This window comes from Abramis brama (genome assembly GCF_963993115.1).
Source record: "Abramis brama genome assembly, chromosome: 22".
Taxonomy (NCBI): Eukaryota; Metazoa; Chordata; class Actinopteri; order Cypriniformes; family Leuciscidae; genus Abramis; species Abramis brama.
This window is the reverse complement of record NC_139984.1, coordinates 28,462,769-28,606,947: the sequence shown is the minus strand read 5'-3', so window position 1 is coordinate 28,606,947 and position 144,179 is coordinate 28,462,769. Positions and strand designations below refer to the sequence as shown.

At 39.5% G+C, this 144,179-nt stretch overlaps 3 protein-coding genes across 4 annotated transcripts in view; 2 read left to right on the top strand and 1 right to left on the bottom strand.

Moving 5' to 3' along the window:
* The window catches only part of reps2 (RALBP1 associated Eps domain containing 2), a 48,477-nt gene extending 36,953 nt beyond the window's left edge, over positions 1-11,524 (bottom strand). For both annotated transcript variants that reach the window (XM_084098251.1, XM_084098252.1), the window contains exon 1: positions 11,250-11,524. In XM_084098251.1, coding sequence (XP_083954377.1) covers positions 11,250-11,429 — 180 coding nt within the window. In that variant the 5' untranslated portion in view covers positions 11,430-11,524. The remainder of the gene's footprint in view (positions 1-11,249) is intronic.
* Positions 11,525-15,484: 3,960 nt separating this feature from the next.
* On the top strand, positions 15,485-24,664 carry cltrn (collectrin, amino acid transport regulator). The gene is made up of 6 exons (XM_084099443.1): positions 15,485-15,596; positions 17,287-17,342; positions 17,468-17,562; positions 21,405-21,521; positions 21,939-22,133; positions 24,371-24,664. Exons 1-6 carry the CDS (start codon positions 15,533-15,535, stop codon positions 24,501-24,503), a joined length of 660 nt encoding a protein of 219 aa, XP_083955569.1. The 5' UTR covers positions 15,485-15,532; the 3' UTR covers positions 24,504-24,664.
* Positions 24,665-64,593: 39,929 nt separating this feature from the next.
* mdp1 (magnesium dependent phosphatase 1) lies at positions 64,594-141,607 on the top strand. Its single transcript, XM_084098082.1, has 7 exons — positions 64,594-64,604; positions 126,987-127,083; positions 138,752-138,815; positions 138,893-139,000; positions 140,578-140,685; positions 140,835-140,920; positions 141,038-141,607. The coding sequence occupies exons 2-7, from the start codon at positions 127,050-127,052 to the stop codon at positions 141,118-141,120; spliced, it is 483 nt and encodes a 160-aa protein (XP_083954208.1). The 5' UTR covers positions 64,594-64,604; positions 126,987-127,049; the 3' UTR covers positions 141,121-141,607.
* The last annotated feature ends 2,572 nt before the right edge of the window (positions 141,608-144,179 follow it).

Here is a 144,179-nt window from a genome sequence, read left to right as displayed (position 1 = left end):
TGTTTCATACTGGTTGTGGATGGGAGGGGTTGCAAATAAAAGGACTTGATGATGCCAGCAGAAAAGGAACAAGCTAGGCTAGTCCATTACAAAGACAAACAAATAAAAATGACATACCATTAACTCACAATAACACCACAATGGTGCATTAAGAAAGTAAACAGGCTCCATTTTAATTCCAGTGATTTTGAATGCCTAAATACAAACTCTCAACCCAAGTCTAAATCATCGCAGAATCACTATCCTTCAGTACAATGAGACATAAACTAGTGTTTCCTGCTGAGGAAAGAGCACACAGTAGCATTAGAGTCATTGTTTTATCACTCCACGCTGCTGAAATCCATCCTTCTGTAATGAAATAATCAATAGAGTTGAACTGTGGGATTCATTGTAAACGTCTTCACACTCACAGGAAAAGATCTGTGCGCTTTAAATAGCAGCACATTGTGTTGAGTGTGCTGTTAAATATAACAAAAGCCACGGTCGCTCGTGTGGAGAAAAACAGCCTGTGCTCAAGCCAAACTTCTCTTCAAATAATAGTTCCTCTTCAGATTGTAGAAATAGCACAACTGAACACACATACCTAATAAAAAGTAAGGTCGTCCTTGTTCTCTAAACTATAATCTCACCTACGGCCTTCCTCCACCTTTCCAAACATTATCTGAGGAACTTCTCCAACATTGACTCAGCGTTCCTGTTCGACCAGGTGTGATGAGGATTATTGATCGTGTTCTGCTTCCATCCCTGCAGTGCTGATGCCTCATGACTCAAAGCTGTGAACTTTAGCCCAATATGACTGAAACAACAAAATGTTTTCTGCAATACTCCTATCTAATCAATCGCAGGAGTCCCGTGACTTGATGGACATTTGTCTCCAAAACACATTTTTACTCATTCCTAAAGAAAGCCGGGACACTGACCAAATTATGAAATAATATCTGAAATAACATCTGAATTTTAATTCATTTGAATTTACATCTACATTCAGCCGTTCGCATTTGTACTCTGTTGTCGCTGTTGCATCTTTAATAACTTTTGAGGCGTATTTTGCGGTATTTTTATAAGCCGCTGGATCGGTTTTAGGGCCGCAAAGACCGTAAACTCGCAGTGTGGATGAATCACGCTTGTGTCAAAGACTCAGGATCTATTGAAGAGAACTTATGATACACAAAAACTCGTACAAAGCAAAAACAAACACACGTGACCTACCAGCGTCAGTAGCGTCGCTTCACTGCCATTCATAAATCCTCTCCCGTGGCCTCATGGGATAGTAAAGTGTCCATCGAACGCGCACTTCAGAATCTCAGTGGAAGTAGTGGGTCATCAGGGACTTTTCACCTACTGTTTTTCGGATACTATGGGCCAGATTTACTAAACGGCAAATTAGCGTGAGAGCGCAATCCCATAAAAGTTCAGCGCGTGATCTACTGACGATGCGCAAATTTAAGAACACAGACGTGCTTTTATTGGCCGTTAAATAATGGTGCAAATACCTGTAAACTGACTAGTGTAAACCTTAGTAAATCACCTTACATGATTCATTTAAATACTCTCCTCCCATAAATTTTGTGTCTGAAATGAAAACTACTTTAAATGCATACACAATAAAGTCAGCTGCAAAAATAACAATGTCCATGACTTTTGTGTCTTTAGTAAATCCTGACAGTAGTTTTTTTAACGCTGAAAGAGGGTTTGTGCTGGAGCAAGCTGTTGGTAAAATTGGCCCTAAGGCTGTGTGTGTCCACCAAAGCGTTTTTTTCACGCGGCTGGCGTGTTTTTTCAATTGTTTTCAATGGGAGCGCCGCGTTTTTTAACGTCAACAGAGGACAACAAGAAGCATAATAACGGAACAAAATAATTTAAAACAAAAGCTAGAGAAAATATGTTACATTTTATCGACATTTTAATATAGAATCAACACAGAAACAAAATATGTGTGAAATGAGATACTAGTAACACTTTAGCGGATATTCTATATCATAACAAGCAAAGTGTCTCAACTGAAAAAATGCCGCGCTGCCAAAACGCTCTCAAGCGCCCATAGCTAAGCGTTTTCAGAAGAGCGCCTAGCGTTTTTAGCCAGCTGAAAGCTTTGGTGGACACACGGCCTAAGTGTTCGGATATACTGCTCTTTTGGCGTACTGTTTTTTACATACTAGCCTATATAGTAGGGAAGTATTCGATTTCGGATGCAGCGAAAGTCTTCTCATAGGATAAGGACACTCAGTCTCATGAATAATTATGAGACACAGAGTCATCGATGTACTATAGTGCAAGAAAACACATCCGGTGACATTGACAAGAAGACAAATTTGAACCTGGAAGATGAAAATAGTGCAAAAAAGCTTAAATTCACTTTTCTCCTACAGTCAAAACTAACAGATGGTAACATACACACATAACAAACATTAAATCTTATCCTATTGTATATTGTTTGTGGACTAAATGCAAGGAATTCTGGGATATGCTTACATGCCTGCTTTCATACTGAAGTTACTGAACTAGGGGATTACATGGATTAATTTTGAAAAATACAAATGAATCATATTTTAGGGCATATTCTGGTGGAGAAAGTAGGCAGGCTGGATTCAAACCTCTGATATATGGATCAGGTCCCTCCTTCAATCTAGGTTTAAGTTTTATCATCCGCCCAAGTTAAACTCCTGAATTGTATTCAATAATCTGTATAATTTAAGTTAGCATGTCTGTATAACAAATGGTTTAATACTTTTGGCTCATGAAAAGCAGCTCTGAGCTTCTAGCCGCTAAAGTCAGCTGTTACTGTGACTGATGGAAATTACAATGGCTTTTGACGAGAGCCTCACGCGCTCTGAGCGTGACCCAACTCCTCGCCTTGAAATCAAGAGACAGTGTGTGTCTGTGTGTGTGTGTGACTTAAACTCAGTTTAATCATCTGACCGTCAGTATTACTTAAGCCTGACCTGCATTCTCCTGATCCACACAGAGCACATATAATCTTACTCTATACATGTACATAATGGGGGAAGGATAATAAAATAGGTTAGAAACCTCCCCACCCAACCCTCCTTATGGCGGCTTATGGGATGTGTGGATACAGGAGGTCAGTCGACTGCGGTTCCTCTCAGGTCAGGGACACAAAAGATTATGTCTGCTTTTTTAAAACATTCATCCGACATTTCTCACTTCGTCACGTTCAACGTTACGTCGACGTAATTGGGATCGCGCCCGAGAGCCCAATCACCTTTGATCTGACAGGACTTGATCATATCAGAAAGACAACTGTGGTATGAGTGATATACAAATAAAAATCAATCATCTAGCCTATGAAAGCACTTATAAACCAATTATTTCCTCTATAGTATAACCAGAACTTTTCAGATCTCGTCTATAGACCAATCATTGATTAAATAAATCCGTGCGGATAGGAAACTGCATTAAATCCACTTCTGTACAACCGGATCAAACTTCAGATCATGTACCGTCTGTTTCCTCCATCTGGGGATGGGAAGAGTTTTCACAGCTTCAGAAAACAAACGTGCGCTTGCCAAAACAGTTTTTATCCCCATGGCAACAGACATCACTTCACATGACGCGCCCGTTAAATTATTATTTCTGCTGGAAAATTATGTTTACTGTGTAAGCTTGTTAAATAAAGCCCCAGTGTGAAATTGCTGCAACAGGGCTTACAAAAACCAGGGTTATGAACCATTCAGAATTCCCATTCAATCCCTACATTTGAATTCGAAGTTGCAATTAAATCTGAATACATGATCGGTTTAAATATGTTGACATTCATTCATTCAGCAGACTCTTTTGTCCAAAGCAACTTACAGACAAGGACGTTCACAAGAAATCTGACTTTGTTTTCTGCCCTGACAGCAGCTGTCGAACAGGTCGGTCTGGTCCGGAGACGGATCTCTGCATTTGAGGAAGGAACTGTGTTTGTGTTTTGGGAATTCCAGAAGCTGTGGTGAAATGAAGTATACCTCAGGAGGAAAGCACACTGCAAATGTTTACAGACATTAAAAAATATCCAACCAATGCTACATTTACACCTTACACTGTCGCAGAAAGTTTCCTGGTGAGTGACAAATGCATTCTATAAGCCTTAGTGGTGCTATATAAAAAGTCTATAGGGTGTGTTCACACTTGGCAGGTTTGGTTGGATTAAAAGGAACTCCGTTAAGCACCTTTCACACAGAGATTCCGGAAAATACACGGATAATATGTCTTGGGATTTGTCCCGGGATCGTTTGATTTTGGTTCATTCACACTGCCAGTGATTTTCCAGAATCTGTGATTTTCCAGAATTCCACACATCTGTGATGTGACGTGTAACGTATGCGTTGAAAACATGTACACTAATGCATCGCGTACCGTTCCACGAAGCTGGCGAACGATCTCAGCTTCAGCGCGGATAGTAAGGAGCTCCCTGGTCTCCGGTTCATTCCAGTTTGCAGACATTTTTTCATCCTTTCTTTGTTGATGACGAACACAAACTTCCTTCTAAGAGCAACAGAGTCGCGCGATGGCACGTACGTCATCTCTACAACACACCCTTAACGGCATTGGTCCTGGCTTTTGTTCACACAGGGCGCGTTCCGGGACTGATCCCAGCAATGTTACTAGGTCCCCATCCCGGCATCTATCCCGGGATGTGTTTGTGTTCACACAGAAGGCACTCTAGCAATTTTACGGCAATTTCCCGGGATCAACGCAGCCATTCACACCAAACAAACTCACCGTTTCAGGGGGTCTCAGGTCCACTTCCAAACTAACTCTGGTGCGGTTCGACTGAAACACAAACGCAACACAGACCAAAGACCAAAAACAGGATGTGATGTCGCAAGATGCGATCTTAAAAAAGGACAAAATGCTCAAGCACATCTGGTTCTTCTCATCATAGGAGCTACGTTGCCCATTATAGTTCGGTAAAGGCACCGGAGCCACCATCCCCTTGCAGGAGATTTTTGTTTGTCAGCAAAGTAGGAAATCCTGATTGCTTTACACATTTTATAAGCTCTTTGTGAGTTCGTTGGTAAAAATGCCACCATATGTACGCGCCAGACGCACCACACGAAACTGGAGAGGTGTAAATGTATCTGGTTGTTGAAGACACACATGTAAGGATGCAATGAATTTTGGCCGATACCAATAATTTTATATATTTGAAAGCCGATAACTGATATATTGGCCGATAAATCTAAATCCAAATTTTTAGTCTCGCCATTAAAAGCCATGTCCCAAGCACACAATTATGAAGTTCTCATTATAATTTTTTGTAGCCAATATGACAGACTTGCGCTGCACATGTTGCACTTTACTATACTTTCCTTTTTTGAAGTGATTCAAAAATCATATTTCAAGCAATTCAAAACCATCATGGTGAACAGTGCGCATCTGAAGGAAATAATCCATTATTTATCGGCTTCAATATATCGGTCAATATATATATATATAGATATATAATATAATATATCAATTTTCTTTTTGGGCCGACAACCGATATGGTGGCCGTTACATCGTCCATCCCTAATTTTACTCCTCCCAAAATGCTAAAAAAATAAAAGTGTGAGAGCGTCATAGGCTATATGACACTTAATAGCCAGATATGACAGCGATACTGCAACTCGCATTGCCACAGATGAGTAGCTAAGCATCTCTTCAACAAGCCAACGCGCAAACTGATGCAAATGGAGACGCAGACGCACAATAATCTTCATTAAAAGTAGTGAGACTAAATGATCTTACCAGTGCTGATGGAGATTCTCTCTCCTATTGGAATCTTTTATCTTGAAATTAGCTGATGATAAATAAAATGCAGCTTATATCGGTAGTGAACTATGTTAAATTTGCATAGCATGGAATTGAAGAAAGGATTTATTAGTTGCGCAGAGACTCATTTATGTGGACAAGTGTAAATGAAACAAATCAGATAGCCATCCGAAACAGGCCCTTTATGTTCTTTACGCTAAGCAAAACAGTACTAAATGTATCATTTTCTTTTTGGTCCAACCCAAAGAATCAAGTGTGAACACATCCTTAGTCAAGCAGTTAACATGACAACGCTTTTGTCCAAGAGACAGATGGAGACTTAAAGCTAGTGTAAATCTCACAACAGACTTATTCTGCTGTGAGCAAGGCAGTAAATCTACACGACACCTGTGCAGTCAGTGCTTTAACATTTATCCTCAAGGACAGATGTAGAGATGGACCTTACTGATGTGATGTTTTTTTAAAACCAGGGCTATTATAGTTACTTGAAACTAAAGCCCTGTTCGGACAGAACTAGTTTCTTACCTGACGCAGACATTAAAATGGTCAGTCTTCACGGTTACTGCAATTTGGATCTATTTATTAATTTTAGCATTTTATTTTTTCGTCGGATACCATCCATTTTGAAATTAAATGAAAGCCTGCGTAAAATTGGTGAGCAAACCAAACAGTAGCTAAGGTAGGTAAACAATTTTTTTTTTTTTTACGTGGAGAAGCGTCAGAAAAACACAGACATGGCCGATTCGGATGGGGTTAAAATCGCAAAGGAACGATTTTACAAAGACAAATTTCCCCCTGGAAAGTCCAAATAGGGCTTAAAACCTTGAAATAAAATAAAATATGGGGGGGAAAAAAGAGCTAGTTGGCAAGGCAACATTTATCATTTTCATGTTTAACTTGATGTGCTAAAATAACTAAAAAAATATATATAATTATAAGCATTATATAGACAAAAAAATGACAAAAAACACACAACAAAAACTAAACTAGAATAATAATAGAAACTATAAACTGCGTCTCATAAAATAACTATCTCACACATGACTGCTCTCTATGAAAGACTAAGACGAACTTAAAGATGCTGATTTGGTTGGATCTGTTCCTGGGGTCCGACACACAGAAGATCACGTGAGAACCACCAATGATAGTCCGTGTATCGTGTTGCTGATCATTTGCATAAAATCAGCTCAACTGTCATATCAGCACCAGCTATTATTGCTCATGTTGCAGGAAAAAACATGTGGTCTTTCACTACAGATCATGCACAATAACTTCAGCAACACAAAAGAATAACAAAAAAGCAATGATAAATATCTAGTTGTGGTTGAGCTGGGCGTTGTGGATTGCAACAACAAATGAAGGGAAACTGTGTCATGTAATTAAAGCAGTGAAAATGTTTTGATTGTCATTCATGGAAATCAACACATCAACCACTTCCTGTTCCTATTCATTCAGCAGAGAAACACTCATCCATCACAGAGCAGAGATCAGCATGCGCTCACACCAGGATCCGAGCGTCTGAGAGCTGATATGAATCCCGCAGACTCATAAGAGCTTACTGACAGACACACAATGACTCCTCTATTCCCCGTCACACACACGCCTCTCTCTCAGCCGTGTATCGCTTTAATCATCTCACATCATCTCACTTCACTTGACTGACTTTGAGGGTCTGAGGAGACACTGGAGATTATCGAGACACAGAGGGCTAGGGTTATTAAACTAACTAAAACAACTAAAATCACAGAAAAAAAAAAAGTTAATTACTTTATTACTTAATAAACGCACGCGCCTTGTGGCCAATCTTCACTGATTGTACATTCCCTCAGCGAGAGCAGAGTGTGAAGGTTGAATTAGCAGAGCAATAGCAGAGCTTTTGCGATCAACACTACAACGTGAGGCATATCAGAGTTCAAAAGAGGACACATTGTTGGCTCATCTGGGACCAGGACAGCAAGTCTTTGAGGTGCATCGAGAGCCATGTTGGTATCCAGACCATAGGGGTGTAACGATATCCTCATGTCACGATTCGATACATATCACGATACCGAACTCACAATATGATATTATTGCGATACTCCAAGACATATGGTAAAAGATGAACAAAAAATGGTAAATTTTGGTATTACATTGCGGGTGTAAATGAATAGGCTTGGACTTTGTGCTGGAAACCCAATGCACAGGACAATAGTGTCACTAGAATAACAATATTTATGATTCTGAAGCTGAATATTTTTGCACTCTTTCACTGACTAGATATATTTAAAATAATGTATCGGCCACTTTTTACTGGTAACAAGATATTTGGCATTATCAGGACCCACAAATATTCCCCCATTGCATTATACTGAACATTATATATAGCAGTTTAATGTAAACTAAAACTCTGAAAAGTTGATTTTTTTTTAACTACACACAATACATATTGTCATATCCACGATAGATATTGTTGCATTTTTGTATTGCGATATGTTGTGACATGATATATTGTTACACCCCTAATCCAGGGTAATGTCGGACGAACCAAATCCAACAGGAGTAAGTGTCGACGCACGAGGAAGATGTCTGACAGGGATGTCCAGGTACTAAAACTAAAACATAAAACCACATCTGCCCAACTCACTGCAGAATCAAACACACACCTCGACTCTCCTGTTTCTCTCCAATTTCTTCAGGATGAAAGGGTCCAAACTGATTTCATGCTGTGACTGTCTTTATGGGAAAATATGCATTTGACAAAACAGCAGAGCAACAACAAACAGTTCAAGAGAAACATTACATCCAAAAATCACTCTGATGAAGTCTATGTCATAGAATGTCTATGTGTGTGAAACTTCCTACATATCTTTGCGCATGTGTGTGTGTGTTGCTGTTCTCATGTCTGTCGAGGGGTGAAGTCAGTATGGGTCGCCACACCGGGGCAAACGGACAGGAAACAGAGCAGAAGGACGAGCTGGACTTCCTGTCTGTGCAGGAACACCGCGAGATGACACACTGCAACCGTACGCCATGCCAAAGCCTGCTGACACACAGCTCATATTACAGCCTGTTTGTGTTTTTGTTTACACTCAATTATTTGTGTCTGAAACTGTAGGAAATCTGGTCCTGTAACATGAGCCAGAACACACAGATCTTAGAAATCATTCTTCTACATGATAAGAGATCATACAAATGTTTGGGGTCTGTAAGAATGAAAGAAGTCTCTTCTGCTCTCCGAGGCTGCATTTGTTTGATCAAAAATACAGTAATATTGTGAAATATTATTTAAATTTAAAATAACTGTTTTCTGTGTGAATATATATAGTAAAATGTAATTTATTCCTGTGATCAAAGCTGAATTTTCAGCATCATTACTCCAGTCTTCAGTGTCACATGATCCTTCAGAAATCATTCTAATATGATGATTTGCTTCTCAAGAAACATTTATGATTATTATCAATGTTGAAAACAGTTGTGCTGCTTCATTTTTGTGGAAACCATCATGTGATACATTACTTTCAGGATTCTTTGATGAATAGAATTCTGATCAAAAGAACAGAAAATAAAAATAAAAACAAAAACATCTGTATCATATGTATTTACTTCCAAATCAGAGTTTTTATAGTTAACTAAAACTAAAACCATTCAAAAAAAAGTTATTTAAAAGAAAAAGTTAAATATGAACAGAAATAAAAAATATACCTAAAAAATTCAAACTGAAAAAAATGATAAAAACTATACAGACATTTAAAAAAATAAACTAAGATGACAAGAGAACTAAATGAACTTAACAAATTAAAATAAAAACTGAAAAAATAAACATAAAACTAATTCAAAATATTAATAAAAACTATACTCAATGATCATAACTGTTCCAAATATGAATGTGCCAGAAATTGGATCTGAAAATTTAGGTTCACACTGCCATCCAAAAAACAGATCTACATCTCACACACACACACACACACACACACACACAAAACACACATTTGGTAACATTTAGTGTGAACATACAGCAGACCCATTCTGACAGACTACAATAAAATAAGTTTCTAAATATGGACAATGTTGTTAAACCCTTTTACTGATTCTGTAAACCAGAGAAACATGCTAAACTTTTCAAGCATACTGAAGTGGAACTAGCGATTATTGTGGATGGTGAGGCAGTCACCAGTGTTGTCTGTGTGTGAACGAGGCAGCACCCTTCCTGTCATCTCACACACATTTCACACACTTACAAATACACAGCTACTCAGCACCCTCAGTGACAACAGATACATTTGGACAAAGCAGTATTTGAACACACACACACACACACTTAGACTGGCTGAAATGGTAAACACCTTTCACCTGACTCACATGACGTGTCAAGTGACACACAACACGTCGCAATGTTTACTAGTACTCTACAAAAATGCCTAGTAATACACACATCAGCAGAACATCTGATGTTTGCAAAGAACGATGCTCCTCAAAACTGACATATAGAAGAGTTTATAAACTGATTAAACCAGCGAAACGCCTTCAAAACAAGCACATGACCATAAACTCAGCCTTACAATCATGTAACTGCAATTACTCTGAATTACAAGATACATCATAGTATTACTCAAACACTATCAAGTAAGACTCAGATTATAAGCATCTGTAAGAAAATAATATCCCACTAAATGAGTGTATACTAACTAGCATAAACACTACACGTTTTAACGTGGTACCACAGCAACACAGTATATAAATATGGCAATCATTCAATATCATGGTCAAAATATATCACTAGACCATTGTGTTACCATATTATTCCATCAACTGTACAAATAATGCTGTCAAAGAACAAACAAGAAATCAAATGAGTATAATACACCAGTGGCGTAGGTTTGATTTTGAAATTGGTAGGGACGGGGACATCAATATAAATATATTTTAAGTTTTGATCGAAATTATTGCTAAGGATATTTCAGTGTCACTGGATATTGGTAGGGACACGTCCCTAGCGTCCCTACTAAATTCTACGCCCCTGTAATACACTATGTAGTATACTATGAAGATATTGTATTTGATCTAGTATACTTTAATATCAACACTATTGCATCTTATACTCTAGTATATATACTACAGTAACAAACCATCTAGTAATAGTACTAGACAAACAATCTAGTAAACCATCTAGTAATAAACCATCTAGTATACTAGTTTCAAGTGCCAAAAAGCACCATGATAGTACCATATGTTTTTGGACATGGTACCATGGCAATACTATGAAATTAATTTAAGTATCTTGGAGAACTATGTCATGAATGAATATGGTAATCATTCATCCATAGTAAGCCTACATTAGAGTACAATAGTATTACCATCTGATACCAAGAGCTCGGTTCCTGAACTTCACTCTTTCCTGAACACACTGATACTGTAGGCTACTGTACATCCAGACACACACCACCGCAGATATCTGACATCCGAGCGCGCGTTCAGGGGCGTCGCGTCGCTGAGACCCGCGTGAACCCCCTCACCTGGTGCAGCGTCTCGGCCGGCAGCTGCGACGCCCGGAACAGATCCGCCACTTTCCCCGCCGCCGGTTTGCCGAGGCTGTCGGGCTGACAGAGCGCGTACAGCCCGGAGTAACATCTCTGCTCACTGTCGCTCAGGGAAAGGAAGGTCCCTCCGGTGCCCGCGGCAGATCCCGGATCCATGCCCGAGCGCGAGCCGCAGACGAACGGCCTCTCCGTGGCCCTGTGGCGGAGGGAGGCGCGTCGCGTCCGCTCTGCGGTGCTCTAGCACAGGCACATATTAACACACACACACACACTCGCACACACTGTGAACTCAGATGAAGATTAGCTAAATCTCTCTCACTTCCACATCCGACCGCACGGAGGCGCCACACAACCACACAAAGCCCTCACTACACACCAGGTTAAATATTTACTAAATATTTACTGGTAATATCTACAATTTATTGAGTAATTACTTATCTATCTATCTATCTATCTATCTATCTATCTATCTATCTATCTATCTATCTATATATACTTTAAACGTAAATGTTTAAATTGTATTTTAAATAGTAAAATAATTTCAATGCACTTGCTTCAAAACTAAGATTTATTTAAAATGATGTAGATTTAATTTTTACATTTCTTTTGAAGATTTAGATTTATTTAGACTATTAGATGTAATATTTATTTTCACATTATTTAATATTTAATTGATATTTCATTTTCAATTTACATTCAAGATTTGCAAGTTTGAAAAACTTAGGCCTATTTACATTTGCATTTGAAAAGTTACATTTATATTAAATATTCATATTTACATTTTATATTCAATGTTTAAAGACTTAACACTGACATTATTTAACATTTTAATTTTACATCAAATATTTATATGTACATTTGCATTTACTTTAAAATATTTAATATTATGAAAACACATTTTAAAATTTTACATGGATAAAATTGCATGGATTTGGATTGGGCATGGATTTGTTTATCTACTTATCTGCTGTTTATTTATTTCATTTTTATGTATTTCAACTTAAAAGAGAGCTGCAATTTCAAGCTGTAAACTGTATTAATCTATGTATTTGACATGAATCAAATAGTTAAAAAAAAAAAAACATCACAGATATTTTGAATATTTTGGATGAATCTACTTTGTTGGTCTGTATTAATGACAGACTCCATTACATCTTTACTGCCATCTTGTGTCGGGTAAGTGCACTCAGACTATGGGGTGATAAATGATAATGAATGTCATAACTTGCAAATTAGCCACATTTTATTTCTGGTAACTCACAACTGGCTACGTTCACACTGTCAGTTTTTGGGATTTATTTACAGGTGTGAGTCTCGTTTCACACAGCAACTTACAGTAGCGCCTCGATACCAATACTGTCTGAAACCGTACAGAGGACTCAAATACAGAACTGACTAATAACATATTATATTATATATTATTATTAACAAATAATATTATACAGTTAAAAACAGTGTAATATTGTGTATTTCAATTCAAAATAAAATAAATTTATTTTTACAGAAAATATATATATTTTTAAAATTTCATGTAGGGCTGCACAATATATCGAAATATAAATCGCGATATGAATACTCGCGTCGGTTATGCGAAAAATCAAAGAGATAATCACTCACTGCTTTTGACTGAATAACTTTTATAGCTTTAATAAGAATCAGTGTTTATTTAATTCATACAGGGTTTTATTTTTACATTTGATTATTCAATTTCTGTTTTGTACATTATCGTAAAATTGCATATTGCATTCTTTAACGAGTTATCGCATTTTTCTTCAACATCGGACCGTATTCTGCTCCTGTGTGAACGCACATGGCCGTATAGGCCTATTTCTCTCCACCTCGGGTCATCTTGGACTTTGCTCAAGTTAATGCATTTTGAGTACTTCATGTTGCTATAAAAAAAAAAGAGCCTTCCGGAAGATTGATCAGTCCCACTATAAAGGATGAGGCCTAGCTCTTGAGTGTTGACTGAAACTCTCATGTGTTCAGTTCACTCAGTTAGCAAAGCGTGACATTTTATGACATTTACATGTGACAGACACTTATCTAACAGCTTCATTCTTCTACAGAGAGTCTCATATGACTTTATATCCTGTTTGGAATTTGCTGATGTGGAAAAAGTAATTGAAACGACACCAAAATCCTATGAAGCACACAGCAGAATCCCTGCAAAGCCATTAAAAAAAAAATAAAAAAAAAAAAAAAAAATCCAATTAAACCTCTGGCAAATAAGATATATTTCCATGAGTTAGATATTCTGTCTTGTTGTTGTTGTATTACCCTGTTGGCAGTGTTGTTTCTTGTTTTAAGCAGAAATGTAACCACATTTAGTGAGCTTATGCTTAGAAAATTGCCAAGGGCTATAAGAAAAAAAAAAATGATTCAAGATATATTCTCTGAAAACATGTTATTTTGCTTATCAAATACATTTATCTTGTGTTAAGGTTGTTTATTTTTCCATGACAAAATACTGATTAAGCGAATTATTTATTTCAGTGTTCTCACAGCAAGTTACAATATTTGCTTTTATCTAATATTTAAAGAGTATATATATACACCACCCTCAAACTTTTAAATGGTGTTTGAATAGTTTTAGAGTTTCAGAAAGATTTTTTTTTAAGCAAGTCTCTTCTGCTCACCAAGGCTGAACTTATTTGACCAAAATACAGTATAATATTGTGGAGAAAAAAGTATTTCAATTCAAAATAAAATATATTCAAATAGAAAACAGATCAAATGTAATTTATTGTTTAAGCTGAATTTTCAGCATAATTACTCCAGTCTTCAGTGTCACATGATCCTTCAGAAATCATTCTAATATGCAATATACTATTATCGATCGTAAACAGCTGCTTAAAATATGACACTTTTTCAGGATTCTTTGGTGAATAAAAAGTTCAAAAGAATAGCATTTATTTGACAGAAATCCTTTGTAAAATTTAAGCCTGTAATTGTCCTTACTGTTACTTTTGATCAGCCGAATACAAGTATTAATTTCTTTCTTTTTTTTTTAATACTGACCCTAATATATATATATATATATATATGAAGAGTTCAGATGCAAAAGCCTCTAAGTGCCATCTGAAATTTTCTTCTAGAATGATCATTTTTATCAAGTTCAGTAATTTCACTTAAATGACAATAGGTAATTTGCATTGCCATTTAAGTGAAATTACTGAACTTAAATATACAAGCTTGATAAAAATGATCATTCTAGAAGAAAATTTCAGATGGCACTTAGAGGCTTTTGCATCTGAACTCTTCATATATATATATATATATATGACACTTGAGGTGTGACAATAAATGAGTAAACCTGGTCTCTTTATTAGGTGACAAATTAACTGCACTGAACGTTTCCTCATCTTGCAGTGTCAGAAGATCGGTTAACCATCAAACTTCTTGTCTAAAGTGTCTTTTTCTGGTCTTGTAGGAAAAGCTTTCATCTCAACAAGCAAAGGAAAGATGCAGGAGAAGCGGTTTGTTTCAATCATCAGGGGTTCACAGAAATAACAGCCTTCATCTGAGAACTGATTTCCCTCGTATTTGTCAGAAACAACCCATGTCTGACCCACGTTCGAGAGTACGCCGTCACTTTGAAGTGCTGTTACCGACGGCATACTCGGAAACGCATCATAAAAACAAAACAATGCGACTTTAAACAACAGAAGAAAGTCATAGGTAAAAATGACATTCAGATTCATGTTGATATCACACGTGGTACCGCTGTAAACCGCCTGTGTTTACGTACTGAGACGAGAAGACAGGTATAACAGAAGAAAAAAACAGCGAGGGGATGAAAACAACGCAGGTCAGCGCACACACATCTGTTGTTATGATGAGGAGAAATCATACGCATATGCACTCACAGACCTGAGAGCAAACAGTAGAGCTGTTTACACACTCCCATTATAATTTCACAGCAGAAACAATCGAAGCCATCCGAGCAAGCAGCTCTCCTTTTAAATGTGCATTTATGTTCTCGGCTGAGTTTTTACTATATGTGTGAATATATGGTGTTTCTCTCTCTCTCTCTCTCTCTCTCTCTCTCTCTGTGTCTATGTCTCTCTCTCTTTCTGTCTGTGTCTATGTCTCTCTCTCTCTCTCTGTCTCTCTCTCTCTCTCTGGAGGAAGGTCTAGTCATTGCTTAACCATTAAGCGGCTCCGTCCAGCCCTTTGTATCTCATGTTCTGACCGGTTTATAATCTCTGAGCGCTGAATTCTGTGTCATATGTGTTAAAGTTCATCCAGATAGAGAGATGCGAACCGCAGTTCTTCTTCTGATACTCCTGCCGCCCATGGTAGCCCAAGAACTTTGTAAAGGTAAAATTGTGAATTGTTTTCCTGCGATCTTTGTGTCTGCCGAGGGTTGGTCGTCTGTTCTCAGTTCAGATAACAGCCATTTTTAATTTCACAGTCTTTTTTTCACAGTGGAAAGAAAACCTGGAGCGCTCTTTGAGGCGTTTCAGAGGCGGAATAGTAGCGGTAAAGATGAATATAATCGAAAGTGTGTTCAATCAGTTACAATTGAGAATTTATAGATAATAATGTCTTTCTTTTTCAGTTTAATTAATAAACTGAAGGATCTCACACAAAAAAAAAAAAACATGCCAAGAACAGATTCCGGGTCATGTTTCAGATCAAACTCAGTACACATAAATAAGAAAAATACAGAAAATATATATATATATTTATATATTTTAAATTTCATGTAGGGCTGCACAATATATCGAAATATCATAAATGTGCATATTGTGATATGAATACTCGCGTCGGTTATGAAGTCAGTAAAATCACTCGCTGCTTTTGACTGAATAACTTTTATAGCTTTATTAATAAGAATCAGTGTTTATTTAATTCATACAGGGTTTTATTTTTACATTTGATTATTCAATTTCTGTTTTGTACATTATTGTAACATTGCATATTGCATTCTTTAACGAGTTATCAAACTTTTCTTCAATATCGTGCAGCCCTAATTACAAGCAAAATTTCCCCCACTTCTCATTTTAAAAATCTCATTATAATACTTTTTGGGAAAACATCTTACTGTAAAATAACAATTATATATGATTTAAATTGCAAGTATTTTGTACTGACTTTTTAAATGTAATGTATTTAAATTTTATATAATAAAACACTTAAAAATACTTATTTACAAAAAATATCTGTATGCATTATAATGAGAATTTTACAGGAAATATGCTTAAATGTCATTTAATCAATGTTATTTTATTATAGTTTTTATACATTTTTTGATTAGAATTTATTTTTTTATATTTTCTGTTTTCACTTTGCTTTTAGTTTTGTTGTTTAACTTTATTTTAATAGGTTTTTAAAATGTCTATATAATATTAATTAATAACATTTATTTATTAGTTATTTAAGTTACATTGAGATGTTACCTTGTTTATTTATTTTTATATATATTTTTTGTGGGTTTTTTTACATAACATTTATTATATTTCAACAAAAATGTTGTTTATGGTTTCAGATCACGTTAATAATAATAAAAAATCATAATGCTCTTAAAATAGGCTTCACTGTCTTTATACAAATCTTTTTTTTACTATTATTTTGTGATGTTTTTGAGATATTCGCCTGGAAAAAGGGAACTCGATTCAGGATACATTTTAGGGAAAGAAGAAAGTGAAACTGTTCAGAGGTAGTGTGAAATTGCAGTGAAATGAAACTTCAAGAGAGTTTAAATAAGGATAAAAAAATCATCGCTGAAGCGTCTAAACATCCTAAACTTGATTATGCCACTTTGTTGTCCAAAAATATAGACTCAGTTTCATATTTGGCATCTAAGCTTATCTCATCCTCTTCAGTATCATGAGAAACCACTGAGAAATAAAGTGACGAATGAATTCCCAAACGAGGATCTTTTAGGAGGACACACACCGCAGAAACCTTATCAGCCCAGAAAGAACAGGAAGTACACGGATCTACACAACAACAACAACACAGGATACTTTGTGAATAAACTCTCTATCTCTCTCTCTCTCTGTAGACAGCAATGGATTTAAAGTCAGACTCAGCATTAAGACGGCCCTCGGAGATAAAGCAGTAGGGTTTGCTTTTGTTTCACCTCTTTTCATTTAGTTTCATAATTTTATTCAGGTATATTGATCTCCTGTGCAGAATGTTAAATAATTAAACATTTTTTCATTCCCTTTCTCTCTCTTTCTCAGTATGAGTGGAATAAGAGTGAGATGTTTCTCTTCAAATCTACTCTGGCGTTTGCGATGAGACAAGCTAATCAATCTAATCAGGATACAAACTACGAGTGAGTAGACCGCCACTCTCCCACACACGACATGATGACACACTTAACCAAAGATAATCAACACCAAAACTGGTCAATCCGTGGATGTGTGTGTAATGACCACTCTGATTGTGATTGAAAACATGAGCGGAATGGTTTGACCACAGGCGTTTAGTAGAGTCATATCTCTTTGTTAGTCATGCATGCATGTGTGGGATTGGGTCAGATTTTGTCATCACTGTCAGGAACAAATGTCCCGACAAGGCTATAAACCAGTCAACGGTTGCAACAGTGTGAAACATTGAGGTGCTAAAATGCAACATGGGTTGTTTAGACACAGACAGCCAATCATAAGCTTCCTCGATGCTTGCTTCATTAAATATGCATGTGCTTTGCACAGCTGCAGACACTTCAAATGCTGTGTGCACTTTTAGTACCTGAGGGAAACTGGTAGTATGTTTCAGAGGACTTGTGACAACTAAAGTGAATTATTTGGCAACATTTCTAGATGGAAAAGCAGTTATTAAAACTGGCCTGATTGTTGCATGCTGTACTTGTCCTATCAATGTTATTAATCTCATAAATATTCAAAAGAGAACATTCTTTCAGATAAAGCAATATTATATTACCTTATATTGCTTTGCATTGCATTGCTTTACTTTCGTTGCGCTCCATTTCTTTGCATTGTTTTATGTTGTAACTTTGCTTTGCATTACATTTACATTGCATTGTGTTACACAATGACAGAGGGGTTAACAATTTCAGATTAACCAAGATTATATAATGCTATATTGCTTTGCATTGTTTTGTGTAAAATGTAAAAATTGTGTAACGTGTATTTTTGTGTAAAAATGACAGAGGTGTTTTCCATTTAAAGCATGAAATCTTAATATCCGGCAGTTTTGGAGCTTGTCTGCCGTTATATTCTACTCACAGCTTATCAGCCATTGGCATCACTGGCAGAGTTTTCCTCTGGCTAACATCATTTCTTAGCACAAGGCAGTAATTTGTATCTATTGAGGAACATAGATCATGTACTGTTCCAGTCTAACGCGGTGTGTCCCCCAAGGCTCCAATCACGGCCCTCTCCTCTTTCCAATTTATATGCCTCCCCTTCGGCAAATAATTTGACGGCACGGTCTCAGATTCCTTTGCTACGCTGCTGACACGCAAATCTATATCAGCTTCCAGGCCAGACCAGCATTTCAACAGCCTTCCTTATCTTCTTGCCTTTGTTGTAGCATTTTTTTTTTCAGTTACTTTTCTTTTTCTCACTGAGAGTTAGGAATTTGTACAAACTCCTAACCCGAAGTAGCAAACTGTGCTGTGTTTCTCATCCCACTCTGTTTGCCCTAGGATAATAAGTCAATAATTTGTGCTCAGACCTATGATTTTCGCTTAGCGGGTTTAAATGCTCTTTTCACAAGATGTAAAATAAGTCTTTGATGTCCCCAGAGTGTGTATGTGAAGTTTTAGCTCAAAATACCCCACAGATATTTTTATACAGCATGTTAAAGTTGTCACTTTTTGAGGGTGAGCAAAAACACACCGTTTTGTGTCTGTTCCTTTAAATGCAAATGAGCTGCTGCTCCCAGCACAGGGGGCGGAGCTTCAACAGCTCGTGTCCTTTTACCTCACACAGACATGCACTGAAAGTTTCAAAAACTTTCAGCCTTTTATGTTCAAACCGGAGTCAGAAAGATGGAGAGACTCAAGCAGAAGTGACAACATGTAGACAACATTTCTGAATGGTTAGTTGATGAATTTATGAAGCTTATGTGTAGTTATCTTCTAGTCATTAATTGGCATATTCTGTCTTGATAATCTATAAATCGTGTTCAGGGGGCGGGGTTTATGTAAATTCTAGGGTTGGTGATGTCACTAACCCGGGAGGAATGTCGTGTAGTCTCTACCAGCCGTTTGTTGTAGTCCTTAAAAAGTGATTTCTTTAAAAGCAAATATCTCCCTTTGATTTAAACTTTGAGCGTCGTAACTTTGCAGATGTTGTTTATGCTCAAACAGCAACATTACACACTAACTAAAGATAGAAAAGTGAAATGACATTTCAAATGACATTCGTTAAGATTATATTAAGATGAGATAAATGATGTGCTTTAAAATGAAATCTGACAAAATATCACATATCAGGTAACGTTGCTGTCCGCTGAATCTACATGCTTTTTCTCCGAATGAGGTATGATGTGCAATGAGTATAGATATAATTTTGTGTAATGACGGATTATTACCAAAGCCCTATGATCTAGCAATAATTTTACACATTTAATAATACCAGTGATCATCTACAGGTGAACAGAAAAATTCATGATGTCATTTTAGGACTGTCCTGTTTTAGTGGATTCAATGTTTTTCCCCTTAATTATATTCATGCAATTGAGCCGCTCTCAGTTGTAGGGAAAGCAAGACTGATTAATTTTACGGGTGTAATTACGGGCCGAGATGCTAATGGGTCAGGGGAAATCGATTGCGGTTAACCTTTCCCAGCCAGAGATTGGCCCCTAACGATTGTGAAATCTCACAGCTGAAGTTTTGCAGAGATGCTTGAGGCTTGTTTGTGAGAGAACTGCAATATTGATTGATGCCGGGACGCTGGATAGGGAGTGTGGGGTTCTTTTGCAGCATCAAGTTACATTGATGAGACGCCTGCGTCTGCTTGATTCTCACTGGCTGCATCCAGTATACAACCGGGAAATTAAGTTTACTGACATTATGTGATTTACTGATTTATTGGTAATTATTTTATTAATAACTATAAGCATCCTTAAAACAAGATACTTTTTTTTTAAATTTACTTGAGAAGCAAAACTGCATCAAATAATAAGACTTCAGACTTCAGAGAATATATACACTAACGTTCACAATTTTGGGGTAAGAGCAGCATTTCTGTTAACAAAAATAAAGTAATATATTTACTGTTTTCTATTTAAATATATTTTAAAATGTAATTTATTCTGAATTTTCAGCATCATTACTCCAGTCTTCAGTGTCACATGATCCTTCAGCAATCATTCTAATATGATGATTTGATGCTAAAAAAACATTTCTGATTATCATCATATCATGTCAAAATTGGCAAATAAATATTTTTAAAAGTATTTATTGACATTTCCTTTTCAAGTAGGAAATTTGGGATATGTTAAAGGGCTCATCCTTTAAATAAAAAAATTAATTAAAAAAAAAAAAAAAAAAGTATATATATATATATATATATATATATATATATATATATATACAATAGGATTTAGCATCACAGTCACACAGGTGATATTAGTAGAAGGAAAATTAGATCAATTAAGAGCATTTGATCAAATCAAAGTCATCAATTTGTGCTGTAAATTTTAAATGTTTGTGACTGCTAAAAGTTAACTTTGTCAACTTTTAGACGTATACTAGATGAGTACACTAATTAGATTTAAAACATGATTTAAAACATGAAAAAACAATTAGTTAACAAACACAAACAATTACGAAACAAAAGATTTAAAATATATTTAAAATATATTCTAGACAAATTAGATTTAAAACATGAAAAAACAATTAGTTTTAACAACATAGTTAATAAACACAAAATTTATTCAAAAAAAGAAAAAAGCCTTATTATCTCACACAATTTTGCTTCTCATATCAATGACAAAAATGTTGTTGTTTTTCGCTGTGTACGTGTATATGTGTTTGTGTGAGGCTGTTTTATCATTTCCAGTGCATTTTCTATGCCCTCTATTACCAAAAAAATTTTTTTGCCTGTACTGCAACCAAAATCCCCACATAACAAACACCAGCCACACCATTAGCCTCACAAAAATAATGATTACATCTATTTTTCTCATTTAAATAATCTTTTCCAGTACTGCAAACATACTGGTGTGCAATGATACACAAAGAGTGTCGTTCGTGTTCGTGGTGACGTCGCCAGATGATCCAACCCAACTGATCCCCAGAGAACAAGTGGAGCAAGCAGTGAGGTGAGTCAATGCTGTGCTGCAGGTTATAGGTCTAGACTTTATGTGCAGATAGCTCACTAACTGGTAGACTGCACATGGGCATCAACGTGACATGCTATTGCAAAAATGACGGCTGTTTTTTTTTTTTGTGTGTGAACTAAACAGCTCGTGACATACTTTATTACCAGACAAAATTGTAATTTAAGACTTTTCTCAAGCTTTTTGGCATAAAGCGTTCTTTAAAATTGAGTCATGAACCCTAGGGTTTTAATTAGAACCTCATTGAACCTTTTTTTCCTACGCGTGTATAGCGGCTAATGAATGGGAAGTCTCGCACATTCACTTCCGTCTTGCAAAATAAGGTGGATAGGTCATCTAGATCTGTGATGATTATCCTTTAGCTTGCCAGATTCCCTAACACATTATTTATAATTCCAGGTTGAGCAAGCATCGCATAAACAATGCGTTCCTGTTATCGGACATGACCCTGGAGTTCGTGGGAATCCCGCCGACGCTGGCGACCCCGATCGTATACGACACTCCGCCATGGCTCATCGTGTTTGGTGTGGTCATAGGTGCTGTGGCTGTGGGGATCATGGCTTTACTGACATCTTCAGTTAGCAAGAGACGACGGTCAGTAATGTTCTTTTGGCAGACCATTTCATTTAAATTATTAACCTCCATCTCAGGTGATCTGATCACAGGACAGACTGAGGTTCAACCACACATTTAATCTTCTGTGCCCACAAGTGATCAGATTTTGTCTATATAGCCCCTTTCACACAGAGATTCTGGAAAATACACGTATAAAGTGACCCGGGATTTGACCCGGGTTCGTTTGATTTTGGTTCATTCACACTGCCAGTGATTTTCCGGAATCAGAGAGTGCGTTCACACACAACCCGTAAAATCCCGTAAAGACACGTGACATCGATGTGACTTGTAATGTCTCAGCAGAGTCTTAAGTTTGCTTATGAGCCACGCTTGTGCATTTTTTTCTCTGATTCGAACATAAATTTGCGCATTACGTACCGTTTCACAGCTGCCGAACGATCCTGGCTTCAGCGTCATCACTACGACACGGCATTATTATGGCTTTTGTTCACACAGCGCGCGTTCCGGGACTGAACACGGCAATGTTACTAGGTCCCCAACACGGCATCGATCCCGGCATCAATCCCGGGTCGAGTTTGCGTTCACACAGAAGGCGTTCTGGCAATTTTCCGGCAATTTTCCGGGATCATCACGCTGTGTGAAAGGGGCTTATGTGTGATCACATTACAGCAGAGCAAACTAAAATAAATGTTAAAGGGGTCATGACATGGTTTTCGTTTTTGTTTTATTATGTTCCCTTAGGTGCAATTATAGTATTACCATAGTTTTTTGGACAAACAATTTTTAGTGATTTATGACCTTTTCCCACCCTGTTTCTCATCCTCTGATTCAAACAGTCTGTTTTGGGGGTGTTTCCCCTTTAAGAGTTCAGTGTTAATGCCCACTGTTTTGATTGGCTAACATCATTGGCAAAAGTAGTTTTAAGATGAAACACATTACTTACAGTTTGCGGCGTCGTTGTTGGGCCCAGAATTTGGTTTCTCATGTCATGACCCCTTTAAACTCTCCTTTCTCATATGTACTGTATAGACCTTATATAGATCCGCCCCTTTTCAGCGCTGCTCGTTGTGTTCAGTCTTCCGGTTTGTATTTTCACAGCATGAAGGTAAGATCTTACGGAGTTATGAATGAAGCGCTCACTTTAAAATCTTCCCGGTCGACTGACATTTGTTATGACATCTGTTTCAAACATTACAAAGCTCATGATAAATTTCGTTAACTCTACAATAAGTAAATCCACTTCACTAGCAAATTACTCTTCGACAGCAATGCCATAGAAATATACAGAGCTACCGCAAAAATAAGTTTAAAGACAAAATTCGAAAGAATTGTATCTGCCGCATAAGGTCTATATAGTTTTTTCCCCCCAGTTCATTCCAATGAATCATTTAAGTTGTCATTTTATACCAAAATATTTGGTTGCAGTTGTTCATTTCTGTTTCAACTCTAACATTAAAAAATGTGGGGTTGGTAAAATGTTTTAATGTGTCATGTTTAGGGGTGTGAAAATGTAAAGTCGATGATCCCTGTGTAAAACTGTTGGATGTTTTCAAGGCCCTGTTTACCTTACACCTGGTATTAAGATGTGTTTTGGTCGATCGGATCACAAGTAGACGAGGGAGACACTTTCCCGTTTACACCTGGTGTTTTAATCCGTCTCTTTTGTCCACTTTCAACCACTTCTGTCCTGATTTATTCGAGGGGAGGGTCTATGGCGAGTAAATGTATGTTTTTTTTCAGATCTTTCGATCTGATGGACGAAATAAGCTCACGCAATTTACATATGAACACGACCAGAGACGACGGAAAAACATTCAGAGAGCATCAGCTTTAGTCTCTTCTCTCACGCCGGACGCTGTGAGTGTGTGTTAGAAATCAGGAATGGTGTGAGAACATTGTGCTTGGTACGTTTTCGTCTTCAAATCAAACTTGGGTCTTCAGCCAAAATAGTTTAAATCCCGTCTGGCTAGTGTGCCTCCCTCTGTTTGAACACATTTGACCACACGAGCGTTTACACTACGAAAGCAATCCTGTCGAATGTGTTTTCGTCTACCTCTGGAAGTGGTTGAAAGTGGACAAGCTCAAAACGTTTTAGACCCCGTTTACACCTGTATTTAGCGTCGTCCACTAGTGATCCGATCGACCGAATCACATCTTAATACCAGGAGTAAACATGGCCTTAGATACCAACATACCTTGATGCTACCTTCCCTGTATTCTGATCTGACCTGTTAATGATGCTTTACCCATCACAGAGCCAAAGACAAAGCTGCTGGTTTTGCAGAAGAGGATGGCGAAATAGTCAAAGAGAACGGAACCACACTTTCAAGCCTTGGTGGCGTCTATAATCAAGCGTTCTCGAACGACGACCGCTTCACCCAGCTGTAGACACAGAGAAAAAGTAAAGCCATTCAGTATCACATAACCTCTAAAATGCCTCAGATATCCCAAAGAATGATATTCATTTATTCACCTTTTTTCTACGACCCATGATGCTTTGCACAAATTCTGGGAGTATATTCCGTTAAACTGTAAACAATCAGCGAAAGATTCGCTCTATGAATGTAATATCTTAGATAAAATGAGAGGACGTTATTCTACACACCCTACAACCATTGAACAATAAAAGGACATTTAAAAGTGTAAAAGCATTAACAAATGACTACAACAGATCATGAATAAATATCACTGTAGCAATACATGTCTGTATTATCTAACATACATTGCCTTCATCAAAAATGTTCATTAAGTGGAACACTGAGTGATAATTCAAATGCGACAGACAATAAATATTATATTGACCTGCTCTAGAAACATTCAAGTAAACATTGTTAATAATAATATAAGATTAGAAGGGGAAAAGGGGAGACAATTACATTTGAAAGCATCCATGTGAAAACAAACCTGGAAAGAGACGTGAGGATTTGAGGAGAAGAAATTCTTAGTGCATTTCAGTGAATTATTGATGAGATATATCGTAAATTAAATCGGGAGAGCAGATCATAAATGCACGATATATGTTATCCTTTTTCATCCTGTTACAGCGGAATATAAAGGAAAAAAGAAAATAATCAGGAGGGAAAAAATCCAGCGACTGTAAAAGAGTTCTTGACAGATATTCTTGTTATACCGTGTGTCACAATGAAGTCTGAAGACTTGAAGTCTGAAAATAGAACATGAGGGAAATTTTACAGCTCATTCAGTCAAACTGACGGATAAGGATTATTTGTAGCGCAGCCTTATGATTTAAAATGATCTTTTTGAGTGGAACTTCCCCAAACCGGAAGTGCCTCCCATAATCTAAAACACAGTGGGTTTGTTAGGAAAAAGGTGGATACTCAGGACTATCCTGGCCTGCACAGAAATACAATTATTTGAGTATTTTAATATTGCGTTACTGCCCAGCTAACAGAGCGTTTTGCTAATGTTCCCATTAAGATATGAAAACATTATTTCTGATGAACGTTCAAAACGTCTAGTTTTTTTTAATGTTTTAAAAATGTTTTTTCTTGGTTGTGTGAATGTTAAACAGTCCAGTTTATAATTGAGCAAACATTATGTGAATGTTACTTTTGAATGTTCTCTGAACGTTTTGAAATGAGTTTAACAAAACGTTTCAGACAAAAGCGTTCCATGAACAATGTATAAATGATGTTTTCGTGGTAATGTTTTGCAAACGTCATTAAAGACCAGATAACTTTGAAAGAACATTCTATTAACGTTACTGAGCGAATGTTTGTTCTTAAAGGGATACTCCACTTTAAAATGAAAATTCTGTCATAATATACTCACCCTCATGTTGTTTCAAACCTGTAGAATTTCTTTCTTCTGCTGAACAGAAAGGAAGATATTTAGAAGAATGTCAGTAACCAGACAGTTTCTGGTCTCATTGACTTCCATAGTAGGAAAAAAATATACTATGGAAGTCAATGAGACCAGAAACTATCTTCCTTTCTGTTCAGCAGAAGAAAGAAATTCATAAAGGATTGAAACAACATGAGGGTGAGTATATGATGACAGAATTTTCATTTTAAAGTGGAGTATCCCTTTAACTTTGAGAAAACCTTGCCGGAACGTTCTGGAACTTTGAATCTCTGGCAGGATTCTGAGCGTTCCGAGCTCTGAGTTCAAAGTTCCAGAACGTTCCCTGTTAGCTGGGTGTTAGTTTCAAGGCTGACAGATCAATATACTAGTGTACTACTAAAAGCTGACAAACATTTTTTAAATATTTTTTTTTGTTGCAATATGTCTTGCCCTCAACGTCCAGTTCAAATAGAAAATAATTGAACCCAGAAAAAACAAAACAAAAAAAAACTATGCTCATCAAAGCATTTCATGAGGTTTTTAATTTAGCTGACAATGCTACAGGGTAATCCATAGCAAATGCTGACGTCTGAATTATGCTCTCATCTGCCTGTTTATTCAGCAACATTGTTTAATGAATTATTAGAGAGAATCAATAATTTATGAAAATATGATACGCTTCCACACAGTAACAGATTAGGCAATTTTCTAGTGTCAAAAACAAGCGTTTTTTTTACCCTTATGATATGTGGGTTTGTGCATCCATCACACTTGAACTACTTTAATTGATTTGATCCTCCACTGAGTGAGAAAGAACATTGAAGAAAATATTAAGAGAAGATCTCCCCGAGGAATATTAGATGTTGAACTTCTGAGAACGTTTCTATCTTGAGATTTACGGCGCGCTCTTCCACTAATTGGATCCTCTATCTTCAGGAGCCGCACGCAGGGCTACAGTCACAGGGAGATATTGGACCGATATCACAAGAAAGCTCATTATTGTATTGATGCCCTGTAAGAATACATAGACCAATACAATAGATCATCACTAGAGTCCTACTGCCGAGTTTAATAAGTTCTTCAGGTAGTGGTTAATGAACTCGGTTTCTAACTAAAAGGGTGAAGGTCCAAACCCTGAATTTGTAATAGCTAAACTTGTTTAATGTTGTCATTTCTACATTAGGATACACACTGAAGCATACAAAATATTTGTTTTGACAGCAATTAAAATGTAAATACTTGCATATATAACTTTAGAAAAACAATGAAATATTTAGTGGGGTTCATGCAATATTGAATATATGGAATTCAAAGACTATTTTTTATTGTATTTATAATAAATCAAAGTATTTTTGATGCTAGTACATTTACTTAACATCTCATTTTGTATTAAAACGGCTTTATTTTATGTTTTATGATTTTTTTTTTTGTGGTTAGACTGGTCACAATAATTTGCTTTTCTCATAACAATCAGTGTGTTTCGCTTTTATTTTATACTCAAAGAGCTTTAATGATGAACAACTTCCACCATATAAAGAGTGCAAATGACTTTAATTCAATTACACATCCCATCTGGATTTCATTTACGAATAAATTTACCATGAAAAAGATCTTTCTCTGACTAAGTCTCTCCATCATGTATGAGAATCCCACTATGCTTCTCCATCCATTTTGAAGTTTTCCATCATGTCTTACATTTTTGTTTTTATGCATTTGGCAGATGCTTTTATCCAAAGTGATTTACACAGATCAGCTGGGAATCGAATCTCGGCGTTGCTATCGCTTGCTCTAGTGTTGCATTTGTACGTCTCTAAAATACATGTAATCTGGATTACATAATCAGATTCCAAAATGTAATTAGATGTTTTAAAAATACTCATAATCAGACTAAAGTTACATTTTTATTGATTACATGATTACTTAATATTCACAAAATGGTAGTAAATTATTCATAATTAATTGATTCTTTCCATTTTAAAACAGCCTATTGCAGAAAATTGAGAGGCATAAACAAACAAAATATTTCATCTTTTTTGTTTTATTTAGAAAAAATAGTTTTAATAGTTAAATACACATTTTTTATTTATTTTAATTGCATTTTTATGTTTTTAATAATTACTTTAATTATTATTAATAAATAATTATTTTCTTACTTAATTATTACCTTTTTATCAACTTTTATTTACCTCACCAAAACCCTGATGTAATGTAGTTTAATGCACTTCCTGTTGTTGATAACAAAGTTTCAACATAACTTTTTCTTATTATTTTTTGTATTTTATATCAAAATGGTACAAGATTATCCTATTTAAATCTATGTGATAAGCACGCTAGGTCAAAATTAATCTAAAAGCAATCAAAAAGTAGTCTGATTATGTTCCCTAAAATGTGTAATGTAATAGATTATGTTACTAACCACAGTTTTCATCATGTAGTTTGTATTCATTAAGGGACTACACTTTGTAAGTAATCTACCCAGCATTGTTAATATATAAATTGAATGCGTCAATGCTTTGATGTTGTACTTTTCCAGAGTTAAGAAAAATGCACAGGTAATGTTCAGAATCTAACGAGTGCGAAGGAGATAAAACCGATTGCACATTAAACTCCCATCGGAGCTGAAGACTGGCAAGCACCACATCTGTCATTTCTAAAGATGCATAGCTGGAATTTATGGGTTTCATTTTACGTGATTCACCTTCCTTGTATTCGTATCCCAATTTGTTTGTTGTTGCTGTTGTTGTTGGGTTTTTTTTCAATACATAGTTGAGATGACTTGTCAAGGCTTATGCAATCTCACATTCTGTTTTTGCTCTCTTTGATAAAGCTATAAACACCGAAAACAGAATTTTCTGGCATCCTAATGAATAACACCCTTTGATTGTTTTTCTTTTACATCCATACATAATGTATTCTTCCCACTGTACGTCTGCCAGAAGGATTGTGCTAGTGCATTTGCATTAATAATAGCATTTAAAGTGCATTTAATTAACCGTGTCTAATCTAGTCGCCTAATCTTCTTTAAGAAGCGTATCTCAGCCTAAAGCAGCATGTGTTTGACATTTCCACCTCTGCTTTTGCAATAAAAACAATAACCTGTAAAATTTCCATTTACCTTTCTATTTTAAAAGCATATGATGTTGGCTAAACTCACGTACAGTGTAATTTACAGGATCAAACGGCATATTAAAATGAAAAAAATAATCAAAACACAAGTTGATTGTGCTTATATTAAAGCAATAAGAGAGTTTTTCAAATAAATTTCAAGAATGTCACAACCTTTTTTAAAGATTCGACTGAGTTTAGATGGCACGCACACGTTAGTTCCACGGGGATGAGAACTAAACTTGGTTACACATTAACCTGATGTTAAATCATTTTGCTATGAAACAACAGTTAACACGCAGTAAGGTCTCAAAGGTATCGGAGGTTACTATGGGATTTTAACGAAGTAGCATCAAAGAAAAGTTATGAAAATTGATGTCAAGTCATTTGAATATCACCATGGAAACTGTCAGTTCTAGAATTAATCACAGTGAAAATATGATATTTGAAAATATGGCTATAATAAGTGCATGCCAGGCACAGCACGTGTACACTATCGTTTTACCCCGAGAACAGCAGGGGACAAAGTTCTGTAGCCATTATAAAGCAAATGAGTTTGGGAAGATCTTTAACTATTATGAATCATCAAATAAACATAAAATGAGGAGATTTGTCGCTGTGTTCATAAACCATGACATTAAACGGACTGAGCTGAAACAGATACTTGCCCGGCGTTATGAACCATTAAAAGGATTTACCTGCTATTATATCTGGCCTTTGAGAACCAGATATGATCTCAAATGGCACCAAATATTAAATCTCTAAATATATATTTAGTCAGCTGGCATATGATCACACACCATTCTTTGAGAATGGGATGCATAATTTTTTTATTATTATTATTTCCATTTTCTATATACCAGTCAAAAGTTTGGAAAAATTCATATTTTTTCTTATGTTCACCAAGGCTGCATCAAAAATACAGTAAAATATTATTGTGAAATAATATTACAATTTAAAAGAAATGTTTTGTATTTGAATATATTTTCAAATGTAATTTATTCCTGTGATCAAAGCTGAATTTTCAGCATCATTACTCCAGTTTTCAGTCACATGATCCTTCGGAAATCATTCTAATATGATGATTTGGTATATTTCTTATTATTATCAATGTTGAAAACAGTTGTGCTGCTTCATATTTTTTGTGTAAAAAAATCTGGATTATTTGATGAACAAAGTTAAAAAGAACAGGATTTATTTGAAATAGAAATCTTTTGTAATATTGTCACGTCTTTTTTTGTCATGTTTGCTCAAAAAGTTTGCTCCTGTCATGTTTGCATGAAAAAGACCCCAAACTTTTGAACAGTAGTGTATGTGCAAGTTTAATTCTGTCACCGTAATTGAGGTTTTTGGTTGAGATTGTTCGTTCATTTGGACGTCCGTCGGTCGGTCGTTCCATGCTTTCATCCATCCAACAGCACTGAAATATGGTACAAAAAGAAGACAAAAAACATAAGACTCACTGAATCAGCGCATGTCCACACAAAGTGATTCACTAGACTGAATCGGACGTTACTGAAAAGGATGTTTGATGCATAAACAGCAGCATGATTGTAAAGTGCTCAGTCCTCAACTGCACAAGCACCAGGAGCAGAGACAGCGTCATTAATCGTGACTGGGGAAGCAGCCCAGACTCCTGCGAGGACCGGAAGATGAGGAGGCGTTGTACAGTCGGATGACAGCAGGCAGAAAAAAATCCCAGCAGCACTTGGTGAAACACCTTGGTGAAATAAGCCAGTGGCTTGACATCATTTGACATCACTGCAAATCTTCAGTGCCTGCTCTGAGCTAGATATCCCAGACCTGGCAAGACATCGTATTTATGCACTTAGAAATGTTCCAAAATTGGCCACGATATTGAAAAAAACTTCTCATTCTTTATTCCTCAACTTCCATGTGGTGAACATTTCGATAAAGAATTGAAAAGGCATCATGGAACGTTCTTCACACTCTTATATAAGGACTCATCGCAACCTAATTTTTCACTGAATAGAGTTCATGACGTTCTGTAGAGCTAAAAAAGTTCTTGATGTGACATTACAGCTTCTTCCGATCAGTATATTAGTTCACGGGTTCTTTAAAGCACTGGTACTAGATGTTTTCTCAACTATTAAAAAAGTTAAGTTTAAGTTTTAAGTTAAGTTTCCAAAAGGGAATAACCATTTTGAATTTCAGTGAAAAGTTCTTAAAAGAACCAATTATGTTGACAATTATGGAATATTTCTTATAAATGTTTTATCCGTGCATATCATTATTATTATTTTTAATTCATGTGCCTCATAATCTTTAATCAATAAAACTTCCTCTCCCTCTTTCAGTGACATCGCTTCTCTTCTCTGATGTTGAGGGCGGGGCAACCTGTCACTCACGTGAGATCCACCAATAGTAAAACACAATCATTCCAATCAATTCCCCATGGACAAATCAAGTCCCGCCTACAATTTGTCTTGTTAAAAAGGCAGTTTCACTCTGATATGTGTCACAATAGAGAAGAAAATACTATCCCAACTTTAATAATCTAAGCATATTTGAGCTTTGAAAGGTTCCATCTATGTTAAAGGCCAGTAAGAACCTTTATTTTTCAGAGTGTAGATCATAAAAAGGGTTTTACTCAGCTAAGGCGAGTGACCCATCTCACATATACAATTATAGATTGCTATCCTGATTGTGTCTCGAACATTTCTGATGTGATAAATCACAGGCCCTGGCTGCCTCTTCTCACTTTAATTACAGATTAAGGGTAATTGAATTCCACCATCCATCATGAAAATTAGTTGCAGGCTTGCCGAACCCTTGCTGCTAGCTGACACAAGATAACTATTTAAATCATTAACAGATGATCATTTATCTTACTAGACTGTTGTTAAAACTTCTAGTCATATTCAATCATAGCACCTATCCTAAACTTTTTGTCATAATTTAAACATTCAGATGGATGGATTTTCGATCACAGCGATGGAGAAGCACATCTTCTGAAAGAAGCATCCCTGAGGAAAGCTGTGGTAGATTAACAATTATCTGAATACTAAGAGTTGTGATGAGTGACTTTTGAGGTCAATTGCAATTAATCAGATTCTTATTTGTTTTGTTTTTTTCACTTAGCAACCATGAAGACAGCGGTTTCCTTGTTTTGAAAGGATAAATGGATAAACACTAAATAAATAAATGCAGCAACCAGCGTAATTGGCGATTTAACAGTCTGTCTGTTGTTTTGGCATCTTTAGAAATAATTAAGCAAATGTTGTGTATTTCCCCAGGGAAACCAAATCTAAAAGTACAGCTACTCTAAAATGATGAACTTCACTTTATGATTTTATAAACTTTTTAGATACTAGAAATTTTGTATAAGTCGGTATGAAACAGAAGTTGCGATAGCCTTTTCTTCCCTATTGTGATTCCCTATATTCCCTATTGTCCATGGGGATTGATTGGATGGTTGGATGGTTGTGGTTTGCTATTGGTGAATTTCATGTGAGTGACAGGTTGTCCCGCCCTCGTCAGAGAAAGACATCTCAAGAGAAGAGATCTCGCTGACACGTCCGATCTCACCTCAACATTCAAATCTGCCTGCGACCTGCAGCGGACACAAAGAGAGAGTAGGCTACTTTTCAAACACACAGACGCAGAATCTTTTTTGTGTTACAAACATTCAAATAAACAGAAGTACTGGGATAAAATGTCATAGTTTGTATCTAAACATGATAGCGATGAAAATATAGCAAAGCAATTTGACCCTTAAAATAAAGATGAGTAAGACATTAAAGGGTTAGTTCACCCAAAAATTCTGTCAGTAATTACTCACTCTCATGTTGTTCCAACCCCGTAAGACTTTCGTTCATCTTCGGAACACAAATTAAGATATTTTTGATTATATCTGAGAGCTGTCTCACTCCTCCATAGGCTTCTATATAATTTAATTCTGTCGGTCCAGAAAAGTTAGTAAAAACATCATTAAAATAGTCCAAGTGACTGCAGTGGCTCGACCTTAAGTTAACGAGAATACTTTTTGTGCGCAAAAAAACAAACAAAAATAACGACTTTATTCAGCTATTAATTTACTTCTGTGTGGGCCTCTGAGTGAGTTCACGAGAGCGCCATGACACATTGAAATCGCTGGTGTTTCTGACGTCACAAACTACCTTGTAACCAATCAGATCAACGTGTGATCGTCAACGAGTGGATCTCTGAGCTGCTGTGAGTGAGTGGAGGCGGGGCTCATTTGCATATTCATAGAACCGCGTATACTAAATGAAGCAAGGGTGTAGAGTTACATTCAAGCTATTTTAAGGCATGAAGATTTTTTTTTCAATAAAAAACTTTTAAATATGTCATTTTGGTGATCAAAGATGAGTTTTAAATGATAGAATTATTGACTACAGGGCTTTAGTAAATGAGTCACTGAAACATTCATACAGCTGATTTATTTGAGAATTAATTACTTTAAAATGAATCAATATTTGTGTAAAATGTTAAAAGTCTTTTCAATGTCTACTCATCTCTTCAAAGTGAGTCTGGCGTACTAAAATGGTTTAACAGCTAAACAGTTTATTTAAACTTTCATTTCTATTTTTGATTCACATTGTTTCATTGTTTATTGTATTATTAAAAGAGCTACAACTGTGTTTAGTGCAGCTTTTGTAAATCACTGAAACATGTTGTTCTTCAGAATATTCAAGAATCGTGATCTCTATTGTAACAAAAATAACTGTAACAAATTGTGTTTCTAACAAATTGTGATTCTCAATTCATCCCGAATCATGCAGCGCTAATTAACATTAATAAAATGTATATACTACATATATACTATATACTTTTATTCTTGGACAAATTTGATGAGAAATGTTTGAGTTCAAATTAACTTTTGATTGCTGACTTATATTGGCATATCTGAGCAAAGTTTGAGACATTTTCTGAAAGTCTAGCGTACGTGTAAGAATCCTGGGATCTTTTTCTCATTGCAAAATTGAAGACTGAACTGTAGAATTGCTGCGCTGAAGAAATGATTGTGGTATTAAAAAGGTCTCATTTGTGATTACTCTTCCCCGTGGGGATTCGTTGATTATTGTTTGAATATGAATATACACGGTTAGGTAAAACAAATTCCTGCTGGGGGACCATAAAGGCTTGAGATGATGATACACTAGTCCCGTAAGTATTACAATAACCATTGTTACAGATGTCTCGTTATAAGAGGGGAATTATGAATGAGATCCGAGTGTTGATTAGATTGACGCACAGCTGCATTGTTTGAGGCTATAAAAATAAAAATGTAATTCTCAAATAAATGCCCGCTTGCCCTCAGAATCACTTTTAAAGTTTTTCTCTGCAGGAAGATTAACAGATAATGTTTTTTTTGTGTGTGCTGTTGGGGGAGTGAATTAGATTTGTACCCAAATCGGTTACATAAACCTGCGCCGTGCCGGAAAACTTTGCAATGAGTTATTTTACATTTCCGTGTACTTTCTATACTCTACAGATTTGGATGTCTTCAAAGGGAAGCTCGCAGAGGGACGGGCTGTTTAGTCGGCAACATCTGAACTTAAGAGCATGTCAATCAAATCTCAGCGGGAGCAGGTGAATCCATCTGAGGAAAATGACTGTAAGAATTGGGAATTGCTGTGAAAGCACAGAGAAAGAGGACGTGATGTAGAAACAGTGTAATGCAGCAACACTCTGTCTGACAGATCAAATGGAGAAAGGCAGAGTGAACTTAGTAGAAATGAATGACAAAAAGATGGAAATGAAAAGAGAGATTCACTTAGCAAAGATCCGTGAAGTGAGAATGAAGTGCACTTGTTTAAACCTGCAATTGCGCCAGAATTTCATTACGACGAGCAGTGGGTGAACATCCTGTTCTTCAATCTCAGCTCAATCTGCATCTGTTCAAGTGTCCTGAAATGAGCCGTCGGTTCTGAATGTTCAAAAGACAAAAGGAACATTGTAATGTCCATTTTGCAGCCTGTCATTCAAAGAAATGATCTTAAAACAAACTTTTTTCTTTTTTTTCCCCCTGAAAGTAACAAACATTTCCACCACATCTCAAATGATGCAGTGTGATTTACAATAACATCACTGAAATGACCATTTAAACACTGTTTGGAATGAAATGACTAGCACATTATGTATTCTAAATGTAGGCCTACACAATGAAACCTTATTTTAAAACTTTTTTCATAGTTCGATAAATGTACAGCTTGAGTGCTAGGAAATTACACAATACAAAAGCTGTGAGATTTTTGAATTTTCTTTGTTGTGTGATATTCCATCTCAGGCTCTTACTGACACTGTTGTCTCCTTGATAATCAAGTACACTGAGGGAAAAAAAAGAAAAAACTTTATTAGGGGCAAAATTGTTTGTTCTAGACTAGTGGTAATGTCACCAAAACATGTATTCGGGAATGTATTGTAAAAGGAATGTATTCAAACAATACATTTTGAAGTAGGTTATAATTATTTCACATTTAAATAACAATACATATATTTTTTACTATATAATTATTCATATTTGTATGATAGAAAATAAAAAATCTAAGGCAAAAAACAATAAAATATATACATAAAATGCATTTTTAAAAAGCAAAATAAAAAATAAATGAAGATAGGATAAAATGGTTCACAAGACCATTTCAATATGACCTTCGTACACCAAAAATACTAAAACCTGTTTTAATAATTAAAAAAATGACTCCCTTTGAATTTCACTGGTGCGTTTAAGGATGTGTGAAGCATAATGGGTATGTATTGCAGTTCAAGAAAGTTTTCTGTTGGTTGTCCAAAATAATTTTAAAATCACAACATTATCAGCAGGAATGAATGTAGCCTATTTGATCCTCACAACTGAACATTATCAAGTTGGTCATTAAATTCAGTTCATCAGCCGCAGCTCTGATGACCCTCAATTACAGCCTCGTCCCTCCCTCTGCACCAATCAGATGAAGGCAGTAATTATGGCCAGCATCTGTGATGGTCTGGAGGTCAAGTATTATAAGGTCATATGCGTTGCAGAGCAGAGTGTTTTTGAAATTATGTTGGCAGGTTTTTTCCTGCCTGTGGTAAAAAAAAAAAAAAAAAAAAAAAAAACATAAAAATATATATTTTTGAGGATTTTTGGGCACTTTATAGGCTGAAGACTCAGACTAGTTAGACCAGCAAACCACCTAGGCTGGTTGAAACTGTTTTTTTCATTGAGCTTAATGTTCATCATGAAATGCCTGAAGAAGTTGGACCGAAGGGTATCCCTGAAGGTATCTCTTCAAATATGTTTCTACAAAATTCTTACCCTTAAGCTCTTACTTAATACCAAATGGAGGTTTATTGTCATTTTTAACACACTGCAGGCCAAAGGTGGAAAAAAAAATGTAATGTAGATTTAGGAAGCTGTGGAGCAGACTGGGAAGTACCACTGTAAATTACCGGCAATAAACAAGCCTTGTTTCATTACAATTTCAACATACAATTAAAGCTGCAAGCAGCGATGAAAAGGGCCCTCGCACCCCTGCCACCGCCACCCGGCGCCTTTAGGAAAGGCCTTAAGATTACACTCACCAAATTTGAAGAGGATCAGATCAAAACTGTAGGAGGAGTTCGTTAAAGTACAACATCAGGATATTACGAAAAATGCACAAAATCTAGGACGAAGTTCAAAATAGCTGACTTCCTGTTGTGTTTAGGGCTATGCTCCAAGATACTTTTTTGTAGGTATTGGGTCATTACATGTATGTACCAAATTTCATATCTGTACGTGAAACCTAGAGCCGGGGCAAAATGTGGGGGCAATAATTTACCGAATTTGAAAACCATATCACACGTAAATTTTCACCACTTCTGAAGCGTGTGCAAAGTTTCATGAGTTTTCGAGCATGTTAAGGCCCTCTAAAAAGCGATTCACTTTGGAGAAGAAGAAGAAGAAGAAGAAGAAACGGAGCAAAAACAATAGGGTCCTCACACCATCGGTGCTCGGGCCCTAATAAACGGAGCAAAAACAATAGGGTCCTCTCACCATCGGTGCTCGGGCCCTAATAACACGACTCTCACAGTTATGTTCAGTTAGTTTGTTTTCATGGACTTTCAAAGATCCAGTGATCCATGGATATTGACATGCAGCCAGGAAACATGTTTCCTGACATTTATGTGCCTGATTTCGACACTAGGGAAATACATGAAACAAATTAGCCTGTGATCCGGGTGATCACTTATAGGCTATCAGTGTTATATATATCATCATATCGTCCAGCCCTTAAACTTGTAGCCTATAGTTTTTAAAAAATGAAACATCAAATTAGGCAAAATATACTATGGTAAATATTGAATTGATGAGTTGTCGATACAATATATAGCAATACAATATATAGGGTATGATTTTACCCCAAAATTCAGCATATTGAGACAAAATGATAAATGTAAATCCACCTTTCGCTGCCTGCTTATATCAAATGTATTCTTACATTTACTTAATAAAACTCAGTATTAACCTAAAAGTTACAGAATTATACTAAATGACCTTTACTTGATAAAAATTAATAAATATCAATCAGACGACAGAAGGCAAGTTATTGTGTGCAACAGGTTTTTCAGCAGTTTTGATTATTTAGAGGTCTTAAAAATGTGAGTATCAAATATGACACTTTATAGGGTTAATGAAGACTCTTAAAGCCTTGAGTAATGAGTGACTATAATCATCAGCTTTCACAAATCTGAAAGCTTAACATATTTTCACCAGTGACATTATCTATGAATGATTGGTTGAGAATGAGTGAATAATTACTCACAACACATCAGGGTGGTTGTAAATCATTAGTGCTTCACTTTCATGTCTGTTTACTTCAGTTTTCCCAGGAATGCATCAATAGCAGCTTCTTCAAAGATGAGTGTGGAATTTGAATGTCTCCTAGCAACCCAGTTCCTCTCAGCCTCCTGTGGCGGACGCTTCTGATGGGCATTGTCCTCACACCACGGCCTTCAGGCTCAGAAGAGAGTGTAATCAAACACGCCTGAAGAGAGGGAAAGAGCAAGAGAGGGATATCATCTGTAACATCCATGATATTACATGTCATTTCATTCGAGCAGGAAATGAAAGATGGCAGAGGCATACTGTAGTGCGAATTCAGGCATCGATTGCGTCGCTTTTGAGTAGTTTGTGCTTGCTTTTTAATATTAAAACAGGAAAGTGTGGTTGTGATAACTTTGTCACGCACAGTGCTTACCAGCTCGAGTGTTTATCACATACACATTTTGATGGAAGTACTGAAAAATAATAGTCATTCCTTGTGATTATTTCCAATGTAGGCCTAATGGTAGACCTTTCAAAAATGTGATGCATTTTGATTTTGTTAGTCATGAACACTGCAATGAAATAGCTTAATAAATAAATACTGTTTTATCTATTTCTATTCTAAAACAAAAAAAACTGTCTTATTATTTTCACATTTAAACAGTAAAGTTTAATCATCCTAGCTGAGCATTATGAACATTTTCAGAAGTTTTTCAGAAGTTTGCCAACCATATTCTGTTTATTTTGATAAATAATGTACTTTTATTCAGTAAATAAACTATGACATTCAAATATGTTCCTTTAAAAAAATACCCCAAAGTGCGTTAAGCCCTATTGTTAAGGCCTTGTAACTTACCCGAAAACATTTCAGCAACTACTCGACGCAAATGCATGCTTAATGCAAATATTAATCTATATTTCATGAGGTAACAGTTGATTCACTCACATCACTCGGTTCTGGGTCTGAAAGGCAGGTAGGCAACATGTAAACTTCAGCGGGGTTTAGCCTGGTTTAGCGGTGGGATGGGTTCACTTCACTTCACTTCCACACAAGCAGTCAGAGATTACGTTAAGTAACGTTTCACGAGTCTTTCGTACACTCGTCTTGAAATGTTGGTTCAGTACTAAAGTATGTTAAACTAAGTTCATTCGGTGAATGAGTCTTATTCGTTTGACTGGTTCAAACCGTTTATATACTGTCTATGGTTCAAACCATGGTTCAAACCAGTAACTTAACGTGAGCGAAACTAAAATGAATCATGAAAAGAAGCTGCTCAAATGAGTCATTTGTTCAAGAATCGGACTACTTACACTTGCGTTGTTTTTGACATTCAGCTCGCGAGGAGAGGATGAATTGTGTTTTATTACCACATTCAATACAGCCTTCAAAACTACATTTAAAAATCTGGTAAATATGAATTTATTTTTTTTATTTAATTTTTTTTAATTGTGTGGCACTGGAGAATTTGCATGGCAAACACTGAAACACCTTGGCCACCTCTGATAAATTATTTAATTTATATATATATATATATATATATATATATATATATATATATATATATATATATAAGCGAAGACATAAACCACTGCAGCTACTTTTGCCAGACAATCTGTTTCTATAGCAACCAAGGCGCGTCATAGTGTTTGGTTACATCACAGAGTTTGGCTACGTCACAGACAGCAAGACTCTTTTGTAGTCACCGCAGTTGAGAGCGATATTCCGAGCAGAAGTCAAAAATATTGCGCAAAATATATTTGTATTTTAAGCTAAATATATACTTATGACATCAAAAACCTACGGATACAAACTTTAGAAACACTGCAAAAAGACGTCATTCTTTACAGACGGAGTCTATACTCAGCGTGTAGCCTATAACGTTATATTCTCAGTTCATAGACTCAAACTGTACAGAGTCACGCACAGTGTGTATTGCATATAGTTTGACAACTGTACATCTTTGATTTGACAGCATTAGACAAAAACTCGCAATGTCTACCAACTCCAGAGAGGTGTGTCTGGTGGTATACATCGATGGCGAGTTCTACAGCCGTGACACTTGCTGGGTACCAGAAGAGGAAGATGTGCAGTTGGAGTATGCCTTAACCGCAGGTAACAATATTTAATTTATTTCGGTTTTTTAAGGGCTTGCTCACCAATTTGCTTGCAAAATCTGACAACAAGAATGAGTCAAGGCTTATCCCACTTTCCCCTATGATTTCTTGCACCGCACATAAAGATGAGATACATGTCGGTAATCTCTCATATCTCTCGTCGTACGTCATTAACTAGTTGTCCGGTTCGGTTCCGTACACACTGTGTAGAATTTTTGTAAATGCAGTTGTCACTCCAGTAAATTACTGAACTGTGTGTGTACAGAACAAATGAGATGCAAACAGAAATGTCTTTCAAGTTGGACTAATTATTCATTTTTAATCTGTGGTTTTTAACAACTGTTCATCTTTGATTTGACAGCATTAGACACACAACTCGCAATGTCTACCAACTTCAGAGAGGTGTGTCTGGAGGTAAGCGTCGGCGGCGAGTTCTACAGCCGTGACACTTGCTGGGTATCAGAAGAGGAAGATGTGCAGTTGAAGTTTGCCATCATCGATGCCATCTACGACCATTCCGGTAGCTCGGCAGTGAGCAGTGCCCAGCTGGAGGATGATTTACCCGAGGACGTGTCAGTCAGTTACAGCTTTTTAGACAGCGATGCTGTGCATGGTGACTTACATATGATCGACTTAACCTCAGCGTGTGTAGAGAGAGATGAGCAGCAGGAGAATGAAGTCAAACGTGTCATCTCAGAGTTGGTGTCACCAACAGAAGTGGCAGGTGAGAATAGCCAAAGACACAACATAGTTCCACAGAAAGTTTTTTATTACTCCACCACTCTCTATTCCCGAGCAAAAAAAAACAGAGAAGAACAACAAGTCTCGCCGACTCTCGCGATAATACATTCCCTCGCACATGAAGTTAACAATCTCCTTCTCTTCTTTAAATAAAAAAAAACGAATGAACGGGTGACTTTGACATATAAAACATTGTCACCAAATACAAACGATTTTCAGAACACAGTAACATTTAAGTGAGCTTGAGTATTTAAACAAACAAAAAAACTACCAAGATAAATGCTCAATGGTCCAGATATTACAGTTTCCATACACCCTCATACAGCGCTTTAAGAAGCATAAGTGAGGAAGCACCTTTCTTCGTCAAACAGTCAGCAAGTTGTGACTTGGCTTCTGACCAACGCACCTCTTTGATTTTGTTAGCATGGAGGAGCTCTTTGACACCGCTTATTTCTTAGTCTCTTCTCTGTGACCTGTTTTGTAGACTTAAGAGCGTCAAACAGGGAATGGTTATCAGTTACACAAATAAGGGGGAGAGCATTAAGATCAGCTTTACCAGTGGTAAGCTCAGAGTAGAGCATAGCCAAGAACATAGCATTGTCCTACCATCTGACATGGCAAGGGTTTCTGCTGCCAGCGTGCTTCTTACCACACGTCTGATTTTCTTAGATTGCCAAAACATAGGAGAGAATTAAAATAGCCCTACATCATCACATAGCCTTCACCATACCTAGAGATTGGCATAGAGTACTTTCCATAAGATCATCTCTCAATGCAAATCAAACCAGCTATTAGCCTAACTGAAATAAAACCATGCCAATCTCTAGGTATGGTGAAGGCTATGTGATGATGTGCGGCTATTTTAATTCCAAAGGCCAAGGGAACTTTATCAGGATGCATAGTATCCTGGATCCATGAAGTAACTGGCCTTTAAAAATAAAAATCTGCCTGCCTCTATGGGAATTTAACATAGGGGTGTCCAGACTAATGCACCCTGTATGTTAAGGAAGAACATTTATTTATTTACGATACATTATTCATTCACAAAGAAAATTGGTGTCCTTAAAGGTTGGATTTTTCCTATTTTTTTTAATTAAGGCATTAAATTCAATTTCCAAAAGATGATTTTTTATTCCTCTTTTTAGTCAACTTTAGCATGGGTGTCTAAACTTATGCATAGCACTGTATCCATACTCCCTTAATAAAGGAGTCCAGACATTAGAATAATATCAGTCTACAGACACATGCGTTTTATATATGAGGGAAATACACATCCGTGACGTGACAAAAAAATCTTTAACTTTTAGGTGGCAAAATATTTTTTACTAATTCTGTGAATTACACTGCACAAACCAAAAATAATATACCCACTGGATGAAGAAGGGTTGGCTCTCCACAGAACATAAAATATTCATTTTATTTTTCGTGTTGGCATTTATGAGGAAAAAAACATTGTTACGGGTGACAGTTCTCAGTTACGGACGTGAGCGCTCTGAAAGCGGCACTAGACTGCTTTAAAACTCTCACAGAGTCCTCAAACAGTACAAAGCCTTTCTTTAAAGTGAATTTTGTTTTGTATTAATTGTATCTTAATTTTAATCAATGTTTCATCAACCAATTGCCCGGATTTAATAAATATAAGTAAATATAGCAGACAATAGATAATCAGGACACGGAGACGCCTGAACTGGAGAAATGAACCGAAACTCAGCGTATAAGGTAGGCCTAGTCTACTTGCCTCACAGACCTGCGACGTATATATAGAAAGCTTGAAATGTCTACTTTTAAACAGAACAATTCAAAACGAAAGAAAACAGACTGTTCTCTGCATGTAATCCGTATGAAATGCGCATTTCTCACAGGCGCGTTCACTGCAAAGATCGCGCGTCAGCATCGTAAACTTCATCTTTGCAGCCGACACTGACACAGTAAAACACTTGTTTATTAATAAACAATTAAAATGTCTCCTTGTTATATTTTACATATTCATAATCATTACTTTTGCCGGTTCTTTGTGACAGCTTTTAGGTGCTTTATTGGTAGCGCCACCCTTTCATGTTACATGAATGCGTCAGCACCGAAAACTTGGAGATTTTTTTCATCCCTTGTTTTGGCAGGGGGGAAAAACTGATCAGAAAATGTAACGAAAATGTAACGAAACGTTGTAGAAATGTAGTGGAGTAGAAAGTATAATAATTGCTGCAAAAAGTAACGAATTACAAGTCAAAAGTATGCACTGTTGACTCTACTTAAGTAAAGTACAGATTCGTGAAAAATTTACTTAAGTAAAGTAACGAAGTATTTGTACTTCGTTACATTCCACCACTGATATTCTCATATCCATTTATTGTGTTCTAATGTCAAGTAATAATCTTAAGGTTTACTGGGTTTTACTCTATTAATTTGTAGTGTGGTTGGTGAAGTGTAGCTTCTAAATAAAAATCATCATCTGTGCACCTTATTTCTCTCGCTGCTGCATTCCTGATGGTTTCAAGAAAAATTACTCCTAGTAATTACTCCCTATGTTTCAAAGAATAGTACAACAGCGAGCGCCTCGAGTATAAATGTCACATTAACAATGAGATGCAAACAGAAATGTCTTTCAAGTCAGACTAATTTTTCATGTCTTATGGTTTGAGATGTTTCTAATAACTTGTGTTTTTCTTTTGTTTTTCAGAAAGTACCAAAGTGTGGACGATGAAGAAAATTAGTGGATTCTTTCAGAGGCTTTTTGGTGTTCCAGAGCCACTGTGTGTCCCAGTCATTCCTCAGACAACATCTGAAACGGATCTGGTCGATACCGACGAATTAAGTGTCCCAGCTCCAAGAGTTTCTGAGCAGGATCCTCAAGTGGATCTGGCTGATCCAGAGGAGTCCAGTGTCCCAGGTCTAAACCGTTCTGAGCCAGAACCAGTGTCCTCTGAAGGTCAGGCAGTTGAAGTCAGGGATGCCATCTCAGATCTGAAGAGCCCTACATTGGTGTGTGATGATCTGAGCGACTCAGCAGGGCCTTCAGGGAGCAGCAGTGGGATTGATCAGGGTGGCATGGATGCTTCTCCTGAAACCCCTGAAAAGATCAGCCCAAAAGGTGAATGTCAACAGAGCATTTGAGATGCAACATTACAATGTACACTCTGTAAAGTTTCAGGAGTGACAATGAGTGGCAGTGAGTGGAGTCCACTAAATTATCATTCCATGTGTGTTTGGAACACGACTCACTCTTGCAATGTTGCCAGATCCACTTATTGTAAGTGTTTTTGTTTAAGCTTGGCTCATACAGCGATTGAATTTATGGCGTTATTAAAGTGTGCAGGTCGCAATATTTCATTTATTTAGCTTTTTTATGGGCTTGCTCACCAATCTGCTTGTAAGATCTGGCAACAAGAATGAGTCAAGGCTGATCCCACTTCCCCCCTATGATTTCTTGCACCGCACATAAAGAAGAGATACACGTCTGTCATCTCTCATATCTCTCGTCGTACGTCATTAACAACTAGTTGACCGATTCAGTTCCGTACACACTAGGGGTGTAACGGTACACAAAAATCACGGTTCGGTACGTACCTCGGTTTTAAAGTCACGGTTCGGTTTATTTTCGGTACAGTAAGGGAAAGAAATGCAAACATTAAACTGCAGGTTGTTTATTACTATAATTTTTTTTTACAAGTTGTTTACACTTTTTTAAACACTTTTTAATAAAATAGATATAAAATAAAAAAAGAATAAGAAATAAAATACTGCTGCAAAGTTCTCCACTAAATAAAATACTCTCAGTCTCAAACCAATATCACATAATAAAATATAATGAAAAATATAAATAAATAACTATGATTACAGTGCAGGAACAGAAAATAGCCCTATATTAAAATAATATTAAACAAATATATTAATGTATTATTATTTTTCAATAATCAATCAACATAATCAATTTAAGATTTTTTTTTCACTTTTTTAATAATTATCAAAATAAAATATAGTCCAAAGCTATTATTACCAGAGCATGTGATCAGAGCAGGTCATTTTACCATTGTTGCCAGCATGATTATACCAGCTGCTCAGCAAACAGAAGTCTAGTTACTACTGAGAAATGTCACCTTATTTGAGCGGACTTTGCTTTTCCAGTGCGTGATCGGTACATGATTGAAGTGTTTGGGCCGTTAACGACAGAGCAGAACGCGCAGCGCAAACAGGGACTCGAACATTGAGCAGAGAGCGCAGCGGGTCGTCGACACACACACACACACACACACACACCACGGAACGGAGAGTGCGGCGGCGCACACGAAGCGGAAAAGCTTTTTTTCGCCCTGCAGTCTATTTCATTGGTTTAGGTTACAGTGACGACGGGTAAAACACTGGTAAAACCAGAGAATGTCTAATAGGAAAAAACATTAGAATCAGCTGCAGGGCGGGATTTGCGCTGAACGCGGAGACTTCCGCCACTTAATATGTTCGTGTGGAAACACGAAAATGTACCTATGTTCCGCACACAAAATATTGCATTCAGTCATTCGGTACACACGTGCACCGAACCGAAAGCCCTGTACCGAAACGGTTCGGTACGAATACACGTACCGTTACAGCCCTAGTACACACTGTGTAGAATTTTTGTAAATGCAGTTGTCACTCTGGTAAATTACTGAACTGTGTGTGTATAGAACAAATGAGATGCAAACAGAAATGTCTTTCAAGTTTTAACAACTGTTCATCTTTGATTTGACAGCAGTAGACCCAAAACTCGCAATGTCTACCAACCTCAGAGAGGTGTGTCTGGAGGTATACGTCAACGGCGAGTTCTACAGCAGTGACAGTCACTGGGTATCAGTAGAGGAAGATGTGGAGGTTGAGTTTACCATCACCGATGCCATCTACGACCATTTCGGTAGCTCGGCAGTGAGCAGTGCCAAGCTGGAGGTTGATTTACCTGAGGACGTGTCAGTCAGTTACAGCTTTTTAGACGGCGACGCTGTGCAGGCTGACTTTGATATGATCGACTCAACCTCAGCGTGTGTAGAGAGAGATGAGCAGCTGGAGAATGAAGTTAAAAGTGTCATCTCAGAGTTGGTGTCACCAACAGAAGTGGCAGGGAGCAGCAGTGGGATCGATGCTTCTCCTGAAACCCCTGAGAACAGCCCAACAGGTGAATGTTAAACATGCACAACAGGTCAACATGCACCACTGATACATTTTCTATATATTTAGGGCAGGGGCGCGGGAAGTATAGGGGAGCTTTTCACAGGATTGTAAACGCAACGGGGAAAAAATGTAATTTACATTTATTCATTTTTATCATTTAGTAATTTATTTGTAATAAACAGTTTAAGTGGGCTATAAAAAAAGTTTTCCGCGCGGCTCCAGTTTCGAAGATGCACGACTTCGAGGCGAGAATTTTGATATTAGAGAAGAGGATATTGAGTTTTTGGCCCAGTTTTTTAGTTTTTGACCTACGTCACGACGCTTCCTACGCTAAAATAACTGAAAATGTGTTTGTCTGAAAAATTACTGACATATGCATCTCGAACGGCTTGAAGGTGAGTAAATCATGGGTTTAATATCATTTTTGGCCGAACTATACCTTTCAAGTCAGACTAATTTTTCATGTCTAATGGTTTGAGATGTTTCTAATAACTTTATAAAACTCAGTATTAACCTAAAAGTTACAGAATTATACTAAATGACCTTTTACTTGATAAAAATTAATAAATATCAATCAGACGACAGAAGGCAAGTTATTGTGTGCAACAGGTTTTTCAGCAGTTTTGATTATTTAGAGGTCTTAAAAATGTGAGTATCAAATATGACACTTTATAGGGTTAATGAAGACTCTTAAAGCCTTGAGTAATGAGTGACTATTTCAGATTTGTGAAAGCTTTTATATTTTCACCAGTGACATTATCTATGAATGATTGGTTGAGAATGAGTGAATAATTACTCACAACACATCAGGGTGGTTGTAAATCATTAGTGCTTCACTTTCATGTCTGTTTACTTCAGTTTTCCCAGGAATGCATCAATAGCAGCTTCTTCAAAGATGAGTGTGGAATTTGAATGTCTCCTAGCAACCCAGTTCCTCTCAGCCTCCTGTGGCGGACGCTTCTGATGGGCATTGTCCTCACACCACGGCCTTCAGGCTCAGAAGAGAGTGTAATCAAACACGCCTGAAGAGAGGGAAAGAGCAAGAGAGGGATATCATCTGTAACATCCATGATATTACATGTCATTTTATTCGAGCAGGAAATGAAAGATGGCAGAGGCATACTGTAGTGCGAATTCAGGCATCGATTGCGTCACTTTTGAGTAGTTTGTGCTTGCTTTTTAATATTAAAACAGGAAAGTGTGGTTGTGATAACTTTGTCACGCACAGTGCTTACCAGCTCGAGTGTTTATCACATACACATTTTGATGGAAGTACTGAAAAATAATAGTCATTCCTTGTGATTATTTCCAATGTAGGCCTAATGGTAGACCTTTCAAAAATGTGATGCATTTTGATTTTGTTAGTCATGAACACTGCAATGAAATAGCTTAATAAATAAATACTGTTTTATCTATTTCTATTCTAAAACAAAAAAAACTGTCTTATTATTTTCACATTTAAACAGTAAAGTTTAATCATCCTAGCTGAGCATTATGAACATTTTCAGAAGTTTGCCAACCATATTCTGTTATTTTGATAAATAATGTACTTTTATTCAGTAAATAAACTATGACATTCAAATATGTTCCTTTAAAAAAATACCCCAAAGTGCGTTAAGGCCCTTTGTAACTTACCCGAAAACATTTCAGCAACTACTCGACGCAAATGCATGCTTAATGCAAATATTAATCTATATTTCATGAGGTAACAGTTGATTCACTCACATCACTCGGTTCTGGGTCTGAAAGGCAGGTAGGCAACATGTAAACTTCAGCGGGGTTTAGCCTGGTTTAGCGGTGGGATGGGTTCACTTCACTTCACTTCCACACAAGCAGTCAGAGATTACGTTAAGTAAGTAACGTTTCACGAGTCTTTCGTACACTCGTCTTGAAATGTTGGTTCAGTATTAAAGTATGTTAAACTAAGTTCATTCGGTGAATGAGTCTTATTCGTTTGACTGGTTCAAACCGTTTATATACTGTCTATGGTTCAAACCATGGTTCAAACCAGTAACTTAACGTGAGCGAAACTAAAATGAATCATGAAAAGAAGCTGCTCAAATGAGTCATTTGTTCAAGAATCGGACTACTTACACTTGCGTTGTTTTTGACATTCAGCTCGCGAGGAGAGGATGAATTGTGTTTTATTACCACATTCAATACAGCCTTCAAAACTACATTTAAAAATCTGGTAAATATGATTTTTTTTTTTTTTTTTTTAATTGTGTGGCACTGGAGAATTTGCATGGCAAACACTGAAACACCTTGGCCACCTCTGATAAATTATTTAATTTATATATATATATATATATATATATATATATATATATGTATATATAAGCGAAGACATAAACCACTGCAGCTACTTTTGCCAGACAATCTGTTTCTATAGCAACCAAGGCGCGTCATAGTGTTTGGTTACGTCACAGAGTTTGGTTACGTCACAGACAGCAAGACTCTTTTGTAGTCACCGCAGTTGAGAGCGATATTCCGAGCAGAAGTCAAAAATATTGCGCAAAATATATTTGTATTTTAAGCTAAATATATACCTATGACATCAAAAACCTACGGATACAAACTTTAGAAACACTGCAAAAAGACGTCATTCTTTACAGACGGAGTCTATACTCAGCGTGTAGCCTATAACGTTATATTCTCAGTTCATAGACTCAAACTGTACAGAGTCACGCACAGTGTGTATCGCATATAGTTTGACAACTGTACATCTTTGATTTGACAGCATTAGACACAAACTCGCAATGTCTACCAACTCCAGAGAGGTGTGTCTGGTGGTATACATCGATGGCGAGTTCTACAGCCGTGACACTTGCTGGGTACCAGAAGAGGAAGATGTGCAGTTGGAGTATGCCTTAACCGCAGGTAACAATATTTAATTTATTTCGCTTTTTTAAGGGCTTGCTCACCAATTTGCTTGCAAAATCTGGCAACAAGAATGAGTCAAGGCTTATCCCACTTTCCCCTATGATTTCTTGCACCGCACATAAAGATTACACATTAGACACACAACTCGCAATGTCTACCAACTTCAGAGAGGTGTGTCTGGAGGTAAGCTTCGGCGACGAGTTCTACAGCCGTGACACTTACTGGGTATCAGAAGAGGAAGATGTGCAGTTGAAGTTTGCCATCACCGATGCCATCTACGACCATTCCGGTAGCTCGGCAGTGAGCAGTGCCCAGCTGGAGGATGATTTACCTGAGGACGTGTCAGTCAGTTACAGCTTTTTAGACAGCGATGCTGTGCAGGCTGACTTACATATGATCGACTCAACCTCAGCGTGTGTAGAGAGAGATGAGCAGCAGGAGAATGAAGTCAAACGTGTCATCTCAGAGTTGGTGTCACCAACAGAAGTGGCAGGGAGCAGCAGTGGGATCGATGCTTCTCCTGAAACCCCTGAGAACAGCCCAACAGGTGAATGTTAAACATGCACAACAGGTCAACATGCACCACTGATACATTTTCTATATATTTAGGGCAGGGGCGCGGGAAGTATAGGAGAGCTTTTCACAGGATTGTAAACGCAACGGGGAAAAAATGTAATTTACATTTATTCATTTTTATCATTTAGTAATTTATTTGTAATAAACAGTTTAAGTGGGCTATAAAAAAAGTTTTCCGCGCGGCTCCGGTTTCGAAGATGCACGACTTCGAGGCGAGAATTTTGATATTAGAGAAGAGGATATTGAGTTTTTGGCCCAGTTTTTTAGTTTTTGGCCTACGTCACGACGCTTCCTACGCTAAAATAACTGAAAATGTGTTTGTCTGAAAAATTACTGACATATGCATCTCGAACGGCTTGAAGGTGAGTAAATCATGGGTTTAATATCATTTTTGGCCGAACTATCCCTTTCAAGTCAGACTAATTTTTCATGTCTAATGGTTTGAGATGTTTCTAATAACTTATGTTTTTCTTTTGTTTTTTAGAAAGTACCAAAGTGTGGATGATGAAGAAAATTAGTGGATTCTTTCAAAGGCTTTTTGGTGTTCCAGGGCCAGAGGCAATTGCGTCTGCCGTCTTAGCTGTCATCATTTTCTGTCATTTGGGTCTGTCAGCTTTACGTGCCAGTTAGGGTTGTGCCGATAGACGATAGTATTGTTCTCCACAATCGAAGTCCACAGTAGTCGATTGTCGAGTTCACGCGCGTAATCATAGGTAACTAAACCTATGCGCGTGAACTCGACAATCGACTACTGTGGACTTCGACCGAAAAGAGGAAGCAAATACAGGTATGTGCGCTGGCTGAATTAACATAACTTTTATTAATATTGTGACGAGTGTCTCTGGGCTCATCAGCGTCGCCCTGGCAACCAACACGCTGCACCTGCACGTCCTCATCACAGGCCGATTGGTCCCAGCTGCCGCTCATCAACACAGAGCTTAAGAAGCCACCGCCGCTCTCACTCAGACAGACTCACGTCTCATGCAGATCGCTCTTACGCAGAAGGCAGCGAGTGACCGACGGCCTCAGCACGCACGCCTGGACACCCCTTCACGGACACGAGGACACCGTAGAAACACCAGACACGATCGCACCGAGCACCTTTTCCCCATCACCTTCACTTCAATTATTAATAAAAATCCACCCTCCGGGGCCATTGCACTGAGCTACCTTGTTGTGTGATTTCTCACCCGTGACAATATCTTTCACATCTACTGCAGTCAGATGCACCCGTGTTCACTCTGAAGGAATCACTCACATGGCTGGTGCACTTGTAATGACACATGAAGGATGTTAAGAGGCTAAAAGCAGGTTTAAAACTTGCCCCATTGAAGTCAACAGGGTGCAAATTTTAAAAAGAGGATAACACAGTGTAGGCAACACCGTTTTTTGTCGTTGTTTAGCACTCCAAATTTAGAAAAAAATGCTATAGCAATCAGTCAATGGATCTGTTCATCAGTCAGGATAATATGATTATCTAATGTGCACATTTTTCCATGTGATATATCTTAGGCAAGGTATGGAATTATCAATCCTGTAATATTCTTATAATCATGGCCTACCTGTCTACCCAATGGTACTGTGCTTTCTCCACTTCTGCCATCCTGTACTGGTTTGCGAGCCCCCTGTACATGGGCTCCAGTGATTTGTCCGTTTCTGACTGTACCATCACCCATGATAAGATCATCCAGGTTTCATTCATGATGGCATAGGATGACATCGTGCCAGATGTAAATGTAACCTTCCTGGCCACCTTCCGGGTGTGGTCGGAACTGAAAGCATGCCCAAAGGTTCCCTGTAGGAGCTTTTTAATAGCTCCCTCTTGGCACTGGTACTCGTACAGGAGGCAGTCAGTGAGGTAGTGTGCAGACACAGCAATTCCATTCCATCCACTGGGATCATCATACTCCCCAAAGGGAGCAGGCTGGGTCTCCTTTCTCAGGAATCCTGTGATGCTTTTCTGTCCATACCTTCCAGCCTCAGCATCTAGGATATTCTGGCAGCTGAGGAGGTAGGCCAAGTGTGCTCGTTCATATTTTAGGTGCATCATTTCCATTACCTGATTGGCCATGTCTGTGGGTTAGGTTCCTGACCTGCGTGAAGTTGGCCCCCCACCCATCGCAAAACGACGTCAAAATATGCTCAATCGTTTGTGCTCCGTTTGTGCTGTTTTGTGCTGTAAAAAGTTTCATTTGTGCGGTTTCGGTTTTTTAGATATTAAAATAATATTTTTAGGTCATTCTGAGGTCACTCAGCCCCCCCACATGCTCCAAATTCACCCAACATAGGCTCGTTCGTTTGTGCTTCGTTTGTGCTGGTTTGTGCCGGTAAAATTTCTGTTTGTGCTGCATCGGGCTTTAAAATATCAGAAATTGAATTATAGACGATGATGTCACCAGCCTGTCACCAGTCATAACCTGCGACTCTCTGTCGCACAGTAGAGAGATTACCGTATGGACAGGAGGAGAAGCTCGCGGGCAATCGGGGGGACGTGGAGGCAAAATTACAAAATAATTAATCAGAATACCTAGCAAAAGTTTCTCCTGCTCCTAGCTCATGGAAACCTCCTCCTCACACTCTCCGTCTCTGCAAGATTCGGAAGGGAATGATTCAGATTTCTCTTGGCACAGCTACTAGAAGACAGACAGGTTTCTCACGTCACATCTACGTCATCAAGCTCAGTTTGAGTCTGCGCAGTACGCTCAGCCATCAGGAAGTGCGTGCTTCTAACTGACTTCACTTGTCTCCGTTGAATCCAATCGCTGTGCCATTTCTTTTACTGTCTATGGCTCTGGATGAGATAGTGATCGGAGGATGGGGAAACAGGCGAATTTGGAGGTGTGGAGATCGAATTGGAGGAGGGAAGAGGAGAACCATTGTGGATGAGAGATAAGTGCTGTCTATGTTTGGATTATGATATGAGGAATATCTTGGAGAATGTGATGAGACTTCATGGCATGTAAAATTGTCTCTTTGGAGAAGGTTTGAAAGCCCCACGCTTCATTGTGGAAATCAAGGAGACTGTATTGACGCACAGTGGACTAGATCCCACGCCAACACCCTATTCTGTGAGTGATGAGACTTTGCAGTGCTGTACATTGATATAATCACGTGTGATGATATGTGTGTGTTACAGTGAAACACGAGTGAAAGTGTATTGCTGCGGCATTGGGGAATCTGTCCTGGCTGTGGAAACATCGTCTGTATCTTTGTCTGCTTGAGGCCTACGAAGAAAGTCTTACTGTGAAACCCTCACCTTCTCTCCGTCCACCTGAGCTTTGTGAAGAGAGTCAGCTCCACTGTTGAAATCCTCACCTTCTCTCTGTCTACCTGAGCCTTGTGAAGAGAGCCAGCTTCGCTGTTGAATCCTTACCTCTCTCTCCGTCCACCTGAGCCCTAGGAAGAGAGCCCGTCTTATTGTGAAGTCCTCACCTTCTCTCTGTCCGCCTGAGCCCCGTGAAGAGTCAGCTTCGCTGTTGAATCCTTGTCTGTCTGTGGTGTCGGCTCCTCACGGTGGTGCCCAAGTCAGGGGTGTGGCCGGTCATCATGGTGCCCACCCCGACCTGTGACACTATGCATATGTAAAAGATATGCTATAAATATAGCAGCATAAATTTAACCTCTTAATGTTGCTCTCAGAGTGCACCAGAATCAGGGCCGTTTCAAGATATTTGGGGGCCCTAGGCAAAAGAGTGAAGTGAGGTCCCAAGTCGTCCCTCAGGAATTTTTTTAAAATTCAGATATGATTTCTTGTATTCTGGTGCATTTTAAGAGTCATGAATTATCAATTGGCACAGACAGATTTTTTTACAGTCTATGGCGCAGATACACAACCTAAACGACCGTGCGGTCTTCGGGGGCCCCCTACAGCTGGGGGCCCTAGGCAGCTGCCTACCTTGCCTACCCCATTGCGACGGCTCTGACCAGAATGATGCATTTAACTTAAACGTACAAAATTCCGGCCGGGGGTGCATACCCCAGGACCCTTCTTGCGTTCCCCAACAGGTCCAACCATCATTGTCTCTAAAAGTTCTGTGGGAAACACTGCTTATATAGTTAAATTATAACCAACGTTAATGGCAAACTCTTTAGAGTTCAAAAGATCTTTACATGACTTCAGTTCATGGGTTTATTTTGCATGTAGTCCCATCATTTCGAATACCCACACAGCTGTTTCATTTGTCTGATTGGCTCTACTTCATAGACTTCAAAGACAATGCAATCAATTCATTAGAAACACCTGTGGGTCCTCAAAATGGCAAATCTGGGACTAAATGGTACCCATAAATAGAGGAAATGTACAAGTTTACATAAAATAAAAAGTTACTGTCATTGTAATGTGCATTATTGCTGCTTTTTATTTCCAGCATGGAAAATCACTGCAGTGACCGCACACAACCTCCGATAAGCCATTGCAAAGTTCATTTCAGTGCTGTTGCCACACAATATGTTTTTGAGGTGTCCTTACATGCATAATCCCTTTCAGTCTGATGCACATGAAACCGAGACTGTGCAACACCTTCCTAGAGTCCAGGTATGAGGCCCTCTTTACCCAAACATTGAATTATCTGTAGCCTATCTGCACTTCATCTCCTTGTTGATTTTTATTAATTTTTTTATTTTCCCACTTGCAGGAATCAATTAGGTGGCAGCTATGAAGAAGGGCCAGGGATAAACTGGCTGCTGTAATCAGGAGATGAGTGGAGATGAGTGGTACCCGGTGGGGTCTACTGCTGTCTACTCGCTGTAGACTCGAGGCTCAGTTAAAGCTGCTCGTGAACCGATCATCTCTTCCTTCTAGTTAATTTATAGCATTAAAATAAACATGAATGAACATAAAAGGAATGTTGTTTTAAAGTGCTAAAACGTCAGCACACTTTGTTTTTCAAATTTAAATCCTCCAATGGTAATCTACTAACTCTCCTGACTGCTTTGTGGGACAAAATGGCGGATTATGATTAGTCAGATCGCCTGTCAATCAAACTCCCTGCGAAGGGTCAATTGAGAATGCCCGTGCGCACAATCCTGATCTAATCGACAACTTTGCAGTTGCACATAGGAAAGCCCAGAAAATCCCGCTATAATGTAAGAGAGCATCTTTTTTATGTATTTGGACCTAGGCCTAACAATGTGTTATGGTGCGCTGTCACCAGTGGTTTTTTTGGGGGGGTTTTTTTGTTGTTTTTGGTGAGCGTAGGCTCCTCCTGATTTTGTTAGTCATCTCATCTCTTATATGTTGTGTATGATCATATCCTGCCCTATTCATGGTAGCCTACTTGCGGACATTGCGTCATCAATGTCATCAATTGCGTCATCAAGGGGCCCGCCTTGATAATCCTACTTAAGGGCCCGGTGTTGGCTCGTTACGCCACTGAATATAATTGTCTAAACTCCTTATCAAAATTACATATTTACAACAAATTTGACACATATATATGGGAACACTTTGAGTACTACTAATAAAAGTGGTGGAGATCAGGCAAAAAGAAGACTCAGGCAAAAAGGTGCTATAACTGTAAAAACGCTTTAAAACCATATATTTCCTATGGTAAACTGCCTGTATTGGCTGTAAATTGACTTTTTCATCTATGATGGCAGTTGTTAAATGCTTGCTAAATAAAACGTAATGTCTTTTGATGCTTGTGTGCTTAAAGGCCTTAAAGGCCTTAACTGCTTGAACCCCGATAAATGCTGCTTGCAGCTTTAATTTTCATTGCCATTTAACGTGAAATTACTTAATTTGACCAGGGGAAAGTTGTTCGGCCCGATGAGATCTATATGTGTACCGAGTTTCCATCGGTTTTTTGATTATTATCAAACATCGCAGAGATCAGCGACGCGGGTGCTTTCAAATGTGAGTAAACACGTTCCTTGTGTTAAAATTGCATGTGTTGAACTACTGTAGATTAAACTGTTGAATTGTTGAAGGTGTAAAGATGTTAAACATTATAGTATAGTTGTGATTTTGCTGTAAAAACACGTTTTATCATGTATCCTCTCGCGTGGCCTCCTGGGATAGAAAAGTATCCATCGGTTGAGCACTCAAAAATCTGTCCGGAAGCAGTAAGCCATCTGGGAACTTCTCGCCTACTCTTTCATGAATACTTATGTTTCGAACATACTTTTTCTTTCACGTACTGTTTTTGCCTACTATATAGTAGGAAAGTAGGCATATTTAAACGCACTTTAAGTATACGTACGTCCGAATATCGCTAGTACGTCACCCAGGTAATTCTCGCCTACTCTTTTACATTCGTACATACTTTTTTTCTCGGCTACTCTTTTCCTCCTACTATATAGAAGGGAAGTATGCGGTTTCGAACGCAGCCATCGATTGGATATTTTTGTTTTTGTCAGTTCCTATCATAATTTTGACATTTGGGCGTTATTGTTTAGCTATTGACCTATGTTTTTAAATTTCCTGTGGTGTTTTTGTCTTGATCGGACTAATGGTTTCGAAGATTTTTGAGAGCTAAATGACAATGATACACAAACTATAAGGCGAAACCTGGCATGTTTGGTATCGTTGGACTCGGAAAGGATTCAGGATTTCAACGGACTAATGGTTGAGTGCGTTAATAGCCATTTTTATGACTTTTTCCATGTTATAGCGCCACCAAGTGGCCAATCATCGCAATTTTTTATCAAATGACCTCAGATTGAGCTCATGAACATGTAAACGGAAAGAGACATTTTTGCTAAACTCGGGACACAAGTTATAATTGTTTTAGTAAAAGTGGCCCTGGTGCCTTCAAACATTTTGGTTCCCCTTAGCAACCGTGAATTTAAATTAAGATTTTTTTTGATGATTATTGATAGTCTCTGTCCAGAGAATATTTCTGCAGTGGTTTGGTTCCAATCAGGCTAAAAACCTAAGAGTAGTTCACAAAAGTAGGTTTTTCAAAAAACCTCAATTTACTCGAAATTGGCGCCGAAGGGCGAGCAAATCGGAGATAGCCATTTTGTCCGCCTTGAGCCAAGGATTCCAACGATATAAGACACTTGATCCTGGGACAAACGGTCTAAGAGTTATGAGCAATTTTGAACTTTTGGTTGCTGTAGCGCCACCTATGGGCCATCCAGGGTCATACTCTGATAGGTTGTCCCAAAATTGAGGCCTACCATCTGGCCAGGTTTCAAGTCTCTAGGCCTTACGGTTTGGCCTGCACGATGCGTTTTACAAATCCTTACAATTACAATAGGGTTTCAGCATTTCATGCTTGAACCCCTAATAAAAAAATAATCATTCTAGAAGAAAATTTCAGATGGCACTTAAAGGCTTTTGCATCTGAACTCTTCATATATACACTCACCTAAAGGATTATTAGGAACACCATACTAATACTGTGTTTGACCCCCTTTCGCCTTCAGAACTGCCTTAATTCTACGTGGCATTGATTTAACAAGGTGCTGAAAGCATTCTTTAGAAATGTTGGCCCATATTGATAGGATAGCATCTTGCAGTTGATGGAGATTTGTGGGATGCACATCCAGGGCACGAAGCTCCCGTTCCACCACATTGCAAAGATGCTCTATTGGGTTGAGATCTGGTGACTGTGGGGGCCATTTTAGTACAGTGAACTCATTGTCATGTTCAAGAAACCAATTTGAAATGATTCGAGCTTTGTGACATGGTGCATTATCCTGCTGGAAGTAGCCATCAGAGGATGGGTACATGGTGGTCATAAAGGGATGGACATGGTCAGAAACAATGCTCAGGTAGGCCGTGGCATTTAAACGATGCCCAATTGGCACTAAGGGGCCTAAAGTGTGCCAAGAAAACATCCCCCACACCATTACACCACCACCACCAGCCTGCACAGTGGTAACAAGGCATGATGGATCCATGTTCTCATTCTGTTTACGCCAAATTCTGACTCTGCCATCTGAATGTCTCAACAGAAATCGAGACTCATCAAACCAGGCAACATTTTTCCAGTCTTCAACTGTCCAATTTTGGTGAGCTCGTGCAAATTGTAGCCTCTTTTTCCTATTTGTAGTGGAGATGAGTGGTACCCGGTGGGGTCTACTGCTGTTGTAGCCCATCCGCCTCAAGGTTGTGTGTGTTGTGGCTTCACAAATGCTTTGCTGCATACCTCGGTTGTAACGAGTGGTTATTTCAGTCAAAGTTGCTCTTCTATCAGCTTGAATCAGTCGGCCCATTCTCCTCTGACCTCTAGCATCAACAAGGCATTTCCGCCCACAGGACTGCCGCATACTGGATGTTTTTCCCTTTTCACACCATTCTTTGTAAACCCTAGAAATGGTTGCGCGTGAAAATCCCTGTAACTGAGCAGTTTGTGACATACTCAGACCGGCCCATCTGGCACCAACAACCATGCCACGCTCAAAATTGCTTAAATCACTTTTCTTTCCCATTCTGACATTCAGTTTGGAGTTCAGGAGATTGTCTTGACCAGGACCACACCCCTAAATGCATTGAAGCAACTGCCATGTGATTGGTTGATTAGATAGTTGCATTAATGAGAAATTGAACAGGTGTTCCTAATAATCCTTTAGGTGAGTGTATATACTGTATATATATATATATATATATATATATATATATATATATATATATATATATATATATATATATATATACACACACAGTATATATATATCATGGGTTTGCATCCATTATATGAGATTTTATACACGGGAAAAAATAACCTACAAGGTTGATTATCTTACTATATATTTTCTTAAATAATTCATTATAATACATAATTTTTTAATTATTATTATTTATTTATTTATAGGCCTAGGCCTGAGGGATGAAATGAGAGTTAAATTCAACAAGAAAAAGAGGAAAACATAAAGCAGTTAGCCACTTTTGGTTGTGGATGAAAATGTTTGGATATAAAATAAAGAAATTATCAACATATTCAAGAGATGACAATTTTGGGATTTCGTAATAAAAATAAATAATATCGTTAAGGATGAAATGGTGGGTTAAATATAAGAACTTAAATCAACCCTAAATGTATTCACAAAATAAATGGGCAGCAGTTTCTTTAAAAAGATCACAAAATGAGCAAGTTTAATCAATATCAAGATATTTACAGATAGACGAATTAAACGTGTCGTTCAAATACTTTAAGTTGTTGCGCTTGTGATAGTGCGTCATAGGTCACATGATAACGTCAACATGCAAGATGTCCGGTTTGCATTCATAATTAACGAGATCAGGCTATAAAGTACCTACTCTTTTAGCGCTCGTTAAGTAAGTATTTATTGAAATTAAGTACCTACTCATTGAGTATGCGGTTTCGAACGCAGCCATTGTCTCCTATGGCTCATTTTTATGCTAGTAGAAATAGAAGTATCTAAAATTCAAAACAAAATGAGATATTTACAACAAATTTGACAGACATGTATGGGCACCTTTTGAGGACACCTAATAAAAGTGGTGGAGATCAGGCAAGATGTGGTGCTGTAACTGTCAAAAAAAACCTTTCCTGACTTGACTAAGTAAATTGCCTGTATTGGCTGTAAATGGTATTTTCCATCTATGATGTCAGTGGTTAAATGGTTAACCAAATAAAACAATGTTTTTTTATGCATGTGTGCTTAAAGGCCTTAAATGCTTGAACCCCGATAAATGCTGCTTGCAGCTTTAATTCATTCTTGTTATCAACAGTTCTTCTGTGGGGTAGGGATGGAGGATGGAATTGGATAAACCAATCACAGAGTGGCCATATGTGACTTAATACCTTTTAAACTCTATCTTTAAGGTGAGATCCATAAAGGCCAGAATGCCTGATGCTGGATATAGGCTGGTGAAAGGGGCTCTACTGGCCATGGGACACCGTGTCACATGGAGTAGAGTCAAGTCAACCTTGCAGCGTGTTGATGGAGCAGGCATCATCTCAAGAATGATCCAGTTGACATGCATTGCCAGACGGACATACTCTGTTCCAGCTCCATTGTCTCTTGTCCACGTTGACACCAATCACAAGTTGATCAGGTAGTGTTTTATTTATGAGGTTGTCTCCATTTTTACTGCACAAATATGATTTAAAGCATTGTGAAGTTAATGTTCGGTTTATGAGGGTTATGTCAGTGTTCCGCACAGAACAGGTAGCAATTTGTGGTGCCCCTCTGGCGCCAGTGGGGGAATCGAGTGTCATGGTGTCGTGGCAGTCAGTGGAGTCTATCATCAGGGCCAGAGTGTGTGCAGCAGACGGCATTCAAACACACACTTTCTGAAGCTGCCATGTTAAATATACACCTTTATGCTTATCTATTGTTCTTCAGTCACCTGCTGAGACAGTTTTAAAGCTAAGTCTACAGTTTTAAGAAGCATTTGAAATTACTCCGCTCAATCTTAATTCTTTAAAGTAAGTTATTTAAAAGAAGACAACTAAAAACATTTTTACCAGAACCCTGCCTGGTTTCATTCCTCAGCCCAACTCCATACATTACAGGGCAGGCCAGTAGAATTAGTTTGCTCATACAAATACCTGGACTTTATGTTGGAGGAAGACCTGTCTTTTAAGTTTCATGTTGAGAATTACTCACCGATATGAATGAACGTAATAATATTTATATTTCAAAATTGCGTTGGGGGAAAAAGCGGAATCAATTTGTGGCCCTTGATGTTAGATTCTGTGGCGCTGCGCCACACATTGGTCTATGGATGGGAAACACTTTAGTTAGGTTTGTGATGTGTTGGATGGGGTGATGTTCAAATAGCATATTACGGTGGAAATAAGAAAATTGCACATTTCTTATCAATGGTTGCCTGTCACAGAGATTATATCCAATCTAATAATTTTTAAGTACAACATAGTGGTGTTCGGAGGTATCGATGGCTTTTCTCGGAAGGTACAGTTGGCCATTTTTAAATTGAACTACTGGTTTACATGTTGTTTACATTTTTAATTCCTATCCTCAATCAGGTTTTGTACCTCAATGCGGCTGGGAATAATAAGGCAGAGACTGGTTTGAGGTTTTTCATGGAGAGTGTGCAGAAACATGGATGGCCATCAAGGTAAGTAAGGACCTCCTTCCAGTTTCAAATAGTATTGCTCTTTTTCATTCAGAGTACGCGGTGACCAAGGTGTAGAAAATGTGGAGATAGCAAGATCCATGTTCACTGTGCGAGGAACAGGTCGTGGCAGCTTTATAGCTGGGAAAAGTGTGCACAACCAAAGGTGAAGATGGTCTATGTTATTACTTTCTTCTCAATCCAGGGTTCACATAGCATCCTACCTACAGTTAGCTACATCCATCCCAACAATTAGCTTGATTATGCTTGACACCTGATAGTAACCTGATTGCAAGTCCCCCAAACTACGGGGGTATTACATATACATCCTGGGGGGAGCCTTGTCTGTTATTTTTAGGCATGAAGAACTGCTCTACAGATATCGTTTGTGGTATTGCCTGAAGTAGAATCTAGCGGAATAGGCAAGAAGCCACAGGCACCACAGCTGATACTAGGCCAGACTACTGTTTTGACAAAAGCATTACTTCTGCCCTTGGTGTCGATTGGCTAATCATTACAATTCATAGCGCTGATTAGTCTTTTAAAATTCAGAGTGGAAAACACGCTTTCCCTTACACTAGACCAACCGTCAGTCAATTGGATTCTAACTTTTGGAGCCAGACTAATATAATTTTGTACATACTAGTGTTTTTTTTTTTTTTCTCAATGCAACTGACCACTTTACCATGTAACTTATTTGCAGAGTGGAACGACTATGGAGAGATGTGTGGAACACTGTAACATCTCAGTACTATAACATGCTTCACACCTTGGAGGAAGAGGGGTTTGTAGAGCTCTCAAATGCTGTTTACCTCTTTTGTCTTGGGTACGTTTTCATTCCACGTCTACAAGCAGACCTTCAAAACTTTGTAGAGACATGGAATTGTCACCCCTTGAGGACCGAGGCAAACCTGACCCCTAATCAGCTTTGGAGAATTGGGAGGATGCAAGTACCGGTGCAAGAGCCAGATCTGTCTGAGGTTTGTCCCAGACATTGCAGCATGCAATACATTAGTTTTTAAAGCGGATTACATGTACATGAAGTATCTAGATAACTCCGTCCTAACATAGTATGAATATTCAATCTCACAGTACGTTAGAAGACAATTGTTATAATAGTATTTTGTTTGACTTTTTGTTTTTTATTACAGATGGAACACTTGCATAACCAGGAAGCTTGTGGTGCTGATCCAGAACATGGAGTCATAGTACCAGAAACTGCATGCCCCTTGTCAGCTGAGGCTCTTTCTGCCTTACAAGATATTAACCCCACTGCAGAGTCCTCTTCTCTTGGGTGGGATATCTCTATGCATGCTCTTCAATTGATCTCATTCCTTATGTAAGAGCTGGATAAGCAGTTTACAAAACATAGCATTTGTTTGTTTTGTATTATTGAACACTGTATTTGACCTCTTTGGCGTTTCTTGTAAGCCCATATGGGCTGGGCTTTTTGAAGCATGACACTTAAATTCAATAAATCAATCATAGCTATCTATTTGATGCATCCCTTCCCTCTAGAAAATCCAATGATGGCCAGTGGTCCTAACAGTTTATTATACATTTATCCATTTTCTCTATTAGAAACAAAGATATGTATGGTTTTACAGACAAACGGCAAATATGTGTAGTAACATTGTGGTTTATAGTCCTTGAAAACAGAAAATGTCCTTTTACATGAATGTCTGAGGACAGCCTTGCACGAGAACAGAAAATGTGCTGGCATAACTTCAAGTCAACGACATTACTTGAACCTCACTCACACAGTACCATCAACTATAATGATCTTTAAAATCTATCAAAAGACCATAAGTCTAGGAATAATAAAAGACTTCCCAATCAAACAGAAGCATGTCTGGAAGAATACATTAAACTGTAAATCACCAAGAACAGATTTCCAAAAAATCCTCAAGTTGTGCTGATGTCACACATTTTTCTCTTGTTAATTAACATTGGTGAATGATAGTTTTAAAAAAAAAAAAAGCAACGTGGGTGTCTTACAATATGACAACTAAAAACACAATAGATTAACCCTCACAAATGTTAAAATATGTCAAATTTTACCCTGAACAGTATGTTACAGTTTTTTACAATCGCTATGACAGTTTTTTCAATACATTTAACAAGTTTCCTAAACTCTTAACGCACCAACACACCTAAAACACACATTTGGTAAAACGGTTAATTTCATGTACAAATACAATAATACACTAACACAATACACTATGTCTAACAAAACACTGCAAACATGTTTCAAAATCAAATAATTATTCAAAACACTAACACATGTTCTCTTCCAACAGGAACATTTAGTCAATCATAACACAATGACAAAAAAACACTATCATCAGCTGAAATGACAGAAACTGCATTATTTTATGTGTCAGGTATGCCCTTATACAATAGACAGTATATTGTATTGATCATAGATTGTGTTTTGCACTGCACTTTTTTTTTTTTTTAAGTCTCTACATCTTGGTTTTGTTTGTAATGTAAATGCATGCATTTTGTTGTTGTTTTTTTTGCAGCAGAAATTCAATACAACAAAATAAATACCCCTTCTTAGAGTAGCTTTATAGAATGTATGGTTTGTGAAAAGAAGAAGACAGACAGAATTGCTGCAGTAACGGCTCTATTTGCAACAGGACATTTCTGCAAGATAACAAAAATATGCAATATAGCTGCCATTTACAGTATTACTGTATGTGAAAATACAAAATATACAAACAGAAAAGGCCATCTTCTAATCTGCGCGGTCTTCTGCATTTGTCCACATGTTCTCATCCACATCACACCTGATATCTTCCCTGGCAAGGCATCTTGGGAAGAATCTTTTACAGTAACATGCCTTATCCACCCCTGGCAGTGTTCAGCTGTGATGTCTTGGTATGCAGCATCTTTTTGCATGAAGGAGGGACATTTGGTCCTGTGGACTATGGTCAAAAACCTTTCATCTCCAGGCTGAGAAAACTCCTCAATGGAGTTGAGGAAAGGGAAGTAAGGGGCAAGGAAAATGGACATCATGCTCTGATGGGCGTCAAACCTGGCTGTGACTAGACGGGAATGGTGGAATGCCACATTGTCCCATATTTGCATAACTTCAATCAGCTGTTTCTCACTAGCAATGGAATAATGTGAAAATACAAAATATACAAACAGAAAAAGCACCAGAAGAATTAAAAAAAAGAAGAAAAAAAAGAGTCGTCTTCTAATTATCTATTTGCATAATTCAATCAGCTGTTTCTCAGTAACAATAGAATAAAATACAGGGGATATATTTGTGTTTCAATTCACAATATAAACAGCGGTTTACCTTGACTTTACTGTAAGGTTAGGTTTAGAACATGGTGTTATCTGTTCTGACATACAGTGTTAAAGCATTGGTAAATTTGGCAGTAAAAATCCATTGTTTTGGTCTTGTTTGAGCTTGTGTGTAAAAGAAGTTCAAGCATTTTAAATTTGTGTTAATTGTATGCATTTTGTGTTAAAGCAACAAGAAATGTTTTAATAGTATAGCTTACACAGACGGATGTAGTGCTAACTGTGTTAAGAGTTTTGTAAAATTGTTAAATGTATTGAAAAATCTGTCATAGCAATTGTAAAAAACTGTAAGACCATGCTATGCAAGTTCACAACTCCCCTATGGAATCCGGACATATTTGAGGATATAACATGTGGGCTTACACACATGAAACGCAATGCATCACACTCTATCAAATCCTGCACCATATTTAATGGCTGTTGTCAAGATGTTTTTGAAAGACCCATAGTCTGACATGTGTGCAACAGGGAATGTTATGGTGTCTGTGCAAGCACTGACTGTTGGATAACAGATTGTGTGGTTAGGCATCTTGTGACAGTCATGGTCAAACTTCACTGTGATCTTGAAGTTCTGGCGATCAGAAAGAAGATGTCTGTGGGCTTGACCCGTAATCCACTGCATCACTGAGGGTACAGTTGTGATGTCTTCAGATGTGGCATCTGGTTCAGCAACTAGAAAAAAAAAACTCCAGTGAGTATATATAGGCTTACATATGATGTAATGCTCATTAAAGCATTTTAACACTGTAACTCAAACACCAGACTGGGTTGCTGTGGAGTCACAAACCCTCATGCCAAAATTAAACTAACCACCCTCTGGAGTGGTGGCCCAAATTTGACTACCCTATGGAATCCGGACATATTTTAAATGTGGCGAGACCGGGAATTGAATCCTGGTCTCTGGTGGGCAGCTGCATCAGACACCTGATACTTAGATCACCACACCATTGCGGACCCCTAGAGTGGAAATCTTAAATCACAATCAACACTTTCAATGACTAGTTGTAGACATACCTTCCAGCTCATGCAGGAAGTCTTGAAAGTGTTCAAGGATCTGGGTCTCCTTGTGGTGCTTGTTGCAGCCCCTTTCGCTCATCTCCGGCGCCAGATGGGAAGTGATGTAATGAGAGTCAACCTATGATCAAAACATAATGGGAAGTGATGTAATGAGAGTCAACCTATGATCAAAACATAATGAAACTCATTACATTCTTCTAAAAGTACGCGAAGAAGCAGCAGAAGGAAGAAAGGACATACCATGGTATAATAAAGAGATGGTCCAAGGCAGCTCTTCAAGAAAGTGTATAACGCTTTAATTTCATGTGGCTTACATCATCAAATCATCAACATGTTTCAGCCTGATGTCGGCTTTTAAGCCGCCTGAAATAAAGGCATTTTAAACATTCTTGAAGAGCTCCCTTGGACCATATCATGGGTCACCAATACCATGACCTATAACTATGCTATAGAACACTATTGGACAGCATACCGACTCGTCATCTCCGGCGTAAGTAAGGTAGAGGTCTCACCAAAATTAAAATGATCTAGTCATAAACCATTATCTAGTCACCCTTGTGTCCATGGAAAGGCAGGTTAAGGCAGTTCCATTCAAACAAGGGTGTCTGGGTGTCTGCATTTTCATTTTGGAGTGAACAATCCCTTACATGCTACATGAATAAAAACGTACTCGGTTACCTAATGTAACCTCGGTTCTCTCTAGAAGAGGGAACAAGTATTGCGTAAGTTGCTTACGCTACGGGAAAGTTCTCTTTCTTCGAGATCTGAAGCCAACAATTATCCTTAATTTTGTAGTTATTGTCAATGCAGTGCGGCAGCCGGCAGACCATGGCAAGCGACATTAGTGTGCCCATTGGTTGCCTCAGCAGCAACTGCTTAAGCCTATCAGTGAGCTCCGTGTGTTGACGCGCCCTTCACACCCCTCTAACCGTCAGGATGGGTGTGGTCAGCATGTATATAAGGAAGGCTCACGGGCTGAGAATCTGGTTTTCACAGTCTGAAGCGCAAAAGCTCATGGCACGACACGGCAGGTTACGCAATACTCGTTCCCTCTTCTAGAGAGAACCGAGGTTACATTAGGTAACCGAGTACGTTCTCTTACGAGAGGTTCTCTCGTATTGCGTAAGTTGCTTACGCTACGGGAACCCATTGTCAACGCCGTGTGCGCCGAGCATCCAATGCATGAGTCCCGGGGAACCGGGGAAAAACACATGCTGGAGCTGGTGGCCAGTCAGATAACGGGCCAGCACATGTAACAAGCACTTCATATAACACAAAGAATAGTAACAGTACTCGAACGTAGTCTGCGCAGGAGTGACTGGACAGAGCATTCGTTTCACTTATACTGATAAAAGTTTGGCCTGCAAGGCAGGAACTTCCAGGTTATAAAATCTCACGAATGTAGACGGGGAGGCCCAGCCCGCCGCCATACAAATATCGTGAATGGAAATCCCGCTGGACCAATCCCACGACGAGGCCATGCCTCTAGTAGAGTGGGCCCTGATACCCATAGGGCACTGCAGGTGTTTGGAGGCGTAAGCTGCTGTGATCGCGTCCACTATCCACCTGGACAGGCTCTGTTTCGAAGCGGCGAGACCTTTGGTGCGCCCTCCAAACGAAACAAAGAGCTGCTCGGAACGCCTAAAGGCGGCGGAGCGCGTGATGTAAGCTCTCAGCGCCCTGACAGGGCATAAGAGACTATCACTGTCCCCGCTATCGTACGTTGGCAAAGCCGACAGGGAGATGGCTTGCGCTCTAAAGGGGTTACCAATCGCTTTGGGGATGTAACCGTGTCTCGGTTTGAGGATGACTTTGGAGTCATTCGGTCTGAACTCAAGACATGCGGGGCTAACAGATAGCGCATGTAAATCACCCACGCGTTTAACTGAAGACAGAGCTATCAGAAAAATGGTTTTGAGCGAAAGGTATTTCAAATCCACAGAGCAAAGCGGTTCAAAGGGAAAAGCCTTCAGGGCCTCCAGGACCAAGGACAGATCCCACATAGGAACCGAGGGGGGCCGCGGGGGATTCATCCGCCTAGCTCCTCTGAGGAAGCGGATGACAAGCTCATTCCTCCCTAATGCACGGCCGCGCGTCGTCTCTGCGAACGCTGCGATAGCCGCCACATACACTTTGAGCGTGGAAGGGAACCTGCCCTTGTCCAACAGCTCTTGTAGGAAGGAGAGCACCCGTGGGACCCCGCATGTGCGTGGATCCGCGCTCTTTATAGCACACCATTTAGAAAACACAGACCATTTAGATGCATAGAGCCGTCTCGTGGAAGGTGCTCTAGACTGCGTGATCGTGTCTATGACCCCTTCTGGCAGGACAGCGGGTATCCGTTGATTATCCACGCATGCAGAGACCAGCGCTCTGGATGGGGATGCCAGATCGATCCCCCGGCCTGAGAGAGGAGATCCTTTCTCACCGGGATCGGCCACGGGGCTAAGTGCGAAAGCCTCACTAGCTCTGGGTACCAGATTTGGTTCTCCCATCGCGGGGCTATGAGGAGCACTGGAAGGTGCGTTTCCCTGATCCGTCTGATGACCTGTGGTAACAGGGAGACCGGGGGAAAGGCATACAGCGGGAGGCTGGGCCAGATTCGGGCCAGCGCATCCTCGCTCTTTGAGAAGGACGTCGGGCAGTGAGCATTGTCTCTCGACGCAAAGAGATCGACTTCTGCCCTGCCGAATAGGCGCCAGAGTGACTTGACTGTCTGGGGGTGCAGAGAACATTCTCCCGGGGGAATATTGTCTCTGGACAGTCTGTTTGGGCCGACGTTCAGGTGGCCTGGCACGTGCGCGGCTCTCAGCGAGCGCAACGAGCGATGAGCCTACACGAGGAGGCGTTCTGACAGTTTGCAGAGGTTTCTGGATCTGACACCGCCCTGCCTGTTCACATAGGACACCACAGACATGTTGTCTGAGCGAACTAGCACATGGTGACCTCGTATGAGTGGGAGGAAGCGCTTGAGCGCGTTCTCGACCGCTATCATCTCCAAGCAGTTTATGTGGAGGCATTTTTCCTGGTCTGACCACAGGCCAAAGACCGGTTTGCCCTCAAACAGAGCGCCCCAACCCACGTTGGACGCGTCCGTCGAGATAACTTTGCGGTACGAGACGGCACCCATTGTCACCCCCTGCTGGTGGGTGCTAGTCACCCCCTGCTGGCCGGCTGCTAACCAGGGCTTCAGTGCTGAAACACAGATCTGAGTCACTCTGATTCGAATGCCGCCGGAAGCCCAGGCTCTGTGAGGCACTCGGGCTTTTAACCAGCGTTGTAGCGGGCGCATACGCAGTAGACCCAGCTGAAGTACTGCTGCAGCTGAAGCCATACACCCCAGCATCCTCTGAAATTTCTTGAGGTGCGGCCAGGTGTCGGATGCAGCGCGCGCGCTGTGCCGACAAGCAAGCCGTCATTGCCACAGAGTCCAGTTCCAAACCCAGAAAGGAGGTTGACTGACTGGGCATTAGTGAGCCCCTGGATCCAGTTGACCGTGAGACCCAAGCTTTCCAGGTGGCTGAGAAGCACTGTTCTGTGAGCGATGAGCTCTTCCTCTGACTGTGCCAGAATCAGCCAATCGTCCAAATAGTTCAAAATTCGCATTCCCTGACCTCTCAGGGGAGCGAGAGCCGTGTCCATGCACTTCGTGAATGTACGGGGTGCTAAAGACAGGCCGAACGGCAGGACGGTGAACTGATATACCTGTCCGTCGAAGGCGAATCTCAAGAATGGCCTGTGACGGGGTATTATCTGGATCTGAAAATAAGCATCTTTTAGATCGAGGGAGATAAACCAGTCTTTCGGGCGAATCTGCGTGAGAATCTGCCTGGTTGTGAGCATTTTGAACGGTCTTTTCATAAGAGCTTTGTTCAAATGTCTCAGATCTAAAATCGGTCTGAGAGCTCCATCCCTCTTGGGAACGAGAAAATAACGGCTGTAAAAGCCTGACTCGCTCAGAGAAGGCGGTACCAGTTCTATAGCCCTTCCCCATTCACTTTCGTCTCGGTTCGCGCCTGAAAGCGCGGGGGACGGCTAGCGAATTGCAGAATATAACCATCTCTTACTGTGCTCAGCACCCATTCTGACACGCCTGGAATAGCTTCCCACGCTTTCACGTGTGCAGCCAGGGGTAGAATGGCCTCCGGGCTCTGATTGCCGTGTGTCACGGGCTCGAGAGCTTGATACAGAGGCGCGCGCGCGCTTTTGGTGCTTAGATGCGGCGTCTCGCATGTAGTGATGACCGGCCGCTTTACACACAATGTCCCGGTGGCTTTGGACGGGGAGCTTAGAGTGTGATGCGCAAGGGAGGCGTCGGGGGCGAAACATCTGTTAATGTCTGTGAACGCTTGAGGGCGGGGACAGGGCTTACATTCGAAACATGACCAGCAGTGAGAAGCCGTGTAACAGAGCGGGCAATGGGTAGGTGTGGGCACAGAGAAGTGGACACGTGACCTACTTCTAACACTCGAGCGGCTTTTGCCCGCTTTATGAGAGTGGGCTCTGTGCGAGACATGGGATTTATAGTGCTTGTGTGCAGGGGTGAACACAGAAAAGTGGGCACATTTACTGCACATGCGGCGTAAGCCGTGCAACCAGACATTACACTCTTTTTGAGATTTCTCTGAGTCGCCGTGAAAACGGCGGTTGTACGCAGGCGAGAAGGTGGATTTACCGGCTCGTTGTCTGCGGGATGAGTGTTATGTGTATGCTAGGTCAAAGAGATGTGTTTTTAGTCTAGCTTTGAACTGACAGAGTGTGCCTGCTTCCCGGACAATGTTAGGAAGACTGTTCCAGAGTTTTGGTGCTAAATAGGAAAAGGATCTACTGCCAGCAGTTGATTTTGATATTCTAGGTATTATCAACTGGCCGGAATTTTGAGATCGCAATAGACGTGAGGGACTATAAAGCGTTAAGAGCTCGCTCAAGTACTGCGGAGCTAAACCATTTAGTGCTTTGTAAGTAATCAGCAATATTTTAAAATGTATACGATATTTAATAGGCAGCCATGCAGTGTTGACAGAACCGGGCTAATATGGTCATACTTCCTGGTTCTGGTAAGAACTCGAGTTGCTGCGTTTTGGACCAGCTGTAATTTGTTTATTAAGCGTGCAGGGCAACCACCCAGTAGAGCATTACAATAATCTAGCCTCGAGGTCATGAACGCATTAACTAATTGTTCCGCATTTGTCAATGAGAGCATATGACGTAATTTAGATATATTTTTAAGATGGAAAAATGCGGTTTTACAGATACTAGACACGTGACTTTCAAATGAAAGATTGGTATCAAAGAGCACACCCAGGTTCCTAACCGACGACGAAGACTTAACAGAGCAGCCATCAAGTGTTAGACAGTATTCTAGGTTATTACGTGAGGAAATTTTTTGTCCAGTAATTAGAATCTCTGTTTTTTCAGAATTTAGTAGTAGGAAATTACTAGTCATCCAATTTTTTATATCAGCTATGCATTCTGTTAATTTTGTTAATTGGTAAGTTTCGTCTGGGCGTGAAGAAATATAGAGCTGAGTATCATCAGCATAACAGTGAAAATTGATTCCATGCTTCCTAATGATATCTCCTAAGGGTAGCATGTACAGAGTGAACAGCAACGGTCCTAGTACTGAGCCTTGTGGTACGCCATACTGAACTTGTGATCGATAAGACATCTCTTCATTTACTGCTACAAACTGATAACGGTCAGATAAGTATGATTTAAACCATGCTAGAGCAATTCCACAGATGCCAACATCGTTTTCGAGTCTATTTAAAAGAATGTTGTGGTCAATAGTATCAAATGCAGCACTAAGATCGAGTAACACTAATAGAGAGATACAACCACGATCGGATGATAAGAGCAAATCATTTGTGACTCTAATGAGAGCTGTCTCAGTACTATGGTACGGTCTAAATCCTGACTGGAAATCCTCGCAGATATAATTTCTTTCTAAAAAGGACAGTTGTGAAGATATTGCCTTTTCTAGTATCTTTGACAGATAAGGTAGATTCGAGATCGGCCTGTAATTGACTAATTCTGTAAGATCAAGTTGCGTTTTTTTAACAAGCAGTTTAATCATAGCCAGCTTAAAGGTTTTCGGTACATATCCTAATGACAAAGATGAATTAATGATATTAAGAAGAGGATCTATGACTTCTGGAAGCATCTCTTTCAGTAGCTTAGACGGTATAGGGTCTAACATACGTACATGTTGTTGATTTAGATGATGTAACGAGTTTAGTAAATTTTTCCTCAGGGAGACTACAATGCACTGCCTGATGCAATACTGTAGTAGACGGTTGCATAGTTATAATTTTCTCCCTGATATTATCAATCTTGTTAGTAAAGAAGTTCATAAAGTCATTACTGCTGTGCTGCTTGGAAACTTCTGGGGTTGAAGATTTATTTTTCGTTAGTTTAGCCACAATTTCAAATAAATACCTAGGGTTTTGTTTATTTTCTTCTAATAGGGTTGAAAAATAAGCAGATCTAGCAGCTTTTAAAGCCTCTCTGTATGCAATCGAACTCTCTTTCCATGAAATGCGAAATACCTCTAGTTTTGTTTTTTTCCAGTTGCGCTCCATTTTTCTGGCTGCTCTCTTAAGGGCCTGAGTGTGCTCATTATACCACGGCGTTGGACTATTTTCTTTAATCTTCTTTAAGCGCAAAGGAGCAACTGTCTAAAGTGCTGGAAAAGAGAGAGTTAAAAGTTTCTGTCGCAATATTTAGTTCTTCTAAGCTATCTGGGATGCTGAGATGATGAAACTGATCAGGAAGATTATTGATAAAGCAGTCTTTAGTAGCAGAAGTGATAGGTCTAACATATTTGTAACACGGCGTCTGCTTTGCAGCCTTGGCTAAATGAATTTTACACGAGACTATGATGATCTGAGATGTCTTCGCTCTGCTGCAGAATTTCAACGGCATCAACATTTATTCCGTGTGATAATATTAGATCTAGAGTATGATTACGACAATGAGTAGGTCCTGACACGTGTTGTCTAACTCCAATTGAGTTCAGAATGTCTTTAAATGCTAATCCCAATGCATCTTTTTCGTTATCCACATGTATATTAAAATCACCAACAATTAGGACTTTATCTGCGGCCAATACTAACTCTGATAGAAACTCAGCAAATTCTTTGATAAAGTCTGTATGGTGCCCTGGTGGCCTGTATACAGTAGCCAGCACAAATGTTAAACGTGATTTATCATGTACACTAGATAGTGTTACATTTAGCAACAACACTTCAAAAGAATTATATTTAAAACAAGACTTCTCAGTAATTCTGAAGATATTGCTATAAATTACAGCAACACCTCCTCCTTTGCCTTTCAGACAAGGTTCATGTTTATAACAGTAATCTTGCAGGGTGGACTCATTTAAAGTAATATAATTGTCTGGTTTTAGCCAGGTTTCTGTCAAACACAGCACATCTAGGTTATAGTCTGTAATCATATCATTAACAATAAGTGCTTTTGAAGTAAGGGATCGAATATTCAGCAACCCAAGCTTTATCATTTGTTCATTCGTATTACAGTGTATGTCTGTTTTTTATTTGTTGAACATCAATTAAATTTTTACCCTCGAATGGGTTTAGGAGTTTTTTGTATGTCCTAATTCGGGGAACAGACACAGTCTGTATATGATGATATCTAGGTGAAAGAGGCTCTATGTGATGGGATTTATCTGACCTTGGTGAGGTGAGACAGCTAGCAGACGGTCGGTTTAGCCAGTCTGTCTGCTTCCTGACCTGAGCCCCAGATCGTCATGTTTGAGCTCTAAGACTATGTGCCATATTACTAGAGAAAATGTCTATGAATTCTATATTATTAATATTATTCTATAATAATAATAATAATAATAATAATAATAATAATAATATTATATATATATATATATATATAATTCGGGAATAAGCGAAAACATAAACCATTGAGCCTGCTACTAACAATCTGTTTCTATGGCAACCATGGCGCGTCATATTGTTTGGTTACGTCCCAGAGTTTGATTACGTCACAGACAGCAAGACTCGTTTGCCGTCACTGCAGTTGAGCGATATTCCGAGCAGAAGTCAAAAATATATATTGCGAAAAATATATTTAGATTTACATTTACATTATATTTACGGCAGTGATCACCAGTGCGAAGCTGGAGGTTGATTTACCTGAGGACTTGACGCTGGCTGACTTTGATATGATCGACTCAACCTCAGCGTGTGTAGAGAGAGATGAGCAGCTGGAGAATGAAGTTAAAAGTGTCATCTCAGAGTTGGTGTCACCAACAGAAGTGGTAGGGAGCAGCAGTGGGATCGATGCTTCTCCTGAAACCCCTGAGAACAGCCCAACAGGTGAATGTTAAACATGCACAACAGGTCAACATGCACCACTGATAACGTTACATTTTCTATATTCAGGGCAGGGGCGCGGGAAGTATAGGGGAGCTTTTCACAGGATTGTAAACTCAGCGGAGAAAAAATGTAATTTACATTTATTAATTTTTATCATTTAGTAATTTATTTGTAATAAACAGTTTAAGTGGGCTATAAAAAAAGATTTCTGCGCGGCTCCGGTTTCGAAGATGCACGACTTCGAGGCGAATCTGACCGAGCGTGTCTCATCACATCAGCACCCAGTTTGCGAATGTTGAAATTAGTTGATCACATTTACAAAATGAGCCTACAATAGAATAATAAGCCTTTTTTTAATGAACATAAAGGTCAAAGTTCATTAAAAATGTTCAGGAAACTAAATGTTCAGTGAAATTAGAAAATATTTAAGAGATCATTAATTTAGTTGTATGCATACAGTACGTTCTCATATCCATTTATTGTGTTCTAATGTCAAATAATAATCTTAAGGTTTACTGGGTTTTACACTATTCATTTGTAGTGTGGTTGGTGAAGTGTAGCTTCTAAATAAACATCATCATCTGTGCACCTTATTTCTCTCGCTGCTGATTCCTGATGGTTTCAAGAAAAATTACTCCTAGTAATTACTCCCTATGTTTCAAAGAATAGTACAACAGCGAGCGTGTCGAGTATAAATGTAACATTAACAATGAGATGCAAACAGAAATGTCTCTCAAGTCAGACTAATTTTTCATGTCTAATGGTTTGAGATGTTTGTAATAACTTATGTTTTTCTTTTGTTTTTCAGAAAGTACCAAAGTGTGGATGATGAAGAAAATGAGTGGATTCTTTCAAAGGCTTTTTGGTGTTCCAGAGCCACTGTGTGTCCCAGTCATTCCTCAGACAACATCTGAAACGGATCTGGTCGATACCGAGCAATTAAGTGTCCCAGCTCCAAGAGTTTCTGAGCAGGATCCTCAAGTGGATCTGGCTGATCCAGAGGAGTCCAGTGTCCCAGGTCTAAACCGTTCTGAGCCAGAACCAGTGTCCTCTGAAGGTCAGGCAGTTGAAGTCAGGGATGCCATCTCAGATCTGAAGAGCCCTACATTGGTGTGTGATGATCTGAGCGACTCAGCAGGGCCTTCAGGGAGCAGCAGTGGGATTGATCAGGGTGGCATGGATGCTTCTCCTGAAACCCCTGAAAAGATCAGCCCAAAAGGTGAATGTCAACAGAGCATTTGAGATGCAACATTACAATGTACACTCTGTAAAGTTTCAGGAGTGACAATGAGTGGCAGTGAGTGGAGTCCACTAAATTATCATTCCATGTGTGTTTGGAACACGACTCACTCTTGCAATGTTGCCAGATCCACTTATTGTAAGCGTTTTTGTTTAAGCTTGGCTCATACAGCGATTGAATTTATGGCATTATTAAAGTGTGCAGGTCGCAATATTACATTTATTTAGCTTTTTTATGGGCTTGCTCACCAATCTGCTTGCAAGATCTGGCAACAAGAATGAGTCAAGGCTGATCCCACTTCCCCCCTATGATTTCTTGCACCGCACATAAAGAAGAGATACACGTCTGTCATCTCTCATATCTCTCGTCGTACGTCATTAACAACTAGTTGACCGATTCGGTTCCGTACACACTGTGTCGAATTTTTGCAAATGCAGTTGTCACTCTGGTAAATTACTGAACTGTGTGTGTACAGAACAAATGAGATGCAAACAGAAATGTCTTTCAAGTTTTAACAACTGTTCATCTTTGATTTGACAGCAGTAGACCCAAAACTCGCAATGTCTACCAACCTCAGAGAGGTGTGTCTGGAGGTATACGTCAACGGCGAGTTCTACAGCAGTGACAGTCACTGGGTATCAGTAGAGGAAGATGCGCAGTTGGAGTTTACCATCCCCGATGCCATCTACGACCATTTCGGTAGCTCGGCAGTGATCAGTGCTGAGCTGGAGGTTGATTTACCTGAGGACATGTCAGTCAGTTACAGCTTTTTAGAGGGCGACGCTGTGCAGGCTGACTTTGATATGATCGACTCAACCTCAGCGTGTGTAGAGAGAGATGAGCAGCTGGAGAATGAAGTTAAAAGTGTCATCTCAGAGTTGGTGTCACCAACAGAAGTGGTAGGGAGCAGCAGTGGGATCGATGCTTCTCCTGAAACCCCTGAGAACAGCCCAACAGGTGAATGTTAAACATGCACAACAGGTCAACATGCACCACTGATACATTTTCTATATTCAGGGCAGGGGCGCGGGAAGTATAGGGGAGCTTTTCACAGGATTGTAAACTCAGCGGAGAAAAAATGTAATTTACATTTATTAATTTTTATCATTTAGTAATTTATTTGTAATAAACAGTTTAAGTGGGCTATAAAAAAGATTTCTGCGCGGCTCCGGTTTCGAAGATGCACGACTTCGAGGCGAATCTGACCGAGCGTGTCTCATCACATCAGCACCCAGTTTGCGAATGTTGAAATTAGTTGATCACATTTACAAAATGAGCCTACAATAGAATAATAAGCCTTTTTTTAATGAACATAAAGGTCAAAGTTCATTAAAAATGTTCACGAAACTAAATGTTCAGTGAAATTAGAAAATATTTAAGAGATCATTAATTTAGTTGTATGCATACAGTACGTTCTCATATCCATTTATTGTGTTCTAATGTCAAATAATAATCTTAAGGTTTACTGGGTTTTACACTATTCATTTGTAGTGTGGTTGGTGAAGTGTAGCTTCTAAATAAACATCATCATCTGTGCACCTTATTTCTCTCGCTGCTGATTCCTGATGGTTTCAAGAAAAATTACTCCGAGTAATTACTCCCTGTCGTTTCAAAGAATAGTACAACAGCGAGCGTGTCGAGTATAAATGTAACATTAACAATGAGATGCAAACAGAAATGTCTTTCAAATCAGACTAATTTTTCATGTCTAATGGTTTGAGATGTTTGTAATAACTTATGTTTTTCTTTTGTTTTTCAGAAAGTACCAAAGTGTGGACGATGAAGAAAATGAGTGGATTCTTTCAAAGGCTTTTTGGTGTTCCAGAGCCACTGTGTGTCCCAGTCATTCCTCAGACAACATCTGAAACGGATCTGGTTGATACCGAGCAATTAAGTGTCCCAGCTCCAAGAGTTTCTGAGCAGGATCCTCAAGTGGATCTGGCTGATCCAGAGGAGTCCAGTGTCCCAGGTCTAAACCGTTCTGAGCCAGAAGAACCAGTGTCCTCTGAAGGTCAGGCAGTTGAAGTCAGGGATGCCATCTCAGATCTGAAGAGCCCTACATTGGTGTGTGATGATCTGAGCGACTCAGCAGGGCCTTCAGGGAGCAGCAGTGGGATTGATCAGGGTGGCATGGATGCTTCTCCTGAAACCCCTGAAAAGATCAGCCCAAAAGGTGAATGTCAACAGAGCATTTGAGATGCAACATTACAATGTACACTCTGTAAAGTTTCAGGAGTGACAATGAGTGGCAGTGAGTGGAGTCCACTAAATTATCATTCCATGTGTGTTTGGAACACGACTCACTCTTGCAATGTTGCCAGATCCACTTATTGTAAGCGTTTTTGTTTAAGCTTGGCTCATACAGCGATTGAATTTATGGCGTTATTAAAGTGTGCAGGTCGCAATATTTCATTTATTTAGCTTTTTTATGGGCTTGCTCACCAATTTGCTTGTAAGATCTGGCAACAAGAATGAGTCAAGGCTGATCCCACTTCCCCCCTATGATTTCTTGCACCGCACATAAAGAAGAGATACATGTCTGTCATCTCTCATATCTCTTGTCGTACGTCATTAACAACTAGTTGACCGATTCGGTTTCGTACACACTGTGTAGAATTTTTGTAAATGCAGTTGTCACTCTGGTAAATTACTGAACTGTGTGTGTACAGAACAAATGAGATGCAAACAGAAATGTCTTTCAAGTTTTAACAACTGTTCATCTTTGATTTGACAGCAGTAGACCCAAAACTCGCAATGTCTACCAACCTCAGAGAGGTGTGTCTGGAGGTATACGCTGTGCAGGCTGACTTTGATATGATCGACTCAACCTCAGCGTGTGTAGAGAGAGATGAGCAGCTGGAGAATGAACCTGAATTGGATCTGGTCGATCCCAAGAAATCATGTGTTCCAGGTCCAAGCGTTCCTGAGCTGGAACCGGAATTGGATTTGGTTGATTCAAATGAATCATGTGTTCTAGGTCCAAGAGTTCCTGAGCTGGAACCGGAATGGAATTTGGCTGATTCAGATGAATCATGTGTTCCAGGTCCAAGCGTTCCTTATGCATGCACTTCCGAGCAGGAGCTAGTCCAAGAAAAAAACAGTTTTCCATTGGAGGAGCGTGTGAAGGGCTGTATACAGCATCGGAAACCTGTCACTGCGGTCTGGGACAACATCTTCATTGGAAATGAGTAAGTCTACAACACATTAATATAAACCTAATATAGACTAATATAAACCATGTGATTAATAATGTAATGCAGAAGTAGGAACAGGAATCAAACATAATTATATTTCTACATTGTAAATCCTGTGCAGTGAAAGACTAATATTGGCTGTTGTGTTCTTGTGCAGAGAGATAGCAAGGGACCGAATGAAAATAAAGGAGCTGGGTATTACTCACATCCTCAACGCTGCTGCTGTGAAGAAGCTGAGGTTCCCATGGGAGAAAGACCCGAGTGAAACCGTTAATACAGGGGAGAGATACTACAGAGGCATGAACATCACTTATTGTGGCTTGCCTACAACGCACAGTTCCAAAATCAGCAAATACTTCGTGTCAGCTGCCAAATTCATCCTCAATGCCAAGAAAAACCCAAAAAGTAAGATCTTTTATCAAGTGTTCTGGAGTGACAAACTGTTTGGGACTTTTTCTTACTGTCTTTCTCCTTTTATTTCCACAGATAAGGTGTTCATTCACTGCACTGAGGGTGTCAGCTATGCCCCTACTCTTTTTCTGGCATATCTCATGATTTACCATTACATGACTTTGGAGGATGCCATTGATCATCTCATAGAGGTAAGATATATCAAGCCCGACATAGACTTCCTGAAGCAGCTGGAAATCCTCAATGAGGAACTTGAGCACAGAAACAACAGCTGGAAAAAAGGTGCTGTAGAGTAACAAGTTTACATAAACGGAGCAATTCCAAGAGGGTCCTTACACCATCAGGGCTCGGCCCCTAAAAATACTTGTAAAAATGTAAATCGTTTTTTAACAGGCCTGGGGCCTCATTTATAAAACTTTGTGTAGGATTTGCGTCAGAAGTGGCGTACGGATGAAACATAGGACGTGCATACGCACAGAAATATTCGGATTTATAAAACCGTGCACACGCACATACTATGCAGTTTTCCCTTAATAAATCACAATCAATTCTAAATGTAGCGCAGCTTTTGCGGCTTCATGTCACGCCCATAGTTGCCGATAAATAGTCCGTGAAACGCCCACAAGTTAATATTCATCGATTGCGAAATCATGGCAAACACAGAGAGGAAATCAAAAAAACGTAACTTCACTCAATGTGAAGTAGAAGTTAGCGTTGGCGAGGTGGAAAAGAGGAGAAAAATGTTGTTTGGAGGGCACAGTGTGGACATTACTAATGCCAAAAAGGCACTTGAGTGGCAAAAGGTTGCAGATGCCGTAAATGCTGTATCCTCACTACTTTGGACTGAAATAAAAAAGAAATGGTCGGACATCAAAGTCGAGGCAAAAAAGCGTCTAGCACTCCATCGCCAGAGTGTGACAAGCTACAGATGTTGGTTATAATCTACCTGGAAATGGGAAATAGTTCAGCGCAAATGTAATTTCTTGCAGCTTTCTGAATGGTTGAGACATAGCCTACGTCATACGTTATTTTATAAAAAATAAAACAAACTAAAGGCATAGGCTATGCATGAATACCATGATTCCATAGCTGATGAAGAAATTTTTACCATGAAAACAACTTTCCCCAATGGACAATTAATACATCTATCTATTTATCTATCTATCTATATAGCTCCCTAATTATCTATCCATCTGTCTATCTAATTGCATCTATCTGCTCCGCCAGACGGACACATTGACGAGAATATCAGTTTTGTACATTATTTCGTTCTGTTTACATATTATTTATAAGGATGAATTGCATAACATGCCAATATTATTGCAGAACATATTTCACTTTTCTTTTTGCAAATATGTGTTAATTTGCATTTCTGTTGTAATTTTCGTTTGATTTTGTTTGTTTTACACTGCAGATCGATCAAACGGGTGTTCGTGTAGGCTGTTAATTGTAAGACTTGCTTTGTGAAGTTTCATGTTATTTATGAGAGGCAGTATTGCCATTTCTTTTACACAACGGTCTACAGTTTCACACACTTTCACGTGTTTCTTCCATCTGCCGACGGTGTCGCCATTTCTCATTTCACCTGTTTTTGTGCGTACGCCTGGGTCAGAGTTTGCGTGAAGGACCGCACAATTTCCCATCAAGTTTGCTTTTCATAAATACCAATTATTGCGTAGGGAGCGGCGTACGCCTTCTTTTGTGGGTACGCAACATTTATAAATGAGGCCCCTGGTCCTTGTGAGATGCGAGACAGTGTGGCGTGCATGTGATGCTCATTTGCACTTGCGCCACCGTCTCCGCTCTGCTTGCCACAATGATCACAGGTTTTTATATCTGCTCTATTTGTATCTCTTTACTTTTTATAACCAGAGAACAGATTAAAGTGCACAAATTAAAAAAAATAGATTAGATTTAAAAAAAAAAAAGAAAAAAGATTTGTATCTCTGCTCTATTTTTTATCTGTGCACTTTAAAAAAAAAAAAAATTGGGGTTCCATTTGTGCCAAAAATGAGTCAAATGCTTTGTACAATACATTTGTCCTTGACAACAGTCATTGCCTAGTTGTTCAGATAAATTAGGATATGTTGATATGTATGTTCTCTGTTTACGTCATCTTGCTCTGTCGTCTGGTTCCGTCATCTATCTAGATGTCGTCTTGTTCTGTCATCTTTACTGTCGTCTCTTTCTGTCGTCTCTTTCTGTCATCTGGTTCTGTCGTCTTAAGTCAAGTCAAGTCATCTTCATTTATATAGCGCTTTTAACAATGTAGATTGTTCCAAAGCAGCTTTACAGAGATACAAGGATAGTTTAAAGTTGAATAAAGTTATTTTCCAGCTAAAGTTAATTTAATTGATTCTCTTCGGTCGCAACGATCATTAGTTATTAACTTAGGGGCCGCTAACACAACACCGCTTTAACAGGAAACTCTACACAGACTTTAAACGCGAAACCTGTGAGAGCGCTGATGGCGTGCACATGCGTATTAAGAGTTCAGTCTATTGGTATGCGCGTTTGAATATATGTGCGCAGGTTTGTAATTCCCTACAAACCAAGCCTTAAAAAACTACTTGTCTGGCCTTAACATTTTGATAAAGAAGTGTATCACAATCAGATACGCAAACCGAATTTTCCCGACAACGCTTTATCTGTAGAGTGGTAAAGGGAACCTCCATAAGGAGAAACTAGTTGGCACTTTAGCACCCCGCTATGACATCGGGTCCAGGCGCAAGTCCTTTATCAGATCTGGATACAGCCTGGATCCGGCAGGCTGCGGGAAAACCTCGGGATATACAAAAACACTAAAATGAGCGTAGATGCCATTCTTCTTATGATGTAACGAGTACATCAGGATTTATGGGAAGTGTTCCCGGTTCCGGCTGACCTGATCTATGCAGCCTAACATTGAATTATAGAAGTCTATAATGTGTTATGTGTATGCTAGGTCAAAGAGATGTGTTTTTAGTCTAACTTTGAACTGACAGAGTGTGCCTGCTTCCCGGACAATGGTAGGAAGACTGTTCCAAAGTTTTGGTGCTAAATAAGAGAAGGATCTACCGCCAACAGTCGATTTTGATATTCTAGGTATTATCAACTGGCCGGAATTTTGAGATCGCAATAGATGTGAAGGACTATAATGCGTTAAGAGCTCGCTCAAGTACTGCAGAGCATATGGCGTAATTTAGATATATTTTTAAGATGGAAAAATGCGGTTTTACAGATACTAGACGCGTGACTTTCAAATGAAAGATTGGTATCAAAGAGCACACCCAGGTTCCTAACAGACGACGAAGACTTAACAGAGCAGCCATGAAGTGTTAGACAGGATTCTAGGTTATTACGTGAGGACATTTTTTGTCCTATAATTAGAATCTCTGTTTTTTCAGAATTTAGTAGTAGGAAATTACTAGTCATCCAATTTTTTATATCAGCTATGCATTCCGTTAATTTTGTGAATTGGTAAGTTTCGTCTGGGCGTGAAGAAATATAGCTGAGTATCGTCAGCATAACAGTGAAAACTAATGCCATGCTTCCTAATGATATCTCCTAATGGTAGCATGTACAGAGTGAACAGCAACGGTCCTAGTACTGAGCCTTGTGGTACGCCATACTGAACTTGTGATTGATGAGTCATCTCTTCATTTACTGCTACAAACTGATAACGGTCAGATAAGTATGATTTAAACCATGCTAGTGCAATTCCACAGATGCCAACATAATTTTCGAGTCTATTTAAAAGAATGTTGTGGTCAATAGTATCAAATGCAGCACTAAGATCGAGTAACACTAATAGCGAGATACAACCACGATCGGATGATAAGAGCAAATCATTTGTGACTCTAATGAGAGCTGTCTCGGTACTATGGTACGGTCTAAATCCGGACTGAAAATCCTCGCAGATATCATTTCTTTCTAAAAAGGAACACAGTTGTGAGGATACTGCTTTTTGTAACATCTTTGACAGAAAAGGTAGATTCGAGATCGGCCTGTAATTGACTAATTCTGTAGGATCAAGTTGCGGTTTTTTAATAAGTGGTTTAATCATAGCCAGCTTAAAAGTTTTCGGTACATATCCTAGTGACAAAGATGAGCTAATGATATTAAGAAGAGGATCTATGACTTCTGGAAGCATCTCTTTCAGTAGCTTAGTCGGTATAGGGTCTAACATACATGTTGTTGATTTAGATGATATAACGAGTTTAGTAAATTCTTCCTCTCCTATAGCAACGAATGAATCAAATTTTTCCTCAGGGAGACTACAATGCATTGCCTGATGCAATACGGTTGCATAGTTATAATTTTCTTCCTGATATTATCAATCTTGTTAGTAAAGAAGTTCAGAAAGTCATTACTGCTGTGCTGCTTGGAAACGTCTGGGGTTGAAGATTTATTTTTTGTTAGTTTAGCCACAATTTCAAATAAATACCTAGGGTTTTGTTTATTTTCTTCTACTAGGGTTGAAAAATGAGCAGATCTAGCAGCTTTTAAGGCCTCTCTGTATCCAATCGAACTCTCTTTCCATGAAATGCGAAATACCTCTAGTTTTGTTTTCTTCCAGTTGCACTCCATTTTTCTGGCTGCTCTCTTAAGGGCCCGAGTGTGCTCATTATACCACAGCGTTGGACTATTTTCTTTAATCTTCTTTAAGCGCAAAGGAGCAACTGTGTCTAAAGTGCTGGAAAAGAGAGAGTTAAAACTTTCTGTCGCAATATTTAGTTCTTCTAAGCTATCTGGGATGCTGAGATGATGAAACTGATCAGGAAGATTATTGATAAAGCAATCTTTAGTAGCAGAAGTGATAGGTCTGACATATTTGTAACACGGCGTCTGCTTTGCAGCCTTGGCTAAATTAACACGAGACTAGATGATGATCTGAGATGTCTTCGCTCTGCTGCAGAATTTCAACGGCATCAATCAACATTTATTCCGTGTGATAATATTAGATCTAGAGTATGATTACGACAATGAGTAGGTCCTGACACGTGTTGTCTAACTCCAATTGAGTTCAGAATGTCTTTAAATGCTAATCCCAATGCATCTTTTTCATTATCCACATGTATATTAAAATCACCAACAATTAGGACTTTATCTGCAGCCAATACTAACCCTGATAGAAACTCAGCAAATTCTTTGATAAAGTCTGTATGGTGCCCTGGTGGCCTGTATACAGTAGCCAGCACAAATGTTAAACGTGATTTATCATTTATACTAGATAGTGTTACATTTAGTAACAACACTTCAAAAGAATTATATTTAAAACAAGACTTCTCAGTAATTCTGAAGATATTGCTATAAATTACAGCAACACCTCCCCCTTTGCCTTTCAGACGAGGTTCATGTTTATAACAGTAATCTTGCAGGGTGGACTCATTTAAAGTAATATAATTGTCTGGTTTTAGCCAGGTTTCTGTCAAACACAGCACATCTAGTTTATAGTCTGTAATCATATCATTAACAATAAGTGCTTTTGAAGTAAGGGATCGAATATTCAGCAACCCAAGCTTTATCATTTGTTCATTCGTATTACAGTGTATGTCTGTTTTTTATTTGTTGAACATCAATTAAATTTTTACCCTTGAATGGGTTTAGGAGTTTTTTGTATGTCCTAATAGGACGGTTACAAAAAGTAGTAGACAGTTGCATAGTTATAATTTTGTCCCTGATATTATCAATCTTATAAGTGAAGAAGTTCATAAAGTCATTTATGCTGTGTTGCTTGAAGCTTGAAGCTTTCTTTTTCGTTAGTTTAGCCACTGTTTCAAATAAATACCTAGGGTTTTGTTTATTTTCTTCTAATAGGGTTGAAAAATAAGCAGATCTAGCAGCTTTTAAGGCCTCTCTGTATGCAATCGAACTCTCTTTCCATGAAATGCAAAATATCTCTAGTTTTGTTTTCTTCCAGTTGCGCTCCATTTTTCTGGTTGCTCTCTTAAGGGCCTGAGTGTGCTCGTTGTACCACGGCATTGGACTATTTTATTTAATCTTCTTTAAGTGCAACGGAGCAACTGTGTCTAAAGTGCTGAAAAAGAGAGGGTTAAAAGTTGGTAGCATGTACAGAGTGAACAGCAACGGTCCTAGTACTGAGCCTTGTGGTACGCCATACTGAACTTGTGATTGATGAGTCATCTCTTCATTTACTGCTACAAACTGATAACGGTCAGATAAGTATGATTTAAACCATGCTAGTGCAATTCCACAGATGCCAACATAATTTTCGAGTCTATTTAAAAGAATGTTGTGGTCAATAGTATCAAATGCAGCACTAAGATCGAGTAACACTAATAGCGAGATACAACCACGATCGGATGATAAGAGCAAATCATTTGTGACTCTAATGAGAGCTGTCTCGGTACTATGGTACGGTCTAAATCCGGACTGAAAATCCTCGCAGATATCATTTCTTTCTAAAAAGGAACACAGTTGTGAGGATACTGCTTTTTTTAACATCTTTGACAGAAAAGGTAGATTCGAGATCGGCCTGTAATTGACTAATTCTGTAGGATCAAGTTGCGGTTTTTTAACAAGTGGTTTAATCATAGCCAGCTTAAAAGTTTTCGGTACATATCCTAGTGACAAAGATGAGCTAATGATATTAAGAAGAGGATCTATGACTTCTGGAAGCATCTCTTTCAGTAGCTTAGTCGGTATAGGGTCTAACATACATGTTGTTGATTTAGATGATATAACGAGTTTAGTAAATTCTTCCTCTCCTATAGCAACGAATAAATACAATTTTTCCTCAGGGAGACTACAATGCATTGCCTGATGCAATACGGTTGCATAGTTATAATTTTCTCCCTGATATTATCAATCTTGTTAGTAAAGAAGTTCATAAAGTCATTACTGCTGTGCTGCTTGGAAACGTCTGGGGTTGAAGATTTATTTTTTGTTAGTTTAGCCACAATTTCAAATAAATACCTAGGGTTTTGTTTATTTTCTTCTACTAGGGTTGAAAAATGAGCAGATCTAGCAGCTTTTAAGGCCTCTCTGTATCCAATCGAACTCTCTTTCCATGAAATGCGAAATACCTCTAGTTTTGTTTTCTTCCAGTTGCACTCCATTTTTCTGGCTGCTCTCTTAAGGGCCCGAGTGTGCTCATTATACCACAGCGTTGGACTATTTTCTTTAATCTTCTTTAAGCGCAAAGGAGCAACTGTGTCTAAAGTGCTGGAAAAGAGAGAGTTAAAACTTTCTGTCGCAATATTTAGTTCTTCTAAGCTATCTGGGATGCTGAGATGATGAAACTGATCAGGAAGATTATTGATAAAGCAGTCTTTAGTAGCAGAAGTGATAGGTCTGACATATTTGTAACACGGCGTCTGCTTTGCAGCCTTGGCTAAATTAACACGAGACTAGATGATGATCTGAGATGTCTTCGCTCTGCTGCAGAATTTCAACGGCATCAATCAACATTTATTCCGTGTGATAATATTAGATCTAGAGTATGATTACGACAATGAGTAGGTCCTGACACGTGTTGTCTAACTCCAATTGAGTTCAGAATGTCTTTAAATGCTAATCCCAATGCATCTTTTTCATTATCCACATGTATATTAAAATCACCAACAATTAGGACTTTATCTGCAGCCAATACTAACCCTGATAGAAACTCAGCAAATTCTTTGATAAAGTCTGTATGGTGCCCTGGTGGCCTGTATACAGTAGCCAGCACAAATGTTAAACGTGATTTATCATTTATACTAGATAGTGTTACATTTAGTAACAACACTTCAAAAGAATTATATTTAAAACAAGACTTCTCAGTAATTCTGAAGATATTGCTATAAATTACAGCAACACCTCCCCCTTTGCCTTTCAGACGAGGTTCATGTTTATAACAGTAATCTTGCAGGGTGGACTCATTTAAAGTAATATAATTGTCTGGTTTTAGCCAGGTTTCTGTCAAACACAGCACATCTAGTTTATAGTCTGTAATCATATCATTAACAATAAGTGCTTTTGAAGTAAGGGATCGAATATTCAGCAACCCAAGCTTTATCATTTGTTCATTCGTATTACAGTGTATGTCTGTTTTTTATTTGTTGAACATCAATTAAATTTTTACCCTTGAATGGGTTTAGGAGTTTTTTGTATGTCCTAATAGGACGGTTACAAAAAGTAGTAGACAGTTGCATAGTTATAATTTTGTCCCTGATATTATCAATCTTATAAGTGAAGAAGTTCATAAAGTCATTTATGCTGTGTTGCTTGAAGCTTGAAGCTTTCTTTTTCGTTAGTTTAGCCACTGTTTCAAATAAATACCTAGGGTTTTGTTTATTTTCTTCTAATAGGGTTGAAAAATAAGCAGATCTAGCAGCTTTTAAGGCCTCTCTGTATGCAATCGAACTCTCTTTCCATGAAATGCAAAATATCTCTAGTTTTGTTTTCTTCCAGTTGCGCTCCATTTTTCTGGTTGCTCTCTTAAGGGCCTGAGTGTGCTCGTTGTACCACGGCATTGGACTATTTTATTTAATCTTCTTTAAGTGCAACGGAGCAACTGTGTCTAAAGTGCTGAAAAAGAGAGGGTTAAAAGTTGGTAGCATGTACAGAGTGAACAGCAACGGTCCTAGTACTGAGCCTTGTGGTACGCCATACTGAACTTGTGATTGATGAGTCATCTCTTCATTTACTGCTACAAACTGATAACGGTCAGATAAGTATGATTTAAACCATGCTAGTGCAATTCCACAGATGCCAACATAATTTTCGAGTCTATTTAAAAGAATGTTGTGGTCAATAGTATCAAATGCAGCACTAAGATCGAGTAACACTAATAGCGAGATACAACCACGATCGGATGATAAGAGCAAATCATTTGTGACTCTAATGAGAGCTGTCTCGGTACTATGGTACGGTCTAAATCCGGACTGAAAATCCTCGCAGATATCATTTCTTTCTAAAAAGGAACACAGTTGTGAGGATACTGCTTTTTTTAACATCTTTGACAGAAAAGGTAGATTCGAGATCGGCCTGTAATTGACTAATTCTGTAGGATCAAGTTGCGGTTTTTTAACAAGTGGTTTAATCATAGCCAGCTTAAAAGTTTTCGGTACATATCCTAGTGACAAAGATGAGCTAATGATATTAAGAAGAGGATCTATGACTTCTGGAAGCATCTCTTTCAGTAGCTTAGTCGGTATAGGGTCTAACATACATGTTGTTGATTTAGATGATATAACGAGTTTAGTAAATTCTTCCTCTCCTATAGCAACGAATAAATACAATTTTTCCTCAGGGAGACTACAATGCATTGCCTGATGCAATACGGTTGCATAGTTATAATTTTCTCCCTGATATTATCAATCTTGTTAGTAAAGAAGTTCATAAAGTCATTACTGCTGTGCTGCTTGGAAACGTCTGGGGTTGAAGATTTATTTTTTGTTAGTTTAGCCACAATTTCAAATAAATACCTAGGGTTTTGTTTATTTTCTTCTACTAGGGTTGAAAAATGAGCAGATCTAGCAGCTTTTAAGGCCTCTCTGTATCCAATCGAACTCTCTTTCCATGAAATGCGAAATACCTCTAGTTTTGTTTTCTTCCAGTTGCACTCCATTTTTCTGGCTGCTCTCTTAAGGGCCCGAGTGTGCTCATTATACCACAGCGTTGGACTATTTTCTTTAATCTTCTTTAAGCGCAAAGGAGCAACTGTGTCTAAAGTGCTGGAAAAGAGAGAGTTAAAACTTTCTGTCGCAATATTTAGTTCTTCTAAGCTATCTGGGATGCTGAGATGATGAAACTGATCAGGAAGATTATTGATAAAGCAGTCTTTAGTAGCAGAAGTGATAGGTCTGACATATTTGTAACACGGCGTCTGCTTTGCAGCCTTGGCTAAATTAACACGAGACTAGATGATGATCTGAGATGTCTTCGCTCTGCTGCAGAATTTCAACGGCATCAATCAACATTTATTCCGTGTGATAATATTAGATCTAGAGTATGATTACGACAATGAGTAGGTCCTGACACGTGTTGTCTAACTCCAATTGAGTTCAGAATGTCTTTAAATGCTAATCCCAATGCATCTTTTTCATTATCCACATGCATATTAAAATCACCAACAATTAGGACTTTATCTGCGGCCAATACTAACCCTGATAGAAACTCAGCAAATTCTTTGATAAAGTCTGTATGGTGCCCTGGTGGCCTGTATACAGTAGCCAGCACAAATGTTAAACGTGATTTATCATTTATACTAGATAGTGTTACATTTAGTAACAACACTTCAAAAGAATTATATTTAAAACAAGACTTCTCAGTAATTCTGAAGATATTGCTATAAATTACAGCAACACCTCCTCCTTTGCCTTTCAGACAAGGTTCATGTTTATAACAGTAATCTTGCGGGGTGGACTCATTTAAAGTAATATAATTGTCTGGTTTTAGCCAGGTTTCTGTCAAACACAGCACATCTAGGTTATAGTCTGTAATCATATCATTAACAATAAGTGCTTTTGAAGTAAGGGATCGAATATTCAGCAACCCAAGCTTTATCATTTGTTCATTCGTATTACAGTGTATGTCTGTTTTTTATTTGTTGAACATCAATTTAATTTTTACCCTCGAATGGGTTTAGGAGTTTTTTGTATGTCCTAATAGGACGGTTACAAAAAGTAGGCTAGTAGACGGTTGCATAGTTATAATTTTGTCCCTGATATTATCAATCTTATAAGTGAAGAAGTTCATAAAGTCATTTATGCTGTGTTGCTTGAAGCTTGAAGCTTTCTTTTTCGTTAGTTTAGCCACTGTTTCAAATAAATACCTAGGGTTTTGTTTATTTTCTTCTAATAGGGTTGAAAAATAAGCAGATCTAGCAGCTTTTAAGGCCTCTCTGTATGCAATCGAACTCTCTTTCCATGAAATGCGAAATATCTCTAGTTTTGTTTTCTTCCAGTTGCGCTCCATTTTTCTGGCTGCTCTCTTAAGGGCCCGAGTGTGCTTGTTGTACCACGGCGTTGGACTATTTTATTTAATCTTCTTTAAGTGCAACGGAGCAACTGTGTCTAAAGTGCTGAAAAAGAGAGGGTTAAAAGTTGGTAGCATGTACAGAGTGAACAGCAATGGTCCTAATACTGAGCCTTGTGGTACGCCATACTGAACTTGTGATCGATGAGACATCTCTTCATTTACTGCTACAAACTGATAACGGTCAGATAAGTATGATTTAAACCATGCTAGTGCAATTCCACAGATGCCAACATAATTTTCGAGTCTATTTAAAAGAATGTTGTGGTCAATAGTATCAAATGCAGCACTAAGATCGAGTAACACTAATAGCGAGATACAACCACGATCGGATGATAAGAGCAAATCATTTGTGACTCTAATGAGAGCTGTCTCGGTACTATGGTACGGTCTAAATCCGGACTGAAAATCCTTGCAGATATCATTTCTTTCTAAAAAGGAACACAGTTGTGAGGATACTGCTTTTTCTAATATCTTTGACAGAAAAGTTAGATTCGAGATCGGCCTGTAATTGACTAATTCTGTAGGATCAAGTTGCGTTTTTTTAACAAGTGGTTTAATCATAGCCAGCTTAAAAGTTTTGGTACATATCCTAGTGACAAAGATGAATTAATGATATTAAGAAGAGGATCTATGACTTCTGGAAGTATCTCTTTCAGTAGCTTAGTCGGTATAGGGTCTAACATACATGTTGTTGATTTAGATGATATAACGAGTTTAGTAAATTCTTCCTCTCCTATAGCAACGAATGAATCAAATTTTTCCTCAGGGAGACTACAATGCACTGCCTGATGCAATACTGTAGTAGACAGTGGCATAGTTATAATTTTCTCCCTGATATTATCAATCTTGTTAGTAAAGAAGTTCATAAAGTCATTACTGCTGTGCTGCTTGGAAACGTCTGGGGTTGAAGATTTATTTTTCGTTAGTTTAGCCACAATTTCAAATAAATACCTAGGGTTTTGTTTATTTTCTTCTAATAGGGTTGAAAAATGAGCAGATCTAGCAGCTTTTAAGGCCTCTCTGTATGCAATCGAACTCTCTTTCCATGAAATGCGAAATACCTCTAGTTTTGTTTTCTTCCAGTTGCGCTCCATTTTTCTGGCTGCTCTCTTAAGGGCCTGAGTGTGCTCGTTGTACCACGGCGTTGGACTATTTTCTTTAATCTTCTTTAAGCGCAAAGGAGCAACTGTCTAAAGTGCTGGAAAAGAGAGAGTTAAAAGTTTCTGTCGCAATATTTAGTTCTTCTAAGCTATCTGGGATGCTGAGATGATGAAACTGATCAGGAAGATTATTGATAAAGCAATCTTTAGTAGCAGAAGTGATAGGTCATATTTGTAACACGGCGTCTGCTTTGCAGCCTTGGCTAAATGAAGTTTACACGAGACTAGATGATCTGAGATGTCTTCGCTCTGCTGCAGAATTTCAACTGCATCAACATTTATTCCGTGTGATAATATTAGATCTAGAGTATGATTACGACAATGAGTAGGTCCTGACACGTGTTGTCTAACTCCAATTGAGTTCAGAATGTCTTTAAATGCTAATCCCAATGCATCTTTTTCATTATCCACATGTATATTAAAATCACCAACAATTAGGACTTTATCTGCAGCCAATACTAACCCTGATAGAAACTCAGCAAATTCTTTGATAAAGTCTGTATGGTGCCCTGGTGGCCTGTATACAGTAGCCAGCACAAATGTTAAACGTGATTTATCATTTATACTAGATAGTGTTACATTTAGTAACAACACTTCAAAAGAATTATATTTAAAACAAGACTTCTCAGTAATTCTATAGCAGTATTTTTCGCGGGTATTTTTCAACATACCTCCGCTTTGCTGGTCTATGACCGATCTCAGCTGTTATCCATTCAAGCTTCGGTTGAGACCTTCTTTAAAAATGACTATAAAGATTCGCGTCTTCCTCCACCACCACTGCTGGAGGATATTCCGTGCTGCCTGCGGCGACTTCCCTTCGTTGCTAAGCGATGCAGACGCGGCAGAAAGCGTGGGAAGCGTGGCGGAATTATTATCAGATTGAAGCGGTTTCTTGGAGCTTGGGACTGTTTTGGGTCCTCCAGACAAACTTCGCTGGAAACAAAGGGGCGGAACATCACTTGGCGGTCGTGGGAAGCTGTGGGTAGGTGGCTTGTGCCGGCTATCCCCGAAAGAGTGGCTGTTCCTGGCCGCATCGCGGTGGTTCGGGTTTACGAGAGAAGGGTAAACCAGCATAATCTTCGGCCCCTATGCCGTGAGCAGCAGACGACCAGCAGTGAAGCGCGTTTGAACATGGCGTTACTGAATGTACAGGCGGTTGGAAACAAAACCTTTATCCTGAACGACTTCATGGCGGAAAACAAGCTGGACTTCTTGTTTTTGGCTGAGACGTGGATGAAGGTAGGAGATGTTTCACCGATGTCAGAACTTTTGCCGCAAGACTGCTTATACTTTAACACACCGCGAGAAACCGGGCGTGGAGGTGGCATTATGACTATTTTTAAGGATGATTTTAAATGTCAACAAATAGTGCTGGCCCGTTACAATAGCTTTGAACTCCAAGTGTTTCAGATTATGTCAACAAATCCTATTATTATTGCACTGGTGTATCGCCCTCCCAAGGTAAACAAAGATTTTATTTCGGAAATTTCAGATCTTTTAGGCAGACTGACAACGCAGTTTGATCGTTTTTTAATCCTTGGGGACTTGAATGTACATCTGTGCTGTGCTAAGGATGCAGTCTCAAAGGAGTTTGTGAATGTGATGGACTCGTATGACTTAATACAATGGGTAAATGGGCCTACTCATAGATTGGGTCATATGTTGGATCTGGTTTTATCTCATAACCTGGCCATTCAGGACTTAAATGTTGAGGAAGTGCCTTTTTCAGATCATAAATCAGTGTTTTTTAATCTGTCGATTGCTAAGACTTTAATGAGGCCTCGGACAAAAAAGTGGATTAGAAAAATAACTTCTGCGACGAGTGGTGAGTTTGCAGAACTCTATGACAGAAAGTATGCAACCATATGCTCTGAAACTACACTCTGCTCTTTAAGTGTTGATGAACATCTCTTGCAATTCAAATCTGTCTGCTCGGAAATTCTTGATGTTATTGCCCCGCTCACAGTTAAACAGACTAATCATACTTCCCTGCCATGGGTAAATGATAACATTCGCACCCTGAGACGATTGTCTAGGCAGGCGGAGAGGAGATGGAGAAAATCTAAAATGCAAGTGCATTACGATTTGTTCAGAGAATCTTTGGGTGCATTTCAGAAGGGATCAAAGGATGCTAAGCACAAATTTTTTTCTGAGACGATCTTAAAGAATGCTAACAATCCCAAAGTATTATTTGATACAATCAATGCGGCTATAAATCCTTTACAAAACTTGCATTCGGACTCCTTAACTATTACCTGTGAAGAGTTTCAAAACTTTTTCAATGGGAAGGTTGAGAACATCCGGGCTCTTATACCACAGGTAGGGACTGATGCTCCCTCTCCGTCACCTTTGATCTCTCCTAGGGAGTGGAGCGATTTTTATCCACTGACTCGATCCGCTTTAGCAGAGATTGTTGCACACTTGAAACCATCCTCTTCAAAAGAAGACATTTTGCCACCTCGGCTTTTTAAGCAGATCTTAGATACTATAAATATTAATCTACTAAACTTAATTAACAAATGCTTAAGTCAGGGCGTTTGTCCAACTGACTTTAAACATGCTGTTGTGTCTCCTTTGTTAAAACGACCAAACCTCCCTATGGACAACCCAAAAAATTTTAGGCCGATTTCAAATCTACCGTTTTTAGCTAAGGTGCTAGAAAAAGTTGTTTTTAAGCAACTTCAAGACCACCTGTGGTTGAATTCCATAACTGAGGTGTTTCAATCTGGATTTAAGTCAAGGCACAGCACTGAGACTGCACTGGTGAAGGTGCTCAATGACATTTTCTTGACTTTGGACAAAGGGGAAAATTCTGTATTGATGATTCTTGATCTCAGTGCTGCATTTGATATGGTGGACCACAATATTTTATTGCAGCGTCTAGAGGCTTGGGTTGGCCTAAAGGGGAATGTCCTTAAGTGGTTTTATTCATATCTTACTGATAGATCTGTCTCTGTGTGTGTAAAAGATTGCATGTCCCGGAGGTCTCGGTTATCGTGTGGGGTCCCCCAGGGTTCGATTTTAGCTCCTATTCTGTTCTCTTTATATATACTTCCCCTTGGGTCTATTTTTCGGAAACACAATATGTCTTTTCACTGCTATGCGGATGATGTTCAGATTTATTTTTCGGTAAAACAGTCAAACAGTTATACTTTCGGTAACCTATTAGCCTGTATTGAGGAGGTAAAAGACTGGCTGGCAGCTAATTTTTTAAAACTGAATGAAGAGAAAACGGAGGTTATAGTTTTCGGCTCAAAGTCCCACTTAGTGTCTGAGCGACTAAAAGATACTCCCCTGGCAGTTGAAATCTCTGAAAAGGTCAAAAGCCTTGGTTTTATCTTGGACTCGGAGCTAAAGATGGATAAACAAATAAATTCGGTGGTTAAATCTAGTTTTTTTCACTTAAAACTTTTAGCAAAAACCAAACCATTTTTATCTCCAACAGATTTTGAAAGAGCTATTTCTGCGGTCGTTTTTTCGAGAATGGATTATTGTAATTCACTGTATGCTGGGATTGACAAAAAAGCTCTGGCACGCTTGCAAAACATACAAAATGCTGCAGCCAGGTTGATTAAGTCAGCGAAGAAAATGGATCATGTTACACCTCTTTTGAGATCCTTAAATTGGCTGCCAGTCGAGTTTAGAGTGCATTATAAGATCATTGTCTTGGTTTTTAAAGCACTACATAAATTGGCACCACCATATCTTTCTGAGTTGTTGTCGGTATATATTCCGTCTAGGTCATTGAGATCGGAAAATTTAAATCTCCTTGTGACTGTCAGAACAAACTCTAAACGGAAAGGTGACAGAGCGTTTTCTCGAGTCGGTCCTACACTGTGGAATAACCTCCCGTTCTCTGTCAGATCAGCAAAGTCGTTGGCTGTCTTTAAGACGTTGTTAAAAACCCATTTATTAGATGTTGCATGGGGTGCAGGCTGAAGTGTCCTGGCACTTTTGTGTGTGTTATAGTATAGCTGTCTCTTGTCGTATGTTTTTACTTTCAACTGCTTGTTTCTATGTATAGTTTTTTAATATGTGTTTTATTATATTGTCTGTAAAGCACCTTGGGCAACTTCTGTTGTATAATGTGTGCTATATAAATAAATAAAAAAAAAAAAAAAAAAAAAAAAAAATTCTGAAGATATTGCTATAAATTACAGCAACACCTCCCCCTTTGCCTTTCAGACGAGGTTCATGTTTATAACAGTAATCTTGCAGGGTGGACTCATTTAAAGTAATATAATTGTCTGGTTTTAGCCAGGTTTCTGTCAAACACAGCACATCTAGTTTATAGTCTGTAATCATATCATTAACAATAAGTGCTTTTGAAGTAAGGGATCGAATATTCAGCAACCAAAGCTTTATCATTTGTTCATTCGTATTACAGTGTATGTCTGTTTTTTATTTGTTGAACATCAATTAAATTTTTACCCTTGAATGGGTTTAGGAGTTTTTTGTATGTCCTAATAGGACGGTTACAAAAAGTAGTAGACAGTTGCATAGTTATAATTTTGTCCCTGATATTATCAATCTTATAAGTGAAGAAGTTCATAAATTTATGCTGTGTTGCTTGAAGCTTGAAGCTTTCTTTTTCGTTAGTTTAGCCACTGTTTCAAATAAATACCTAGGGTTTTGTTTATTTTCTTCTAATAGGGTTGAAAAATAAGCAGATCTAGCAGCTTTTAAGGCCTCTCTGTATACAATCGAACTCTCTTTCCATGAAATGCGAAATATCTCTAGTTTTGTTTTCTTCCAGTTGCGCTCCATTTTTCTGGCTGCTCTCTTAAGGGCCCGAGTGTGCTCGTTGTACCACGGCGTTGGACTATTTTATTTAATCTTCTTTAAGTGCAACGGAGCAACTGTGTCTAAAGTGCTGAAAAAGAGAGGGTTAAAAGTTGGTAGCATGTACAGAGTGAACAGCAATGGTCCTAATACTGAGCCTTGTGGTACGCCATACTGAACTTGTGATCGATGAGACATCTCTTCATTTACTGCTACAAACTGATATAACGGTCAGATAAGTATGATTTAAACCATGCTAGTGCAATTCCACAGATACCAACATAATTTTCGAGTCTATTTAAAAGAATGTTGTGGTCAATAGTATCAAATGCAGCACTAAGATCGAGTAACACTAATAGCGAGATACAACCACGATCGGATGATAAGAGCAAATCATTTGTGACTCTAATGAGAGCTGTCTCGGTACTATGGTACGGTCTAAATCCGGACTGAAAATCCTCGCAGATATCATTTCTTTCTAAAAAGGAACACAGTTGTGAGGATACTGCTTTTTCTAATATCTTTGACAGAAAAGTTAGATTCGAGATCGGCCTGTAATTGACTAATTCTGTAGGATCAAGTTGCGTTTTTTTAACAAGCGGTTTAATCATAGCCAGCTTAAAAGTTTTGGTACATATCCTAGTGACAAAGATGAATTAATGATATTAAAAAGAGGATCTATGACTTCTGGAAGCATCTCTTTCAGTAGCTTAGTCGGTATAGGGTCTAACATACATGTTGTTGATTTAGATGATATAACGAGTTTAGTAAATTCTTCCTCTCCTATAGCAACAAATGAATCAAATTTTTCCTCAGGGAGACTACAATGCACTGCCTGATGCAATACTGTAGTAGACAGTTGCATAGTTATAATTTTCTCCCTGATATTATCAATCTTATAAGTGAAGAAGTTCATAAAGTCATTTATGCTGTGTTGCTTGAAACTTTCGTTTTCGTTAGTTTAGCCACTGTTTCAAATAAATACCTAGGGTTTTGTTTATTTTCTTATAATAGGGTTGAAAAATAAGCAGATCTAGCAGCTTTTAAGGCCTCTCTGTATGCAATCGAACTCTCTTTCCATGAAATGCAAAATATCTCTAGTTTTGTTTTCTTCCAGTTGCGCTCCATTTTTCTGGCTGCTCTCTTAAGGGCCCGAGTGTGCACGTTGTACCACGGCGTTGGACTATTTTCTTTAATCTTCTTTAAGTGCAACGGAGCAACTGTGTCTAAAGTGCTGAAAAAGAGAGGGTTAAAAGTTGGTAGCATGTACAGAGTGAACAGCAACGGTCCTAATACTGAGCCTTGTGGTACGCCATACTGAACTTGTGATCGATGAGACATCTCTTCATTTACTGCTACAAACTGATAACGGTCAGATAAGTATGATTTAACCCTCAGAGGTCGGAGATCACGCCGGCGTGATCTGCTCGCTTTTTTCCTTATGAGTTGAATTGAGACCCCAAATACTCTTTTGACTTTGATTTTATAAAACAAGTTTCATACATCAATCGATTCTGTTAAATGTGTATTATTTTTGTGTATACTCACAATAAAAACAAAATGTTGTGCTTTTTGCCAAATAAAGAAAAATAATCACGAAGCGAGTTCTGCCTTCTCTCTGTCCGTGTAGTCCATTCTGAAACGCGTCCGAAAATGAATCATAACTCAGCGAATACTTCTCACACAGGCACGTGAGATATGTCTTTATGAAGCTTGAAATCTCCTCTTTTAAATGAAGTAATTTATATAAAAAACAAATGTTTTTAACTCGTGTAATCCCTTTGAAAGCAAGGAGAGGTACCGTTTTTCCTTCTCCCTTCATTATCTCTAAATGAGCTGCAGCCGCCCCGCCCCCGGCGCGATTCACATGTAAATAGTTTACCTGATCTAGTATGCATCGCATACGCCCCCCGATCAATGCCATAAAAACACAGTTTGTTCATCAGACTTCAGACTGATAGTTCATCGCGTTTTGAGTATGACACGCTTCTCCGGTAATAAAGACTCCCTTCAGATGATTCTGGACAGCGAGGAAGAATGCACCTTTTCCTCAGAGGACGAACGGCAGCATTTTGAAGAGCGAATTCCGCCGAGAACACAATTTCGGAGTAAGTTTTACTTAAAAGTCTTTTGTCTTTTATTTTTCGTGTTCGCATTTATGAGGAAAAAACAATATTACGTCTCCATTATGGACGCGAGCGCTCTAAAAAAAGCACTAAAAGACTTTCAAACTTTCACAGAGACCTCAAAACAGAAAGTACAAATCCTTTCTTTAAAACGAATTTCGTTTTGTATCAATTGTATCTTAATTTTAATAATTTTTTCATTAACAAATTTCCTGGATTTAAAGTAAATATAGGCTAGCAATCACAACATAAGGTGCTTGAACTGGAGATCATCATGAACCAGACCGTATAGCCTACTCGCCTCACATGTCTAAAAAATGTGAAATATATTTACAGAAAGCTGGTTCTAAACAAACCATCCAAAACACTAGCCTACTGCGAAGATCGCGAGTCAATAGCCTATGGTCAACTTCATCTTTGCCAGAAGTTAAATTTAAATCGCGTGTGTGAATGAATGATGATGTTTTAGCAAACTGTATTGCTACTGAGATGAGTAAAAATCGACTGAAATATGCATGCATACATACATATACATAGATAAAATGTAGGCCTATAATCTTTTTTTTTTTTTACAAAGAAAGAGTACACTTGAAATATTGTTGAAATTGTAATTATTGTTGCAATTGTAACCTTTTTAATAAAATAGCAAAACATATTTACAAGATAGATGTAAGCAAAATCTTAAATGGTCAATATAAGTCTTCTAAATATATCTGTTGTCCTTGTATTGTGGCTCAGTCAGTTTCACACCTGAGTGAATGGCTCATCATTATGCAAAGTGGGTGGGACACTGTAATCTAAGGTGTAAACTACTCCTCCCCCTCGCATATTGGCTTTCCAAGCAAAACCTGTTTTACATCAATTTAAATCAATGTATGGTTTTATGTGAACGATAAAGCAAGACTATTTTCACATAATTTTGAAGAAAAAACACTAGGCGAGGACATCCATTAGTCAAAAGTCTTATTGACACATATTTACTATGTGTTTTGTGGCCTTATTTCAGAATTTTTATTTTTTATTTTTTTCAATAACCACGCATAAACATTATTCTCTCAAAAATGAAAACATGTACATACACATGGCTCACATATTATGGTAGCCCTGTTTGTGCTTTATAGAGTGAATTTACACCTTTGCCATTAATATGTTTATAAGCAACTGAAAAAAGCACAAATGTCAGGGCATGTCAGAACATCTCAAGGGCCCCAAAAACAGCCCAGACCCCAGAGGGTTAAACCATGCTAGTGCAATTCCACAGATGCCAACATAATTTTCGAGTCTATTTAAAAGAATGTTGTGGTCAATAGTATCAAATGCAGCACTAAGATCGAGGAACACTAATAGCGAGATACAACCACGATCGGATGATAAGAGCAAATCATTTGTGACTCTAATGAGAGCTGTCTCTGTACTATGGTACGGTCTAAATCCGGACTGAAAATCCTCGCAGATATCATTTCTTTCTAAAAAGGAACACAGTTGTGAGGATACTGCTTTTTCTAATATCTTTGACAGAAAAGGTAGATTCGAGATCGGCCTGTAATTGACTAATTCTGTAGGATCAAGTTGCGTTTTTTTAACAAGCGGTTTAATCATAGCCATCTTAAAAGTTTTCGGTACATATCCTAGTGACAAAGATGAATTAATGATATTAAGAAGAGGATCTATGACTTCTGGAAGCATCACTTTCAGTAGCTTAGTCGGTATAGGGTCTAACATACATGTTGTTGATTTAGATGATATAACGAGTTTAGTAAATTCTTCCTCTCCTATAGCAACGAATGAATCAAATTTTTCCTCAGGGAGACTACAATGCACTGCCTGATGCAATACTGTAGTAGACGGTTGCATAGTTATAATTTTCTCCCTGATATTATCAATCTTGTTAGTAAAGAAGTTCATAAAGTCATTACTGCTGTGCTGCTTGGAAACGTCTGGGGTTGAAGATTTATTTTTCGTTAGTTTAGCCACAATTTCAAATAAATACCTAGGGTTTTGTTTATTTTCTTCTAATAGGGTTGAAAAATGAGCAGATCTAGCAGCTTTTAAGGCCTCTCTGTATGCAATCGAACTCTCTTTCCATGAAATGCGAAATATCTCTAGTTTTGTTTCTTCCAGTTGCGCTCCATTTTTCTGGCTGCTCTCTTAAGGGCCCGAGTGTGCTTGTTGTACCACGGCGTTGGACTATTTCTTTAATCTTCTTTATGTGCAACGAAGCAACTGTGTCTAAAGTGCTGAAAAAGAGAGGGTTAAAAGTTGGTAGCATGTACAGAGTGAACAGCAATGGTCCTAATACTGAGCCTTGTGGTACGCCATACTGAACTTGTGATCGATGAGACATCTCTTCATTTACTGCTACAAACTGATAACGGTCAGATAAGTATGATTTAAACCATGCTAGTGCAATTCCACAGATACCAACATAATTTTCGAGTCTATTTAAAAGAATGTTGTGGTCAATAGTATCAAATGCAGCACTAAGATCGAGTAACACTAATAGCGAGATACAACCACGATCGGATGATAAGAGCAAATCATTTGTGACTCTAATGAGAGCTGTCTCGGTACTATGGTACGGTCTAAATCCGGACTGAAAATCCTCGCAGATATCATTTCTTTCTAAAAAGGAACACAGTTGTGAGGATACTGCTTTTTCTAATATCTTTGACAGAAAAGTTAGATTCGAGATCGGCCTGTAATTGACTAATTCTGTAGGATCAAGTTGCGTTTTTTTAACAAGCGGTTTAATCATAGCCAGCTTAAAAGTTTTGGTACATATCCTAGTGACAAAGATGAATTAATGATATTAAGAAGAGGATCTATGACTTCTGGAAGCATCTCTTTCAGTAGCTTAGTCGGTATAGGGTCTAACATACATGTTGTTGATTTAGATGATATAACGAGTTTAGTAAATTCTTCCTCTCCTATAGCAACAAATGAATAAAAATTTTCCTCAGGGAGACTACAATGCACTGCCTGATGCAATACTGTAGTAGACAGTTGCATAGTTATAATTTTGTCCCTGATATTATCAATCTTATAAGTGAAGAAGTTCATAAAGTCATTTATGCTGTGTTGCTTGAAACTTTCGTTTTCGTTAGTTTAGCCACTGTTTCAAATAAATACCTAGGGTTTTGTTTATTTTCTTCTAATAGGGTTGAAAAATAAGCAGATCTAGCAGCTTTTAAGGCCTCTCTGTATGCAATCGAACTCTCTTTCCATGAAATGCGAAATATCTCTAGTTTTGTTTTCTTCCAGTTGCGCTCCATTTTTCTGGCTGCTCTCTTAAGGGCCCGAGTGTGCACGTTGTACCACGGCGTTGGACTATTTTCTTTAATCTTCTTTAAGTGCAACGGAGCAACTGTGTCTAAAGTGCTGAAAAAGAGAGGGTTAAAAGTTGGTAGCATGTACAGAGTGAACAGCAACGGTCCTAATACTGAGCCTTGTGGTACGCCATACTGAACTTGTGATTGATGAGACATCTCTTCATTTACTGCTACAAACTGATAACGGTCAGATAAGTATGATTTAAACCATGCTAGTGCAATTCCACAGATGCCAACATAATTTTCGAGTCTATTTAAAAGAATGTTGTGGTCAATAGTATCAAATGCAGCACTAAGATCGAGGAACACTAATAGCGAGATACAACCACGATCGGATGATAAGAGCAAATCATTTGTGACTCTAATGAGAGCTGTCTCTGTACTATGGTACGGTCTAAATCCGGACTGAAAATCCTCGCAGATATCATTTCTTTCTAAAAAGGAACACAGTTGTGAGGATACTGCTTTTTCTAATATCTTTGACAGAAAAGGTAGATTCGAGATCGGCCTGTAATTGACTAATTCTGTAGGATCAAGTTGCGGTTTTTTAACAAGCGGTTTAATCATAGCCATCTTAAAAGTTTTCGGTACATATCCTAGTGACAAAGATGAATTAATGATATTAAGAAGAGGATCTATGACTTCTGGAAGCATCACTTTCAGTAGCTTAGTCGGTATAGGGTCTAACATACATGTTGTTAATTTAGATGATATAACGAGTTTAGTAAATTCTTCCTCTCCTATAGCAACGAATGAATCAAATTTTTCCTCAGGGAGACTACAATGCACTGCCTGATGCAATACTGTAGTAGACGGTTGCATAGTTATAATTTTCTCCCTGATATTACCAATCTTGTTAGTAAAGAAGTTCATAAAGTCATTACTGCTGTGCTGCTTGGAAACGTCTGGGGTTGAAGATTTATTTTTCGTTAGTTTAGCCACAATTTCAAATAAATACCTAGGGTTTTGTTTATTTTCTTCTAAAAGGGTTGAAAAATGAGCAGATCTAGCAGCTTTTAAGGCCTCTCTGTATGCAATCGAACTCTCTTTCCATGAAATGCGAAATACCTCTAGTTTTGTTTTCTTCCAGTTGCGCTCCATTTTTCTGGCTGCTCTCTTAAGGGCCCGAGTGTGCTCGTTGTACCACGGCGTTGGACTATTTTATTTAATCTTCTTTAAGTGCAACGGAGCAACTGTGTCTAAAGTGCTGAAAAAGAGAGGGTTAAAAGTTGGTAGCATGTACAGAGTGAACAGCAATGGTCCTAATACTGAGCCTTGTGGTACGCCATACTGAACTTGTGATCGATGAGACATCTCTTCATTTACTGCTACAAACTGATAATGGTCAGATAAGTATGATTTAAACCATGCTAGTGCAATTCCACAGATACCAACATAATTTTCGAGTCTATTTAAAAGAATGTTGTGGTCAATAATAGTATCAAATGCAGCACTAAGATCGAGTAACACTAATAGCGAGATACAACCACGATCGGATGATAAGAGCAAATCATTTGTGACTCTAATGAGAGCTGTCTCGGTACTATGGTACGGTCTAAATCCGGACTGAAAATCCTCGCAGATATCATTTCTTTCTAAAAAGGAACACAGTTGTGAGGATACTGCTTTTTCTAATATCTTTGACAGAAAAGTTAGATTCGAGATCGGCCTGTAATTGACTAATTCTGTAGGATCAAGTTGCGGTTTTTTAACAAGCGGTTTAATCATAGCCAGCTTAAAAGTTTTGGTACATATCCTAGTGACAAAGATGAATTAATGATATTAAGAAGAGGATCTATGACTTCTGGAAGCATCTCTTTCAGTAGCTTAGTCGGTATAGGGTCTAACATACATGTTGTTGATTTAGATGATATAACGAGTTTAGTAAATTCTTCCTCTCCTATAGCAACGAATGAATCAAATTTTTCCTCAGGGAGACTACAATGCACTGCCTGATGCAATACTGTAGTAGACAGTTGCATAGTTATAATTTTCTCCCTGATATTATCAATCTTGTTAGTAAAGAAGTTCATAAAGTCATTACTGCTGTGCTGCTTGGAAACGTCTGGGGTTGAAGATTTATTTTTCGTTAGTTTAGCCACAATTTCAAATAAATACCTAGGGTTTTGTTTATTTTCTTCTAATAGGGTTGAAAAATGAGCAGATCTAGCAGCTTTTAAGGCCTCTCTGTATGCAATCGAACTCTCTTTCCATGAAATGCGAAATACCTCTAGTTTTGTTTTCTTCCAGTTGCGCTCCATTTTTCTGGCTGCTCTCTTAAGGGCCTGAGTGTGCTCGTTGTACCATGGCGTTGGACTATTTTCTTTAATCTTCTTTAAGCGCAAAGGAGCAACTGTCTAAAGTGCTGGAAAAGAGAGAGTTAAAAGTTTCTGTCGCAATATTTAGTTCTTCTAAGCTATCTGGGATGCTGAGATGATGAAACTGATCAGGAAGATTATTGATAAAGCAATCTTTAGTAGCAGAAGTGATAGGTCATATTTGTAACACGGCGTCTGCTTTGCAGCCTTGGCTAAATGAAGTTTACACGAGACTAGATGATCTGAGATGTCTTCGCTCTGCTGCAGAATTTCAACTGCATCAACATTTATTCCGTGTGATAATATTAGATCTAGAGTATGATTACGACAATGAGTAGGTCCTGACACGTGCTGTCTAACTCCAATTGAGTTCAGAATGTCTTTAAATGCTAATCCCAATGCATCTTTTTCATTATCCACATGTATATTAAAATCACCAACAATTAGGACTTTATCTGCAGCCAATACTAACTCTGATAGAAACTCAGCAAATTCTTTGATAAAGCCTGTATGGTGCCCTGGTGGCCTGTATACAGTAGCCAGCACAAATGTTAAACGTGATTTATCATTTATACTAGATAGTGTTACATTTAGTAACAACACTTCAAAAGAATTATATTTAAAACAAGACTTCTCAGTAATTCTGAAGATATTGCTATAAATTACAGCAACACCTTCCCCTTTGCCCTTCAGACGAGGTTCATGTTTATAACAGTAATCTTGCGGGGTGGACTCATTTAAAGTAATATAATTGTCTGGTTTTAGCCAGGTTTCTGTCAAACACAGCACATCTAGGTTATAGTCTGTAATTATATCATTCACAATAAGTGCTTTTGAAGTAAGGGATCGAATATTCAGCAACCCAAGCTTTATCATTTGTTCATTCGTATTATTAAATTTTTACCCTCGAATGGGTTTGGGAGTTTTTTGTATGTCCTAATTCGGGGAACAGACACAGTCTCTATGTGATGATATCTAGGTGAAAGAGGCTCTATGTGATGGGATTTATCTGACCTTGGTGAGGTGAGACAGCTAGCAGACGGTCGGTTTAGCCAGTCTTTCTGCTTCCTGACCTGAGCCCCAGATTGTCATGTTTGAGCTCTAAGACTATGTGCCATATTACTAGAGAGAAGAGCAGCACCATCCCAGGAGGGATGAATACCATCTCTTTTCAACAGGTCAGGTCTATTCCAAAAACTTTTCCAATTGTCTATGAATTCTATATTATTTTGGGGACACCACTAGACAGCCAACCATTAAGTGAGGACAATCTACTAAGTATCTCATCACTCCTGCGAACAGGAAGGGGGCCAGAGCAAATTACAGTGCCTGACATCGTACTTGCAAGTTCACACACCTCTTTAATATTAATTTTGGTGATCTCCGACTGGCGGAGTTGAACACCTACATTTAGGATTAGCATTTGCTAGCACTTTTAAATTTGCTTTGATGTCAGGCGCTCTGGCTCCCGGCAAACATGTGACTATGGTGGCTGGTGTCTCTATTTTCACGTTCCATGTAATAGAATCGCCAATAACTAGGGCACAATCAACAGGATTCTCAGTGGGTGTTTCACTGAGTGGGGAGAACCTGTTTAATGTTGTTATTGGAACGGAAGAGCGGTGTTTTGTCCCTTGACTGTAGCGTCTCACCGTCACCCAATTGCCCTGCTGCATGGGCTCTACTTCATCCGGAACCGAACAATGTGCAGAGTTCACTAAGCTGGTCGCATCCAAAGCAGTATCTAAAGCCCTTGCATTCTTACTATCCTCGATTAAAGTTTGGATGCGTGTCTCTAGTTCTGAAATCTTCTCCGCCAGTCTGACTATCTCCCTGCATTTATCACATGTAAATCCTGTGCTGACAGAGAAGGATGTGCTAAACATGTTGCATGAGGCGCAAGTAACAATAAGAGGAGAAGATGACATGACTTACCATGTTTGTTGACTGATCCTACTCACCTAAGTTGTTTGATAGACTCGTAAAAGACGCGAGTGCGCCGCGAGAAAAATAAATAAACAAAGTGCGCGCGGATGGCACGCTAACAGGCTAGCGAATTACTGCCGTGTTGTGCTAGCAATAACGATTTAGTTTGAAGCTAGCTATGTCAGGTTAATGTGTGATGTTGAGTAAGGTATATTTAGCAGTATAAACAACAAGGAATGATAGTAAATAATGATTCAAAACAGGAAGATATACAAAGCTTTTCAGACGCTCACCAATGCAAGCAGCAGCAGAAGCAGCGAGGCAGACAGGAGCAATAGAATAGCAATCGAACTGATCACTGATCCAATTTGGTCCTGATCCAATTTGGTTCTGTCGTCTTAACTGCCGTCTTGTTCTGTCATCTTAACTGTCGTCTCTTTCTGTCATTTGTTTCTGTCGTCTTCTGTTATTTGGTTCTGTCGTCTTGTTCTGTCATTTGTTTCTGTCATCGTAACTGTCGTCTTGTTCTGTCATCTCTTTCTGTCGTCTTTACTTAAACTTTGTCAGTTGAGTAAAGTTGGCAATTAATTCACAGATTCGCAGATTCGTTTATTTATTACTTCCCGGATTAATAACTTGTGAGCTAAACATTGTTACTACACAAATAACACCTCTTTTTAACCCCCTGGGTTCGGCGGTATCGTCGGCGATACCAGCTCGCTTTTTTTCTTATCAGTTCAAAAGAGATTCATTTTGCTCTGTTAACTTTGATATTACAAACAAGTTTACTAGAGGCCGGATTGTAGTTTGAAACTGTGAGATTAACAATATTATATGAATGCCTGGCTGAAAAGATGCGTCTTTAATCTAGTTTTAAACTGGGAGAGTGAGTCCGAGCAACGAACAGTATCAGGAAGGCTATTCCAGAGTTTTGGAGCCAAATGTGAAAATGCTCTCCCTCCTTTGGTTGATCTGGATATCCTAGGTATGACCAAAAGCCTTGAATTTATTGATCTTAAAGAGCGCGATGGATTATAGGGTGATAGAAGATCCGCTAAATAGACTGGAGCTAAGCCGTTTAGGGCTTTATAAGTCAGTAGCAATACCTTGTAATTAATACGGAACTTTATAGGTAGCCAATGTAGTGATGATAAAATCGGTGTTATATGATCATATTTTCTTGATCTAGTAAGAACTGAAATACAAACAAATAAAGAAAAATAAACATTATGCGAGTTCTGCCTTCTCTCTGTCAGTTAAGTCCATTCTGAAACGCGTCCGAAAATGAACTGTAACTCATCGAATACTCAGTCAAACAGGCATACAGACGCACAGGCATGAAGCTTGAATTCTCTTCTTTGAAGTATTTTTTTATAAAAAACAAATATTCTCAGTTTATGTAATATGTATGAAAAGAGAGAGATGTCAGTCGTTCTCATCTAAGCTCATTATGTTTTAATGTGACCCCGCCCACGGAGAGCGCGCGCTATTCAAACGCAAATTATCTGAGGCAATCCAGGCAAACCTGTAAACGCCCACATCAGCTGGATAACACACACCACGAGTTCACTTTCAGACTCATGGACTTTACGACGCTGTGAGGAATAAAACTATCTTAATAATAATCCTGGAAAATTTACCTCAGATTTACCTCAAATTTACCTGCTGGAAGTTTCATTTCGAGGAGCAACGGAGCCCAGCTGAGGAATAGGTCAGTTATATATTTGCTTTGTTCTAATCGCAAGTGTTTGTACACGCCAAAAGACTGTTCAAATATGAATCGCGTTTCTGTGCGTGAATGAATGAACGCACAGATGCACGCTGTTGTGGAGCTACTACAGCTGGCACAAATACTGTTTCAGAATGAATCGCGTTTTTGTGTGTGAATGAATGAACAGCTTTTACCAAACTCTGTTGCTACACTAAGATGAGTAAAAATCGACTACACAAATTGGATAGATTATAAAGTTTTTACTGTAAAATACTGCCACATCAAATAAGCTTATAATGTTGCTAATTTCTGCTCATGTTATATATATGTGTGTGTGTGTGTGTGTGTGTGTGTATGTATTATGTTTTGTCAAAAATAAATAGTCATCAACTAAGATGGTGTTTGTTCCAATGTAGGCTATATTCAAACTAATGAATCCTTAACTTTGAACAAAAATATGATAAAATGTATACTTTAGTTTTTACAAAGAAAGATTACACTTGAAATATTGTTAAAATTTTAATTGTTGTTGTAATTGTTTAACCTTTTTAATAAAATAGCAAATATATATAAATATACAAGGATAGATGTAAACAAAATCTTAAAAGGACAATATAAGCCTTCTCTTTAAATTATTTTTATTGTGTTTTATTAGTGACACATTTGGGTAGAGAATAAATTCCAAAACTTTCTGAAAATACAGGATGAGAACAATTAACTGCACAATTACTAGAAATGTTTACCTTGGATATTATACAATTTGCAAGCACAGTTTGTGAAAAAAACACAACAGCTGTGTTTCCAACTGTGAACCAATTTTATATATACAGGGCGTGCAGAATTATAGGGCCACTCTATTCTATCAAATGCCTGTCTTGCATCTAAAGACAATAGTGCATTGTCTCTGGCATTATTACAGTGAATTATATTAAGGACTCGTCTAATGTTATGAAAGCCCTGGCGGCTCCTTACAAATCCATTCTGATCATTATGCACTAAAAAAGGGATATATGGGTCTAGTCTTTTAGCAAGAACTTTACATAATATTTTTGTGTCCACTCCCATGAGACTAATTGGCCTGTATGATGAGCAATCAGTTGATGCTTTACCAGGTTTTAAAATAAGAGTTATTGTAACAAGTTGTCACGAACTGCTCCGAGACTCGAAGGTGGAGAATCCAAATTTGGCAAAAGAGTAATCCAGGGAACAGGCAAGAAATCCAAAAAAACCAAGAAACATGAAAACCAGGAGAATGCTCAGAATTGCAGTGTGATACTAAAACAAGACTTCGCAGTGAGTGAATGAGTGAACATGGAATAAATAGGCTGAAACTAACAAGGTAATGAGATACAGGTGAATGCAATCAGTGATAATGAGTCCAGGCAGTGAGTTCTGGGAAATGTAGTTGTGAGAGTGACAATAGTCTTGTGTGGAGTGCCCTCTGGTGGCTCTTAAGGGCACTCCAGCTGGTGACCGTTACATAGCCCCCCCTCAAAGGAGCGGCTTCCAGACGCTCTAAAATAGTCCAAGAGGGAGGTGGAGCGGAGGCGGACCCGGGGGCGGGATTGGAGGGCCAGGCCCGTGGAGCAGAAGTGGACCTGGAAACTGCGGCAAGACGGGAGGCCAGGGCGGAGCAGGCAGTGCAGGCGACGACCCTTCAAGCGGCCAGGGAGGAGACGAACCTTCAGGCGGCCAGGGTGGATCAGGCAGTCCATCGGGCGGCCAGGGCGGATCAGGCAGTCCATCGGGCGGCCAGGGCAAGACAGACAGTCCATCGGGCGGCCAGGTGGAGACGACCCCTCGGGCGTCAGGCACAGGCTCGGCGGCGGCCATCTTGTCCGGAGACACTGGCTCGGCGGCGGCCATCTTGTCCGGAGACACTGGCTCGACGGTGTCCATCTTGTCCGGAGAGACAGGCTCGGCGGTGGCCATCTTGTCCGGAGACTCTGGCTCGGCGGCGGCCATCTTGTCCGGAGACACTGGAACAGACACAGGCTCGGCGGCGGCCATCTTGTCCGGAGACACTGGAACAGACGAAGGCTCAGGAATAGGAACAGACACAGGCTCGGCGGCGGCAATCTTGTCTGGAGACACAGGCTCGGCGGCTGCCATCTTGTCCGGAGACACTGGCTCGGCGGCGGCCATCTTGTCTGGAGACACTGGAACAGACACAGGCTCAGCGGCGGCCATCTTGTCTGGAGACACTGGAACAGACACAGGCTCAGGCACAGGAACAGACACCGGCTCAGGCACAGGAACAGACACCGGCTCAGGCACAGGAACAGACACCGGCTCAGGCACAGGAACAGACACAGGCTCGGCGGCGGCCATCTTGTCCGGAGACACGGGCTCGGCGGCGGCCATCTTGTCCAGAGACACTGGCTCGGCGGTGGCCATCTTGTCCGGAGACACAGGCTCGGCGGTGGCCATCTTGTCCGGAGACACTGGAACAGACACAGGAACAGGAACAGACACAGGCTTGGCGGCGGCCATCATGTCCGGAGACACTGGAACAGACACAGGCTCAGGAACAGACACAGGCTCGGCGACGGCAATCTTGTCTGGAGACACAGGCTCGGCGGCGGCCATCTTGTCCAGAGACACTGGAACAGACACAGGCTCAGGAACAGACACAGGCTCGGCGACGGCAATCTTGTCTGGAGACACAGGCTCGGCGGCGGCCATCTTGTCCAGAGACACTGGCTCGGCGGCGGCCATCTTGTCCAGAGACACTGGCTCGGCGGTGGCCATCTTGTCCGGAGACACTGGAACAGACACAGGCTGAGGAACAGGAACAGACACAGGCTCGGCGGCGGCAATCTTGTCTGGAGACACAGGCTCGGCGGCGGCCATCTTGTCCGGAGACACTGGCTCGGAGGCGGCCATCTTGTCTGGAGACACTGGAACAGACACGGGCTCAGGAACAGACACAGGCTCGGCGGCGGCCATCTTGTCCGGAGACACTGGAACAGACACAGGCTCGGGAACAGACACCGGCTCGGGAACAGACATAACGTTAACAGTCTCTGGCTCGGCAGACGTGACGTGAAGCTCGGGCTCGGCAGGGCTGACGTGGAGCGCGGGCTCGGCAGAGCTGACGTGAAGAAGCTCAGGCTCGGCAGGGCTGACGTGAAGAATCAGCGGGATCAGGCAGTCCATCAGGCGGCCAGGGCGGATCAGGCAGTCCATCGGGCGGTCAGGGCGAGACAGACAGTCCATCGGGCGGCCACGGTGGAGACGACCCCTCGGGCGGCCACGGCAGAGAAACAGACACCGGCTAAGGCACAGGAACAGACACCGGCTCAGGCACAGGAACAGACATCGGCACAGGAACAGACACCGGCACAGGAACAGGAACAGACACCGGCTCAGGCACAGGAACAGACATCGGCACAGGAACAGACACCGGCACAGGAACAGGAACAGACACCGGCTCGGCGGCGGCCATCTTGTCCGGAGACACTGGCTCGGCGGCGGCCATCTTGTCCAGAGACACTGGCTCGGTGGCGGCCATCTTGTCCAGAGACACTGGCACGGCGGCGGCCATCTTGTCTGGATACTCTGGCTCGGCGGCGGCCATCTTGTCCGGAGACACTGGAACAGACACAGGCTCAGGAACAGGAACAGACACAGGCTCGGCGGCGGCCATCTTGTCCGGAGACACTGGAACAGACACAGACTCAGGAACAGGAACAGACTCAGGCTCGGGAACGGACACCGGCTCGGGTACAGACACCGGCTCGGGAACAGACATGACGTGAACCGTCATGACGTGAACCGTCTCTGGCTCTGCAGAGGTGACGTGAAGCTCGGGCTCGGCAGGGCTGATGTGAAGAAGCTCAGGCTCGGCAGGGCTGACGTGAAGAATCTCAGGCTTGGCAGCGGCCATGGTGGGATGAGGCTCTGATGTGACTGCGCTGATGAGCGGTGTTAGCATAGGAGTTGCCAACACTAGAGTGGGCATGACGTGAAGTGGCTCAGGCTTAGAGGATGCCATGGGCTTGCAAGGCTCCTCGTCCGTAAAGCCCACAGTAAATGAGCCCTGGTTGTCCCTGGTTTCCGCTCATACTGCCATAGCACCCAGAGCCATGAACCAGAGCCCTCTGATAGTAACCAAGGCGACAGACGTCCACTGTGTAGTAATGTCTGTCTACACGCTGTTGTTGTTTCGTTCAAACATTATGGACCATGGCAAGCAGACTTTGGATAAAAAAGGAGAACTAAAAAGAGAATCAATATCAGTGCGGTGTTTTCGATATACCGAGAGCTCCACGTCCGAGACTTCGACTGCTCCTACATGTAGCCTACTTTATTAAACAGGTGAGCACATTTACATAAAACTAATCAATGTTATATAACGTTAGTTCAACAATGATAAAATGTTAGAATATGATCTGTATGTTATTCTAATGTTGATCTAGCTTACTCAGGGTTTTTCCTACATTGAAATTTTTTTGGCGGCCGCCAAAACGATTTTTTGTCCCGCCAAAGCCTTATTTGATCTGTAATTGGGTTTTGTGAGTGAAGCAGGCTACTGATGGAGTGACGGAGAGAACGATCACAGCGCCGCACCCCCACGCGGATTCTTATATGCATCGCGATGCGGTCGTGGACGATTCTGAATTCATTCACAAATGTCAAAAAATCAAATCTCTAAAAAAACGTAATATTGACGGAACGCAAAAGGCGGAACTCTAGCGGACGTGCAGTGTGCGTGCAGTCTGTGGCGCGCACATAACAGAATCGCGCACTTAACAGACGCATGATGGCTGAGCGCCAAATTCGAACGGCACCCTCTTCGTTAAAAGCTAGCGTATGGAAAATTGGCAATTTCATTGTTACCTATTTAGTATTTTTTGTATGAAAGCTGCTTTCAGTAGCCTATTTAGTTTTCACATCAATATACTGTACTGCCCTGCAATGCCAGTCACAAAAAGTTACATTTTGACTGTGCTTAATTATAATAATATTCAATTGCAATTACATTTAATTATTGTCCAACCTGTCATATTGGGGAATCCGCCCCTTTAAGAACAGGCCATCCACTCTAGGGACATCATCATGCATTTTTCTTTTCAAAAAATAAATGTGTTTATTTGTTGCTCAAATAAATGATGTTCAGTGAAATGAGTGAAGGTCGCCTACTTTAACCCTTTACATTATTAATGAATATTGATATAGAGTGACTATGCCTATCATCAATAAAATGGTTCAAGGTACTTTTCAGTACTGAATTAAACCTAATGTTGAAAAGTTGTGCTGTTTTGATATTCATAAACATGAAAACATTGTTTAAATGTATTTGTATACTTGCCAAATCTGGGAAGAAACCACACTGAGTTTGTGTGTAACAGTTTACACACTGAAAACCACATCTGTATTTCTTTACAGTGGAGCCAAATTAATTTCCTTGGAAAAATATTGCATAACATAAACATTAATTATTTATGAACATTATTATGTGTAAGTGTTGTAAAAATGACAATTCATGTGTTAACTCATATGGCGTCATACAGAGTAACAATTTAAGTCAGGCGGGATAACGCTGTTTTTTTCCACTGAAACGCATAATTTCACTCCATGGAGTTGAGGAAACAATATTAACATGATACCAAGTCCTGTAAAACATTTTCATACATTTTGCATTTTAAATCACTTTGCAGTGTTAAAATGTGGGTAAAGAACTTGAACAAGTAGGGTCACGTTTAAAGAAATCACAATATAATGAGAAAAAATAGTTGTGCAAAAAAAAAATTTCTGAGCTCTAAATATTGTTTACTGCATCACTTTATATATTCAATAAGTATTATTGATTTGAAAAGTTTTAATATCATAATATTTAGAAAATGCATTAACGTTATCCCGTATGACATTTTGACTGGTGTCGTCACATGATTCTCAGTTAAACCACTTAAAATACATTGTTTAAAATTGAGATTTTAGTAATAAGTAAAAAACATCCACATAAAGATAATAACTACTTTGATGTGCAGTTTTAACCTATTTGAATTTTTTAGCAGTTGAAAACCTTATTTGTCACTGGCCCGTCAGCGGCACGTGAGCAGCGCGTATTTTTTTCGGCGTCCATGTTAAAGGGTAACTAAACCCCTGCTCAGAGCCTGACTCCACCCACTGGCAATATTTGAAAAATGCTGGAAAAGTGAGATGGTCCTCACTGCGGAACATGAAATCCACGGGGAGGAGTCGGATAAAATCCAACTCCTTCCACCTTACATATACCTAAACCTACCCATCTCCACCCCCTGATCCCTAAACATACCCATCTCCACCCCTTAATCCCTAAACCCACCCCTAAACCTACCAATCTCCACCCCTTATATCTGGATCCAACTCCGCCCCCCGGATCTCATGTTCTGCATTGAGGTGCTACTGGGAAAAGTGGGCAGACCCCAGCGGAGATAGAGGGGACGAACCAAGGGCGGGGCTGAGCGGGGGGGCGTGCACCTGAGACCCGCAGTGACGGATTAATTGACAGCTGCTGTCAGACTCTAAAATGGAGAGTGACTCACAGGGTCGCAAGACGACGTAAAGTACATGCATCTGATGAGTTTTATTGAGTTGATGTCAATAGCGTGCGCTCTCTGTAGGCATATTTATATTTTGCCGCTATGTGAAAAAATCCAGCAAAATGCGCCGACGTGTTTGTCGACCCCAGAGCATTAACTTTAGCCTAACCATAAATTGTGATTAAAATATAAATGATCACTCACATCAAGACGCCGCTGCGGTGGTGGAGTCCATTCAGGAGGAGCAGCGCTTGGCACTGTGTCGCTTTTCAGCGCGAGCTGTGTGGAGAAGCCCATTTCCACCTTTATTGCGTTGGAGAAGCAATCACGTGTAAAATGCAGGTTGCACACTTGAGCTCTAGGCGGGAACTCACAGTCTTCCAGGCCAAGTGCATGCAACCACTGTACAGTACAGCCAATAGATGGGTTTCCGTTTCTCGAATTACCCATTATCCTCTGCGGCGCGCCACCATGTTGTGTGTCAAAGCTGTCAGTAAGCCACTGGGAGACACGGCTCATTCACTGTGCTGCATTAATAGAAAGCCAGTTAATATAAAGTATTTTTGACTCTTTTGTGTTGAGATAACGATGACAAATTCCTCCAAACCTGGCGACAAGGTGAAGGTTATTTACAGGGACACATTAGACGATGTTTGCAAGGCAAGATATGATAAGAAATTGAGTTATATCGATGGAAAGGATCCTTACAAAATGTCGAAAGAGGACTGGTTATGTAGGCTAATCCTGCGGCGTACCCCGATATTCAGGAAATGGACATTGCCAAGTATCTCATCCACACCGTTAGTGCGTACACTTTTGACGAATTAAGAGGAAGAAAGTCTCTGGAAGCATACAATTATTTTGTTAGAATGTGCGAGTTAAAATTGTATGTGGTCGCATTTGTGCGAGTGCATGGTCATGTAACGTTACTACTCAGTTAAATTCACGCATGAATTCTCCTGCATTGAACTTGTTTTAGCGCCCGCCAAAGTGAATTTTTGTCCCGCCAAAGTCTTATTTGATCGGTGAGTAATGTAGATGAACTGGGCGCATGTTTAACTGAAAGAACGAGCAGATAGAGAGAAAGCCGGTCGCCCGCGCACTCTCTCTCTCTTCGGAGCCAGGCGAAATTGTAAACAAGACTTCACCGTCTCCAAACTAAGCGCTGTCTTGCTCTCTCTCCCTCGTGGAAATGTTAGTCTGGAGCCCTGCATTGACGGTTCACATCGCTGTAGCCAGGCGGCTGATATCTGCACAGCCCTTATTATACGATACATTTAGACTCAGTGTCAAGACAACACCATCTGGGTAAAAAAACAACAACACAACGCTCCGAACTCATTTAGTGTAGGAGAGAGATGGAGAGCAGAGGCACAGAGCGATGTGCTCCAGGTGTAATGTTAGCCTCTGCCTCTGGCTCGACCAGCTGATGTGGCCACAGAGAAAGTGATGAAGGTGGACAATCGTCAGAGTGTGCTTCTGCCCAGCCAACACCTCTCAAGGGCTGTGTCGATAGTAGCCGCCTGGGTACAGCGATTTGACAGTCGATGAGAGCTAGCGCATTTAGCTAGCCCATCTTGGAAATTATTAGATAAAGTGTCACATCTCCAGAGCACAAAACCTCTAAATGTTCACAAGAGCAGCACTGAACATTAACTTCAGCCAAACGGAGAATAATCGTATGATTTTCATGTTCAGAATAATGCCGATTCAGGATATTATCATGCTCCGTAACATAAACGCTTGACACACTTGACACACAAGATGGCGCCGTAAGGAGTTGCGGGAGAAATGTGACGTCATCGGAAATCTATCTATACAGATAAATCTACACTAACTTGAAGCTATCCTAACTGATGCAATACTATGCGTGGTAGCTCGTACCAAGGGCGTGGTGAGCTGGAACCTGCTTACGTCTGGCAGTACCGCTTACGTCACGCAGTACCCCAAACATCCAATAGGAAAATTCAACTGCAGTAGCCGCCGTTCAACCTGAAGAGGGCAGCACTCAGACGTTTTTACACCATATATTGTAGAATTAAAACACTTTATACTCAAATGTCAAAAAAGTTACTCGAATCAATGAACAGCACTAATAAAGTCCAATTCTTACAGATCATTAACTAAAAAAAGTTGGTTTAGGGTTTAGTTACCCTTTAATCAATGAGTGCATTCACACCGGGAGCAGGAGCAGCGCGTGAGCGTCCAGCAGGAGCGTCGCGTGAATAGCAGTGCCGCGATCGTTTCGGCGCCGAGTATTTTTGCTGCGCCGCTTACGCTGAATTAAAGTGACAATGCATTGATCATGGCCAAAATACACTGCAGTTTTATCCAAAAAGTGCATTAATGATATCTATTGTGTTTTAAACAGTCAATCAAATGACCAACAGCAATTTAAAAAGAAAACAAATGTCCAAAAACAAACTTGTTGCCAGAACAATAAAAACAAAGATGGACCAAAAGTTATATAAATGAAATTATTAATAAAATAAGCTTCTTGACAAGTTTTTTATCTTAAATGTATTTGAAAACGAAATAAAGCAATGCCAACTTATCCATTATAGAGTACTCTGTCTGTACACAAGCCGCGGTTCAGCCGCGCGTGACAAACGCTGCCAGTGTGAAAGCAAAACGCGCGTGTCCTGCTCCTGCTCACCATACGCACTGCTCCTGCGCTGCTAACGCATGCAGTGTGAAACCGGAGAGGGAGGCGGCATGGTCTCAGCGAACCGACAACCAGCCTAGTCACTCCTTCAAAATGCGCAAACGCTCACAGACAGCAGGGCTCGCAAAATTTCAAAATCGCTTGTAGCCCTTCGGGCAGGCACTCTTCAGATTTTGGTAGCCCGAAATGAATTTTACTAGCCCATATAAAAAGACTACAATTTTTAATGTACAATATTGGTTAGGAGTCAAAACAATGAATCAAAAACTTTTTCAAAACACAAATATCAACAAATATGCATCTGGTTCTAACTGAACTGAAATTTGTGTGACCAGTATGGAACATGAATCAGTCTGTGTCTGTGGCTCAGCCCCCAATGAGGGTAGGCTATATGATTAAAAAAAAAAAAAAAAAAAAGGTAACTCTTTAGTTTGGGGTCTAATACTCACTATTAACTAAATACGGCACCCCCGAGAAAATTCTTGCGTCTTCCGCGATTCTCCAAGTCTTCCGTCTTTGACTCCAAATAAGCAATGCGTTTTACAGCATCAGTCAGCTGCAGTTTCACTCGTCATATTCGGCTGTCCCTATCCGGTCCTCTGCCTCCGTTAGCCGCTTATCATTAGCAATAATATCCGCATTCAGATCAGCAAAACTTCTCTGCACAGCTGCAATAGAGCCATTCATCTTAGTTATACGTTTCTCCAAATTGTCAAGCTTATTCCCAAAGTCATCCATAACACTTATCTTTGTGTTAATCGAAGAAACAGTGGTACGCAGAGACTGCAGCTCACTTAGCACCGCGGCTAGGTCAGCCTGTTGAGCATCGGCTATGTTGTTAGCAGCATCAGCGGCTAACACATTTGTGGTGGTTGTTCTTTTTCTTTGTGAGCTGCGTGGTTTTGGTCCAACCCCACAGTCTTAAGCGGGTCGCACACCGGACGCGCAGCTCAGCGCCGCGCCGCGCCACGTCTAGGACAACTCTCACCTGAAAATCCGATAACATCAGCAATTTTCTGATTTCTGTAAATAAATATAAAACTAAATGTATATTGCAGCACAGGGTGAAGTCCGTATATACATTAACTACGATTTGAGACACATAAATGTAAATTTAATATAAAACTATGTAAATGGCGCTCTGTGGTGCGGCAGGATTTTGAACACGGTCCTGAGCCGTTGCTGGGCGCCGCGGACAGACGCCGCCGGTGTGTGTACTCTCATAGAGAATAATGTGTTCGAATTTAAAAGACGTGGCGCTGCGCGGCGCTGAGCTGCGCGTCCGGTGTGCGACCCGCTTTAAGCGTGAATAAGTTGGATTTTCAAGATTTTTTTGCAAAGTCGTTCCGCGGCCCCACAGCACCCCCTTTCATAATAAAAATAATATCAGAACAAGATGACAGTTCAGTTAAGATGACAGAACAAGACGACAGTTAAGATGACAGAACAAGACGACATCTAGATAGATGACGGAACCAGACGATAGAGCAAGATGGCATTAACGGAGAACATGCATATCAACATATACTAATTTATCTGAACAACTAGGCAATGACTGTTGTCAAGGACAAATGTATTGTACAAAGCACAAAGTAGTCAACTAATTTTTGGCACAAATGGAACCCCATAAAAAACAGCACAGATAATAGAACAATCATGAGCAAAATAAGAACAATCATTCAATATTTTTTTTAAAAATTGAACCTTAAACCTTTGCACATTAATTTTAATAAAATATTTAAATATTCAGTTTTTCAAAAGTAGTTTGCTAACTCTCATTGTTAAAATAAAATATAAACTATAAATACAGTATACTCTTAAAAAAAAAAATCATGATATAGGCAAATGAAGAGGAAAGGTGAGAACATTCATCGGTTTGTGACATCTGGTTTTAATGGCAGCAGTTTCCTGGGGTTTTTCCAGAAAGCAAGGTTAACTTACCATAACATAGTACCCTGAACTATCAGTTGATAAGTAGGGTCACTGGATTACGGTGGTTCTTGAATCAAATTAATGTAATTACATCTTGATTTATGTTTATGGTTACACTAACAAGGCTGCTAATAAGTTGGGTTTTTTTTTTCCAGAATATGGCTACCAAAATTGATGACTGGAAGAACACATATTTTACAGACAAATTTATTATGGGAGGGGATTTTAACTCTGTTCCAGATGAATGGAAGGATACCTCATTCCTTTCAACACTTTTTCCTATAACCCCCTGATTAATACATCCCAGTTTCCTGATCTGATTAATGCTTGGCATGTAAAGAACCCACATAAAAAACATTTTACATGGGGTCCTTTTCAGGGTGCCTTTAACATTCTAGATTGGATTTTTGGTTTATAACTAGTAATCTTCCTCATTTGACTGTAATATTTCTCCTTTGGTTTTAACGGATCTGTGATTTCTAGGAGTGCACTGTAGTTGTTGATTGGAGTTGTCGATTGCTCTTGTCTGCCTCATTGCTCCTGCTGCTGCGTTGGTTTGCGTCTGTAAGCTTCGTATATCTTTCTGTTTTGAATCATTATTAACTATCATTCCTTGTTGTTTTACTGCTAAATATAGCTTACTCAACATCACACATTAACCTAACATCGCTAGCTTCAATCTAAATCGCTATTGCCAGCTCAACACGCTAGTAATTCGCTAGCCTTTTAGTGTGCCATCCAAATTTAAAAGTGCTGGCTAATGCTAATGGTCAATTCTTTAAGTTTATTATTCACGTCGCTACTAATGATGTTCGACTCCGCCAGTCGGAGATCACAAAAAATAATGTTAAAGAGGTGTGTGAACTTGCAAGTACGATGTCAGGCACTGTAATTTGCTCTGGCCCCCTTCCTGTTCGCAGGAGTGATGAGATACTAAGTAGATTGTCCTCACTCAATGGCTGGCTGTCTAAGTGGTGTCCGCAAAATAATATAGAATTCATAGACAATTGGAAAAGTTTTTGGGGCAGACCTGACCTGTTAAAAAGAGATGGTATTCATCCCGCCTGGGATGGTGCTGCTCATCTCTCTAGTAATATGGCTCATAGTCTTAGAGCTCAAACATGAATTGGGGCTTAGGCCAGAAAGCAGACAGACTGGCTAAACCGACCGTCTGCCAGCCATTTCAAATCTAGACTAAAAACATATCGCTTTGACCTAGCATACACATAACACATTATAGACTTTTGTAATTCAATGTTAGGCTGCATAGTTTAGGTAAGCCGGAACCGGGAACACTCCCTATAAATCCTGATGTACTTGTTACATCATAAGAAGAATGGCGTCTACGCTAATATTAGTCTCTCTGTTTATCCGAGGTTTACCGCAGTCCACCGGATCCAGGCCGTATCCAGATCCTATGAAGGACCTGCGCCTGGACATGATGACAACGCAGTCCTGAAGCGTCAACCAGTCCCTCCCTGTTTACTGAAGTCAGCCGGACCCCGGCCGTATCCAGATCAGATGGTGGACCTGCACCTGGACCCATCCATGATGTATCCCTGAAGTGCCAGCTTCATCAGCCCTGTGAAGGCCTCATCGACATGACCAATCTGACTTCTGACCTGTAACGCTGCCTGGATCATAATCATACACTGTTCGCTCGTTGGCCAGAGGTGAACTGGCCCCCGACTGAGCCTGGGTTCTCCCAAGTTTTTTTTTCTCCATTCTGTCTCCTGATGGGAGTTTTGGTTCCTTGCCACTGTTGCCTTGGCTTTTGGCTTGCTTAGTTGGGGACATTTAATATTCAACAATATTATTGATCTGCCTTACTTAGGGTGGACGATGACGCAATTTTCTTCTCATGTTATCACTGTGAAGCTGCTTTGATACAATCTGTATTGTAAAAAGCGCTATATAAATAAAGATGACTTGACTGATCACAGTGATATCACTCTCTCTTAGGAGCAATGGCAGCTCACCTTCTACCAGAACTCATGGGAAGTTTAACAATAATATGTTAAAATGTGAATCCTTTTGTAATTATGTTTTGTTAATGATTAACAATGTTAAAATTAACTTTTGTCTGAATTAACTTCAATTGGCAAATGGGAATGGGTTAAATTTAGCATTAAAAGATTAGCAATTAAAGAAGCTAAACAAATTTTCAAAAGTGTGAATTAATGGCTATCCATAATTGTGATTTAGAAGAGGGCATTCCAGTGAAAAACGAGGTTAAATACATAAGGGTTATTATTACCAAAGATGTTGTTCATAGAGAATATTCCAATTTTAACTCTAAAATAAAAAGTATGAAAAAATCATTGGTTATCTCGAGACCATATGGTCCATACTCTATGGGTCCATATGGTTAAAGAATATGAACATGGAGCAGTGGCGTAACTTTTTAATGATGGGCCCCAGTGCAGGCTATTATGACGGGCCCCACAGTTACGAAGCACACACACACACACACACTGCGCTCGTGTCTAGAAGGGAACCCAATTTGTGTGCCCAACCTAGCCTACTTCATTTTGACCAGCTAAAATCAGTATCTTAGCAGTTTCTTATATTATATTAAACTGAACAGTTCTCTTTGCGTGCGTCGTTCGTATTTTTCCAAAATTAAGTTTAAATAGTAAGAAAGCGTCTGATATAATCATATCGCTAGGGATGTTTGCACCAGGCCAGCTCTGCGATTCAGCACTCAAGTCAAGTCACCACGTCACGTTTATTTAAACCACTATACCACCTACAGTATACAATGTATAGCCTATTGCTTTAAAGCCACAAATATCATAAATATATATAAGGCTACTGTAAGGTATTCAAAAAATGTATTAAAAACAGAAAGACGTATTGTTACGGCCTTAAGTTTAAGGCCGCTGAAACATGGTAGGCTTTTCGTTTGTTATGCATTTCAATCCATTCCACACCCGACATTCTTGGTTTACTTTTTATTTATTAAATACAGGCAATTGGTTCATAAAACATTGATTAAAATTAAGATACAATTTTTATAAAACCAAATTCACTTTAAAGAAAGTCTTTCTACAAAACAAAACTTAATGAAGTGGTCAAAATCATGTCTGACCCACTCCATGTCTCCCGACATATTGCGCATCTTACTCATGCTGTTTACTTTTCATAACAAACATGAAATAAAAAAATATTATAGGCTACTATTTAAAAATTAATATGAAACTATATAGGCTAAGTTTTCTTTAACCCTGAGGCCGACAAACGCGCCGACGCGTTCTGCTGGATTTTTTCCCCGTGACAGCATACAGAAACAACTTATACTCCATCATTTTTGGCCATACAGAGAAGATAATATAATAAATTTTTAAATAGAACAATTAAATATAATAAATAAATATAATATAAACATTTAAAACAAATATTCTCCCACAATGTAATCTGAAACTCAGTGTTGGGAACGTTACTTTAAAAAAGTAATTAGTTATAGTTACTCACTACTTGTTCCAAAAAGTAACTGAGTTAGTAACTGAATTACTCTATAATAAAAGTAACTCGTTACCAGGGAAAGTAACTATTTGCGTTACTGTTAAAAAAAAAAAAGTTGCTATATGTCAAAGAATTTGGATTTTTTTGAGCAGTTTTCACAAGTCAGTTGAAATGAGTAGAACAGACAGGTGTTTGTACATAACTTTCGATATTTATTGCACGTCGACAGATATAACATTATATATGTTTTATATAATTAGTTTATTAATTGAATTAATAAAAAGACAAAAAGACCTTGAGATATGTTTGGTAATTGTACCTGAATGAATTGAAAATTAATTTGCTAAATTTCAGATTAATATATTTGTTTTCCTTAAAATTTTAATTAGCAGTAACTTAAAACACTGAAGTTTGGATGTCCTGTATAAACAAAATTACGGATTATGTTTTTATGTTTCCACTTTCCACTGTTCGATCGCGTCCGCGCCTCTCTCTCACACACACACACACACACACACACACGCATACAAATGTAAACACTTGCGACTTTTCGATCGCGCCCGCGCCTCTCTTTCTGCTTCTCTCTCTCTCTCTGCTTCTCTCTCTCTCTCTCTCTCTCACACGCACACAAATGTAAACACTTTGCGACTTTTCGATCGCGCCCGTGTCTCTCTCTCTCTCTCTCTCACTCTCACACACACACACACACACACACACACACACACAAATATAAACACTTTGCAACTTTTCGATCGCGCCCGCCAACTTTTCAGTCAAGATTGCTCCTGACTCGCCATCTCTGCTGCTTCGTCGAATCTCTGTTTAGCTGGTGTGTGTGTGTGTGTGTGAGTGGCGCGTGTGCTGGCATGTGTGTAAAAACACTGGCTCTGATTGGCTACCATGAAACACTCATAATCATAATCGCTTACCTCGTTATTAACCCACCTCCTCACTAGCTGTGTGAGCCAGGGGTGCGTTCGGATTAAACCGTTTATTCAATCAATGCATAGTAACGCACCGCATTTAAGGTCCAGTAATGTTAACGGCGATGTAACGGGAAAAGTAATTAGTTAGATTACCCCGTTACTGAAAAAATAACCTAACGCCGTTCTTTTAAACGGCGTTATTCCAAACACTGCTGAAACTAAAGAGATGCACAGTTTCTCCTGACTCAGCTAATTGTCATTAATATGATCACACTCGCGAGCGCTATTAATAATGTGCTGAGGCCATCTATGCAAAATGATAAACGCTACACGTTGTAGGCTACAGTGCATAGAAATTTCATGTTGGAGCGTGATTTGAGCGAACGTCGTGGAGTGCGCTGGCATGGAGCGTCTCACATGCTCTGATGCGAAATGGTCGACAGTAAGCAGCGTGTTTGCTTTCTGAATTCGAAACGTGCGATTTCGAATCTCAAATCAGCGCATTTCCTTTGAAATGTGAGTAGCCTATCACAAGTATCCTGCGAAATCACTTCTTCGCCAGGGGTCCGCTTGCGATGTGGACAGGGTCCGTGAGCACGGGTCGCCCAGCCCCTGCACTGTCTGTTACACCCCTGACATGGAGGCTTGAGAGCCACTGATTTTGAATCTCTTCTTGGTAAATTCAGAATAAAATGGTTGAAAGAGTGTTTAATAAAATCACACTCGATGGTACCATATTCCCAATAAAAAAATTGGCAGCCTTGAATTTGTGTTGAGATGTGGTCAGGGGCGATTCTAGGATTTTCACTTTAGGGGGGCTCAGCCCCCATAAGGGCATGATTTTAAAAAAAAAAAGTTAGTTTATGGTCTAATGCTCATTATTAACTAGTTTCATTAATTCATCCAGTAACATGTATATGGCACGGTTTTATAATTACTGAGATACCAAATGTGAGGTAGCCTATTTAGTGGGGTTCGGGGGCATGCTCCCCCGAGAAAATTTTGATTTCTCTGATCTACATATGTGCATTTTAAGATGTTTTGAAGGCCAAAAAATTTGCAGCTGTTTTTTTTTCTCACCTCATCAGCATCACACTCTTTTTCTCTTTGTTTTTATCTTGCTCTTGCCACACGACAAGAAAAAATGTCGTATATCCATCTACAATGAAATATAAATAATTTTATTTTTAAGCTTTTTAGCCTTTATAATCAACAATACGGTTGGTTATTCATCAAGTCACACCAATTAATTTTATTTAATTTCAAATTATTTAACTAACCAGCTTATATTCATTAAGAATATAGACAAAACGTGTATTAATGTAATTGTCTATTGGCAATATGATTAATCTGTTCTATATTTATTTCTATTTATTAAAAATAACAACATGAATTATCAATTTGCCACTTCTATAAATCAATTACTTAAAAGAAAATCACAAATACCTTTACTCTACTCTTACTCTAATATATGTATCATGATACACTCCTCCTGATTTATTATTACTTAATACAAAACTATACACTCACCTAAAGTATTATTAGGAACACCTGTTCAATTTCTCATTAATGCAATTATCTATGGCGTTATTATCCTGTCAAATGTCGAGAGCGCATTATTGTAGGGCGAAAGTACATTAATATAATGCGCGAGCGCGAATCTCTCTGCTCACGCGCGGAATATAATGTGCCGAGTGCGAATCTCTCTTGCTCGCGCGCGGGAACTGAGCGCGCGCTCTCAGATACAGGCTGCTCTTGTAAGAATTTTCTCTGGGCTCGCTCAGAGAATATGCCTGCACTTAAAACGTGTTCAGTGCAATCGCGAATCTCTCCTCTTCACTTAAAGTAAGCGTGTATGTGGTTAGACTATGTCCCGTGCGTTCGCGCATGCTTAAGTATTTTTTTTATTAATGCCAAGGCATTAAAAATATAACTTACACAGCAAAAATGTACAAAATACATACAACGGAATAAAGAAAGCAAAGCAGCATACATATAGCCTGTACATATGCTCATAAAAAATAAATAAACAGAACAGAAAGCTGTAATGAAATAAATAAAAAAGTTGAAACAAGTTTATTGTCTTAAGAGTTTTAAGATTCTTAGATAACGAAATGCTTTGGCTGTATTGTTGGACCTCTCTTCTAAAAACAATGAACAAGGGATTCTGCTGAGTGAATTTACTATGGTGAATGTGAAATTTTGCAAGGAACAATAATAGCTTAATAATAAAATACTCATTAAATTTAGCTTTTTGTATATTAAAGAAACCATCCTTAAAAAGCAAAGAGAAATCCGGAAACACATTGCGCTTAATAAAATTAGAAAATTCAACCCAAAATAACTGTGTGTGAGGACAATCCCAGAAGATATGATGAGCAGTTTCATCAGGGGCACCACAAAAAGAACAACTTGTGTTAATATCTGATTTAAACCTTTTCAAAAGCTAAATTTTATATTATCAATCTATTATTGTTCCTTGCAAAATTTCACATTCACTGTAGTAAATTCACACTCAGCAGAATCCCTTATTCATTGTTTTTAGAAGAGAGGTCCAACAATACATCCAGAGCATTTTGTTATCAAAAAATCTTAAAGCTCTTAAGATAATAAACTTGTTTTAACTTTTTTATTTATTTCATTAAAGCTTTCTGTTCTGTTTATTTTATTATGAGCATATGTACAGGCTGTATGTATGTATGTATATATATATATATATATATATATATATATATATATATATATATATATATAGGCTATATATGCTGCTTTGCTTTCTTTATTCCGTTGTATGTAATTTGTAGCCTACATTTTTACTATGTAAGTTATATTTTTGATACCTTGGCATTAATAAAAAAAATAATAATAATAAAAAGAAATTGAAGAGAAGAGTAGCCTACTTAGGCATGCGCGTAGCACGGGACACAGGCTAAGCACACGCTTATTTTAAGTGAAGAGGAGAGATTTGCGATTGCACTGAACACATTTTAAGTGCAGGCATATTCTCTGAGCGAGCCCAGAGAAAATTCTTACAAGAGCAGCCTGTATTTGAGAGCACGCGCTCAGTTCCCGCGCGCGAGCAAGAGAGATTCGCACTTGGCACATTATATTCCGCGCGCGAGCAGAGAGATTCGCGCTCGCGCATTATATTAATGTACTTTCGCCCTACAATAATGCGCTCTCGACATTTGACAAGAAAATAACGCCATAATTATCTAATCAACCAATCACATGGCAGTTGCTTCAATGCATTTAGGGGTGTGGTCCTGGTCAAGACAATCTCCTGAACTCCAAACTGAATGTCAGAATGGGAAAGAAAGGTGATTTAAGCAATTTTGAGCGTGGCATGGTTGTTGGTGCCAGACGGGCCAGTCTGAGTATTTCACAATCTGCTCAGTTACTGGGATTTTCACGCACAACCATTTCTAGGGTTTACAAAGAATGGTGTGAAAAGGGAAAAACATCCAGTATGCGGCAGTCCTGTGGGCGAAAATGCCTTGTTGATGCTAGAGGTCAGAGGAGAATGGGCCGACTGATTCAAGCTGATAGAAGAGCAACTTTGACTGAAATAACCACTCGTTACAACCGAGGTATGCAGCAAAGCATTTGTGAAGCCACAACACGCACAACCTTGAGGCGGATGGGCTACAACAGCAGAAGACCCCACCGGGTACCACTCATCACCACTACAAATAGGAAAAAAAAGCTACAATTTGCACAAGCTCACCAAAATTGGACAGTTGAAGACTGGAAAAATGTTGCCTGGTCTGATGAGTCTCGATTTCTGTTGAGACATTCAGATGGTAGAGTCAGAATTTGGCGTAAACAGAATGAGAACATGGATCCATCATGCCTTGTTACCACTGTGCAGGCTGGTGGTGGTGGTGTAATGGTGTGGGGGATGTTTTCTTGGCACACTTTAGGCCCCTTAGTGCCAATTGGGCATCGTTTAAATGCCACGGCCTACCTGAGCATTGTTTCTGACCATGTCCATCCCTTTATGACCACCATGTACCCATCCTCTGATGGCTACTTCCAGCAGGATAATGCACCATGTCACAAAGCTCGAATCATTTCAAATTGGTTTCTTGAACATGACAATGAGTTCACTGTACTAAAATGGCCCCCACAGTCACCAGATCTCAACCCAATAGAGCATCTTTGGGATGTGGTGGAACGGGAGCTTCGTGCCCTGGATGTGCATCCCACAAATCTCCATCAACTGCAAGATGCTATCCTATCAATATGGGCCAACATTTCTAAAGAATGCTTTCAGCACCTTGTTGAATCAATGCCACGTAGAATTAAGGCAGTTCTGAAGGCGAAAGGGGGTCAAACACAGTATTAGTATGGTGTTCCTAATAATCCTTTAGGAAGCCCCCCTAAAAAGGGCCTAGTGACGCCCCTGGATGTGGTCTTGATATCTGTTCTTTTGAAGTTATCTAATCTTCATAAACAAGTAGGCTACTGCTTTTTTTGTAAAATTATATTTACCCATAACTTCTCCCCTCACAACTCCACTTTTTGGAATAATAGGGCTGTAGTTATTAATAGGAAATCTCTGTTTAAAATCTGTTTTTATTCATGATCTATTAGATGATAATGGGTACTTATCTCATAATGATTTTAATAACAAATATAGAGTTAGAATTGCAATAAATAATATGATAAGGTATACAATGCCCTTCCCACTGGATTGTTAAGAATAATTAAAAGCAATTTTTCTGTTCCTTTATCCTTTAAATATGTAATGTAGACCAGTATGTGTAATATGTAAGTGTTATAACTTGTATACAGAAAACTTAAACGTATTATCACTGGTGATTATCAGTGTTATTTTTTTGGGAGATGTTGAAACCTCAGTAAAGGATAAAGCTTTTACAGATGGCATGTGGTTTCTCCAAAGGTCAAGGAGACTCATTAAAATATTATGTTTAAGATTTACCCAGTTAGTGATTTTATACAGAAACTATTTCATTTTGATGTGGATCCTTGTGGCTTTTGTTCTTCTCTTCCTGACTATCACCTATTATTTTACTGTGAGCTTACTTCTAAATTTTGGGTTGATATGCACAGCTGGTTTTCAGTAAAAAATACCTCCTATAATTTTTTAAGTGTGATTTAATTCACCCTTCTCTGATGTAGAAACGTTTAATACCAAATCCATACTTGTAAATGGGGAGAAAATGTAAGCCCTTCTATATTTCTATGTGAGTTTGTCAAAAAAAATTCAGAGCTTCAAAAAAACTGAAGCTATGTGTTTCTCTTTGTCAAATATGTATTATTTTAGCATACTTGACTTTGTCTTTATTGGCTGTTTGTCTTCACCTCCTACGCGTCGATGACGTCACGTCACAATGCCACTTCCGCATTACCGGTAACTGAAAGTGTTCTGTTCTGTTCTGTTCTGTTCATGCGCTTTGAGTTCTTTCTGTCAGTCGCGAATCAAAGATGTCTAAACCGAAATTAATAGTGTTCGACCTCGGTAAGTTTCCACAGTTCATTTTTAGCGTTTTACTTCAGAATAACTGTATGGTTTTATAAGCCTCAGTAAATGAGAGGATAAATACACTTCCTTATGTGGTCATTCATATTGTAGACGCCACAGAATACTCAGAATACACAGACACCAGTGGATTATACCAAATACGTTTTTCTGTAACAATAGCTGTACTAACTATGGTCTTTTTTTTAATCTATGTATGGTGGTAAGGTTAGTATGTTAAATGTATGGTAAAAACTATTTGGACCTTTTGTAAAAAGGGTGGTGTGTGTGTGCGTGTGTGTACAAATAAATAAATAGAGAGAGAGAGAGAGAATTATTAAAAATACATTTTTATAGTGTCATATATACACTGCCGTTCAAAAGTTTTTTAATGTTGTTAAAAGCCAAAGTCTCTTATGCTTACCAAGGCTGCATTTATTTGATTAAAAATACAAAACAGAGTATTTGAGTACATTTAAATATTTGAATATTGTAAAAAGTAATTTATTCCTGTGATCAAAGTTGAATTTTCAGCATCATTACTCCAGTCTTCGGTGTCACATGATCCTTCAGAAATCATTCTAATATGCTGATTTGCTGCTCAAGAAACATTTCTGATTATTATCAATGAGGAAAACAGTTGTGTAAATTTTTTTCAGGATTCTTTAATGAATAGAAAGTTTAAGTGAACAGCATTTATTTGAAATATAATCTTATGAAGTAACATTATAAATGCCTTTGCTGTCACTTTTGATAATTTTAATGCATCCTTGCTGAATAAAAGTATACATTTCTTAAAAAAAAAAAAAAAAAAAAAAAATTCTTACTGACCCCAAACGGTAGTGTATAATGTTACAAAATATTTCTATTTTAAATAAATGTCGTTCTCTTTAACTTTCTATCTTTCTGGGGGGAAAAAATATTACCGTTTCCAAAAAAAAAGCATTGTTTTCATTATTGCTAATAATCAGAAATGTACGGAGCCCCTAAAGGGACGTGGTGGTGGAAAATATTTTTAGGATGGGAGATTTTTTTTTTTTTAAATCTTTTGCGTTCCCTCGAGAAACTTTGCGTTCCCTCGCAAAGATATTTGCGTTCCCACGCAAAACTTTTGCGTTCCCTCGCAAAGTTATTTGCGTTCCCATGCAAAACTTTTGCGTTCCCTCGCAAAGATATTTGCGTTCCCACGCAAAACCTGTTTTGAGCTCGGACAGACACTTCCTGTTTAATGTCCCGCTGGCAGTGTTTCAGAGCTCCGTACGTTAATGGGGCGTTTCATAGTGTTTGAACTTGGACTCAAATATAAAGAAATGCGGTCAGTGCTTAACTAAAGGAGTTCAGTGAAGTTGGCAATATTCACATAGGCTATTCGAACTTCCCTATTCTTGAGCTAAACGTTGTTAAAACACAAACGACACCTATTTACAATCACAGTAACCTAGACAACGAGCTACAACCCGATTCTCATCAAAACAAGCTTTATAATATAGGCTAAATTGATCTATATGAGCAGGCGGCTGAGAGACTAGTTCAAAGGGACCGTCTGCAAAGTGCAATATAACCCAAAAAACGACTACAGCATCAACTCATAGTCAAAAATACAAAAATAGTCATTAACTTCAATGTTACAAACTGTAGTGCCACCCAATTCAGTTTACACATCAATGGTGACCCACTGGTCATACTACACTGCTTTTGCACATTTTATATTATGAAAAATATTCAATAACTTCACTGTAACACACCAAATTTAGTTCACACATGACACATCACTGCTCTGATGTTGGTTATAGGCCTACAACAATTAGTTTGGGAAGTAATTGCACATAAAAAATAAGTAGGCCTATTCTTTACACAAATTATATTGGTACTGTAGGCTACGCAGCTTTTGCATTATATTTGCTTACTGAATTTGATGGCATTACACTGTACACTGTATGTAGCCTACACTTCACACACAGTGTGAAGTTATTTAATATTTTTTTCTAAAAAGGGTGAAGTTATTGCTTTTATTTCATAATAAATAATCATAAAAATTCAGCATTTTTTATCAAACTAAGTAATGTAGTTTAACCAGCAGGAGAGCAGTGATGTGTGAACTGAATTTGGTGACAATTCTGCACATTTTATATTATTAAACATATTCAATAGCTTCACTGTGACACACTGTACTGACAGTAGGCTACAGTGTGTCACAGTGAAGCTACTGAATATGTTTAATAATATAAAATGTGCAGACGGGTTTTGGGATTTGCACTTTACAGACGGCCCCTTATTTGGACTTGTCTCTCATTCGTCTGGTTAGAGACAAATTAATATTATAAAGCTCGTCTTGATGAGAATTGGGTTGTAGCTCGTTGTCTAGGTTACTGTGATTGTAAATAGTTGTCGTTTGTGTTTTAACAACGTTTAGCTCAAGAATAGGGAAGTTCGAATAGCCTATGTTAATATTGCCAACTTCACTGAACTCCTTTAGTTAAGCACTGACTGCATTTCTTTATATTTGAGTCCAAGTTCAAACACTATGAAACGCTCCATTAACGTACGGAGCTCTGAAACACTGCCAGCGGGACATTAAACGGGAAGTGTCTGTCCGAGCTCAAAACAGGTTTTGCGTGGGAACGCAAATATCTTTGCGAGGGAACACAAAAGTTTTGAGTGGGAACGCAAATAACTTTGCGAGGGAACGCAAAAGTTTTGCGTGGGAACGCAAAGTTTCTCGGGGGAACGCAAAAGTTTTGCGAGGGAACGCAAAAGATTTTTTTTTAAAAAATCTCCCAACCTAAAATTTTTTCCACCACCACGTCCCTTTAGGGGCTCCGTAGAAATGTATCTTGAGCAGCAAATCATTACAGAATGATTTCTGAATGATCATGTGACACTGAAGACTGGAGTAATGATGCTGAAAAATCAGCTTTGATCACAGGAATAAATTACATTTTGTAATATATTCACATAGAAAGCAGTTCCCTTTCAGTCTCTCACGTTCGACGTAGTCGTACGTTAAGCCTGTTTTATACTTCTGCGTCGGACCTACGCCGAAGCCTCTACGCTGTAGGCAATGCGTTGGTTTTCATTTATACTTCTGCATCGTTGTTCGCGTTGACGCGCAATTACACTTGCAGAGGGAGCATGTGAAACCCGAGGGAGGGGTCCTAGCAGACCAAACACAGCGCTTGTGTCCGCGTAGAGTTGACGCGTTGTTACATTTTTGGAGAGGTGCACGTCAGGGTACGCCGAAGGGTACGCGCGCTACACACAGCCTACGACGTAGCTACGGCGTGAGTTCGACGCAGAAGTATAAAACAGGCTCACGACGTAGCTACGGCGTGAGTTCGATGCAGAAGTATAAAACAGGCTTTAACAGGGAGCCTGTCATCTTCGAGTATTGTTAAAATAAGCCAATGCACATTGGCGTGCGTGAATTGCATCTTGCGTTCCGCCCCGCAGCGCGGGTTTAAACCAAGCGTGCCGCACAAGCCCTGAAAAGTGAAGCCCCCTGGTGACTGGTCCTAGTATAAGTCATAAACCCCGCCTCCCTGTGTTATTCAACCGGACTTGGGACCAACTAAACAATTTAATTACACTTCAAATATCTTTTTTTCCGAAGGTGGTTTCTGTCATTTACTGTAGTTTTTATCACGCTGATGTAAATTCAAGTGTTTGTTATTAAAATAAGTTTGTTTTTAGTTAGTTATTTGATGCTATAAAAACGGTGGTGTGACGTCATGATTGACAGCTGTGATTCACAGGTTCTCTGAGCGAAGTAGTCACTGAAGCACCAACAGACTTTTTTTCAGGATCTTCGGAGGACTGAGGAGATTGGAGCTTTAAATTTAATATCTAAATTTCTATAGTTAATTATTTCACACCGAGAGTGAGGGTGGGGTCTTGATTTTGCGGCTTTACTTCCTGCTCACTACTGCGCAGGTCTGGTCCCGAAATCGCTACTGCGCAGACTCAAGCCCCAAGATGTCAGCGCCATATCGGGACATGGGGCTTCACTTCTCACCAATGGAAGAGAGTGAAGGGGCGTCGTCCATATTTTTTTTACAGTCTTAAGTATAAACACAGAAGTGGATGCATGCACACCACTTCTCTTTCACTTCGGAGCCAATCGGTGTCGATGTCTCTGAATAGTTTTGTTGTTTACAACAAGCGAGTGTGTCGGTGTTCTTCTAGGAAGACTCTCCCAGCGCGAGGGCAGCAGTGATTGTGAGCTTTGAGCTCTCAACTGCTGTTTTAACAGCATCAAATTTCTGTGTTTGTTGACGGCTGGTTAGAGGGCGGAAAAGAGAGTGTTTCACTGTTTCAGTTCACTGTTCAGTGTTGCCGTGGTCATTCCCCTGTGTGCTCCGGCACTGGTGATGGGTCTCATTTCCTGAAAGAGCAACACGGGTGTGTTTTTGTCTTTTTCAAAAAACAAAACAAAAAAAAGATGCCATTCCACCCGTGCGTTTTTGGATGAGATCGTTCCCTGTCCCTCCAAATGGACGGTCACAATAGTTGTATCACTTGTTTGTAAAAAAATGTTTAAAATGAAATAAATAAATACACTCACCTAAAGGATTATTAGGAACACCTGTTCAATTTCTCATTAATGCAATTATCTAATCAACCAATCACATGGCAGTTGCTTCAATGCATTTAGGGGTGTGGTCCTGGTCAAGACAATCTCCTGAACTCCAAACTGAATGTCAGAATGGGAAAGAAAGGTGATTTAAGCAATTTTGAGCATGGCATGGTTGTTGGTGCCAGACGGGCTGGTCTGAGTATTTCACAATCTGCTCAGTTACTGGGATTTTCACGCACAACCATTTCTAGGGTTTACAAAGAATGGTGTGAAAAGGGAAAAACATCCAGTATGCGGCAGTCCTGTGGGCGAAAATGCCTTGTTGATGCTAGAGGTCAGAGGAGAATGGGCCGACTGATTCAAGCTGATAGAAGAGCAACTTTGACTGAAATAACCACTCGTTACAACCGAGGTATGCAGCAAAGCATTTGTGAAGCCACAACACGCACAACCTTGAGGCGGATGGGCTACAACAGCAGAAGACCCCACTGGGTACCACTCATCTCCACTACAAATAGGAAAAAGAGGCTACAATTTGAACGAGCTCACCAAAATTGGAAGGTTGAAGACTGGAAAAATGTTGCCTGGTCTGAAGAGTCTCGATTTCGGTTGAGACATTCAGATGGTAGAGTCAGAATTTGGCGTAAACAGAATGAGAACATGGATCCATCATGCCTTGTTACCACTGTGCAGGCTGGTGGTGGTGGTGTAATGGTGTGGGGGATGTTTTCTTGGCACACTTTAGGCCCCTTAGTGCCAATTGGGCATCGTTTAAATGCCACGGCCTACCTGAGCATTGTTTCTGACTAGTGTTGTCACGGTACCAAAATTTCAGTATTCGGTACCGATACCAGTGAAAATCCACGGTTCTCGGTACCAATTTCGGTACCAAAGCTTAATTTAGATTAAATTTACATAATTATATTAAAGTGTATATCACAGTTACAAAGATGGTAGTATTAAAAACACTTTACAATAAGATTCCATTTGTTAGATAACATTAGATAAAATGACCTAACAAAAAAACAATAGTTATATACTGTCGCAATTATTCTCCTTTAGGGGTTAATTTAAAAATACATTTTTAAAATCAAAAGTTAACATTATTTCTGTTAACATTATTTAATGCACAATGAATGAAGTGAACAAACATGACCAATCAAGTGTTTGTATTAAATAACATTCACAAACATTAATTAATGTTGTAAAAATATATTGTTCACTCAATGTGTTATGTTAGATAACGCATTAAGTGATGTTAATGAATGGTATCTTATTGTAGCATTACCAAACTATACAGGAGATAAAATATGTTTTATTTGACTTGACTATACTTTTATTTAATCCAAAACTGTATTCATATTTAACTTTAAAAGGGCTTTTTAAACCTGCTAAGAGTTATCCAGCCAAGAATAAGACTAGAACTGCTTTTCTGACGGACTGATATTAATGACGGCTTTTTATTTCTCATCTCCATAAATATATCTAGTAGTAAAGCTAATGCAAGGGCTAGAAATCAATTAATAGGCCTATGTCACACTTCCTCGTCGTCATGGAGAGCGCAGTTCGCGCAAGCGTTTGTACTCCCGTGGCGTCTGTCGTTGCTATGCATCCATGAACGCGCATGGAAAAGCGAGCGCGCCGCTTCTATTATGAGCGCGCTTGCCGCGCGCCATTTGAAATAACGTATCTGCACGCGCAAAAACATCAGCACCACATCAGCAGCAGCACCGCCGATCGCCATCAGCGCTTTTATGAAGAGGACGCAACTGCACGCGCTTCGGGCATGCACGCGCATCAAGTACCGGGTTTGAGAAAACCTGGTACCGTGACGTTTAAAAAAAAATTAGTACCGACTTGGTACCGAAGTACCGGGTCTTTTGACAACACTATTTCTGACCATGTCCATCCCTTTATGACCACCATGTACCCATCCTCTGATGGCTACTTCCAGCAGGATAATGCACCATGTCACAAAGCTCGAATCATTTCAAATTGGTTTCTTGAACATGACAATGAGTTCACTGTACTAAAATGGCCCCCACAGTCACCAGATCTCAACCCAATAGAGCATCTTTGGGATGTGGTGGAACGGGAGCTTCGTGCCCTGGATGTGCATCCCACAAATCTCAATCAACTGCAAGATGCTATCCTATCAATATGGGCCAACATTTCTAAAGAATGCTTTCAGCACCTTGTTGAATCAATGCTACGTAGAATTAAGGCAGTTCTGAAGGCGAAAGGGGGTCAAACACAGTATTAGTATGGTGTTCCTAATAATCCTTTAGGTGAGTGTATATAGGCATATAGGTGTATATATTTGTGTACGTTTAAGCAGCTTTTGTGTATAGTTCATGTTCTCATTGCTAGAATATGACAGATCTCGTGGTCGTGGAGTCCCCATTACCATGCCCCACTACAGCGCCGTGTGGGATGGGTGATCAGAGGATTATAGTGAGGCTTCCCCGCCCGGTAACCAATCCCTGTGGGCCCCTCACTCCTCTATCACATCGCAGCCGGTGGAGCCCCCCGTTGAGCGTGCTGGTCCCTCTGTAATGAACCGACCAGCCGTTTCATTCGGGGCCCCTTATGGTTGATTCAGCTTAAAATCTTAAAACAGAAATATATTACAAGGTACTGTTAAAGTGTGTGGTAAGATTGTTGGCACCACCCTGAATGATTTGAATAGTTTGTACAAAGCCAGGACTCTGAGGAAGGCCGAGTTAATGATGAGAGATTTCAGCCATCCTTTGCAGAATCTTTTTAAGTTGTTACCTTCTACTCTCAGATATTCTTTACCACTTTGTAAGACTAATAGATTTAAAAATTCTTTTGGACCAGCTGCCATTGTTTTTTTTATTATTTAGAGTAATTCATTAAGGATGATTTTTTTTTTGTGCTTTTTTTATATCTTTTTTTATTTTATTTTATTATTGATTGTATGGATTACTGTTGACTGAAACAAATTGCCCCTTGGGGATAATAAAGTTGACCTAACCTAACCTAACCCTCCAGAGGATAGGATGCCGATTGCAGCATCGGAGGGTGAGCTGACCTCTGGAAATGATGACTCAGCTGCGTTATCTCTCTCTGGGAGTGTAATGTTGCCTGAGCCAGATCCAGAAACATCAGCTATGCTGAAACGGGCCGCTGAGGCTGTCGAGCTCGAGTGGAATCCTCCACCGTGTCCCGAACAGTCTCGGTTGGATGATTGGTACAGGTATATTAAGCCATGGACATGCACGAGGGTAGCCCAGACGTGCGCTCATAGGTGAGCTCCGCCAGTGGCAGTTCCTCCGCCTGCTCATCACCGACGGCGTCCCCCTACAGCCGTTCCCACTACCGCCGGGCCTCCGCAGCAGCTTCCAGCCAGGCCTCAATGTGGAGCCGGCCGCAGTAGGGGTGCCCAGCCCACTCCAGGCGCTGCCAAGCCAGGTGGCAAGCGAAAGCGTTCCAGAGTGGGCCACTCAGGGATGGAGGAGGATGCTCTTGGAGTTGGTCACCGATCCACTCCCTCCCCCCGATGAAGGCCGGATGGAGTCTTTGTTTGTGTGTGTGTCTGTTCCGCCGCTGGCTCCCAAAACAGCGGAGCCGGCGGTACCCACACTTCAAAGAAAGAGCAATTTTCTCTGTTCCTGGGTCCCAAGAGGGCCAGAATGTGCGTCCCTGCATCCTCAGACCCAGACATTTTCGAATGTGCGTCTGTCGTGCGCGCGGTCATCGCATTCCTACTGGTGAAGGATGCGATTGAGCCGCCCCTCCAACGGACATGAAGACCGGCTTCTGAAAGTTGCCCATACTTCATTGTACTAAAGCAATGGTGAGTTACGACCATCTTGGATCTGTGTCTCTTGATTCGGGCCCTTTTTCAAGCTTCATCCCCAAGATTGATCTGCAGCGTTCGACCTGAAGGACGTGTACTTCAGATCTCTAACCTTCCACAACGCAGGCCATGCCTGTGCTCTTGCGTTTGAGGGGTTAAAGTCTCAGTACAAGTCCCTCCCTTCTAGTGCTACACAGCCAGTTGGGTCTTTAGGTCAACTGGGAAAGAGTAAACTCGTCCACAGACTAAGAATCTCTTTTATGGTTTAGAGGTGGACTCTGTCTACACGTTCCTCCACGTTCCTCAACGTGTCCGGTCGGTGCTACACAGAAGTGAGAAAGGGTCCCACTGAAACTTTCAGAGGCTCCTGGGGCATATGGCAGACGCAGCCGCATGTAACCGGCTTCCTCCCTATGAAGACTGCTTCAGCACTGGCTTCATGGCCGAGTCCTGAGGTGGCCGTGGCAGAGCGGCACGCTCCGTGTGTTAACAACACTCGGCCTGCCGCCAAACTCTCAGACGCGTTCAGACCTTTTGTTTCTCCTGGCTAAATGCTCCTAGAACAAGTGTCTGCTAAGCACCAGCTGAGGGGCCACGTATAACAGGCATGCAGTAACGGGGGTCTGGGTGAACCTCTCACCTCTTGTTAGCAGTTCCCTTGCTTGATGCCGCTGCTCAGCAAGCCCTGCACTGCTCAGTACAGCGACCGTTGCTCATACGCTTCCCTCGCATGTCACAACTCGCCCACCACCTCTTCCTTTGGAGTTAGAAGCTTCTGAGGTCGCTTCTTCCACTTTAAGTAATCCAGCCTTCTCAATCGTGCCGCCCACAAGGCCTCACGACAGCCTTGTAGCCGAGGAAGGTGGAGACTTACATATGCACAGTTACATCTGTTGCCTCTCTGAACTGGTCCCCTTGCCAGTTGTTTACTCCCTGAAACACGGAGACATTGGCATAGAGTTGACCCCGGGGCCTACACAAAATGCTGTGCTAAGTCAGGAAGGAGAAGGAGCAGGTTTTCTTAGTTGCCCCTTAATGGCCCAACTGGACCTCGTACCCTCGAACTTATGTTCCTCTTGACATCCCTTCCTGACCCATTCCTCTGAGACATCTCAGGGAAGGGGCACCGTTGGCACCCGCACCAGACCCTGGGAAACCCAGGTCTCGTTGAGGAGGTTCAGTTATCTACCTCAAAAGAACGTAGATACCATCACTTCTGCGAGAGCTCCCTCTAAAAAGATGAGGCTTGCTTACGACCTGAAGTGGAACCTGTTCGTTGTTGGTGTTCTTCTCACGGGAAGACCCCCGAAAGTGTTCGATCACTTCTGTGCTTTCTTTCCTGCAAGATGGGTCGGAGCATGGGCTGTCTCCCTCCACCCTCAAAATGTATGTTGCCTTTATATTAATGCACATCTTGATGCAGTAGATCTAATAAGGAAGTACAAATTGATCGTCAGGTTCCTGAGGGGAGCAAGGAGACTGAATCCGCCTTGCGCCCCCTCTATACCTTCTTGGGACCTATCTCTGGTGCTACTGCACTCAGAGACCTCCCTTGAGTCACTGCATGCAGCTGAGGTAAAAATCCTGTTTTTAAAGAAACAGTTCTCCTGCTTGCTTGCCTCTATCAAGAAGGTAAGGGGACCTGCATGCATTTTCAGTCAATGAATCGTGCCTGGAATTTGGGCCGGCCGACTCTCACAAAATCCCGAGACCCCAGCCTGGATATGTGCCCAAGGTTCCTACCTCTCCCTTAAGACGGGACCAGGTGGTGAGCCTACAAGCGCTGCCCTGGAGGAGGCAGACCCAGCCCTGGCTTTCTCTGTTCCTTCCGCCTCGCGGTTATTCAGGACAGTATGTCTGTTACGGAAACCAGCAGAGGGGAAGGCTGTTTCCATGCAGAGGTTGGCCCACTGCATAGTGGTTGCCATCATCTTGGTGTGTTTTCCCAAGGTGCACCGTGCCCACCTGGGTAGTGAGCTCCTCCAAAGAGAGACTTTAGCTCCTTCCTGGGTGTTGACACAGATTGCCATGCTGACAGATCTTCAGAGCTGCGGGCTGGGCGACACCAGCACATTCGCTAGGAAAATAGCCTATGTGTCGAGCCGGTTGCTTTCCGTGGGCTCCCTTCATGAAGAGATGAAGCCAGCTTCACCGTTTACCTGGTTTGTAGTGTTGGCTTGCTGCGCCATTCCCCTCCTATGGACTGGATACATGCGCCATTTTGCTCCAGTTGAGTTCCCCTTTAGCCGAACCCTGTTGAGTTCCTCCACACCCCTTCGGTGTTGGACGTGGCGGAGCGTCCGAAGCTAGGCCTACCACTCGTATGCACTGGTGAACTTGTGCTAGGCTGGGTCCATATGTTGCGATCCCTACAGCAATCCCATATGTGTATTCTTCCACGGTACGGCTCCCTCCGGCAAGCCTGTGTCTTCCCTTGGCAGAGCCTGCTCTGCCGTCACTGACCGGTTGCGTCTCCCCCCTGTTATCGGCTGGAGCCACCTCAGTGACATTCCATATGTTGTACTGCCCGCTAATTCGCTCAGTCCATATGTGTTATTCTCCACGTTACCTCCCTACGGGCAGGATGTGGCTTCCACAGTGTATGCCTTCCAACGAAAGGTAACACTTTCCCAGTGGTCTTGTGGAACAGCAGTGACTTTCCTGACCTTAGCCCTGTCCTATCTCCGCCTCAATATGCGGGAGGATCAGGAGGCTTTTGTCTAGACACTGGAAGGTGGCAGCACTAGTGGTGTTTTAATAGGGATCCCAATCAGTCGTAACGTACGACTGCGTCGAACGTGAGTGACTGAAAGGGAACGTCTCGGTTACATATGTAACCCCCGTTCCCTGAAGGAGGAGACGGAGACGTAGTCCCGTTGCCACTATTGCTGGACCACCGCTGACCGGGGCCCGCTCGGCTCCTCAGCGAAAAACAACTGGTATGTGCTTCCGCTTCTGTGTTTATACCCGTGCAGAGCGCGAGATGTGCATTGGCTCATTTTAACAATACTCGAAGATGACAGACTCCCTAAGTGTGATCCCAATCAGTCGAACGAGGGTTACATACGTAACCGAGACGTTCTTTTAAATTGTTATAATATTTTACAATATTACTGTTTTTACTTTATTTTTAATTAAATAAATGTAGCCTTACTGATCAGAAGAGACTTCTTTTAAAAACACAAAAAATCTTACCGATCCCAAAGTTTTGAACGCCATTGTGTGTGTGTGTATATAGATATATATATAGATTTTATTTATTTTATTTTCAGATTTCACCCTCTGGCCATTATATTCTGATGCTCATGTTGATCCACCTTTTCATATCGATGACAGGTTTGTCTTCAGCTACAGTGTTCATTCATTGTTTGTTGTTTTGATGTTTCTTTGCTGACACACTGACTCGTTTCCAGCGGAACGGTGCGAGATTCAAGATTTGCCTTTGTTCCCGTTTATCGAGATACAAAAAAGATCCTGAGCTCACTCCATAGTCAGGGATTCAAGATCGGCATTGCATCACGGTAAGATTTCAAATCAGAAAAATATCATCTGAGATATATATATATATATATATATATATATATATATGTACAGTGAGGAAAATAAGTATTTGAACACCCTGCTATTTTGCAAGTTCTCCCACTTAGAAATCATGGAGGGGTCTGAAATTGTCATCGTAGGTGCATGTCCACTGTGAGAGACATAATCTAAAAAAAAAAAATTCCAGAAATCACAATGTATGATTTTTTAACTATTTGTTTGTATGATAAACAAATTTTAACTATTTGTTTGTATGATGTTTGGATGATTGTCATGTTGGAAGACCCAGCCTCGACCCATCTTCAATGCTCTAACTGAGGGAAGGAGGTTGTTCCCCAAAATCTCGCAATACATGGCCCCGGTCATCCTCTCCTTAATACAGTGCAGTCGCTCTGTCCCATGTGCAGAAAAACACCCCCAAAGCATGATGCTACCACCCCCATGCTTCACAGTAGGGATGGTGTTCTTGGGATGGTACTCATCATTCTTCTTCCTCCAAACACGTTTAGTGGAATTATGACCAAAAAGTTCTATTTTGGTCTCATCTGACCACATGACTTTCTCCCATGACTCCTCTGGATCATACAAATGGTCATTGGCAAACTTAAGACGGGCCTTGACATGTGCTGGTTTAAGCAGGGGAACCTTCCGTGCCATGCATGATTTCAAACCATGACGTCTTAGTGTATTACCAACAGTAACCTTGGAAACGGTGGTCCCAGCTCTTTTCAGGTCATTGACCAGCTCCTCCTGTGTAGTTCTGGGCTGATTTCTCACCTTTCTTAGGATCATTGAGACCCCACGAGGTGAGATCTTGCATGGAGCCCCAGTCTGAGGGAAATTGACAGTCATGTTTAGCTTCTTCCATTTTCTAATGATTGCTCCAACAGTGGACCTTTTTTCACCAAGCTGCTTGGCAATTTCCCCGTAGCCCTTTCCAGCCTTGTGGAGGTGTACAATTTTGTCTCTAGTGTCTTTGGACAGCTCTTTGGTCTTGGCCATATTAGTAGTTGGATTCTTACTGATTGTATGGGGTGGACAGGTGTCTTTATGCAGCTAACGACCTCAAACAGGTGCATCTAATTTAGGATAATAAATGGAGTGGAGGTGGACATTTTAAAGGCAGACTAACAGGTCTTTGAGGGTCAGAATTCTAGCTGATAGACAGGTGTTCAAATACTTATTTGCAGCTGTATCATACAAATAAATAGTTAAAAAATCATACATTGTGATTTCTGGATTTTTTTTTTTTAGATTATGTCTCTCACAGTGGACATGCACCTACAATGACAATTTCAGACCCCTCCATGATTTCCAAGTGGGAGAACTTGCAAAATAGTAGGGTGTTCAAATACTTATTTTCCTCACTGTATATATACTGTATATACAGTAGTCAACATTTGAAGTGGATCAATACCTTTCATCAAAGTTATACATGAATTCTGAACAATACCCGTTCTTGTCTTAGGACAACTTTGATTAACTTTTTTGATCCACTTCAAATGTTCACTACTATAAATATATTATCAAAGCTGTGGTCTTTCTCTGTTTCTCAAAGATCCACTGATTCAGAAGGGGCCAATCAGCTGCTGTCACTCTATAATTTCAACCAATACATCTCCTTCAAAGAGATCTACCCTGGGTCAAAGGTCAATCACTTTAAAAGGTATAAGATGAGCTCTTTTTCCCCCTAGCAACCACATAGCAATGCTGAAAAACAATCAGAACACGAGTAAACCCATAGCAATGCCTTTTGTGGCATCAATCATTGTGTGTGTATGTGTAAGCGTGCTACCATAGACATCCTGTCTCCAGGCTGAAAGCTGACAGCGGCGTCCAGTTTTCTGACATGATGTTCTTTGATGATGAGGATTGGAACATCATGGAGGTGGGCAGGCTGGGTAGGTCTCGCTCTCGGCTCATTCTCTGACTCAAACCTTTATAGAGATCTGGAGACTGTGATGAAAGCTGAAGACTGTTGGTTGGGTTGAATCACCAGCTGTTTCCCGCTCTTTCAGGTGTTCACTGCGTGTTGGTTCGTGATGAGATGACCTCTGATCTAGTCCATAAAGCATTGGAGCAGTTCAGCAAGAAGAAGTGATGGCGTCTGGTCCCGCAGAGAAGCAGCTGCAGCAAATCAAGAACAATCCCAAAAAACAATCCCAAAACGTGTAGAGAGAACTAGGACTGTCGTATTCATTGGTTATATCTGTGTAATCAACTGTTCAATGATAGTTTTTAAATTATTTGTATACCACTGATTCTTGAGATAAGGGACAAAAGTACTTTTGAAAAGTGACAAACAAAAATCGATACTACATTAATTTGAATTGGATGTCTTCATAAACACGGGTCTCATCTATCATACCATGAAAAGGAACAGGTTTTTTATTTAACCACTTTTTATAAAAATGTACATTTACTCACTTAGTAACTTGACATTTGTCAACTCCGTCTGACACATGAAAATATGTTTTTTTTGTGTGTGTGTGTTTGATCAATTCAACAACACTGTAAAGTTTTTAAGTGTGTAGAAATGGTGTGCATTAGCAAGGTTAAGTGATAAATTACATTGTATACACTTTTAATATTATTTTACATTATTTTGGAATTAGCCATTTTAAAATACCTTAATTTAGTTTACAAATGTTTTCATTTTTAATATATACAATCAGTGGTTTTGTGCACACAAGACACTGATGCATGTAGATAAGTTGGTGTTGTACTAGTGCAAAGTGCCCGTGCAAAATCAGTTTTTGTGTGTGTTTTTTGTAATTGTTGGTTCGGTGTGTTTGAGGCCCTGTCCACACGGAGACGCGTTTAGCTGTATACGTACAAATTTTGTATCATATTGGCGTTTCGTCCAGACGTCCAGTCTGTCTAGTTGAAATGATGATGTCATCACGGCGTTTTCGGAGACTGAAACCGCTATTTTTTGAAACCGGGTCCCAAGGTGGATAAATCTGAAACCGATACCCTTGCGTTTTCGTGTATACGGCCAATCCGTACATTTTGTGAAACGATGATGTCATCTCACCAAGTGTCAACTAGTCAGACTCCACTAAGTCACAGCAGCAATTGCTGACTACATGCTTGTGTTCGTGCTGCCGCTACTGAGCCTCTTTTATTTCTTTATTTATTATTTACTTGAATGTATTTTTTATTTCATTTTTTTACTTTATTTTTATTTCTTTATTTAGGCCTATTTATATTTTCTTTCTTCTGCTATGTTGCTTGTCTGTTGTCTGATTAAGAAATTTCGTATTTTGTAGGGATGGGCGTTTCAAGAAAAAATAACATTCGACGATCGCTGGGAATTATTTGACTATTATTCAAAAAACGCACCCCTCCTACATGATCGCAGGTAAAACGGCGTTCGCTCAAATTCCACTTTGACATTAAATTTCTCTTTACTGTAGGCCTACGTGTTGTAGCCATTAAAGAAAATGTATTTAGTTTCATATTTATGTGTGAATAATATGTTATTTTTTAAATTTGATCTATATTGATTATATGAAAAGTGAACAGCATGTAATCATAAGATGCGCAATATATCGGGAGACATAATTTTGACCACATTAAGTTTTGTTTTGTATAAAGACTTTCTTTAAAGTGAATTTCGTTTTGTATAAATTGTATCTTAATTTTAATCAATGTTTCATCAACCAATTGCCTGTATTTAATAAATAAGAAGCAGATATAGCAGACAATTTAATCAGGAAATGGAGGCACCGGCGCGAGATAACTTGCATTGCTCGTGAACTGAGTTCTCATAAATGAACCGAAACTCAGAAATTTATCTAGGCTATAGAAAGCTTAGCCGAGACTGACACAGAAAACTAGTTTATTAATAAACAATTAAAATGTCTCCTTGCTGTATTTGACACATTCATAATGATTACTTTTGCCGGTTCTTTGTGGCAAGCTTTATGCGTCCGCTAACTATCGAATATAGTGACTCTTTTGTACCAGGCCATTTATGGTTGTTCATATTGTTCAATAAAGTTCTTGATAAAAAAAAAAAGAAGCTAGGCTACTGTGCCTAATATTATTGTTGTATACAGCGCAAGGTTTATGCGCATGCTTTAAGTCTTCTCCATTTTTAGTGCATGTCTGTGGCAGAATTACAGCGCCACATACTGGTCTGGAATGTGAACTACATCGTTTTGAGTCGGTTTCAGTGGTTTCGTGTGTACGCAGATGTTTCTTAAGACGACGCCGTGTTTACGAAAAATTTTTTTTTTGAACGGGGAAAAAAAATATCGGATAGGGAAAGCTCTGGCTTCGTGTGGATGTGGCTTGAGTGCTCACTGTTACAATTACACAGCAAAAGTTCAGTGACATTTTTATTTGTGCATGGTAGAAAGCAAATATTGATACTGACATAATGACATACAATAAATATGGAAAATTAAACTACATGATTGAGGGAGCAGGCTACACAGTGAACTCCGATAAAACTCTACGCTTGAGCAAACAGTTTGTGAATAGGCTACTACAGAATCAGATGATGGCCGTGAAAGAGAACTCATTGAATAGGATATGTTTAGTTGGTGAATAGCATAGGCTACTATTACACAGTAGCGATAATGTTAAGTGCACCAGAATAAAATATAATATTCAGAAATAAACAGTGTAGCTGACTTACAGATTCAGTTAACATCCACAAATGAATAAGCGCGATGATTCAGGGAGCAGGCTACACAGTGAACTCAGAGAAAAATGCTACTTAAGCTCTGCTGCTTTCTTCATCAGGGGCTATGGCATAGGTCCGGCTTGCTTGGAGGGGACAAGCTGTCCCTGTCAGTTTCAAAAGGACATCTTTCACTGGACAGAAACAGACATCCCTCCTCCCATGTTTTGGGTCAAAATTGGCAGTAGGACTATGAGGATGCATAAACTCAACTTTCACGTCTTGGTGTTCTATATCTACATCAATGGACTTTCCTAACCACCAGTGATCATCATACACCACTGTCAGCCAATCCCCTGTCTCAATACTGTTGATAGTTATATCAACAATAGCACCCTCAGGACCTTTCAATGGCTCCTCATCCATTTCATCCACCAAATCTTCCATTTCATCAACCGAATTCTCCTACTTGTTTTACTTTTTTGTTTTGGACTCTGTCCTTCCATCTCTGTCTCTCCTTTTCTAAC

Bases quoted from the DNA above. Each gene is read 5' to 3' on its own strand.
- mdp1 (XM_084098082.1), top strand. From the start codon at position 127,050: ATGTCTAAACCGAAATTAATAGTGTTCGACCTCG. The intron at 127,084-138,751 runs GTAAGTTTCCAC...TTTTATTTTCAG, and splicing joins ATTAATAGTGTTCGACCTCG to ATTTCACCCTCTGGCCATTA. The intron at 140,686-140,834 runs GTATAAGATGAG...TCCTGTCTCCAG, and splicing joins AAGGTCAATCACTTTAAAAG to GCTGAAAGCTGACAGCGGCG.
- cltrn (XM_084099443.1), top strand. From the start codon at position 15,533: ATGCGAACCGCAGTTCTTCTTCTGATACTCCTGCCGCCCATGGTAGCC. The intron at 17,343-17,467 runs GTAGGGTTTGCT...TCTCTTTCTCAG, and splicing joins CGGCCCTCGGAGATAAAGCA to TATGAGTGGAATAAGAGTGA. The intron at 21,522-21,938 runs GTGAGTCAATGC...TTATAATTCCAG, and splicing joins CAAGTGGAGCAAGCAGTGAG to GTTGAGCAAGCATCGCATAA.